Below are 144,179 nucleotides of genomic sequence, written 5' to 3'. Positions count from 1 at the left end.
AAAGATAAAATGTTGCAAAATTTTGGTAATGAATCTAGGTGATAGGTATTTGGGGGTGTTTTATATTATTCTATGTGAGTGCTTGACATTTTTTAATTTAATTTTTTAAAAACAGAGATAGAGATTGAGAGAGGGAGATCCTCTTGCCTAATAAGATTGTCACCCTCATACTTTCTCACTCCCCTTTCCCCACCCAGGCTGTTGCAACATTGGCTTGTGCTTACCATTTTGGTGTTCATATCCATCTTCATTTTTTACCCTAGGGATATTTCTTACTTTCTTGGAATTCAAATAATGAATTTAAAATAATATTACAGTTTTTTAATATTTCTAGATGTTTTGTAGTAGAAAAGATTTTAGGTAATCTAATCCCTATTAGATTACCCTATTTCCCAAAACACTATTTTGGGAAATGGAGATTTTTAGCTGTGCTTTTAAAATAGATTTAATTGTTTCTTAATATACAAGAGGCAATCTATAAAGTAGCCATCTCTTTATCAAATATAGTCTTACAAATACATATTATTGGTCCCCAAAAAGTATAAATGAATGAAAGTAATCCTTATCCTCACTCTTAGAAACAACATAATTCAAAGTGTATTTCCTACCTTCCATGTGTTGTTATAATAATTTGTGTATATAGAGGCTAACATAGTAATGTTTTCAATGGGGGGAGCATTACAAAGCTTTTTGTTTCAATTTTGCCTCCAGAGCAGTGGGTGTACAGTACTTAGCCAAGTAATGAAAAACATCATCTTAAACTGCACAGAGGCCAACAGGTTACAAAGCATTATCTCACTTAATCTTCACAGTGCCCTTACAGCACAGCAGGTATTGTCATTCTACATTCACAGATGGAGAGACTGAAGCCCAGGAGGTGAAGCAATACAGCATGACTCATACACTAAATGCCAGTGCCAGGACTTGAGCCTCAAGGTTACACCACCCCACAGCATTTGTCCTCTGAAAGGCCAGGCTATCTTCTCACAATGACTGTCAGTGTGTTCATTTTCAAAACCTAAACTACCTAAGTCTTAAAAGATGAAAACAAACAAAAAAATTAATTGAGAAGAAAGGCACCCACAGCTTCAAAATCCAAAGAAGAAAGTAGACTCTTTTGTTTTAGATCCAAGGGAAAACAAAAACCAAAAATCAAAAAACAAAAGTGGTGAGATAGAATAATTCCTGAAGGAAAACAATTACCTTCTCCAGGTTTAGGAAGATGGTCAAATACCTGCATACCCTCCATGCTTCTAGGAAAACGTACTACATGTATTCTTCAGGCAGGCAGATGTGAACGCTCCAAAGGGGCGCCCCTCTGCAGCTGGCTGACCAGCCATCCTCTGCTCTGTTATTTTCATCCAAACATTTAGATCTGTGGCCGAGTAGATATTAGTGGCTGGGTCAAAAAGACAGTTCTGGTATGAAATATTTATACTTAATTGGCCTCTGTGTCTGTCTGTGTAGTTTTGCCAAGCATTTTAATAGTTTTCCTTGAGTATTCTTTATTCTCTTTTGGAAAGAACGCTATTCAGGGTAGGAATGGGGGGAGTAGGGGACACAGCACAAAAGGTTGTCTCCTCTGAAGGCTTTGGGCACTCTTCCCAAAACAGATGCAGAAGGGAACACTGGAATAATGTGGGATATCTATTTTGAAGCTCACCATTGTTATTCTTTGCTTCTTAGCCTTTCTGATTTAAATTCCAGTTCAGTCTTGATTTTGTAGAATCATCAAAGTAATGAATTGGAGGAAAATTATAATTTCTAGTATACAATAGCATGAGATAGAGATAGTGTAACTTTTCATTTGCAATTTAATTTTTATTGTATTTTATTTATTTACTTATTTATTTGTAGAGACAGTCTTGTTCTGTTGCCCACGCTGGGGTGCAAGTGGCACAATCATAGCTCACTGCAGCCTTGACCTCCTGGGCTCAATCAATCCTCCTGCCTCAACCTCCTGAGTAGCCAGGACTGTAGGCTCATACGACCATGCCCAACTAAGACAGGGTCTTGCCCTGTTGCCCAAGGTGATCTCAAACTCCTGGCCTCAAACAATCCTCCTACCTTGGCCTCTCAAAGTGTTGGGATTACAGGCGTGAGCCACTGCACCTGGTCTGCAATTTAACTTTTAAATAAGGCATTTATTTGAATAATTCTTATCCAGTATTTAAAAAATATATTTTTATCATTAAATGGTAGTATATACATTTGTCATTAAAAAGTACAAAGTATTAAAAAATATAAAGGGGGCCGGGTGCGGTGGCTCAAGCCTGTAATCCTAGCACTTTGGGAGGCCGAGACGGGCGGATCACGAGGTCAGGAGATCGAGACCATCCTGGCTAACATGGTGAAACCCCGTCTCTACTAAAAAAATACAAAAAACTAGCCGGGCGCGGTGGCGGGCGCCTGTAGTCCCAGCTACTCGGGAGGCTGAGGCAGGAGAATGGCGTGAAACCGGGAGGCGGAGCTTGCAGTGAGCTGAGATCGGCCACTGCACTCCAGCCTGGGCGACAGAGCGAGACTCCGTCTCAAAAAAAAAAAAAAAAAAAAAATATAAAGGGAACAAAAATCACCCACAATTCTACTATGCTGAAAAAAGATTAAGTATATCCTTTTCCACATTTTTCTATACATTTTAATTTCTCTTAAAAATTTGAATTTTATTATATATAGTATTTCTATACCTTGTTTTTGGGAAATTATATAGCAAGTGTTTCTCTGTTACTGCCACTCTTGTAAACATAGTTTTTAACAATCTTCATGTTATTCCAAAGTATAGATGGTCACAATTTATTGGGTGATTCCATCATTATTTAATTTTTTTCATTTTGGTGTATTAACAAAATCATCATGTGCATTCTCTAGTTATATCTTCGTATGAATCTTTGATTATGTCTTTACCATACTTTCCTAGAAGAGAAATTACTGAAACAAAGGATCAGCACAATTTTAAGGCTCCCGTTAAATATTTTAATTTTTTTTTCTAAAAACAAACTCCCAAGTTACACTCCCACAAGTTGTGGACGGAAGGGCTGGATTTCCTGAACCCTTCCCAGCGTTGCTCGAGTTTCTTGGTTTAACCCTTGCCTCCTCCGCTGGAGAAGAGGAACCCCAGAGCTCTGTAGGCTCCAGGTAAGGTCTCCCCTGCCCGGCGTCCACTCCTCTCCCACAGGGTTGATGCGGGGCAGTGCTTCGTGTGTTTCTTCATGTGTTTCTTCCACATGTCCGTGAGCAGGAGCAAGGAGGAACAGCAGAAATCTGAGTACTCCTGGAAAGACTCTCATAACTCCCCCTTCCCAGCACCCCAAACCCCTGGCCAACAATCCATCACTGCAATCTGCCTTATTGACCCACAGAACCACTCCCATCTCCCCCTTCACCACAAACTCCCAGGTCATCTCACCTCACCCAGACACATTCCCACACAACTCAGCGACCTAGATGCACCGTCTACTCCTCCCCACTTTTGAAGACTTCCAGTCAGTCATCAGTTAAATCCCCTATATCCTCAATCTCCTATTTGGTTGCTCCTGTCAACTTCTTACTCTAATTAGAACTTGGCTCTCCCCTGATGACACCATGTTCCCTGCAGCGTTTTAACATCATAGCTCATTTTTCTCTACATACCTTGAATGACTTGATGTGGAATGGTGGTTGTATGCTTCCTCTTCCCCATAGATACTTCCAGACCATTCTCCCTCCACCCTCTCTAAATGCCCCTAACTTGGAAACTCCTGTTGCAGAACATGGGCTACCCCTCCTGGCTTCAATCATCTACTTCTTCCTATGACACCTCTCTTCATTTATTAAGGATTTCAGTGTATGGCTGACGTTCCCTGTCTCTAACACAACTCATGTCATAATTCCTGGTGACATCAATACCCACATAGAGTCTTTGCATGTTCCCTCTCTGGACTCCCAGTTCCTTGCCCTCTTCTCCAATGCTGTTGCTCACCACCCCACCACTGATTCCACCCCACACAGCTACCTACTGGCAGGGTTCCACCCTTGGTGTTATCGTTCCCAGTAGTTGCATCTCCTCCATAATATCAACATCAAGCCTCCCATTCTCCAGCCACCACCTCTTCTCTTTTTAACTCACTCTCCAGTACTCCAACCATTCTTTGTCTCCAGCAGGATGATCCCCAACAATCCATTGGTTCTACCCTAAGCCCTTGCCCCAAACCTTGGAGTCACTCTTGATTCTTGCCTGCTGTGCTCTATAGTCTATTTGGCTCTCCTTTGTGTATGTAGATGAACTGACCACTTCTTAGCACCTCCACGATTGACACCTCGTCTTTGTCGTCACTTCTCTGCCTGGGTGACTACAGTGGTGGCCCCCTCCCTGCCCTCCAAGTGCCCATGCTTGCCCCTATAGTCTGTTTCCAACACAGCAGCCAGAGAGACCATCTTGCAATGTAAGTTAGATCATGTCTCACCTCTGCCTAAAACCCTTAAGTGGATTCTCATTCAGCGCAAAAGCCAAGGTTGTTTCTGTTTATTTGATTTTGTTTTTAATTAATAGACTTTCTTTCTTAAAGCAAAAGACTAAGTTTTTGCAGTACATCCCAGGCCCTGTGGGATTATTCCTCCCCATCCATCCACTCCTCCAACCTCACCTTCTACCTGTCTACACCTTGCTCACTCCCCTGCAGCCTCATCCCATCCTGGACATTCCTTGAAGACATCAGACCTGATCCTGCTGGGGATCTTTGCTTGTTCCTCTACCTGGAGTCTTCAGCCCTCCATCTTTCACTTCCTCAGGTCTCTGCTCAAATGCCATCTTACGAGAGATGACTTCAAAAACTCTCCATAGAAAGTAGCAACCACCACCACCAGCCCCGCATCCCTATCTCCCAACAGCCAGCCCCACCTCCCTATCTCCCTTACTCTGCTTGCCTGTTTCCTTTATTTCCTGTCTTTCTTTCTTTCCTTCTGTCTTTCCTTTTTCTCCTTCCGTCCCTCCTTCTCTTTCTCTTTTGTCTTTCTCTTTCCTTTTTTCTTTCTTCTTATCTTTCCTTTTTTCTTTTTCTCCTTTCTTCCCTCCCTTCTTCCTTCCTTTGCTTTTTCCTTTCTTCTCTTTCTCCTTTCTTCCTTGCTCCCTCCCTCCCTCCCTTCCTCTCTCTCTTCTCTCTCTCTCTCACTCTCTTCCATTTTCTTTCTTGCTTCTTTCCTTAACAGACTATTTTAAAAACAGTTTTAGGTTTATAGTAAAACTGAGGGAAAGTATAGAATTCCCATATGCCCCCAAACACGCACAGCCTCCCCCACTGTCAACATCCCACACTCCAGAGTGGTATATTTGTTACAATTCATGAACTTACACTCCCCCCTCCAACCCCATAGTAATTATCACCACCTGACACACTAAATATGTATCCAATAATTTGTTTATTGTCTATTATGTTCCTCTCCAGAATGTAGGCTCCCTGAGGGGTGGGAGCATAGCTGATTTCTTTTTCTATGGAATCCCCAGGATTGCCTGATTTAATAACCACTCAAAAATATATTTGTTGAGTATATGAAGGAAAAATGTGATAGGCAAACCAAAAACTTGGGCGCTTTGCTGTTTTAATTTGCATTTCTTTGGTGATTTTTATTTTTTGAGACGGTGTCTCGCTGTGTTGCCAGGGCTGGAGTGCAGTGGCGCGATCTCGGTTCACTGCAAGCTCCGCCTCCCAGGTTCACGCCATTCTCCTGCCTCAGCCTCCAGAGTAGCTGGGACTACAGGCGCCCGCCACCGCACTCGGCTACTTTTTTTGTATTTTTTTAATACAGACGGGGTTTCACCGTGTTAGCCAGGATGATCTCGATCTCCTGACCTCGTGATCCGCCCGCCTCGGTCTCCCAAAGTGCTGGGATTCCAGGCGTGAGCCACTGCACCTGGCCACTTCTTTGGTTATTAATCATCTCAAACATCTTTTCATGTGTTTGTTGGCCATTTGTACTTTTTGGAAATTGTCCATTTGCTTTTACCTATTTTCCCCAGGAGTGTTAGTGTTTCCCTTATTAACCGTTAAGTGCTTAACCCGTTAAAGGTATTAATTTTCAGTGTCATATTTATTAAAAATATTTTGCCAGTTTGTTTTTTGACCTTAATTTTGTGTATGCTCTTTATGTATTTTACTTACAGAAGTTTTAAATGTTTGGCAGTTAAGTGTGCCAGTGTTTTAATATATGCTTTATTTCCCATTATGTTTATATTTAGAATGCCCTTTCTCAACCCAATGCCAGTTAACTTTTCACTGGCATCTTCTTCTAATTCATCCACTTGATAAATATTAAGCACCTTTGGAACCAGGTTTTATTCCAAGGGCTGGGAATAAAACAGTGAGCAAAACTGTTTTTAAAAAGAGCTTGCTCTCACAGAGCACATACGCTCATATTTTATTACTTAATATTTATGTTTAACTCTTACCTTCCTCTAGAAGTTTTGTAATTATAAAGTGTGGCATAAGAACCTAAGTTTATGCTTTTTCCTTTTTTTAAAGTAACCTTTTATTGAAATGTAACATTTATACAGAAAAGTGCCCAAATCATAAGCAGACATCTCATTGGATTTAATGAGCACACCCAGGTATCCACCACCCAAGGGAAGGAACGAAGGTGACCCCAGCCAGCATCTATCCTGTGTCCCTATCTTGGTCATTGACTCTGTTCTAGAGGTCACAATCTCATGGCGCCAATCACCATAGATTCGTTTTGCTTGCTTTTAAACTTTACATAAATGGCAACTTGCAAAAAGTGGAAACTTTAGTTACTGGCTTCTTTTGCTGGCCTTGTCCTTGTAAGATGCATCCACAATGTTAAGATACGTTTCTTGCAATAATTTGTAGAATTTACATCTTTACAGTGTTCAACATTCCCATTCAGAATCATGATATAGATCTTCATATAATCAAATTTGTGCATGTGTTGGAAAATTTAAAGAATGTATTTTTATAGTATTGTAACTTGGTAATTTATGGCTTGAGTTGCTATTGAGAGTAAATTTTCCAGTATATTTTAAAAATGGTTCTTGCTGATAAAATACCTGGTGATTAAAATATATGTATATAGCTGTCATTTTACATGTAAAATATTTTAATCAGCTTGTCTTTGATTACTGGTAAAGTGAGCACATTTCCATGTGTTTATTGATCATATTAATTTTTACCTTTTAATTGCGGCTACTGCTGCTTCTGCTTCTTCTTCTTGTTCTTCCTATTGTTAATTTTAACAATTCTATCCATCTATATCTATCTAAATATATATAATCTATCTATCTATCTATCTATCTATCTACCTACCTAGATAGATAGATTTTTTTTTTTTGAGACGGAGTCTCGCTCTGTCGCCCAGGCTGGAGTGCAGTGGCGCGATCTCCGCTCACTGCAAGCTCCGCCTCCCAGGTTCATGCCATTCTCCTGCCTCAGCCTCCCGAGCAGCTGGGAACACAGGCACCTGCCGCCACGCCCGGCTAATTTTTTGTATTTTCAGTAGAGATGGGGTTTCACCGTGTTAGCCAGGATGGTCTGGATCTCCTGACCTCATGATCCGCCCACCTTGGCCTCCCAAAGTGCTGAGATTACAGGCGTGAGCCACCACCGCGCCCAGCAACAATTCTTTATATTTTAAGGATATTTGTGGAATATGTTGTGGAAGTATTTTCCCAGTTTATCTTTTTTCTTGTTGATATTTTTTGATGTATATTTAAAATACGTGCCGAGGCAAATCTATCATTTGTTTATTTTGTGATGCTTCTTTGCATTGATTTTTAGAACACTTTTTATCAAATGACTTATCTTCCCTTTTTTTTTTTTTTTTGAGGTAATGTCTGTATTATATACTATATATATTTGTATCTATTTCTGGACTTTATATTTTATTTCATTGATATGGCTAGGTATAGAATTGTACAATTTAAATTATTATAGCTCTATAAAGCATTTTGATTTTTTTCAACGTGAGCCATTTTTCCTTATTCTGCTTTTCCCAACAATTTTGGTTGTTCTCATTTTTTCATTGTATCATTTCACTGAATTCCAAAAAAAAAAAAAAAAAAAAAAATTAGAATTGCATTAAATGTGTAAATTATCTTGGCCGGGTGCAGTGGCTCATATCTGTAATCCCAGCACTTTGGGAGGCCGAGGCGGGCTGATCACGAGGTCAGGAGATGGAGACCATCCTGGCAAATACGGTGAAACCCCATCTCTACTAAAAATACAAAAAAATTAGCCGGGCGTGGTAGCGGGTGCCTGTAGTCCCAGCTTCTAGGGAGGCTGAGGCAGGAGAATGGCGTGAACCTGGGAGGTGGCAGAGTTTGCAGTACGCGGAGATCGCGCCACTGCACTCCAGCCTGGGTGACAGAGCCAGACTCCATCTCCAAAAAAAAAAAAAATGTGTAAATTATCTCAAAAAAGTTTACATCTTCCTATTATTTGTCCTATCCAGGAAATTATACATCTTTTTATTTGTTCAAATATTCTTTTATGCCCTTCATTAAATTGTTAACTTCTCTTCAGGTGCACTTTTCTTGTTAGGTTTATTTCTATGAATTTTATATGGTTTTGCTATTTTGAATTTAAATATTATTTTAAATGTATTGCTAGTTGGTTATTCGTGGTGTATAGGAAAAGTGTTTCTTATATTGCTATAATAATGATAGCTAAACTTTATAGAGTGAAACAAGGAAAGACAGTGTAACACAGGTGGTTAGGAGACAGGGTTTTAGAGTCAGATTACCTGGATTCAAATACCAGTTCTATTACTAGGTGTATGATATTGGGCCTCGGTGTCCTCATTTGTACAATGGGGGTGATACAATACTTGTTTCATAGGATGCATGTAAAGTGATTAGGTTATACTCAAGTTTCTTTAGACAGACTAATCATATAACTTACAAGTAATAATTTTTATCCTTTTTGATATTTTTACTGCTTTTCTGTATGTCTTACAATGGAAATTTCTAGGAAAATGTTTACCAATATTTGTGGTAATTAACATCCTCAACTGCTTCCTGATTTTAATGAGAACATCTTTATTATTTCATTGTTAACTATGATGGTGGATATTTGTTAATTAATAGATCTTACTGGGAATGAATGTTGAATTTTACCAAATGCCTTTTTAGTATTTATTGCGATGATCATTTTCCTTTTCTGAAACCTTTCTGTGTGATAAATTGTATTATTAGTTTTCTCACATTGATCCATCCTTGCATTTCAGGAATCAAATATCCTTGGCATGGTATATTCTTCTTCTAATATATTGCTGGATTTGATTTGCTAAAACATTTTAAAGCTTTTTCTCTATACTTGTAAGTTCTATTGGTGTCATTTGCCTCCTTTGTCCTAGGTTAATCAGGCTTGTCAACAAGATTACACATTTATAAGTTAATTTGGACTGTATATGTTGATTTGGAAAGATTTACATATATTGCTGTGTTCTGCAATAATTTGTTTAGAATGGGAATTAATTTTTTGTTGAAGGTTTGAAAAAACCCATAAACAAACTACACAATCATCTGAGTCACCTGACTTCACTGAATGCAGTCTTTGACAACTTATTTAATATCTTCTATACTTATTGATTTATCAGGGAATCTACTTATTGAGTTAATTTATGTTTTCCTAGAAAATTCAACTTTATGCTGTCCAGAAGAGGCATACTAACTCATAAAAATTAAAAGACTGACCCAGAAAACACAGCAAAAAGAAAAAAAAATCACAAAATGATTGTCAGTCCAATTAAAATTCAAGACTGGAAGAATTCATGGGTCACAGAAGGTAGTATTTTGTTGACAAAGGATATGATTTTCCATCATATATATTAAGCCCTGAATAATGTATCCAGGTCATATATAAAGGAAAACTTGTACCAAATGTAAGGAATTGACAGGAAAAAAAATAAAGAAAAGGGGATGGGAAACTTTAAAACATTTAACTCATTTCTTAACAGATCAAGTGGCAAATATAAACGTGGATAAGGAGACTGAATGTGTTTCTTGTGTCTTCAACAGGCAGGCTTGGCTGGCCCACTTTAGCCTAAATCTCGGGGTCCAGCAAGCATTCACATCACAGCTCGGGTTTTTACTGAGCTGGTTCCTCTGCCTGCTTCTCTGACGTGTTGACCCGTGGAGTACATGAGAACTACAACCCCCAGCATGCACTGCGGTCAGTGGCTTCCTCTGGGGCTTCCCATCCAGAATCCTTTATTCCCACCAGTCACCGCTCTACCCTCTCCCCGAAGCAATTTCCAGCCATCTATCTGGGAACTGTAATCTTTCCACGTCAGGGAGAAAGATGGTATAGAAGGTTGGATGGGTAGTATTCAGGCTCCCTCAAAAAACAAAGCACACTCATACAGGACCAGAAACCCCCTTTACTGACTGGGACCGCCTGTGGGTCTCAGAGTCAGAGGGCCAAGAAGGAGTAGGACACAAAACCAATGTCTTCCTACCTTTTCAGGGGGTCACCTGGCTCAGTAAGTTTCAGCAGATGAGAGAGAGTATGCTCTTCTCTCTTTCTCTCTTTTTAAAAATCCAACTCCACCTCTTTTATTTTGAATGGAAGTCCCTCCTGATTGTGCTGTGTGCCCAGAGGAAGACAGTGACTGAACCCTACGAGATAAGTTTTCCCTCTAGTGAAGCTAATGAGGGCTTGGAAAGAGCAGTAGAAAGACATGAAGGTTTAAATGCCCTCCTTCTTGGTTCCATCAAACAGGCTTATCCATGCCCTTCCAGAGCAATCAGCCACTGCTGCAGCTGCCACAGCTGCTGCTACTGGTCAGATCTAGCAGCCTGCTAAAGCGGATTATGCTAAGAAACACACACGTACACATTCACACATACATGCATGCACGCAGGCACACACACACGTGCACACATACAACTTTATTTCCTTCCATGATAGGGAGTTTAAGGTTGAGTTAGAAGGGAGAGAACAAAAAGGGAGAGAACATGTAAGGACAATAATACATGTGGGGTAGTCTCATCTTTACAGCCTTGAAGTTGTCCAAACTGCAGACAAAAGGGGGAACACTTTCAATCCAGTTGGAAACCTTTCTCTGGTGCTCTTGTTTATAGCAAGTAGGTGTGTTATATAAGGGCCTGGCTCAACACCAGCCTCCTTTAGGAGTCGGCTTTCTGGGATCCTTTAATTAAAAGTACCAAGACACAATGTGAAGATGAAAGACTCAGCAGATATGTGGACTGCACCCAGCACTGCTGGTGGTCTGCCCAAAACTAGTGAAGGCACGAGGGGTCCTGTGCCTGCTTGCATGGGGGTCTGGCTCAAACACCTGTTTGGGAATTGGGGGATAGTGTCAGGTAAGCTGGAAACCCTGGAGACTGAGCCCCACCTGCCCTCAAAATGTGTCTGTATGTGGTTGCCTATGAGCATGCCTGGATGCCTAGGTGCCCCCTACCTCCGGAAACTCCCTGGGCTCAGTCCATGCTGTGCACCTGCCAAGGTGAATGTGCCCTTTGCTGTGCCCACTGTTGACAGCCTCTGGACAGATGGGCTTTTCCAGGTTCTTCCACTGCTTCTAGGGCTTCCCGTTTATGTGATTTTGTTTCTAAGTCCAAAAGTCTCAGATTTCCATACTCAGAGCTCCTGCAACTTGGATCATATCCATGACCCTGAAACTCAAGGCCCTACCTGAGAGATCTTTTTAAGAGAACTGTTTATTCACTTAACACATGCTTATACCCAAGCACAGACACGACCTTACCTCCTTTTCACAGGCTGCCTGGTAGTAGAGAACCCATCACACCTGTATTCACGGACAACCCCACTCCCCACTCTTATGAGTGTTGTTCTTATAAACCATATTTCCCCAGGGCAGGGAGTCTGTGGATACTAATGAGTCACACTAATAGCAACGATCCAGATTTCACAGGCTCTGATCCCTGCAGCACTCCCAGTACAGGAGGGCATCCCTCTCCAAGACTTTCTGTGGACCCTGAGGGGTGTCTCACAGGTACTCACAAACAGCCCTTCCCCAGTTGATGGCTACCGTTGGCCCCCACTCCTCAGTGAGAACATCCAGGTCCTTCCTGATTTGGGGTAACAGACCTCTCTTCCACCCTGTGCAACTCTGTCACTCCTCCAAAGCAGTTCTGCTCCTGGCCCCTTCTCCCAGAGCCCCTCATAAATCAGCACCTACAGTCTTGCCTGCAGATCCTATGACCCGGGGACCATGCTGAGCTACAGACCAGTTTCTAACAGACACTACACTGGCCTCCCCATATTACTGTCCTCCTCAGCTACCTGTATCTTCATCCACCTTCAGACAAAACCCCATGCAAAGTGATGCTGCCTGAAGCCACACATGAGTTTGCCTGTTAAGTTTAGATCCTAGCTCGTGTCCAGATGAGGACGAAGGTGACATTCTTACCTTCTGGCTAGTTACAAAATTCTTTGAAAGGGAAAATGCAAAAACAATCAGATCGTAAGTTAAATTGTGGAATGGAAAGGCCCATGTAGCATCTTCTTGCCTTGTGTTTTGGGGCAGCTCCTTCCTTAGGGCAGGCATTCAGGGACTAGCACTGTGCTATCTTAGTTCTGAAGTATATGCATGTCAATGAATCCACAATATTGGTTTGATATGCCACATAAAAATGATCAGCAAGGAGGAGTCCATTCTGTTCTTCCAGTGATCCATAGAGTGAGATCAGAAATTTATCAGCCAGATGACATAGAAGAGTCTTTTGGATAATATGTGTAATGAAAATTCAAACAAATTTATGAAAGAGTTCTGAGTTACTTCATAGTCTGATTGACGCATACACTTGACAAGGTGAGGGAGCCCTCTCTAGACAAGGTGGGCCGCAAAGAGCTTGGCCTCTGGACTCAAGACTTGGTCCCCCAACTGCCTTACTATCTGGGTAATCTTGGTCAATTCACTTTGCTTCTCTGAATCTGTTTTCTCACCTCAAAACTGAAATTTCTTGCTGAATTATTATACGAATTCAAGATTTAATAGGCGCTCAGTAAATGTTAGCTCTTGGAGCCATTAGTTAGCCTGGAAATAGTCTTTGGAGGGGACTCATATGAACCATATGCTTATCACCACCTCCATGTCTCTTTGAAACATACCCCACTGTCTCTCTCTTTCTCTCACACACATATGTACACACACACACACACACACACACACACAGTTAAGGCTATGGGTCCCGACTGCCAGGGTTTGAGTCCTGGTCCCACATCCTTCTCCCTGTGTGACCCTGGCCACCTTACTGAACTTGTGGGTGTCCTTTGCCCTCATCTGTTAAATGGGGACTTTTATGGGTGGAATGAAGATCAAATAAGTGAATACATTTAAACCACTAGAACAGTGTCTAGTACATAAAAGGGTGTACATGGGTCAACTATTATTATTACTATCAATTATTCATGATTCATCTGGGAATTAAAAACAAATAAACCTCTAACTATTGGTGAGAATCCTGAATTCTCATCTTTCCCGCTGACCTTCCTTCTGTAACCTTGAATGCATCTCTTTCTTCCATTCACACATCTTCTTTCTCTTCCAGAACAGCTGGTACAAGTGGATCTGCTCCGCACCTATAACCTAATTACCTCTCAGGCTCACACAAGGCTCTGGCCACTAAGCAAGTGATCTCCCCAAGGGATTATTCTCAAGCAGCACAGAAACTGTCCCTATGCCTCAGGTGGCCCCAGAACTCCTTCGTACTAGAGACTTATCTGTTAATAAAGTCAACAAAGGAAGGTGGCCTTCCAAGAATGTTTGTTTGGGCCAATGCCTGGAAGAATGAACACTGAGAGACTTGATCCTGAGAGACTTGGCTGAGCAGTGCTGGGTTAGCTTGACCAGAGATGACCAGCCATCACCCATGGCAAGAGCAGCTCTGACTCAGACCCACTGTTCTCCCAGCCTGTTAGCAGCCCATGAACAATCTTTAAGTGATGCCTCGCCCTGTCACATCCCCGCTCAACAGGGCTCTTGGGGAGGATGTGTGGACCGAGAACAGTGCTCACCCACATCACCTGTAAATGTGGCCATGACAGCCAGCTGGCATGGATGCTAAGTAACAAGTGGTGTTGGGGCACAGATGTGGCAGGAGCGCTTTGGGGCAGAGAAAGAGGTGCTGTGAGTGAGGACATAAAGGAAGGAAAAAAAAAGCCTCATGGGTTACAGCGCCTCTCACCTTTGGCTCTTCCTCAGAAGACTGGTAAAAGAAAGCAGGAAGAGAAATTGGTTTCCTTGCCTTCTCTAAAGCAAGCATTCTTCAGAAAAGAGAATCGATCAGCCTGGTTAAAGTGGATAAACTATCTGATGTCCATCCAGAGAGGTGTCTATTAATGGCTGTAAAATGGAAAGATGAATCAATAGGACCGATTAATATGTATGAAGAGTTGAACAAGGCAGAGTGAAAACGGCTTGTGTACTGGATAAGAAAGGGAAAGCATTGCACACCATAGGATGCGTTTGTTTGGCTAAGGTTTCTGTTTTGATCACTGGGTAATTGTATAGAGCAGGGGTGTACGGTAGAGAAATAAAATCTATATCTAGAAGTTATTGACTTTATGTACAAAAGCACTGGTTGGTGCCTATTTTTGTGGACCACTCCATCTTAAAAATAACTTTGGTTTTGTACAGCCTAGTTGTGGTGGAAAAGGAGCTCCAAAGAGTAAGCAAGTTTCCTACAAAAAGAATCCAAGCTGTTGAAACTACAATTAAGAAATGCAAAGAGTTACTAATTTTACTACTTGGAGGAAAAGAAATTTACAAGCAGGAAAGAAACTGTGGATCAGGGCAAGTTGTAACTCTAGAGGTTCAGAGATAGGAGCCCTAATTACACCAGGGCAAGAGAGGACTGTCTGGGGAAATTTCTGAAAGATGAAATAGGAAAGCTGAGGGTCAAAATGATATTGTGATGAGAATAGAGAAGACATGTTTGCACGGAGCTCAGCTGGGTAATCATGAAAAGAAGGAGGAGCGAGGGAGGAAACTGAAAATCGAAATAAAGAACAGAAGCACAGACCATGAAATATGCCAAATATAGTGTGCAAATACTCAGAAGGCATGGAAAGATAAGTTAGAAGCCAAAACTCAGTTATCACTATCGTGTGAAGGAACAATAGAACTCTTAGCAAAAACAAATGACTTAGCATGAGACCAATACGCTTTCCTTAGGTAGCTTGGTCCAGAGGGAAAAGGCTGATATCACTCCCTCTCAAGGGTTTTTAGAATGTTTAAGTGAGCTCTACAAGCAGGAGACATGGTGATGATTATTGACAGTTGTTATCTTTCAAGGGGAAGAAGCAAACTGACGTTCCACATTAGAATTCGTTAGCACCAAGGAACACAGATTACAGAAATACTGGGAGGACTTCTGTCTCCTGAGCACATTAAGCAATATTTGCAAATGTGTGCAGGTAAGTGTTGACTCTCTCATCATGCTGGACCAGGAAATGGTTCTCAGCAAATCATGGCTTGATTTTTTTTCAAAGTTGGGTACATGAATATTATCATAACCAGCTAAGAGCAGGGAGACGTGGCATGGGAGACTAACAGTGCAGCTTTTAAGAGAAGACATAGAAATCAATCTAGTAACAAATATTTATTGAGCATTGGAGTGTGCTAGGCACCAAGAGGAAAGAAACCTCCACAGCTGATAAAGCCTTTCAAAATAATGTCCTCAGTTAATTTGCACATTTCCATGAGGTTGGTGTTGTTAGCCATTTCCATTAATGAGGAAAAAAAATGAGATTCAGAAAGGTTAATTAAATTGGAGATCTCCTGATTTTTAGTTTTATATCCTTCCCGTATACTTTCCAGGCTTATATTCTGGCCCTATCACTTCTCAGCTGAGTTACTTCAACAAGTTATTTATCCTCTGTGTTCTCAGCTGTCAAAATGAAATTGCCAATGCCTACCTGGTAAGGAGTGAGAGAACATTTATAAAAATGCTCGGCTGGGTACCTGACACATAGGAGGTTCTCAGTAAATTTGGTTTCTCTCCCTTTCTTCCTGAAGCACAGTGGCAGATGGATTCAGCCAGCCAGCCTAGGAAGCACAAGCCATGCACCCTGCTGAATCTGTGTTCTAGGGTCAGACAGGGGGAGTCCTTTTGCCTAGAGGGATGGCGTGCGAGGCCTAAGAGGACTTGGGCAGAGTCTTGAAGGAGAAGCAGGATTTGCTGTGGTGGAGAGGTGGTCAGGGGTTGAGCAAATAGGAGAACCAAGGAATCAAGGCAGGAAAAGAGAGGGGATGCTTGTGAAGGGCCAGGAGCTGCTAACTAGTTTGCTAAACAGCAGGCCAGGATTCAGAAGGAGTTGGAGAAGGGTGGAGGGAGCTGAGGCTCTTGTGAGGGGAACTTTTATGTTAAGGGTTCCAACTTGGCCCTGTGAGTGAAGGTGAGTTAGGGAAGGTTTGTGAACTTGGAGTCTCACCTGTAAAGATTAATCTGGTGTCAGTATATAGAATGGACTGTCAAGGAAGAGGTGGAAAAACAAGGAAAATTTATATTTTATAGACACACACAGACACCGCCCTTTTTATTATAAAACACATAATCAACTTAACCCCATTTTAAATGGCTTGGACATTAATTTTACTCTTGTAATTGATTCTAGAGGTTTTAAACTGTTGTGTTTTGCCTTTGTGACATATTATGGCTGTATCTAAAATTCATTTGATGTTAAATAGAGAACAAAACTCTTCAATTCTATTGTTGTTCCTAAGGTAAAATATAATCTACTTTAAATCAATTCACTGTGTCATAAACTTTCCAGGAACGGGAAACTTGATAAAAAGCAGAGACTCAATGCATATGACAATAATTAAATCTATATTCAATAAGTATAAAAGAATGGTTGTAGAGGTAAGCAATTTGGAAGAAAAAAAGCCACTTGACTGAAATATGACAGAAAATTATACGAAGTCTGATGCCCCATGACTGTTTTTGAGATATGAGGTTATGCCATGTATTTGAGAATAAACAAAATCCAGTTAAGTGTCTATATTATTAAATGAATTGTATTTTCAGAAAGCATTAGATAAAGTCTATGTTTTAGACCCTGGAATCCATTTTTCTCATGAACACAATATCGTAAATAGATGAGAATTGAGTTCCCAGTCTATAAAACCCTTATTAAATCATCATGTAGCTGAAATATTCTATATTGGCAATCAATAGAGTTGAGTAATCTTTACATAGTCACAGTAATAAAAAACAAAAAATATTGAAGAAGTGATTTTTCAAAAAATAGAGGTATAGCACATTTAATTGTGGATCGAGAGGTTGATAAATAATTTTGTGGTGATTCTGAAGAGACTATCTGGGCACTTTCAAAAGCTTTAGAGTTCATAAACTGTTCTTATTATGTCTAATTTAATATTTAAAATTATGACCATTCATTCATTCATCAAACATAACTTAGATATCTACAATGGGTATTGTGCTAGTGGCTGGAGATTTCAATGTAATGAAACAGTTCCTAACTTAAAGAAAAGCAGCACATGAAATTTTACTAATGCATTTACTTAACAGATACTGAATGTTTGCTACCATGAGTCTATTATTCCTATGCATATCAACTCCCATGAAGCATGCATAGCTCACCAATGGAATACAGAGATATATTCCTGAGATAATACCAAAAATAGTCCATTTGTGCTACTAAAACAAAATAGCTGAGACTGAGTAGCTTATAAAGAACAGAAAGCTATTTTCTCACAGTTCTGGAGGCTGGGAAGTTCAAGATCAAAGCACCAACAGGTTTGGTTGTCTGGCAAAGGCTTCTCTCTGTTTTCCAAGATGGTGCCTTGTTGCTGTGTCCTCCAGAGGGAAGGAATGCTGTGTCTTCATATGGCAGAAGGCTGAAAGGCAAGTGAGGTAACACTGTGTGAAGCTTATTTTATAAGGGCCTTAATCCCATTCAAGAGGGAGGAGCCTGCATGTCCTAATCACCTCTTAAAGCCCTCATCTTTCAATACTGTCACATTGGCAACACCTGAATTTTGGAAGGGATACATTTAAACCATAGGAATACCTGTATATTACCCCAAGATCAATACTGGGTGACAAGTTTGCAGTCATTCACAGACATGAGCAAAGCAAAAAATGTGAGTCACCTAACCTGTGGGTTGCTAGCTGAGGTCAAACAAAGTAGCATGCTGTCTTCTTGTTTCAGCTCTCATACTATAAACAAGTGACCTTTTAGTGGTCTATTTAGTGCCATCTTATTTTACATTTTCTTGGCTCTTTGTTGGTGATTTTGTTGCTTAAAATGTCCGCTTTTCCTGCCCCCGCTGCAGACTAGTGCTGAAGTGCCGTCTAGTGTTCATAAGCAAAGGAAGACCAGAAAGTGCCTTATGTAGAAAGTATGCGTGTTAAATAAGCTTTGTTCAGGCATGAGTTATTGTGCTGTTAGCCATGAATTCAATGTTGAGTCCACAATACATATTAAATAAGGTGTCTTTATACAGAAATACACATAAAACAAAGTTATGTATTGATGGGTGATCAGAGGCTCATAGGAACCTAACCCTGTGTTTCCCCTAGGAGCAATGCTTCAGTATTCTGGAATTCAGGGTTTGAAGAGACTTTATAGAACACAGCTATTGTGAATAATGAAAATCAGCTTTGTTTTTACGTATTTCCCTAGTTGCTATGTGGAAAATGAACTGCAGTGGTGCAAAGGAGGTGGCAGAGAGGTCAATTAGAATGCTTTTGCAGGAGCCCAGCCCAGGAGCTTGCACTCAAGGGGTAGTTATAGTGATGGAAAGAGGAGAAGAGGGAGTAGAATGGTTTTTAGTTGGAAAGGACAGAGTTCCTGTCTGCCTAACCAAAGCAGGCTCTCAGTCTTCTTGCATTGCTATATTTAAAATTTCTGAATAGCTTTTCACTACCTGATATAGTCCTTATTTATTTATTTATTTTTATTTCTGTTTTCCTCTGCTGGGATGGAAGCCATGTGAGACCACGTGCCTTACCTGTTTTCTTCATTCCCATAGCTCCAGTGCCTAAAGCCTAGGCTAGCCTAAAGAAGCCCTCAATAAACATCTACTAAATGCATGGGCTTGCCAAAGGGATGGAGCAGAGGTTGAGGGAGAAGAGTAATTAACAGTGCTAGGAATGTGAGGAATAGGAGATAGAGTAAATTAAGATCCTTTTGGTTAACTTCTAGAATATTCCAATCTCACAGAGAATTTTCCTATAAGAAAGTACAGACTAGAGGGGTTCATATATGGAGAATTTAAATCTCCCCGTGATAACTCAAGAATGCTTCTAAATTTCTGCATAGAAATGGCCATTGATTCATTCACGTCTCATGTTAAGACCTTGCCATACAAGAAGAAATTACATGGATGGTATCTTAGTTGGCTTGGGCTGCCATAACAAAATGCCACAAATTGGGTGGAATAAACAGCAGAAATTTATTTTCTCACAGTTCTTGAGGCTGGAAGTCCAAGATCAAGGTGTTGGCAGGTTTGGTTTCTCCCAAGGCCTCTCTTCTTGGTTTGCAGATGGCATCTTCTCACTGTGTGCTCACACGGCCATTGTGTGCATGGACAGAGAGTAAGCTCTGGTGTCTCTTCCTCTTCTTAGAAGGATACCAGTCACATTGAACTAGAGCCAATCCATATGACCCTACTTAACCTTCATGACTGCTTTACATGCCCTATTTCCATATACAGTCACATTGTGAGGTGTACTGGGGCCAGGACTTTAACAAATAAATCTGAGGGGGACACAGTTCAGTCTATAACAGACAGCCTTAAGAAGAGCCAGGGCTGTTGCTAGGTTGTTTACCCAGATGGAGACACAACAGTGAAGCAAGAGCCATTTGCAAATGGTACTCCCAGACCAGCCTCGGCCAAGCCCAAGGGCAGGTTTGAGGCCATCCAGGAGCCAGAGTCCCAAGACCAGGCTCCTACAAAGTCTAAATAAGCGTCCTCTGAATGCTGTTGCTTACTTGGATATATTTTTAAGTGTCCCCAGTCTTTGAAAAGGGAACTAAATGTTCCCCCTGCCTCAGCTCCCTGCTGCCTAAGAAGCATGTGATGGAAAAACCAGGCTGGGCTAGGGACAGAGTGGGAGCGAGTGAGCTCTCAGGTCCTCATGTTGATTTATGTTGTGGTTAGTGGTTGTAGTGATTGGGCTTCTCAGTGGTGATTGGTATGATCTGGAGGTTGGCGTTGTTAAGGAGAGGTTTCGGTGATGAGTACAGAAAATAGAAAATTACTGTAAATAAGGTGGTATTTAGCTGTTTTTAATTTTATACAGCTCATTATACCATGGTCAAATGAAAACCTTGACATTTGGGGCAGGAAGCATGTGGCTAGTGGGGGTGAGTGGACTCCAGTCCTGGCTGCTGCAGAGTGAAAGTCTTTCAAGAACCTCACAGAAGCAAGCCACACAAAAGGGAGCTTTAGGAATCAACACTGGTGATTTCGTCTTCCAGACAAGAGTTCTTACTCTACAGATTCTTTACTCTGCTTGTCAATACAGAGATAGGAATGGGGGCACTGGGGGATGACAGGGTGGACTGCCCCAACACACCGGGCACAGGCAATGATATTCTCATTAGATCAGGCCAGTGGAACACATCGTCCTCATTCTGAGGCCTTCGGTCATGGAGGTCAGATGAACACAAAGGCTCAACATCACTAAGGCCAGGCTGCACTGTTAAGGCAAAGGCCTAACTGTTCTCCAGACAGCTCAGGAAAAAGCAAAACGTTTTCCTGGGTTACTCCTTGCCTGGCTAGATAAAGCAGTCACCCAAAGACTGAACTGCAAGAAACTGTGAGTCTTTGGTACATCATCTACATTCAGGTCAAAAGAACCTTGAACATAATGTTTGTCTCCGCAGTAAAATTCCACTGTGATTCTATCTTCTCCTTGAAAACTATGAAGTTGAACGAATATAACATAGCAAGATCATAGTATGGCACAGTGGTTTAAAAAATGGACTTTGGGAGCAGGTGACTCCCCAAACACACTGCGTCAAATCCAGCCTCTAACACTGACTGGTTGTGTGACTGTGGACATGCGAGGTATCCCTTCTGTGCATAATGATGGTATCTTCCTCCTGGAAGTGTGGTGAAAAATACACATACAAGGGCTGGGGACAGTGGCAGGCATATGGGACAAAGGAAACTTGTTATCGTCAGTACTGAACAAACGCTCCTTTGGAAATTTCACTGGGTTAAAGGAGAGAGAAAGAGAGCCAAGGAGAGAGAGAAACAGACAGAGAGAAAGACACAGAGAAAAAGAGAAAGTATGTGTGTGTGAGAGAGAGAGAGAGACAGAGAGACACAGGGTTGTAGGGGAGAGAGAGAGAGGCTGTGTGTACCTATTAGGTAGGAAGCAAAGGAAGAACAAACTGGTTCTTATGAAGCCTCACTGGAAACACTCTATAACAGTGGTCCCCACCTTTTTGGCACCAGGGACTGGTTTCGCGGAAAACAAATTTTCCACGTTTGGAGGGTGGAATGGTTTCAGCATGATTCAAGTGCATTACATTTATTGTGCACTTTGTTTCTATTATTATATTATAATATATAAGGAAATAATTATACAACTCACCACAGTCTAGAATCAGTGGGAGTCCTCAGCTTGTTTTCCTGTAACTAGATGGTCCCATCTCGGGGGTGATGGGAGACAGTGACGGATCATCAGGCATTAGATTCTCATAAGGAGCAACCTAGATCCCTCGCATGCGCAGTTCACAATAGGGTTCGAGCTCCTATGAGAATCTAATGCTGCAGCAGTTGTGACAGGAGGCAGAGCTCAGGCAGTAATGGGAGTGATGGGGAGCGGCTGTAAATACAGATGAAGCTTCACTTGCTTGCCTGCCGTTCACCTCCTGCTATGTGGCTCTGTTCCTAACAGCCCATGGACCGATAGGTATTTTAGAGCAGGGCTGGGAACTCCTACTCTTTAATATTATTTTATTTTATTTTTTGAGACGGAGTCTCGCTATGTTGCCAGTCTGGAGTGCAGTGGCATGATCTCGGCTCACTGCAACCTCCACCTCCTGGGTTCAAGGGATTCTCCTGCCTCAGCCTCCCAAGTAGCTGGGATTACAGGCACACGCCACCATGCCCAGCTAATTTTTGTATTTTTAGTAGAGACAGGGTTTCACCATGTTGGCCAAGATGGTCTCGATCTCCTGACCTCGTGATCCGCCCTCCTCGGCCTCCCAAAGTGCTGGGATTACAGGCGTGAGTCATCGTGCCTGGCCCTGCTCTTTAATATGCAAACTCCTCCCAAATGTGGGCCAGTGGCTTAGTTGATACACCATACATTTTTTGCCCCTCTCTAAATGGAATGTGTTATAGTCTCCTCTTTCTGAGCCTCTGTAGCCTTGAAAAATCCAGGAAACATCTTCATCTGCCTGGGCCAAGTCTCACCTTCCTCTCCTCTTCATCTTGACAAGTGTCCCTGGCTTGGAGTCATCAGCCACCAGTTCCCCGCCCCTTGGAGTGAGGCCCCCATCACCGGAAATCCTTCCTCTGCCCAGCAGATGCCTTGAAACCTCTGAGAGTTTAGGCCTTAGAGATATTCTCTGGTGTATGTCTTACAAAGAAACTTGCTGATTTGAAAGAAAATGTCTATTCATGACCCTGGAAATGAAGGGAGGCAGTAAGAACTAGGAAGATAAGAAACAAGGAAAGAGGCCGGGCACAGTGGCTCACGCCTGTAATCCCAGCACTTTGGGAGACTGAGGCAGGCAGATCACCTGAGGTCAGGAGTTCAAGCCTGGCCAACATGGTGAAACCTCGTCTCTACTAAAAATACAAAAATTGGCTGGGCGTGGTGGTGGGCGCCTCTAATCCCAGCTACGCGGGAGTCTGAGGCAGGAGAATTGTTTGGGAGGCGGAGGTTGCAGTAAGCTGAGATTTCACCACTGTACTCGAGCCTAGGCAAAAAGGGCAAAACTGTCTCCAAAAAAAAAAAAAAAAGAAGAAGAAGGAAGGAAAGAAAGAAGTTCAGGCGCAAGTGAATGAGTGAGTGAGCGAGCGAGCGAGGTCAGGTGAGGTGAGTGAGGTGAGTGAGTGAGGTGAGTGAGGTGGGTGAGGTGAAGTGAGTGAGATGAGTGGAGTGAGATGAGTGAGTGAGGTGAGGTGAGTGGGTGAGGTGGGTGAGGTGAGTGAGTGATGTGAGTGAGGTGAGGTGAGTGAGGTGAGTGAGGTAGGTGAGTGAGGTGAGGTGAGTGAGGTAGGTGAGTGAGGTGAGGTGAGTGAGGTGAATGAGGTGAGGCGAGTGAGTGAGGTGAGTGAGGTAAGGTGAGTGAGTGAGGTGAGGTGAGTGAGTGAGGTGAGATGAGTGAGGTGAGGTGAGTGAGGTGGGTGAGTGAGTGGAGTGAGGTGAGTGAGGTGAGTGAGTGATTGAGGTGAGGTGAGTGAGGTGAGTGAGTGATTGACGTCAGTGAGGTGAGTGAGGTGAGTGGGTGAGGTGAGTGAGTGAGGTGAGTGAGTGAGGTGAGTGACGTGAGCTGAGTGAGGTGAGTGAGGTGAGGTAAGGTGAGTGAGGTGAGTGAGTGAGGTGAGGTGAGTGAGGTGAATGGGGTGAGTGAGGTGAGGTGAGTGAGGTGAGTGAGTGAGGTGAGGTGAGTGAGGTGAATGGGGTGAGTGAGGTGAGTGAGGTGAGGTGAGTGAGTGAAGTGAGTGAGGTGAGTGGAGTGAGGTGAGTGAGGTGAGTGAGGTGAATGAGGTGAGTGAGGTGAGTGAGTGAGGTGAGTGAGGTGAGGTGAGTGAGGTGGGTGAGTGAGATGAGTAAGGTGAGTGAGGTGAATGAGCTGAGGTGAGTGAGTGAGGTGAGTGAAGTAGGTGAGTGAGTGAGGTGAGTGAGTGAGGTGAGGTGAGTGAGGTGGGTGAGTGAGATGAGTAAGGTGAGTGAGGTGAATGAGCTGAGGTGAGTGAGTGAGGTGAGTGAAGTAGGTGAGTGGGTGAGGTGAGTGAGTGAGGTGAGTGAGATGAGTGGGTGAGGTGAGGTGAGTGAGGTGAGTGAGGTGGGTGAGGTGAGTGAGGTGAGTGAGGTGAGTGAGTGAGGTGGGTGAGTGAGGTGAGTGAAGTAGGTGAGTGGGTGAGGTGAGTGAGTGAGGTGAGTGAGATGAGTGGGTGAGGTGAGGTGAGTGAGCTGAGTGAGGTGGGTGAGGTGAGTGAGGTGAGTGAGGTGAGTGAGTGAGGTGGGTGAGTGAGGTGAGTGAGGTGGGTGAGTGAGGTGAGTGAGTGAGGTGAGTGAGGTAAGGTGAGTGAGTCAGGGGAGTGAGGTGAGTGAGGGAGGTGAGGTGAGTGAGTGAGGTGAGTGAGGTTAGTGAGTGTGGTGAGGTGAGTGAGTGAGGTGAGTGAGGTTTGAGTGAGTGAGGTGAGGTGAGTTAGGTGAGTAAGTGAGGTGAGTGAGTGATTGAGGTGAGGTGAGTGAGGTGAGTGAGTGATTGAGGTGAGTGAGTGATTGAGGTGAGTGAAGTGAGTGGGTGAAGTGAGTGGGTAAGGTGAGTGAGATGAGTAAGGTGGGGTGAGTGAGGTGAATGAGGTGAGGTGAGTGAGTGAGGTGAGATGAGTGAGGTGAGGTGAGTGAGGTGGGTGAGTGAGGTGAGATGAGTGAGTGGAGTGAGGTGAGTGAGTGAGATGAGGTGAGTGAGTGAGATGAGGTGAGTGCGTGAGGTGAGTGAGTGAGGTGAGTGAGTGAGGTGAGATGAGTGAGGTGAGGTGAGTGAGGTGAGATGAGTGAGGTGAGTGAGTGAGGTGAGATGAGTGAGGTGAGGTGAGTGAGGTGGGTGAGTGAGGTGAGGTGAGTGAGTGGAGTGAGGTGAGTGAGTGATTGAGGTGAGGTGACGTGAGTGAGTGAGGTGAGTGAGTAAGGTGAGGTGAGTGAGGTGGGTGAGTGAGGTGAGACGAGTGAGTGGAGTGAGGTGAGTGAGTGAGATGAGGTGAGTGAGGTGAGTGAGTGAGGTGAGTGGGTGAGGTGAGTGAGGTGAGTGAGTGAGGTGAGATGAGTGAGGTGAGGTGAGTGAGGTGGGTGAGGTGAGATGAGTGAGTGGAGTAAGGTGAGTAAGTGATTGAGATGAGTGAGGTGAGTGAGGTGAGTGGGTGAGGTGAGTGAGGTGAGTGAGGTGAGGTGAGTGAGTGAGGTGAGGTGAGTGAGGTGGGTGAGTGAGGTGAGGTGAGTGAGTGGAGTGAGGTGAGTGAGGTGAGTGAGTGATTGAGGTGAGGTGAGGTGAGTGAGGTGGGTGAGTGGGGTGAGATGAGTGAGGTGAGGTGAGTGAGTGAGGTGAGTGAGGTGAGTGAGGTGAGTGAGTGAGGTGAGATGAGTGAGGTGAGGTGAGTGAGGTGAGTAGGTAAGGTGAGTGAGGTGAGGTGAGTGAGTGAGGTGAGTGAAGTGAGGTGAGTGAGGTGGGTGAGGTGAGTGAGGTGAGTGGGTGACGTGAGTGAGGTGAGGTGAGTGAGTGAGGTGAGTGAGGTGAGTGAATGAGGTGAGTGGGTGAGGTGAGTGAGGTGAGGTGAGTGAGGTGAGGTGAGTGAATGAGGTGAGTGAGGTAAGTGAGGTGAATGAGGTGAGTGAGTGAGGTGAGTGAGGGAGGTGAGTGAGTGAGGTGAATGAGGTCAGTGAGTGAGGTGTGTGAGTGATTGAGATGAGGTGAGTGAGGTGAGTGAGTGAGGTGAGTGAGGTGAGGTGAGTGAGTGAGGTGAGGTGAGTGAGGTATGTGAGTGAGGTGAGGTAGGTGAGTGAGGTGAGGTGAGTGAGTGAGGTGAGTGAGGTGAGTGAGTGAGGTGAGGTGAGTGAGTGAGGTGAGTGAGATGAGTGGGTGCGGTGGGTGAGGTGAGTGAGTGAGGTGAAGCGAGTGAGGTGAGTGAGGTGAGTGAGGTAGGTGAGTGAGGTGAGTGAGGTGAGTGAGGTGGGTGAGGTAAGTGAGGGAGGTGAGGGAGGTGAGGTGAGTGAGGTGAGTGAGGTGAGTGAGTGTGGTGAGGTGAGTGAGTGAGGTGAGTGAGGTGACTGAGTGAGGTGAGTGACGTGAGGTGAGTGAGTGAGGTGAGTGAGATGGGTGGGTGAGGTGGGTGAGGTGAGTGAGTGAGGTGAGTGAGATGGGTGGGTGAGGTGAGTGAGATGGGTGGGTGAGGTGGATGAGGTGAGTGAGGTGAGTGAGCTAAGGTGAGTGAGTGAGGTGAGTGAGGTGAGGTGAGTGAGGGAGGTGAGGTGAGGGAGGTGAGGTGAGTGAGTGTGGTGAGTGAGGTGAGTGAGGGTGGTGAGGTGAGTGAGTGAGGTCAGTGGGTGAGTGAGGTGAGTAAGTGAGGTGAGTGAGGTGAGTAAGTGAGGTGAGTGAGGTGAGTGAGTGAGTTGAGTGAGGTGAGGTAGGTGAGGTGAGTGAGTGAGGTGAGGTGAGTTAGGTGAGCGAGATGAGTGAGGTGAGTGAGTGATTGAGGTGAGTTAGGTGGGTGAGTGAGGTGAGTTAGGGAGGTGAGGTGAGGGAGGTGAGGTGAGGGAGGTGAGGTGAGTGGAGTAAGTGAGTGTGGTGAGGTGAGTGAGGTGAGTGAGGTGAGGTGAGTGAGGTGAGTGAGATGAGTGGGTGAGGTGGGTGAGGTGAGTGAGTGAGGTGAGAATAGTAAGGTGAGTGAGGTAAGGTGAGTGAATGAGGTGAGTGAGGTGAGGTGAGTGAGGTGAGTGAGGTGAGTGAGGGAGGTGAGGTGAGGGAAGTGAGTGAGGTTAGTGAGTGTGGTGAGGTGAGTGAGTGAGGTTAGTGAGTGAGGGAGGTGAGTGAGGTGAGTGAGGTGAGTGAGTGAGGTGAGTGAGGTGAGTGAGTGATTGAGGTGAGGTGAGTGAGATGAGTGAGGTAAGTGAGTGATTGAGGTGAGTGAGTGATTGAGGTGAGTGAGGTGAATGAGGTGAATGAGTGAGGTGAGTGAGTGATTGAGATGAGGTGAGGTGAGTGAGGTGAGTGAGTGAGGTGAGTGGGTGAGGTGAGTGAGGTGAGGTGAGTGAGGTGAGATGAGTGAGGTGAGGTGAGTGAGGTGGGTGAGTGAGGTGAGGTGAGTGGAGTGAGGTGAGTGAGGTGAGTGAGTGAGGTGAATGAGTAAGGTGAGGTGAGTGAGGTGGGTGAGTGAGGTGAGTGAGGTGAATGAGGTGAGGTGAGTGAGTGAGGTGAGTGAGGTAGGTGGGTGAGGTGAGGTAAGTGAGTGAGGTGAATGAGGTGAGTGAGGTGAGTGATTGAGATGAGGTGAGTGGGTGAGGTGAGTGGGTTAGGTGAGTGAGGTGAGATGAGTGAGGTGAGGTGAGTGAAGTGGGTGAGTGAGGTGAGTTGAGTGAGTGGAGTGAGGTGAGTGAGGTGAGTTGAGTGAGTGGAGTGAGGTGAGTGAGGTGAGTGAGTGATTGAGGTGAGGTGAGTGAGTGATTGAGGTGAGTGGGTAAGGTGAGTGAGGTGAGGTGAGTGAGTGAGGTGAGTGAGGTGAGGTGAGTGAGTGAGGTGAGTGAGGTGAGTGAGGTGAATGAGGTGAATGAGGTGAGGTGAGTGAGGTAGGTGAGTGAGGTGAGGTGAGTGAGTGAGGTGAGTGAGGTGAGGTGAGTGAGGTGGGTGAGTGAGGTGAGTGAGGTGAGTGAGGTGAATGAGGTGAATGAGGTGAGGTGAGTGAGGTAGGTGAGTGAGGTGAGGTGAGTGAGTGAGGTGAGTGAGGTGAGGTGAGTGAGGTGAGTGAGTGAGGTGAGTGAGGTGAGGTGAGTGAGTGAGGTGAGTGAGGTAAGGTGAGTGAGGTGGGTGAGTGAGGTGAGTGAGGTGAGTGAGGTGAATGAGGTGAGGTGAGTGAGGTAGGTGAGTGAGGTGAGGTGAGTGAGTGAGGTGAGTGAGGTGAGGTGAGTGAGGTGGGTGAGTGAGGTGAGTGAGGTGAGTGAGGTGAATGAGGTGAATGAGGTGAGGTGAGTGAGGTAGGTGAGTGAGGTGAGGTGAGTGAGTGAGGTGAGTGAGGTGAGGTGAGTGAGGTGGGTGAGTGAGGTGAGTGAGGTGAGGTGAGTGAGGTGGGTGAGTGAGGTGAGTGAGGTGAGGTGAGTGAGGTGAGGTGAGTGAGGTGAGGTGGGTGAGTGAGGTGAGTGAGGTGAGGTGAGTGAGGTGGGTGAGTGAGGCGAGGTGATTGAGTGAGGTGAGTGAGTGAGGTGAGTGAGGAAGGTGAGGTGAAGGAGGTGAGGTAGGTGAGGTGGGTGAGGTGGGTGAGGTGAGTGAGGTGAGGTGGGGTGGGTGATGTGAGTGAGGTGAGGTTAGTGAGTGAGTGAGGTAAGGTGAGTGAGTGAGGTGAGGTGAGTGAAGTGAGTGATTGAGTGAAGGGGGTGGATGGGAGGCAAGGAAGGGAATGGAGCAACATTTGCAAAGTTTACTGTGAAGCTGAAACGAAAAGTGGCAAATGAGTCTCTTCACGTAAATCTACCTGAAAACATGAGCATCTGTCATAGCCAGGATAAATTTAACATGCAGAGAAATATACACACTAGAATGTTAAAGGCAGCAAAGATCCACAGTGTGATTAGAACCATGTTAAAACCAAACACAAATCGATGCAGGAAAAATGATCTGAAGGAAATGTTTCCAAAGTGTTAGCACTGGTGGTCTTCGGGCGGTTTTGAGGAATTTTCTTCTTCTTTTGATGTAACAGAAAGGAGCAGACTTATTTAAAAGAGAAACCTCACTGCAGTAAGATCGCCCCTTTCACAGGCCACTCTCAGCAAGGCAGCTGGACCATTCCAAGAGCCTATTTGTCTTGTTCCTTCTCCATTCCAGCTTTTCTCCCTTTGTACGAGGTCCTTCATTTTCTGATGGATGTCTTTACCTTCTAGTACCTTCCCGTCCATTCTGTCCACTCGTCAGAGGGCTGCTGGACTCATTCACCTCAATTAACGACCACTTCCCACTCTCTCCCACCCTGACCTGGTTCATCCACCTCCCGAATCGCTCCGGCATCCTCCCTGCCACTCCCCAGGCTGGAGTCCAAGTCTGGTCCACCTCTTCCCTGCCTCTCGCCCTCAGGAGAAGGTACAAACCCTCCCATTGTGTACATTGACTTTCACATTTGCCTCCCTCCCCTTCCCTCCCTGTGTTCCACACAACCAGGTGTCCTGCCCTTCTCCTAAGCTGCAACAACAACCTCTGAATATTTGTACCACAGCCCTTATCACGTGAAACCAAAAATATCTGTTTCTTATGTGTCTTATTCCCCCAGTTAGAAACTCTCTAAAGACAGAGACCGTGTCAAACCCCCAGTCCCTAACACAATCCCTGGCACAAGCTGAATTCTCCATCAACACCGTCTCACTGAATCTGGTTTCTTTGCCACAAACTTTCCATGGTTCTTCTCTGAAGACCGTCCAAACCTTCAGCCTGACTTTTCAGAAACATCAAAAGGCTGGTTTAAACCTAGCTTTGCCACCTTAATGGCAAATGAACGCCACCCGCCCCCAAAACGGGCTCTGCCATACTGAGTGTTCACTTCTCTGGAGCATAGCTCACACATGTTCTCCCACTCCTTTTTCCTCACCGTGCCCAAAACACCCTCTCATCTTCGGGCTTCCTAATTTCCCTCTAGTTCTCCCTCAACTCCCAGCTCCAGTGCCACCTCCTCTCCAAGTCCTTCCTTCCACCCCACTCAGCTTCTGCAAATATCCGTGATCCTTTGCTGCTTCTGGAACGTCTCATGTGTCTATATCTCACTTTGCTAATTCAATGTAGGTAAGCCCCCCTCCCCGTCATGCTGCACAGGCACTTGGACCTAGGAGCTCCTCAATAAGAGCTGCTGACTGGCTGATGTAGGTCACGCGCTGCCGCGGAGGTGATTGTGCTGGGTGTGCCAGTTTTGGTTACCAGGCTGTGGATCCAAGTCTCACACAGGCCGCACCTTCAAGGGAGGGCCCCTGAACCTAAGCAGGAGAGGTTCAGTCATCCCAGTCCTCCCCCAGCTGCTCTGCCTCTGCTTCCTGATTGCCTGCCCCAGGCCACTGTGTGGACCGCCAGAGAGACCCTGCCACAGCTCGCCTAGGGACCAGGACAGACCCCAGTGGACGAAGGGCCCCGCAGCTTGCAGCCAGCGTCCTGGTGCTCAGAACAGTCCATGCATCTTACAGAACACCATGGTTTGCTGAATCTGTAGGCAAACTGTTACTATCCATGGGAAAGTATTAGGAACCAGAAAATCATATTTCTTTTCCTTCTCGCTATAAACTTTCAAAGGCTCCCCTCTGAATACCGTGTAAGGCAGTAAGTAGCCTGGTATTTGAGGCCTTACACATTTTTATTCAAATCTGTCTTTCATTAATCAGATACTGTCCAAGGCCACCCAGCCTGTACCTCTTACTCGTTTATATAGAAATGGAAAATTCCTTACTGAATGAGTGAATGAATACATGCATGCAATGGTGATTGTCTTACACTTTATATAACACGTTCTCTGGATTTACTAATAAAAAATGCTGTAGGCCTCTTCCAGCGGCTTTCCCTCATCCTGGTCTGCATTGCTGGGGCTCTGGCTGCAGCCAGCACTGAAGACTGCAGGGCACCTGACGAGACCAACATCTTGTCTTCCAGAGACGAGGGTGATGTCATGAGTCACTTCTTGGTCTTTCCCCTCTCTCTGAGCATGTAGTGTCAGCCGTGGTGCCTGCCAACCCGAAGACAGGACTTGCTACTACATATGTCAGCAGTGTAAGTTACCAAGGGCGTTACCAAGGGCGAATCCCTATGGGTCCACAGCAACTGCAGTCCTTGCCTCCTCAGAAGAAAGAATTCGACGGAGGGGCGTAAGGCAGAAAAAGAGACCGAGCAAGTTTCAGAGCAGGAGTGGAAGTTTAGTTAAAAGGCTTTAGAACAGGAAAGAAAGGAAAATTCCCTTGAAAGAGACCCACGCAGGCGCCTGAAGGTCCAAGAGAGAAAAGAGACCACAAGAAGACAGTAAAAAAAGAGGGTATTTAACCTTGATCCTGGGACTTCATAGACTCGCCTCTTCCCCAGGATTCTTCCCTTACAGGGTGGGTTTCCTGCATGCGCAGTGCTCGCGGTACCCTTTGGGAAGGAGCATGCGCAGTGTGTTTAGGGAGTTCCACGCAGGCCCGTCTCAGGCTTTCTTCCCTTTTCTGGTGGAGTGGTCGACAAACGTCACCATTTTTTGTCTCTTAACGCGCATGCCCAGGAAGTTGCTTCTGGCTGGGGCCTGCATTCAATTAACATTTTGATGTTAACAGGTGCGGACCATCAGGAAATGGTCTCTTCTGGTGCGGTGAAATTGTCATTTTTAGAGAGGCGATGCGATAATTGCCGAATCATCACCGAGATTTCTAGTGGGTGGTGGGGAGAGCTCTCTTCTGCCCCTTTCTTGCCTAATTACCTGTAACGCATGGGGGGGCTGGACTGGGACTTTGGAGTGAATTCAGGGAAGCTAGCCATGCGCAGCTCGGTAGACCACTGGGGATGAGACCTGGGAGTCTCTGCGCTTGCCGTCAGCCAATTGTACGCAGATCAGTGCGAGGGATCCCCACACTTCGGCTGCTACAAAACTGGGCCTTTACCTCTGCTTAACTAGAAAGAGGCCTGAGCGGGTGACTCATTCTCACTCATCAGAGCATCCTCAGTGCTCCAGCCCTGCCCCAATCTCCCTGTGTCTACTGGGACAGCCTCAACGCCAAGGGAAGGAAGAGGAAAAAACTCGAGTTTTACAAACTGAACAGAATTGAGGAGGAGGCTCCTCAAGACCGGTTCTTTCTTCCCGCACTGGCCTCTCTCACCTGCCACCATCAACTTTTACCCTCTTAGAATGTTTGCAAGCTGTTTGTCATTCCCTGGGAGCAGCTTGTCCATTGAGCTTCTACATTTGGGGCTGAGTGACAAGAAATCAGAGGGACGAAATGGGCCAGTTCCCTAATCTTACCTCCCTGCATTAAAGTGGAGAATATACGGGAGTAAATAAATGGAAAATACACAGTCATTTCTTTACCATCACAGTCAATAACGGCAGAATCACTCCATGAGGAAATGCACTCTGGGGGACTTCCTTCATCTGAGACACCTAACCTGGGGACAGCTCGGCTCTGTGTCCCACCTCCACCACCAGAGACTCTCTGCCCACTCCCTTCTCTGTATTCTCCAAGATCTGGGTTCCTGGAGAAAGCAGAAATGTTTTCTACCTGGAGTGAATATATCTGGTGTCCTTCCAAATAGCTGCAGCCCATGCATTTTTAATAAGAAGGAAGCCCTGATGAATGTCACAAAGCCAATAAATGTGGCCACCACCATGGTGGAGATGTTGTTATCCAGCTGTCAAGTACCTGCAGTGTGCAGGGCAGAGCAGAGATTAGACATGTTGCCCACCCAATGGGCTGATGATCAAAGTGCCTGTGTGTTTCCGTAGGCATTTCCAGTTCAGTTTATATTTTAGAAGAAAATAAATACACTCAGACAACCATCTCCTGTTTTTCTTCTCCCTACCCTCCACCTTTGATAATGGAAGAAACTCTTTTCCCTTCCCCCTCCCTTTTATAATAAAACAGTTCCTTGGAGGTGTCAGTGGGGCTGCTTAGGGGCAAAGGCCGTGGATCCCAACTCTGCAACTAGGAACTGGCTGATCCTTGTGACCTGGTCAACTGGGACCCAGTTGTAGCCAAACCTCTCTTCTCTCAACAGCAAGACCTGCAATTGCTCAGTTTCATCCCAGATCCCAGTGGTTCTAGCTAGACTCAGGCCAAAGACGACTTGGGCCTTTTGATGAAAGGCCTTTGGGAAATTAGCACTTTTCCACTGGATTGTTGGAGCTGCAGAAACTTGCCTACCTCTGGGATTCTGTTCAGCGCCTGACATCCTGAAGGTTTGCCTGGGCTCCTCCCAGCCCTAATCTAACCCTGAATGAGCTGGCACTGGCTGGGCAGCCTGGCCTCACCTGGGATCCCTGTTTGGCTTGGCCTTTGTCAAGGAGGCCAGGAGCCTGAGGAACTAGAGGATTAAGCAACAGCTTCCCAGGGGCGAATTCCTGCCTAGCGCCTGGTATCTGGTTTCTGAGCCAAGCATGGGTGGCTCTGTTTCTGCTGATTCCTGATTGTGGTTGCATGCTATATCCTGGTTCTCTCTTCCTCCCCAAAAGGAATTAAGTCAAGGGCCCTGAGAGCTGCGGGCCCAGATGTAGCTCTTATATGCAAACACTTCCACTTCTGAATTCTCAGAAGTTATTAAGACCCCTTAGAGCCATGCTGGGGTCCTGTTAGCTCTTCCTCTGGCCCAACTTAATTAACTTGGCCAGGTGTTATTTTAGACACCTGAAATAGGCGAGTGCTTGGTATCAGGGTGTTTTAAATTTCAGAGGGGCATGGCATGGCATGGCAAGTTTGAGGCTGGGACTTATAATGCACAAATAAGAGTCTTCTTTGTCACTCTAATAGTTTTGCGCTTTTTTTTTTTTTTTTTTTTTTTTTTTTTTGAGACGGAGTCTTGCTCTGTCGCCCAGGCTGGAGTGCACTGGCCGGATCTCGGCTCACTGCAAGCTCCGCCTCCCGGGTTTACGCTATTCTCCTGCCTCAGCCTCCCAGGTAGCTGGGACTACAGGCGCCCGCCGCCACGCCCGGCTAGTTTTTTTGTATTTTTTAGTAGAGACGGGGTTTCCAGTCTTGCTCATCTTTACTCACCATGTCTCAGATCACCCTGTGGGTGCTGGAGAGTTATGTCTGATTGTTTTTGCACACAGGTCAGAAATGTTTGAAAGATAGTCTGAATTTCTTGCCTCCTTCCCTAGAGCAAACCTAATAGCTCAGACTGCAGCAAGCTGCTGATATTCTATCTCTGTGAACTAGGAGGTGATAAGCTGAGGAATGTCTGCTCCTATCCCCATTTTTACCTGAGATCCCAGAAACTGGCATGCACCATACACCCCGGATTTGCCAGGGACAAACCTGTTTAAGCCTGTGCTGTTATACACATGAAAACACCCCCTGTTGTTCTTGAAAGTGAAAGCTGGACAATGAATTATGGAGTTGCCCTGTGTATAGAGGACATCCCATTCATTCTAGCTGTGTTCTTTCCAGACATACAGAGAGCATGTTATGGCTGGAGAAGTTAGGGCTGAGAAAGGGAAGTGACTTGTCTACACTCACATAGTGAGTCAGTAGCAGAACCATTTAAGAGAATGCAGGGGCTTTGACTAATGTGCTACTCACTCCTGACACCACCCTGGTAAAGGGAGTAGAAAGGACAGGAATAGTTCAGTTGACAACATGTGGTGGAGGAGAGAAGCCTGCATGCCTATGCATGTGAAATGACATTAGAAGGCTTCCAAAAGGGCAGGTGCAAAATAATATTGCACAGTGCAATTGATCCTTAGTGGGAGCTCAAGAGCTGTTGGTTGATGAGTGAGTTGACGAGTTACAAGTGCCCACAGGGAGAAGGGAAACATCAAGCAGGATGACCAGGGGGTGCTGCAGAGAGGAAGCAGTGAACTGCCCGCAGCTGGCTGAGCCTGAGCCTGTGATGGGGCCGAGGGTGTGCTGGCACCGTACGGGCGGAAGGACCCAGGCTACCTCTAAGTCTACTGAGGCGTTATTTACCAAGGTGAGGGTTGAGCTGGATTCTGAAAAGGAAATCTGGTAAGGAGAAAGAGGCGAGCCCAGCATGAAGGAAGGAGGTGTAGGGACAGCGGGCAGACGAGACTGCCCGGGGCAGAGGGAGATGGAAGAAAAGAAACAAAGAATGTCTGCCCAGCATCCTCATTTTTTTGGTTTTCTGGGAAAATGGTGAAACTCTTGCAAGTGGCGATTACAGAGGGCGGGAGTAGGAGAGAAACCACAGTGATTTTTTTTTTCAGGACCAAAAAAAAAATGTTTTCCCCAAACTAAACAAAGTCAGATTGAGAAATTCAACATAGTACCTCAGGGACCTGGTGGCTCATTGCTACGTCTTGCCACAGGCGCCGGCCTCAGATGCTCATGGCCGCCTGGGGAGGAGACGAGGACATTTAAACTTTTCAAGATCCAAACAGTCATGGTTCTCTTTTTGCAAAATGGTTTTGTCGGCCTTCTGTAGGTAGTGGTGGTCACACCATTTGTGAACCACAGGACGACATGTGCCTGGATGTCTCTTCCCCACCTGTTACCTGCCCAGGGAGCCTCACCTGCCTCATAGGACAGCCTCATAGCCCGTGACTTCAGTGTGGTCCTCTTACACTGAAAGCCCCCAGGTGATGGCTGCTGTTGTTACCTAAAAGGTCATTTCCCTCAGATGACACCAGTGCTTTAGGATCATTAAAGAAACAAAGGAATCTTCTAATTACAAGATGAAACTCTGCCTTCAAAAAGGGAGATGCGGCCAAATTCTTTAGGAAAAACTGGAGCTGGGGCCTGGGTGGTCTTGCTGGTATTCCTTCTTTTGTGATTAAATGAAGCCATTCATTTCAGAGCTGCCTTAAAAAAATGTAGGCGTCATTCAACCTTCTTCAGCAAATTATAGTGATTTTAAATGAACAAAAAAGTCGGTGGCCCTATTCACATCCCCACCTCTCCCCGCGTCAGAAATCATGTATCTGATGATGGAAATTATCCACAGCCTGAAAAGAAAAAATCATGGCAACTTCTCAGTGGCACATCGTACTTGCATATTTCTATTTATGTGAAATTCTTATTCTCAACCATCTGATTTTTGTTAACCTTAGGGATGTAAATCTAGTCAGGTCTTGTGCCTGCAGACCCCTTTAATTAGTGTGATAACTCAAATTGTTTTCAAATTGAGGTGGCTGTGCTTCTGATTCTTATCTGTGGAGCCAGAAGCCTTGGGGCCACCTGCACAGCCCCATTGGCTGAGATTTTATCTGCACGCACTGCCCTTTCTCACAGGACTCTGCTGGCCAGCAGCTGAACTCTGAAGCTTCTCCAACCTCAGATGGAAATCTGAGTTCTTGTCCAGCCCAGACTGCTGGGGGATCTCAGCAGCCCACCTCGGCACACAGGAGGAGTGGGTGCTGAGCTGGCACAGCAACTCTATCCTCCTGTCCTCACCCTGGGATTTCTGATTTGCTGCAGGGTGTGGGGGAACCCAGCTCCCACCTCTGCTAGCTGTGCACAGTGGAGAGGATGTCACTGTCTCAGACAAGAATGACGGGCTGGCCCACAGTCTCTGCACCTCTCAAGTGGTCCCTGGAGGCAGCCCAGGTCCCTGGCTACGATCCTGGGATCTACGTAGTCACTGGTGCCAATGTCCATGCTAATGACTCTAGTGGCCACCTCTGTCCAGGCGAGGGCTGAACCCCGGCACCAACATAACTTTTTCCAAGCAGCCTAGATTAGGCAATTGAAAGAAACAAAAACAACCGTGAGGTAAAGGGAACTTCAGCATAATCCTAGTTTTTATGACATACATAGAGGGTGGGGGTACCCACCCCACCAAACCAAAAGGATTCATGATGCAGTGCAAAGTGCCATGTGCCTTCACAAAGAGAAGGGTCATGTCAATGTCAACTCCTACAGCGATTCAACTGTACAGAGACAAATGGTGTTTTAAAAATTCCATTTTATTCATTGGTAGTTTTTCCCTTTTTAACAAAATTATCTATATTTAAGGCATACAACATGATGTTTTGACACACATATACAGAGTGAAATCGTTACTACAGTCAAGCAAATTAACATATTCATCATCTCGCATAGTTATTTTGTGTGTGTGTATGATAAGAACACCTAAAATCTACTCTCTTCACAAATTTCCAGTATACAATATAATATTTCTAACTATGCTGTACACTATGCCTTTAGATTTATTTATCATATATTTGCACCCTTCGACCTCTCCCCATTTCTCCCTCTCCCATCCCCAGTAACAGCCATTCTACTGTCTCTTTTCTACTTATTTAACTTCTCTTTTAGATTCACATATAAGATGAATCACAGTATTTTTCTCTCTGTGGCTGGCTTATTTCACTTAACATAATGTCCTCCAGGTTCATGCATGTTGTCAAAAATGGCAGCATCTCCTTTTTAAAGGCAGTATAATATTCCACTATATATGTGTGTGTGTGCGTGTGTGTGTGTGTGTGTGCATAAAAGCATACTGATTAAGGAAATTGTTTAAGCCATACTGGTCTGTGGTCTGAGTTAGACCGTGATTGTGTCCTTTCCTTTGGCTGACCTTTATAATCCCTCAATAAGCTGTGCTAACACAGGGAAGCTGTGTTTCCCAAATCCCTGTGATGAACAGTTTCTTTATCCATTCATCAGTTGATGACCACTTAGGTTGTTTCCATATCTTGGCTATTGTGAATAATACTGCAATGGACATGGGAGAACAGGTATCTCTGTAAGGTACTGATTTAATTTCCTTTGGGCATATATCCAGCAGAGAGATTGCTGAGTCATATGATAGGTAGCTCTATTTTTAGTTTTTTTGAGAAACCCCTGTAATTTTTTCCATAACGACTGTCCCAATTTATATTCCTACAAACAATGTATAAGGATTCCCTTTTCTCCACACCCTCTCCAACATTTGTTGCCTCTTCTTTTTGATAATAGTCATCTTGATGGATGTCAGGTGATATCACATTGAGGGTCTGGTTTGCATTACTCGGATAATTAGCGATGCTGAGCACCTTTTCATGCACCTGTTGGCCATTTTTATGTCTTCTTTGGAGAAATGTCTGTTCAGGTGTTTTGCCCATGTTTTAACTGGGTTATTCTTCTTGTTGCTTTTGAGTTGTGTGAGTTCCTTATATATTTTGTATATTAACCCTGTATCAAATCTCATGTGGTGCAAAAGGAATTGTGGTTTTTGCCATTAAAAGTAATGGCAGAAACCACCATTAATGCCATTAAAAGTAATGGCAAAAAGCGCAGTAATGAATATATGGTACACAAATATTTTCTCACAATCCATAGTCTCTATTCTTTTCATTTGGTTGACTGTTTTCCTTGCTGTGTGGAAAATTTTTAATTTGATATAGTCCCACCTATTTATTTTTGCTTTTGTTGCCTGAGGTTTTGATGTAATATTCAAAAAAATCATTGCCAAGGTCAATGTCAAGGAGCTTTCCCCCTATTTTCTTCTAAGAGTTTTATGGTTTCAGGTGTTAGATCTTTAATCTATTTTAAGTTGATTTTTGTGTCTGTTGTAAGATGGGGTCTAATTTCATTCATTTTCATGTGGATATCCTGCATTCCCAATACCATTTACTGAAGAGGCTGATTTCTCCGTTGTACCTTCTTGGTGCTCTTGTCAAAAATTAGTTGATTGTATATGCTTGGGTTTATTTCTGGACTGTCTATTCTGTTCTGTTGGTTTATGTGTCTGTTTTTATGTCAATACCATACTGTTTTGATTACTATAGATTTGTAGTAAAATATAAAAATCACCAAGTATGATGCCTTCAACTTTGTTTTTCTTTCTTAATAAGTTTGGCTATTGGGGTCTTCTGTGATTCCATACAGATTTTAGAACTGATTTCTCCAGTTCTGTAAAAAATGCCATTGGAATACTGACAAGGATGGCTTTGAATCTTCATACTGCTTTGTGTACTATGAACATTTTAACAATATTAATTCTTTCAGTCCATGAATATGGGATCTTTTTCCGTTATTTGTGTCATTTTAAATTTTTTTATCAATGTTTTATAATTTTCAGTGTGCAGGTCTTTCAGCTATTTGGTTAAATTTATTCCTAATTATTTTATTCTTTTTAATGTTATTAGTGAAATTGTTTTCTTTATTTTTTATTTTTTGGATAAGTCTTTATTGTTGTGAAGAAAGGTATTGATTTTTGTACGTTGATTTTGTATTCTCCAACTTTACTGAATTCGTTTATTAGTTTAAACAGGTTTTTTTTTGGTGTGTTTGAAGTTGTTAGGGTTTTCTACATATAGGATCATGTCACCGGTAAACAGGGATAATTTTACTTCTTTTCTGATTTGGATGCCCTTCATATTTTTTTCTTATCTGACTGCTCTGGCTAGTACTTTCAATACTATGTTGAACAGAAGTGGCAAAAATAGGCATCCTTGCCTTGTACTGGATCTTAGAGGAAAAGCTTTCCATTTTTCGCACTGCTTATGTTGCTGTCTCTGGGATTTTCATAAATGGCCTTTATTATGTTGAGGAAATTTCCTTCTATACCTAAAGCGTTGAGACTTTTTAATCAAGAAAGAATGTTGCACATTGTCAAATGCTTTTTCTGCATCTATTGAGGTGAACATGAATAATCTTGAAGAGCACTTTGTGAAAGTGACTTACAGAGTGGTTGTGCCTAGAGCACTGACTCAAAAAATGATCAAGTGGTAGCTGGGCGCTGTGGCTCAGGCCTGTAATTCTAGCACTTTGAGAGGCCGAGGCAGCAGATCACCTAAGGTCAGGAGTTTGAGACCAGCCTGCCTAAAATGGCAAAACTCTCTACTGAAAATACAAAAAAATTAGACGGGTGTGGTGGTGGGCACCTGTAATCCCAGCAAATTGGGAGGCTGAGGCAGGAGAATTGCTTGAACTCGGGAGCCGGAGGTTGCAGTGAGCTGAGAATGTGCTATTGCACTCTAGCCTGGGCAACAGAGCAAGACGCTGTCTCAGGAAAAAAAAAAAAATCAAGTGGGCAAGAATTGCCAAATATGCATAAGGAAAATTATCTCAGAGAGGCTGGGGGTGGGGGTGGGTGGACAGATCAGCTTAACCTCTGAGGTAGGGCATGTATATGCTTGTAGTAAGAAGTTATATAAAGGGCCTTCTCTTTGTAGGAACAGTAGCTTCTGCCCTAATTATAGGTCATTGTCATCATCTACCCAAAGTGGTAAGCATTAGACACTTGATGAGTGAGGATCAGGTGAAAGTAGTAAGTGCTGCTTGTAAGAGGTGAAAAGAAGGGCTATTCAACAAATAGTGTTGGAACCAGTGGCTAGCCACTTAAAAAAAAAAAAAGAAAATTAAGCTCGTTCTTTTTTTTTTTTTTTTTTTTTGAGACGGAGTCTTGCTCTATCGCCCAGGCTGGAGTGCAGTGGCGCGATCTTGGCTTAGCAAGCTCCACCTCCGGGGTTCACGCCATTCTCCTGCCTCAGCCTCCCGAGTAGCTGGGACTACAAGCGCCCGCCACCATGCCCGGCTAATTTTTTGAATTTTTTTTTTTAGTAGAGACGGGGTTTCACCGTGTTAGCCAGGATCCATCTCCTGACCTGGTGATCCGTCCGCCTCGGCCTCCCAAAGTGCTGGGATTACAGGTGTGAGCCACCGCGCCTGGCCTAAGCTCATTCTTACCATACCCTTTCCCCCAATAAATTCCACGTGGATAAAAAACTTAAAGGTAATGAAACCCTAAGATTTGAAAAATCCTGAGTGTGTTTATTGATGATCTCTGTATAGCGAAGCCCTTTCTGGTGTAGAAGCCACAGATTTAAAAATTACAAATTTAATATCATAAAAGTATACATACTTTTGTATGACAAAATTACTTTTAAAAATGTGATAATCAGGGCAAATACTTGCAACATACATGAGAAACACAGGGTTAATTTTCTTAAATTATAAAAAGCTGGTACAAACCAATAACAAAAAGCTGGCAAGAATCAATAAATTAAAAATTGGGCAAAGAATATGAATGGACAGTTTATAAGAAAAGTCACACAAATGTGTGCTAATCACATTCACTTGACATGAAGAATGCATATCCAAATCATAACAGGATACCATTGTTCACCTAATTGGCAAAGACTGTGAAGTTTTTAAAATAATTAGTGCCTGTGAAGAAATGTGGAGAAAGGAACTCACAAATATTGTTATGGGGACTGTTAACTGGGGTCATGTTGCTAATATTAATAGACTCATCTGAGAGCAATTTAACAATATCAACTGTAATTTTCAATGTATGCTCCCTTTGCTCTAGGAATTCCACTGCTTGAATTTAGACTACTACTGCCTTGAAAAAATTATACCAAAATATGTAGGACAAGGATGTACATTACAGCATTGCTTATAATAGTGGAAACAACTGGAATTTACCTAAATATCCATCAGCTGAGACTACTTAGACAACAGAACTTTATGAAGCAGGTTTTAAAAAGGTGAAAAGTTGATGGGTAGAGTTTGCATATAAAGGATTTTTAATTTTAATAAGTAGAAAATAAAGAAGCAAGGGCAACATATTTAACAATATCTGACAAAGTTTTTAAATTGTGTAAAACTTTTGGGCACATTCCCCAATGTATTTATTTATTTATAGAACATATACATGTATGTGTACATAAAGAGATAGAAAAATAGAGCAAAAGGGGTGAATTAAAACAAAGAAATACAAGCTCTACTATATTTTTATACCCCTGAATTGTTTTAGAGACTTTCTTGGATATGTGCACCTACTCTACATTAGAGTGGTATGAGTATATCATTATGGAAATTTAAAACTTTGTCTGCAAATTCTTTGACACTTCTTCCATTGGGAGATGAAATCCCCTTCACACTGGGCAAGTTTTGTGGTTGTTTTGACCAATAGGGGAGGAGAGAAATGATAATATATGATACTGAGTCTAGGCTATAAAAAGTGATGCATCTTCTGCTTTGTTGCTAGGATACTTGTTCTTAAGCCTTTAGTGGCTAAGTGGGCAGCCTGAGATCACCATGCTATGAGGAAGCCCAAACTAACACAAGTGGAAAGATGATGGGGAGAGAGATGTGCCCAGGTGCTCCAGCTTTAGTCTCTGTCTGCCCCTGCACAAGCAATACCAGGCCAGCCTGCTGAGCTCTTTCCACATTCCCGACCCACAGAAACCAGGACTGAGGAGAAACACTTGCTACTGTTTTAGACCACTATGTTTGGGGGTGATTTGTTATGTAGCAATAAATAATAGAAATAACCATGATCCCAAATTTTTGTGCACACTCGTGTGTGTGTGTGTGGTGTTGTGTACACAATTGGCCCTTGAACAACATGGGTTTGAACTGTGCCGGTCCACTATACACAGATTTTCTTCTACCTCTGCTACCCCTGAGACAGCAAGACCAGTCCCTCCTCTTCCTCCCCACTCCTCAGCCTACTCAACATGAACACAATGGGGATGAGGACCTTTAGGATGATCTACTTCCACTTGACACATAGTAAGTGTATTTTCTCTTCCTTATGATTTTCTTAATATTTTATTTTCTCTAGCTTACTTTTTTCTAAGAATACAGCATCTAATACATATAACGTACAAAATAGGTGTTGCTTCACTGTGTTATTGGTAAGGCTTCTGATCAACAATAGGCTTTTGGTAGTTATGTTTTAGGGGAGTCAAGAGTTATATGCAGATTTTCAACTGTGTTGGGGGATCGGTGCCCCTAACCCTCATGTTGCTCTAGAGTCAACTGTATATATATATGTGTACACACACACACACACACACACACAATATTTTTATATATGCAAATGTACATCCACATTTGCTGTGTTTTGCATAATTTTGAGGCAATAGAGAACAGAAGGAACTGCTGAGAATGGTTATTTTTGAGTGGTGGACTGGAAGGCAGGGAAGCTGTGATAGTTAATTTTAGGTCTTAACTGGATTAAGGAATACCTAGAGAGCTGGTAAAGCCTCAAATCTGGGTGTGTCTGTGAGGGTGTTTCCAGTGGAGACTGGCATGTGAGTCAGTGGACCGAGTGGGAAAGATCTGCCCTCAGTGTAGGTGGGCACCATCCAATCAGCTGGGGGCCCATAGAGAACCACAAGGCAGAGGAAAGGATAATTCTTTCTTTCTCTCTCCTGCACCTGGAACACCCTGCTTCTGTTGCCCTTGGATATCAGAACTCCAGGCTTTTCAGCATTTAGAGTCCAGGACACCCTGGGCTCTCAGGCCTTTGGCCTCAGACTGAGAGTTGCACCATTGGTTTCTCTGGTTCTGAGGCTTTTGGACTGAGCCACACTACGGGCATGCAGTTTGTGGGCAGCTTGTCGTGGGACTTCTCTGCCTCCATAATCACATAAGCCAATTCCCCTAATAATCCTCTCCTGTCTGTCTATCTATCCATCATCTATCTATGTATCTATCTATGTATCTATCTATCTATCTATCTATCTATCTATCCATCCATCCATCTATCTCGTATTAGTTTTGTCTCTCTGGAGAACTCTGACTAATACTAAGATCATCTTTGTTAGAAATGGAATGTTAATGCTCTATTGTTGCTGCATGATCTATAATTTTTTTCTTGTGTATCTTTTAAAATCTTTACCTGGCTTGGGAGGAAACCATCCTTTTGTCTGCTCATATTAGCTTTTCTAAAGTCTGGAACCACGAAGTTTCTGCACAGTACCAAGCTGGACTGAACAACAGTAATGTGCTTAACGTTATCCAAAACTGATTCTAGTTATCAATTGCGCAGTCCTTGGAGTCACATTTGAAGGTTCACATCCTGGCTGCATCATTTCCTATCCTCTCTAAACCTCAGGTTCTTCTTCTGTAAAATACAAATAATATCAGTAGCTACCTATATTAGTTATCTATTGCTGTGTGATAAATTACCCCAAAACTTAGCAGCTTGAACCAATAAACATGTATTAGCTACAACTTCTGTGGTTTATGAAGCCAGGCATGACTCAGTCAGGAGCTTCTGGCTCAAAGTATCTCATGAGGTTGCAATCCAACTACTGTCTGAGGCTGCAGTCCCATCTGAAGGTGTGACTGGGGCAGGATCCTCTTCCAAGTCCATGCATGTGGTTGCCAATAGGATTCCATCCAACAGAGTCTGTTGGACTGAGGGTTCCACTTCCTCACTGGCTGTTGGCTGGGGGTCTCCCTCAGTGCTTTGTCACATAGACCTCTCTACAGGGTGGCTCATGGCATGGCAGCTGGAGCACCAAAGACAGAAGTCACAGACTTTTTACAATCTGATCTTGAAGGGGACATCCTATTACTTCGACATACTCTACTCATTCAAGGCAAGTATATGAATCCAGTCTGCACTCAAGGAGAAGAGATTATACAAGGAAGTGAATGCCAGGAGGTGAGAATCAACAGGGGCCATCGCAGAGGCAGCCTACAAAAGACCTCATAGAGTGGTTGTGAGCATTAAATGAATTAATGTCAGTGTTTAAATCATAGTATCGCTCAACAAATGGAAGGTCTTATTAATATTATAGATATCTGTCCATGTTTAACGTTAAATATCAAGTGTTCTTTTCTTTTCTTTTCTTTTCTTTTCTTTTCTTTTTTTTTTTTTGAGACAGAGTCGTGCTCTGTCACCCAGGCTAGAGTGCAGTGGTGTGATCTCCACTCACCGCAACCTCCACTACCTGGGCTCAAGTGATTCTCCTGTCTCAGCCTCCTGAGTAGCTGGGACTACAGGCACATGCCACCATGCCTGGCTAATTTTTGTATTTTTAGTAGAGACAGGGTTTTGCCATGTTGGCCAGGCTGGTCTTGAACTCCTGACCTCAAGTGATCCACCTGGCTCAGCCTCCCAAGGTGCTGGGATTACAGGCGTGAGTCACCTTAAGTGCTCTTTTCCTGCAACTAATTTATGGTGAGATTTCAGTGAGGCCCTTTGGCCAGAAATGTACTAATTTATCCACCTAGGTGTTTTCTCAGACTCCCCAAGGCAACACTGACTTAGGAGCAGCTCCTGCCAAGCAGTGATGTGGGCTGGGCCTGTCATGGCTTTAGGCCCTCTCAGTACAGCTCATCGAGCAGTCACTGAGTCTGTATTAGTGCCTATAACAAGATGGGAACCAAGGTAGTAACTAAGGACCTAGCAGTGAACCAGGCATGTGTAATTTCTGCCTTTACAGGGCATGCAAGTTACTGGAGGGGGTTCAGACAGAGAAAAGACAACTTCAGCCATTCCTGGGCGCTCTTAAATACTGATATCCAGAAAGGCATAAACCTAAATGATTACTCTTCTCTTACTACCTCAATATTTGAGGGTAAATGAGGAGGTTTATTATTGTTAATTATTTAATTTCAGAAATACATAATTCATTTAATTAAAATCTATTTAATACCTAAAATGTTATTTTTATGAAATTTACTAACACCAAGTGTGCCCTCACTCTGGTGGAGGCAGGAAACTAAACTGCTTGCCACCGTCATGAGATCAGGCTCACAATGTGGTGATACTCTGGTTTCCTAGGAGACTTAGCCCTGGCACAGGCACACAGCTGGACACATGCAAATAATTGCTATCCTCGCCAGGTGTTCAGCTGCTCTTCGTACAAGCATCCCTACAGTCTCAAAAAGTATATATTCGTGCATTCAACAACTGTTTTATGAACAATAAGCAAATGCTATATTGGGGTACTCTTTGGATCCCACCTATTTCCAGATTTCAAGGATTGCATTCTCTCCATTCATTGTCCTCCAACACAGCTTTTGAGACTATGAATTGGGGTCTCCCAATCATAGGCATGCCAGCACAGCATAAGGTAGAGAGCAGAACAGGAGCCATCAGAGTGGACTTCGAGTCAATCACAGAAACAACAGCAATAAGCCACAAACACTCAACAAGCGGGGAAAAGGGGCAAGGGAATACAGTTATAAAGCACAAAAGTTCTCCAAACATTTTAAACATTTTCTTCTCACTCTTACAATTCCCACTTTCTGTGTAGGAAAACAAAGAAAAAGAAAGTGACTTATACGAGGTCCTCACTCCTCCAGAGGGAGCTGAGCCAGAGTCTTTATGGAATGAGAAAGGAGAGAATTCATAATTAAAGAAACAGCAAACAAACCTCAGGACAAATGTTACCCCTTATCTTACCTAAACTCTACAGTATTATAATTTACTCAGTCAATCAATAAGTACTTTTTAGCATCTACTCTATACCAGGTACTATTCTAAGCTCAAGTTTTATCACGGTGCTCCAGTTTTCTCCTTGTAATATTTACATTCAGTAAACATTTACCACTAAACCTCCTGGCGTGCAGAGCTATAATCTGTAACCTATTGTACACTTCTGAAAAATGTTAACAGAACCTTAGTTGGCAAGATCAAGAGCTCATTAAAAATGGGGTTTAGAGAGTAAAAATTTAAAATGATACTATGAGTAATTACACACATATATATGTAAAAATATATACATAAACCAAATATTCAGGAAGATACCAATTCTGAAACAAGCTCTGTCTATATTAAAGAACTCCTCTGCTGGAAATGTTTTCTCCTTAATCTCCTTCAGATATTTAGTATATATCTGTGATATCATGATTTTCTAGAGCATATTCTCCAACAAATGTCATGTTACATAAGCTATGTGTTCTTTCATGTTTAGAAACTAGCCCTTACTGTGAAGTATAACATCTTCTTGCACTCACATCCTCCCTTGTTTTATCTGTGCAAATCTCAGCAAAATCTTGTGTAACTGTATTAGTCAGCTTCACTGCATAACAAACAATCCCCCAAAATCTCAGTAGTTAGATCATCAATGTATTTCCTGCTCATGATACATGTAGGCTATGAGTCTGCTATGGCTCTGTCCCATGTGTTTCATCATCCCAGGATACAGCTGAAGGAGCAGCTCCTATCTGGAAAATACTTTTCTCTTGGAAGAGGACAGAAGAGCAAGAGACCAAGTGGAACCACACGATCACATTTAAAGCTTCTGCTCCTAAGTGGCATGTACCTTGTCTACTCATATGTCATTGGTGGATGAAAATCACATGACCAAGTCTGATAGGGACAGGGAAGTACACTTACCTATAAGTGGTCTAAGGCAGGGATGTATAATCCTTTTAAAGGAGAAAGGACAAATAATTGCAAACAATACTGTAATCTACTACAGTAACCACTTGGCAATTTCCCAAAATATTGAGGAACTTAAGGGCACATTTTTCTTTTCTGGATCTACATTTCTATCCATTCATTGAAGGGTAGAACACAGGCAGTTCCTCAATCATGGCATGCATAACCTACAAGAAAGGAAAATCATCACTCTGAAGGATACTGAACTGAGCCCAACATCTGCTAAAAGATCACAGATTTTGAAATTTTAAAAAACAAATGCTGAACCTCATTATTATAACACTAGGGTTAACAAAGGATTGCCATAGTTCACTCAGCATTATCCTGGCAACTTCATTTCACTAATGTCCAATTTTGTTTTTAGTTTCCTGGGATTCAAAACCAAAAGAAGGGAAAGGAGTGGCTAACATTCATGCTAACACTTGTATAATGCTCTAAAGTTTATTTAAATAGCACTTCCACATTCACAGTAATTGCAGAAGTGATGAACACAGTTAAGAAGGACATGCTCTACTTGGGGAATTAGAATTAGAAGTAGGAGAGGCAGGATAATATTTGCTTTTATATGAGAAGTAAAATTATAGTGTTACATGTGCTTAATCATTGTAGGGACCTAAATCATTGCAGGTATCTGTTTATGCCATTTGTTGGAAAAAACTGGGACAGGATACTGTTTTCCTTCCTTTAATATTTTTAAATCACCGCCTACATGACAGGCGCTGTGAGATGAATATCTCATACTTACATATACACACGTCTATTATTTCCACGTCTCTGATTTTTCCCTGTACCCAGGGATTTACTTCTAGTCATAAAAGATGGCTTACCTTAGATTTCCTGCCATAAAGCTCCTTCCCTTTATACTAAGTCATACTTTCTACAGTTGGCTTAAGAGACACATTTTATAATGAGAAAACTAAAATGGAGTCTTTTTAAAGACATGCCCAAGACACTCATACTAACAAGATGACTACTTCACTCCTTAATTTGTGGTCCATTGAGATGACTGATTGACATGCAGATAGTTAGATAGATCAATAGATACATAGATAGCTACATGGATGAAAGATAGATGATAAAGAGAGAGACAGATGAAACATAGATGATAGAGAGAGATGAATAGTTTCTCACCCTTGGTGTACAAAGTGAGGAAGTCAAGGTGAAACAATGGCAAGCACTATGCCTCGGTCATAGTACCCACTTCAAATTGGAGAACATGGTCAAGTCAACCATCTAGGAAAGAAACAAGAGCCGTGTCCACTTTGTCATTCAAATAAATGTCCACGATGAATACTGTGCCTTCTTAAAGAACTTGGAGCTCAACATTTTGACATTTCATATAGTAGCCAGCACATTATGACCATGTGGTAGATGTTATAGTGAATTATGTCCCCCTAAATTCATATGTTGAACCCCTAATCCCACTAACCTCAGAATGGGACTCTATTTGGAGACGGGGTCTCAAAGAGGTAATTAAGTTCAAATGAGGTCATTACTGTGAGCCCGAATCCTATATGACTGGTGTTTGTTAACAAGAGGAAATTACAATACAGATGCACTCAGGGTGAAGACTGTGTAAGGTGAACTGGTGAAGGTGGCCATCTATAAGGCAAAGAGAAAGGCCTCAAGAGAAACCAACCCTGACGGCACCTTGATCTCAGACATCTAGCCTCCAGAATTGTGAGAAAATAAATTTCTATTGTTTAAGCCACTCAGTCTAGGGTACTTTGTTATAGTAGCCCTAGCAAAGTAATATAGTAAATATTTAAAAAATCAGCTTCAATTTATTTGGAAAAAAAGAGACAGTATTACCAATACTTACATTTACATAGTAAGGCAGCATGGAAAATGGGTATATACTTGCTTTCGTCTGGGCCTGGGTTCAACTCACTGGCTCTACCACTTACTAGCAATGTATGTAACCTTGGACAAATTACTGAATCTCTTTGTGCCTCAGTTTGCAGATCTGTAAAATGGGGTAATTGTACTTACCTCACAAAGTTGTTAGGAGGAATAAAGGAATTAATAATGTTTGAAAGCACTTACAATAGTGCTTAACACATTGTGACCAATGCATAAATATGAAATACAACAGTTGGAAAGTATTGTGAAATCCAGTCTATAAAAATCCTTTTAAATTCTAACAATTAAAAAAAAAATAAGTGTCGATTATTCTGATTACAGTGAGAAAATATTTATCACAGCATTCAGAGTTCCTAATCTGTTTAGTAGAGGGGTTACTGGGTTGAGTTTGCATTCTGGGGAAGAGAGAATGTGTGCTAATGACAAAGATGGTCATTACCCATGCACCCTGATGGCAGTAATTGTGAATCATTTCCGGAGAGGATTCTAACATTTGCCAAAGATTTGACACTTGCCGGCTTTCCCCGCAACATTCATTGCCATGAGAACCATGGAGCGGGTACAGAATGTGTGCTGAAAAATGTTCACAGGTGCTGTTTGCACATGACTTGCTGTAGAACGGGGGTAAACACAACTTGGTCAAACTTTAACTCAAGATAAACTTGCTGACTGTGAAGTGTACCGCATGATTGCTCAGTGTGTGATGGCAAACATAAACAGTCGGGGGAGCGGGGGCTCCCAGGGTCCGGGGAGACGTGTGTGTATCTTTCAGGAAGGCCAGCCTGGCTGCAATCTGCTCTGGTCCGGCGGACCCCCGCAGTTTACCCCTGCTTGTGGGTTGTCAATCAGAAACATCACATGGTTGACTGTGAAGGTGTTTGGGGACTTAGAGCTCCCAGCCCACTGATTTTTAATACTCATTATGGTTTCTGCTTGGAAATCCTGAAGGACTGGCAACTGCCTAGATAGCAGTTTTGACCAACAGAATCTTAAACAGAAATGACCATTCATGGAAAACGAGTTTTTAAAAAATTAAGTTAAAAAAAAAATTTAGACTCAGGGTATACTTGTGCAGGTGTGTTAGAAGTGTATATTGCATAACGCCGGGGTTTGGGCTGCTATTGAATCCATCACCCCAATAGTGAACATAGTACCCAATAGGTAGTTTTTCAGCCCTTACCCCACTCCCTTCGTCTCCCCTTCTGGAATCCCCAGTGTCTACTGTTTCTATCTTTACGTCCATGTATGCCTATTGTTTAGCTCCCACTTATAAGTGAGAACATACGACATTTGGTTTTCTGTTTCTATGTTAATTCACTTAGGATAACGGCCTCCAGCTGCATCCATATTGTTGCAAAGGACATGATTTTATTCTTTTTTTAGGGCTGCATAATATTCCATGGTGCCACAGGATATTCCATGGTACCACATTTTCTTTATCCAGCCCACCATGAATGGGTACTTAGGTTGATTCCATCCTCTTTGCTATTGTGAGTAGTGCAACAATAAACATTTGAGTGCAGGTGCCTTTTTGACAGAACGATTTCTGTTCCTTTGGGTAGTTACCCAGTAGTGGGGTTGCTGGGTCAAATGGTAGTTCTATTTTTAGTTCTTTGAGAAATCTCCATACTATTTTCCATAGGGGTTGAACTAATTTACATTCCCAATAACAGTGTATAAGCAGTCCTTTTTCTCCACATCCTTGCCAGCATCTGTAATATCTGTAACTCATTTTTTTTTTTTTTTTTTTTTTTTTTGAGACGGAGTCTCGCTCTGTCTCCCAGGCTGGAGTGCAGTAGTGTGATCTCAGCTCACTGCAACCCCCGACTCCCAGGTTCAAGTGATTCTTCTGCCTCAGCCTCCCGAGTGGTTGGGACTACAGGCACCTGCCAACGTGCCTGGCTAATTTTTGTATTTTTAGTAGAGACGGGGTTTTACCATATTGGTCAGGCTGGTCTTGAACTCCTGACCTCATGATCCACCCACCTCGGCCTCCTGAAGTGCTGGGATTACAGGCTTGAGCCACCACGCCTGGCCCATTGACTTTTTAAAAGCCGTTCTCACTGGTGTGAGATGGTATCTCATTGTGGTTTTAGTTTGCATTTCTCTGATGATTAGTGATATTGAGTATGTTCTCATATATTTGTTGGCCACGTGCATGTATTCTTTTGAGATGTGTCTATTCATGTCTTTGCCCACTTGGAAAATGAGTTTTATAAACCAATTGGGAAAAGAGGAAAGTGTCATCAGTAGGGAGATAGCCCCTGAGATAGATTTTGGAGGATATTACTTCTCTGAGTTCAAACTTGCCTTTGATACACTGGAAACATTTTTATGAGCATAAAAATTACTAAAAGAGACTTGAAATATTTTTCTCTCATGTCAGTTCAATCCATGGAGCTATTAAAATTTTCAAAACTTCAGGGCAAGAAAGATATATATCATCTGAATGTAAGCATTTGAGTAACAAATCTCTGCCAGGGGTGGGGCGGGTAGGTTGACAATACTTCATATATATTTTTATTTACATAGAACTGAGCCGTTGCTAACCTCTCATATCTAGAAAATAGCTTAGAAACAATGAATTTTTTAAAAATAAAACAACACTAGAGAAACACTTTTCTTATACTTTTCTCAGAGAAGAACCAGCCCTCAGTTCCTGACTTGGAAAGCATTTATGTTTATTGTACACATATCCCTAACCAGTGTGAGTTTCTCCATGCCCGTAGCAATTTAGAAATAGAAAATCAGCATTAGGGAGAAGGCTTTGCATAGTCTTGCACACTAACAAGGAGTAACTGCTGATGGCCCAAAGAAGAGAGCAACAGAAAAAAAGGTGCAAAAAACAGACAGGCACAAGAATTCCAGAAGGCACAGTCATTTGGGACCTCTCAGGTGTGCAGGCAAATATTTCTCTCTCTCTCTCTCTGTGTCTGTCTCTGTGTGTGCGTGTGTGTGTCTCTCTCTCTCTGTATGTGTCTCTCTCTGTCTGTGTCTCTGTGTGTGTATGTCTCTCTCTGTCTGTCTCTCTCTCTCTGTCTCTGTGTGTGTGTGTGTGTGTGTGTGTGTCTTTCTCTCTCACTTCTCTGTCTCTCTCTCCCCCCCCCCCCCCACCACCATGGCTTAAACCCATTATTTTTTTTATCCAATAGCAGTGAAATCAGTTCTTTTTGTGATGATGTTAAGACCGAAAAAAGAGAAAAAAAGAGATGTTAAATAAAGTTCCTCCACTCTTTTAAGAAAGCAGGGGCAGTTGAATTACATTTTAGAAAATTTTCTACCAAAATTCTTTTCTTTTCTTCCTTCTTTCTTCCTTCCTTCCTTCCTCCCTCCCTCCCTCCCTACTTTCTTTTCTTTCTTCTTTCTTTCTTACTTTCTTTTTTTTCTTTTTCCTTCTCTCTCTCTCTCGCCTGCCTTCCTTCCTTCCTTCCTCCCTCTCTCTCCTTCCTCCCTCCCTCTCTCTCTCGCTTTCTTGCTTTCTTTTTCTTTCTCTCTCTCTCGCTTTCTTGCTTTCTTTTTCTTTCTCTCTCTCTCTCCCTCCCTCCCTTTCCTTCCTTCTTCCCTCCCTCTCTGCCCACCTCCATTCTTTCCTTCCTTCCTTCCTTCCTTCCTTCCTTCCTTCCTTCCTTCCTTCCTTCCTTCCTTCCTTCCTTCCTTCCTCTTTCTTGCTTGCTTGCTTGCTTGCTTTGCTTTGCTTTGCTTTGCTTTGAAGGACCAGCTCTTACTTACCTAGAACTCAGCAATCCAGAATGTCTACAAAGCAAGCTGAGATTTTATGGTGTTTGTGCCACCATTTGCCAGCATATAGATGTGGGATTACACGTTGTGTGATCAATATGAATTCCTATCCTTTAAGAATCGCCTCATGATTTTTAAGTTTCTGAACAACTGAACGATTGTTGAAGATACTGTTACTTGAAAGGAGAAGAAATAAGGAGAAAAAAAATGAATGGAGGGAATTGTTAGATGATATGGTAGAACAAACATTACATCATCAACATAGTGAGAGGGTAAAAGGGAGTTCCCTTAAGGTACAAACAAAATTTCACCATCCCATTTATTTTTACTTTTAATTTAGTTCACAGACTTCAAAACCTGCTCATTATCACCAAATGCTCTTTCAAGTGATGAAGGGCTGAAAGAAAAACCGAAGTCACCTCCACACGATATATAAGAAATGTTGGCACATCCAGATCTTCCTAAGGAAAGAGAGTTAGACTACAGAAATGCTGAATGCAAGCCTTATCAATTCCATCCTTCCTTCCTTCCTTCCTTCTTCCCACTCATAATACACACATACGCCCCTTGTATGTTAGGAACATTGCACTGGAGGGAATGTATAAAAACTCTGAGTTAATTCTTCTCTGAGGGCTTGCTATCAGTGAGGTACAGGGTTAAAGTACAAATACTTGATTATCACTTGACCACACCCCAGTGAGGAAACTGAGGCTCAATAAATTTAAGTAAAGTTCTGAAAGACACATGGCTTGCAAACAACTGAGATGGGATTTAAAACAAGGTTGTTTATTAACCACTGGGCTCCACCATCTGACAATGGGGAGTAAATAGTGATCCCTGGAAATAAATGACCCCCATTTTCTTAAAGGGCAGAGATCAGTTGAGAAAAATAGCCACTTTGATGGTATAGACCTGGAGTGTGTGGAGGACCTTTGCACTACGAAGAATGGAATTGCTGGGCCCACTGATGGCGCCTAATAATTGACAGATGGCCTGTCTAAGTGACTCATATGCAACTCAAATTTCAGGTCTGGAAAGGACATGGGCTAATGTGGAAAGGAGGTTCATCCCTGGGCAGCTTCTGTGGCCAACCACCCTGTTTAGACAGTTCTGTGTTCATGGAGAGCTCTCTGCTACAGTAAGCAAAATGTGTACAACCTGATCCCAACTTTTATTATACACCAAGAGGCTGTTTGTAACCAAATCATACCTACCTGGGCAATGTGCTCTGTATACAGATCTCCATCAGTCACACAACAGGTGCTTAATTCTTGGTGACAAAAGGTGACCTCAATTTCTTTAAAGATATAGCAAGCCCTAAGGATCCAATTATATGGGGATTGGGCCAAGTGATCCCAGAGGCCCTGCCTTCTACTATTTTGAGATATTTACAAAATGCAGATAAAGGAATTGGAAAATAGAAATACATAAACTGGGAGAAGAGAGAGAGAGAGAAATTGACTTCTGAAATTATTAGCCTGTCAACATAACATATGGAGAAATATAGCAACCATTGATGAAAATATCAAGTTGTCAGCACTTAAACAGAATGCTAAGAAAGCACTAAGCTGTACAACCATATAACACACCAAGCCTCTTGGACTAACACAATTTCCTTATGAGACAAAATGGCAGATGATGAAGCTGCAAATGGGCCTGAGTACTAGATACTTGGGGAAAGGTTAGACTCTTTGGGAGTAAGCTTGGCGAGTTTGCCAAATCTTTGGGAATGGTTCATTCTTTAGCATTACAGGACAGTCACAAGTACCTAGAACAGGAGGAGCTTCTCACCTTCACCTTGCAAACCTGGCATTATTGCTTTTTTATGGTCTCCTGGCTCTGGGTGTAAAGTCAGAGGCCAACACTTATTGAGTAAGTATTCGATAACACTGGTTGATGGAAATAGTAGGTGCTCTGTAAGTACCTGCTCTTTGAGTCATTAATGCTTGAAAACACAGTATTTAGTCATAACACTCCACCTCACTACACTAAAGCCAAAACACAGTGTCCCCATTTCTGATTTAGGGAGAACATTCGTCATTTTAAAGAAAAGTATATAAATACCACAACCTTCAAAATTATTGAGACTTTTGACATTAAAAGCAATACAGAGTCATTGTAGAAAAATCTTAAAATAATTAAAAACAGGCCAGGCGCAGTGGCTCATGCCTGTAATCCCAACACTTTGGGAGGCCAAGGAGGGCAGATCATGAGGTCAAGAGATCGAGACCATCCTGGCCAACATGGTGAAACCCTGTCTCTACTAAAAATACAAAAATTAGCTGGGCATGGTGGTATACGCCTATAGTCCCAGCTACTCAGGAGGTTGAGGCAGGAGAATCGCTTGAACCCAGGAGGCGGAGGTTGCAGTGAGCTGAGATCGTGCCATTGCACTCCAGCCTGGGCAACAGAGTGAGACTACATCTCAAAAAAAAAAAAACAAAAAAAAACTAAAAAATATAAAGAACCAGAAACAATCACCTGTAATCTCATAATTCTACCACTTAGAGATAATGAGTTAACATTTTAGTGTATTTCTTTCTAATTTTTTCACATATATACACACACATTCATACATATTTAAAATTATAATTATATGGAAAATATGGCTGTATATCTGTCTTTTTCACAGAATGTTATAGATTGGGCATTTTCACTGATCAACAGCCATCTCTGAAAATGTGATTTTTACATAGCTACACAGCATTCCATCATCTGAATGGACTATGATGAATTTAAGTGTTTCCTCATTTTTGTATACTGGGAATTTTTCCTATAGTCTAAGGAATGCTTCAGTGAACATGCTTATCCATCATTCTACACACTTCTGATTATTTTGTTAAGATAAATATCCACAAGCAGAATTACTAGGACAAGGGAATATAAACACTTTTATGGCTCTTGTTATACATTTCTCAAAATATTTTTTGAATTATTCTTTTCTGCATCTCTATTTTATTTTAGATTCAGGGCGTGCATGTACATACGCGCCGGTATATTGCATAATAGTGGGATTGGGCTTCTAGTGTACCTGCTACCCAGATAGTGAACATAGGCCAGGTGCCGTGGCTCTCGTGTAATCCCAGCATTTTGGGAGGCCGAGGCAGGCGGATCACTTGAGGTCAGGAGTTTGAGATCAGCCTGCCCAACATGGCGAAACCCTGTCTCTACTAAAAATACAAAAATTAGCCAGGCGTGGTGGCGCATGCCTGTAGTCCCAGCTACTGAGGAGGCTGACACAGGAGAATCACTTGAACCTGGTGGGCAAAGGTTGCAGTGAGCCAGGATCGTGCCATTTCATTCCAGGGTGGGCGATAGAGCGAGACTCCATCTCAAAAAAAAAAAAAAAAAAAAAAAAAGATAGTGAACATAGTACCTAACAGCCTAACAGGTAATTTTTGAACCCTTGCCCCTCTTCCATTCTCCCCACTTTGGAATCCACAGTGTCTATGATTTCCATCTTCATGCCCAAGGGTACCTATTGTTTAGCTCCCACTTGTAAGTGAGAACACACGGTATTTGAGATCAAAAGGAAGTTATGGAGAGAAATAACACGTTTGGTTTTGTGTTTTTAGCCCTATTGCCTCCTTTCATCCAGCCCAGGCCAGTATACTCATTTGTCATCTTTAGGGCTGTTTGTCCTGTTGATTGTGCCCTGCATCTCAGGAGAACTCACCCTAGAGAGGTCTCTGTTATCGATGGTCTGTGTTGCTTCGTTCACATGTGGTGCCTGCAATCCGGGGTCCTGTGCATCCTGATGCACCCTTTGTGGAAAGAGGAATTGCTCTGCAGAGAGTTGGTTTCAAGGCTAGAACAAACCCTACAATCATTGGCCTATTGTCTAAAAAGGTAAGTAAAAATACACAAGAAAGATTGATTCCACTGAACGCAAAATCCTAAATTACTTCCTGACCCTTTGGAAGTATTTCTACACAGCTCTTCCCAGCATTCTAGCAGATTTCAGGAAACTCAAGGGACATTCTTAGCCACAGAAAAAGTTGCTGAATCCAAAAAACTTAATGAGGATCATTTTCAAATACAGTGTTCTGTTACATGCAACGATAACCTGAAGTTAGGATTATTTCAATGGTTTCTTTTATGTAATAAAATAAAATACTAAGTTTGCTGTTTACTTTATAAGGTAGGTGGGATTTCTAATTTCATTTAATCTGATGATTAAAATAATCAGATTTTGCCCTTTTTTTCTGAAAATTTACTTTGCAATAAGCACAGACTATATTCATGTTAATCATAAATACCTTCCTCCCCTTTCCAGGTAAGTTGAATTTTAATTATTATAATAGGTAGATTTTCTTAAGTGTTTCTCCTTATCCTTTCTTATGGCCTACTTTCCCATCTTACTTTACTTTTTCCCCCTTCGTCTTCGATATTATACAAAACACATTCTGAAAAATTTATGCAAAATAATTTAATATTATATGTAAACAGCATCACCAAATATATTCCCACATTTCAGGAACTTGGATGGAAGTTCCTGCTGAGAGATTCATGGAGTCAAAGAAAAAAAAAAGATTTAGCTGGGACCTTGGGATATTAAACATAATTCCCTCATTTTAGTAAGGAACTCGGAGCCCAGAGAAGTGAGTCTTTGGGTTTGTCATTTGATCAAGTGTACAGAGCAGGAGCAATAATAAACATAATAACTGACTGCTTTACAGCCCTTTACACTTTATAAAACACATTCACATTCAACATTTACAGGTATCGCCATTCTGGCCTTTCAGTAAATAAAACGCCCCTGTGCTCTATTTACCTCCAGGAGACCAATGTGGCTGATTTTATATCTGGTATTATTTCATTTATTGGCTGCTGCTGATGGCAGCACCCTTCGCCTGGAGACTCGGAGGCATTTAAGATGGATTCATGTACGAAACAGCAGGCTAACACTTTGGGTGGGCCGATGTTAAATGGAGAGTAACATATCCTGCCCTGCCAATGAAAAAACCACGGCCACATCTGAGGGGCAGAATCCCAGTGTCAGTGGGATTTGAAGATTTGTAAAAAGCTGTTACTGGTCACATCTGCCATTTGGGACTCCAAGGACCAGATTAAATCTCAAAGAAACCCAAAGTTGTGCCCTTCAATGGCCAAGGGTGGGTTTCTCCAATGAAAGCATCAAATTGGATGTCTTTGTCAGTTACGTCTTCATGGAAGGTGATGGTAAGGACTCACATGGCATCATAAAATAACATTAATCATGACCGGGCGTGGTGGCTCACACCTGTAATCCCAGCACTTTGGGAGGCCGAGGCAGGTGGATCACGAGGTCAGGAGTTCGAGACCAGCCTGACCAACATGATGAAACTCTGTCTCTACTAAAAGTGCAAAAAAATGCCTATAATCCTAGCTACTCAGGAGGCTGAGGCAGGAGAATCGCTAGAACCTGGGAGGTGGAGGTTGCAGTGAGCCGAGATCATTCCACTACACTCCAGCCTAAGTGACAGAGCAAGACTCTGTCTCAAAAAAAATAAAAAATAAAAAAATAATAATAATAATGTTAATCACTTATCTGAGATAGTTTTCCTATGAATTCATTGACATTTTCAACATTTAATTGAGCATTTCTGGTTTTCAGGCACAGAGGGAGGGATGTGGAGGAGAACAAGGCATGATGCTGTCCTGAAAGTGCTCCTGGTCTGGTGGGCACATCTGTCCTGCCACGTCTCCAGGATCTATCTTGAGTTGTTGCAGAGCTGCACTTCCTTGTAGATGATGGCACAGTTCATCATGACTCTTCGGAATATTTCAGTCTTTTCATCCATGTAGTGAGTTTTGCATCGGACATTTACTCTTTAGCAGGGTGGATTAGTTTCTTAGAACTGTCATAACAAATTACCACAAACGGAGTGGCTTAAAGCAACACAAATTTATTCTCACAATTCTGGAGGCTAGAAGCCCAAAATCAAGGTGTCACCAGGGTCAGACTCTTTCTGATGGCTCTAGGGGAGGGTCAGTCCCACGCCTTTCTCTTAGCTTCTGGTGTGGCTCACAGCCCTTGACATTTTTTGGCTTGTAGATGCATCACTCCAATCTCTGTCTCAATTGTCCTACCATGTTCTCCTTATGTCTCTTCCTTGCTTCTCATAAGGACACCAGTCATGTTGGCTGAGGCCCGCCCTAATTCACTGTCGCCTCATGTTTGCTTGATTACATCTATAAGACCGTATTTTCAAATAAGGTCACATTCACAGGTACCGTGGGTTGGGTCATGAACAGAGCTTTCCAGGGGGTCCAATTTCATGCGTAACAGGGGATTCGATTCATCCAAACCCTTTCTCAGCAGAGACAGTAAAAGTACTTTCCCCTTCAGCTGCCAGATTGCAGTTTCATATGGCTGTGCTCACAATAAAGCAGAAAGGCCACGGTTCCTTGAGCTCCAGTGTGGGCCACAGATGGTTAAAACAATGTGGAGCATGTTTTAAGGGGAGAGAGGACAGAGCAGCCTAAAGTGGTCCTTCCAATAAGTGACATTGTGTGTGTCCCTCTCGCTTTCATCTTTATGTGTGTATCACACATTATCCTTCATCCTAATGTCTTTTTCTCCTTGTTCCAGTGAAGCGGCAAAGACAGTAAAAGTGCTGAGCTCCTGCTGTAAGTCAGGTGCCATTCATGCCCCCCAATCCATTTGGACCTCTCACTGTCCATTCTCTGTGACAGGGGTTGCAGCCACTGTCCTGATAGACCCTGTTTTGCTACTCTTAATTGAGTCTGAACGGCCTACCTGGTAGAGCTTTCATTTAGGCAGCAGAGTGCACATCTTGTTTCCATTTCCATCATTTGCATTGGAAGTGCTTTTTCACCCTAATGAATACATAGTCATAAAGAATCCAGTTCAGCCTGTCGTGCTATTGTCACTGGCATCAGCTAGAAGGCTGGCAAGTAATGATCCCACCTGGAAGAGCACAAAGCAGTCAGCTCCTGTGCTCCGTACCATGTAACTCATCCATACCGCATCCCTTGTTCATTCCAGCATGGCTCCTTCTTCACATGTGGTGTTGTTTCTGTTTCTATTGATTCTATGTGACGCCTTGCTTGACCCAACATCATGAATGGAAATTTTTGATGGGCCTAACCCCTTCACTCTGCATTTTCCAGGTAAGGCGTTGGTCTCAACAGTAGCTAAAGTTGTGCTGGGAAAGGACAGCCATGAGAGAGAAGTTTTCCTCTCCCCATAGGTGGTCCCCAGCAGAGAGGTAGGAAGGTTTATGCACAAAACTATAGGAAGAATGATTGCCTTTTCTTGCCATCAGAAATTGTGACTTACCTTCTTGTGGCAAGTGGCACTTCATTGGGTGTTCTAAAGACACATTCATCATAGTCCCTGCTCATTGGTGACATAATACCTAATATGAACTGCAAGGACAAGACAAGCATATAAAGAACATTTAGGCAACTAAACAAGTATACTAAAAAATATTTAGATTGTATATAGGCAAAAGGAAACTGCATTTTCTGATAAATGAATACAAGTCGTAAGAGTTCTTTTGGGGAGGAATGGCCATCTTTCTTCCAGTTACAGAAAATTTTGTAGTGAAGTAATTTTTAAAAATCCTTATATCCTAATTCATTTAGTAACAAATTAAGTGTATAGTTAAGATTCTCAGTTTCAAGTGAGAGAAATGAAACTCAAATAAGAGCAATATATTTGTTTATGTACCTGAAAATGCTCAGGCTAAACATAGTGGCTCATGCCTGTAAGTCAGTTACTTTGGGAGACCAAGGTGGGAAGATCACTTGAGGCCAGGAGTTCAAGACCAGCCTGGGCAACATAACATGACCTCATCTCTACAAAAAAAAAAAAAAATCACTGGGCACAGTGCATGCCTGTAGTCCCAGCTACTTGTAGTCCCAGCTACTTGGGAGAATCATTTGAGCCTAGGAGTTGAGGCTGCAGTGAGCCATGACTGCATCACGGTACTCTAGCTTGAGCAACAGAACAAGACCCTGTCTCTAAAAGAAAGAAAAAAAATTCAAGGGTGGTTCCAGATCCTTGAAAAATGTCTTCAGGAATTTTCTCCAGGCATTTTAGCTTTGCCTTCCTCTCTCTTGATCTCATTCTCAAGCAGGCAATCACTATTTTTTGACAAGATGTCCACCAGAAGCTCCAGGCTAATTTTCTATAGGTTTAACCACCTCGGAAGAGAATTTATCCTTTTCAAAACTTCTAGCATAACCCCTGGGGCTGACAATATTGGTTCTGATAAGCTCAGCATATAACACATACTCATTCCTGAACCACCAGCATGGTTAAAATTCTTATTGACCAGACTTGGACCACATGCCCCACCCCTGGGGTTAGGGGTAAGAGTCAACCCCACCAGAAAACAGAGACTGAGAGTCAGGGAGGGGTGGTTCTTTAAAAGAGAACTAGGGTCTTGGTATCACAGGAGGAAGTGGATGTTGATCAAGCCAAAGCCCCAGATGCCCATAACACTATGCAGAAAGAATGTACATTGTTCTGAGATGCTGATTAAGAAATACAAATCAACCTCAGCTTTTTAAAGTAATTTTAAAAGGTCAACTTGCAGTGTCTTTCATGGAATTTCTGATTACTTCGAGCTAGTAATCGAGTCAACAATAAATTCTTTGTTTCTCTTGCAAACCCACATTGTCCAGGAACATTTCCTGTTAATACCTGTTTTAGAGTATTACATGAGTCTTGAGTCTTTCTTTCAGGAATAAAGGTAACAAACTGACAGAGATAAAAAACAAACAAACAAAAAGTGGTGGGGTAATTTTAAAATTTTTATATCATAATTATCTTCAGCAGGAAATTCTATGTGGCTGAGTGATTTTTGAACAGAGAGCAAATAATGATTTATATATTTTTTTTCTTTTTTTTTTTTTCTTTTTTTTGAGACAGAGTCTCGCTGTATTGCCCAGGCTGGAGTTCAGTGGTGCCATCTTGGCTCACTGCTGCAAGCTCTGCCTCCCGGGTTCACGCCATTCTCCTGCCTCAGCCTCCTGAGTAGCTGGGACTACAGGCGCCCGCCACCACGCCCCGCTAATTTTTTGCATTTTTAGTAGAGACGGGGTTTCACCGTGTTAGCCAGGATGGTCTTGATCTCCTGACCTCGTGATCCGCCTGCGTCGGCCTCCCAAAGTGCTGGGTTTACAGACGTGAGCCACTGCGCCCAGCCTAGATTTTTTAAAAAAGATAAAAAGCAATCACTATGTTTAGTACATGCAATGAAAAAAATATGAAAGAAACTCTCTCATGGGCTAGATACTGCCATTTTCTGGGATGGCACTGTAATGTCTATCTCCAGTTCTAATTTTCTTTTTCACCTCAAAATTTTAGTATTCACTGTGACTTATATTTGATTTGTTGGATCCTTAATAATGGCTAAATTTAATTCCACTTTTTCTTTCATTAGAATCAGGGCCAGGTTTTTAAAAAGAAATCCACACACTATAAACTCAAAAACCAAGTTGCATTAAAAGTCAGATTTTCAACTGCATGGAGAGTCGGCGCCCTAACCCCTGCATTAGTCACAGGTTAACTGTATATGTGTACACATGCACATACATCTAGTGTTTATATATATTCAAATGTACATACACGTTTGCTGTGTTTTTCATAACGTAATAAGCACTTCCTATGCAGCAGGCACTGTGTTGTATTGGAGACCAGCTTTGCCTCATGGAGCTTACATTTTAGTTGGGGAGATCATGACAAACAAATGAATAAATACATTAGCCAGATGATTAAAGACTATGATCAGAGCCATGTAGAAAATAAACAAGGTGGTGAGACAGACAAACGCTGGGAGAGCCTATTGTAGGTGGAGGTCAGAGAACTTCTCTGAAAAGGTGACATCTTCAGTAGGGCAGTAGGGCCTCATGGAGGTGAATGCTCAGTCACTACAGCAGAACAGAAGGCAGGCCAGTGTAATTGGAGTGGGGTCAGTGGAGTAGGCAGGAGACAAATTAAGCAGGGCTTCATAAACCATGGTAGAAATATAAATTCGATTCTATATTTCAAATATAGAAATATTCATCATGAAGGGATTCATGAAGTCATGAAGGGATTCATAGCCAAGAAGTGGCATAACTTGATTCAAATATTAAAATGGTCACTTGTGCTCCTATAGAAAGAATGTGTGTCTCTATGAGAAATAAAATAGAGGCTTAAACAAGAAAGAGATTCCTCTAACATAAAAGCATTGTGGACGGGGTTAAGGATCCCAGATGGGCCCAACAGCTCCACATCCATCAGAAACCTAGTCTTCTCTATCACCCTACCCCGTTGTCTTAGAAAATGGTTCCCATCCACAGACGTGCAAGACGGTCAGAGCAATTCCTGACATTTTGTCTGAGTTCTGGACTATAAAAGAGAAGGAGCAAAAGAAGACAGAAGTGTTCCCATCCCGTCCAAATCAGCTTCCCTGAAGCATCCTCTTTCAAAGTCACACAAAACACTTCCGCTTACATCTCATTGGCCAGAATTTAGTTACACGGTTACACTTAGCAGGGGAGGTGAGGAAACATGGTCTTTCACTTATGATGTCTACGTTAGTAAGGTACTTACAGCTATCAGAACAAACAACCAAAAGACGCTTAATGGCTCAAACATGATACAGGATTGCTTCTTACTCACATGAAGTCCAAAATGATGTTCTGGATTGGCAAGCGGTTTTCCTTCAAGCAGGGATCTAAGGACCCAGGTTTCTTCTATCTTGTGCCTCTTTCATCTTCAACACTTGTCTTCCAATATCTTGTTACTTATCTGCGTTAAGCTGTGGAACGATAAAGAGCATAGAGAACCATCATGGGTTTCTGTAGGCCAGGACTACAGAAGTGTGAGTAGAAGGGACACATCGCTTCAGCTCACTAATGGCCAGAACTCAAGCACACCACGCACATAACCACAAGGGAGGCTGAGAAATGGCATCTGGTTGTGCCGAAGAAGAAGACCTGGGCCCATGGCATGACCAGCCAGCAGCCTCTACCACTGGGGAAATGAGTCCGGCCAAAAACTAGAGTTCTGTTACCAAGAAAGAACCTTGGGAGATAGGTGGCACTTTGTGTCACAGGAGGCAACAGTGAAAACAGAAGACTGGTTCCACTAAAGAGCTAGCAAGCACATAAATACTTGCTGTCTGCCAGCAATGACAGGGCAAACTTAGAACCAAAAGATGACATAGTTCTACTGCAGATTCTGTTTTGCAATGACGCTTCTGCACAAGTATCTCAAGGATTTGCTTTCAGGCCACAAAACATTCTCAGAATGAAATTGCTATGATTATGCAATTTAATTTTTATTAATTATTTGATTTTATTAATATTATAGAAAGCTTTTTAACAGTCTAGATGTGCTCCATAATCAGATATTAGGCTTTACATGTTTGGCCATATAGAGAGAAACCTAGTATTAGTGATATAACATTGCTGTAAACCCAACTGAAGAAATTCCTGGTTGTGAGCTTTTACATATAAGGTGTTCATTTTGAAATACTACTTCTATGTTCCAAATTTCTGTTTCCATTGATCATTTATTAATTTGTTTTTTTTAATCTTGAGTTTTATTTAATCTACAAAATATGCTACTGCAAGAGAGAAGGGTACTGGCTGGGGGAGCCCACATGTGAATCCCAATGCTCACAACCATTCTCACTCAAATAATTAACATCTGGTGGACATTTACTATGATGTTCTAGGACAGCTTAGTGGGTCCAGTGTAAGTGTAGAACCTTGAAAGGATAGACCAGCAGGCCTTAAAAATACAAAGGAGAGAGAAAACAAACATAATGACACTAGGAGGAGAAGGAGTAGATTTGAACATATATGAATCAATCAGAAAGTAGAGTTACTTTAGTTAAGTGGTCAAGAGCACAATATTTGAATTATGTCAGACCTATATTCAAATTCTCACTCCGCCACTTCAAAACTATGTAAAACTGGAGAAGTCACTTAACCTCTCTGAGCCTCACTTTCCTCATCTGTAAAAAACGGAGGATAATAACAACCTCTTAAAGTGCCTGGTGTAGTCAATGCCTGGATCATACTATAGTAAACACATGAACAATAGTGGCGATGATTAATAACCAATGGGTTAGCATACCACTAGTCCATCCAGGGCTTGATGCCAGATGCAGCTGAGTGCTAAAAAGACAGATCTTCTGTAAAGACCTTTGCAGAAACTCCAACAAGTCAGACTGGACAGCATGCATGACACAGTCAGGAAATCTCATGTCACATGTTTAAGTCCTAAATGTTTGACAATGTCTCTGAGCGTCCCAGGAGTTCAGAAGAAAAAGACTTGCGATAGAAGGGAGATCTGGGCTTCATGGATTGGAACTTGTCCTGAGCTTTGAAAGCTGTATGGGGTTGGCATAGGTAATAGAGGAACATTTAAGGTGTCTGTGCCTGGGACAGAGTAGTTACCCCAAAACAGAATAAATGAATGAATGAATGAATGAATGAATGAGCAGGAACAAAAACAGCAAGTCTAGTTCGTGAGTGAATGGACTCCTTAATCACTACCTCTGGTGGGTGTTAATGTGTTGGGAGATGCATTGGCTACAGCGTGGGGAACCATGTGAGCAGAGCTTACTAAACTGGGTGAGGAGTTTGGGTTGAAGTGTGGAGGAATTATGGAGCAGAGGAGGAAAATGATGAAAGCAATACAAAGATCAATTCAGGGAGGGTCAGGAATGTGTCGCACGAGGAAGCTGGAATGCAGAGAAGTCAGTCAGGAGTCTGCATGTGGAACTCGATGACAGGTAAGGATGCTTGGCTGAGGGACCGGCAGTGAGACTCCAATAGGGATGGCAGTGGGCATGGGACCAGAGGCTCAATCAGGTCCTCAGATAAGGGGATGAAGAAGGAGATAAGCTCGTGGTTGGCTCATTAATGACTATAGAATTAGCAGGAACTCTAACAGACAGGAAAATTGAAGAGAGAAAACCAAAGAGCAGGGGAAGGTGGTGAGCTCAGCGATGTCTTTGTTAACTGAGCTAGCGATGAGATACACAGGTGGAAATACCCAACAGGCAGTTAGAAGTACAAAATTAGAACTCTAACACAAGAATAGAGAGGGACTTGGAAGTCGTTACAATAGAGACAGTAAACAAAGGCCACGAAATGTATTAGGTCTCTGAGGTGTTAGTATAAATAGAAAAAACTAGAAAATCAAAGACTAAGTCTTGCACAATATCTAACTCTAAAATATGAAAATTTCCAGGAGTACTCAGTGTGAATACATGAACCTCGACTGAATCAGTGTCCTTACTAGGGCTTCACTGTGACTCTTGTAGTGCCTGGAAATGCCAGGGGTATTTTTGTCTTTGTGGGCTCCTTTCTTCATTAAAAATAAAATTTAAAAGTATATGAATTTGTTCTTACATACTTGTGATTATTATTTTTTTCATTCTGATTTTATTTTATTTATTTTTTTGGACAAGGTCTCACTCTGTCACCCAGGCTGGAGGACAGCAGAGCTATCTTGACTAACTGCGACCTCCACTTTCCAGGCTCAAGTGATCCTCCCACCTCAGTCTCTCAAGTAGTTGGCACTACAGGCATGCACTACTATGCTAATTTTTTTTTTTTTTTTTTTTTGTAGAGACGAGGTTTTGCCATGTTGCACAGACCGGTCTTGAACTCCTGGGCTCAAGCAATCCTCCCGCCTCGGCCTCCCAGAGTGCTGGGATTACAGGTGTGAGCCACTGCACCCGGCCCTGATTTTAAAATAAATTAAAATCAAACGTTTTCATGAGCCCCTAAAAGTATCTTGGTTCCCCACTATGCCTAACAGAGAAGTCAGACCTGATCATTACAAGATCGTGTGATAGTGGGAACAATCCAATGTGTAATGTCTTAAAAAGTATGTATAGTTGACTTCAGAAAGAGTGTGTATGTGTGTGCATGTAAGGTGAAGTCTGCTTCTCTTTTTATGCTATAAGCTAGTATTTTAATTGTCCTTGATTCTCATAGGTCAAACCTTTATTCAACTTCCGGGCAAGAGCAAACCAACAGTTATCATACTTCACTGTCTTTAAGAAATCAATTTTACGGGCCAGGCGCGGTGACTCACACTTGTAATCCCAGCACTTTGGGAGGCTGAGGTGGGTGGATCACAAGGTCAGGAGTTCAAGACTAGCCTGACCAACATGGTGAAACGCCGTCTCTACTAAAAATGCAAAAATTAGCCAGGCATGGTGGCACGTGCCTGTAATCCCAGCTACTTAGGAGGCTGAGGCAGGAGAATCGCTTGAACTCAGGAGGCAGAGGTTGCAGTGAGCCAAGATTGTACCATTGCACTCCAGCCTGGGCAAAAGAGCGAGACTCCATCTCAAAAAAGATACAAAAGAAAAGGAATCAATTTTGTTTTTATTTTAGCTTTTATTTTTTTAGAGACAGCATCTCGTTCTGTTGCTCAGGCTAGAGTGCAGAGGTGCCATAATAGTTCACTGCCGCCTTGAACTCTTGGGCTCAAGTGATCCTCCTACCTCGACCTCCTGAGTAGCTGGGACTACAAGCATGTGCCACCACACCCATAAAATGCATATTAAAATGTTGGGTTCTGCCACTCAGAGAATATGATTCCCTTGTTAACATGATCTTGTATGCCTCAAGAGGAGTTATTTTTAGGATGATAGTATGTAGTTTTGATGTGTGTTGGGACCTAATTCCTGTTTCCTGAATAAAGTGAAATCTAGACCTTAAAAATATACCTCCCTCCCAAAATTGGAAGCTTGAGACAGGTTAATTTAATTGTAAAGAATTTCAGGCTGGATATGGTGGCTCACGCCTGTAATTCTAAAACTTTAGAAGGCCGAGGTAGGTGGATCGCTTGAGCCCAGGAGTTCAAGACCAGCCTGGGCAACATGACAAACTCCTGTCTTTACAAAATATACAAAAAATCAGCTAGGTGTGTTGGTGCACACCTGTAGTCCTAGCTACTTGGGGAGGCTGAGGCAGGAGGATCACCTAAGCCTGGGAGGTCGGAGCTGCAGGGAGCCATGATTGCACCACTGCACTCCAGCCTGGGCAATATAGTGGGATCCTGTATCAAAAATATATATAAAATAAAATAAAATGAATTTCAACGCTCAAAAGAAGAAAAAGATGAACTATAAGTCAGAAGATGTTGAAGGGTTTGCTTCATCATAGCAGAGATTCCAGGCAGAGCAGCAAGGGCTCAAATATCAAGAAAATGATACAAAGGGATACAGTTAAGGAACTACTTCAACAACACAGTTCAAGTCAGTTCACAAACATTTATTGAGCATCTACCATGTGCCAAATACTGACACTTCCAGTGTGGAGTAGGGAGTTGGGAATGTTGGGAGGCAGAGAGAAAACACATAAAATAAAAACATAGGGAAAGAAGTTCAGTAGGTACAGGATATTTCTTTAAGAGTCAAAGTGAGAAAAAGATGCCAAGGAGTAATATCCAAAGTGGCAGATGACTCAGAAAGGATTAGAGCACTAAGAGCCTCTTGGAGATGGTCACAGGGAAGTCATTGGCAGCGCTGATGACAGCTACTTCCATGGAGTGGTGGATGTGGAGGACTGCTAAGTAGCAGAGGTTGTTCCTAAGGATCCTGAAGCCTGGCCATGAGCAGCAGCAGAACTGGCTGGTTTTACAAGTGCCTGCTTTGGCATAGTCTGGAACTAACGTAACATAAAAGCTAATGTGAATCCAGGGCTTGCCATGGACCATGCATTGTTCCAGGCATTTTGCACATCATTTAATCCCCCCATCAACCTCTGCAGTAAGTACTAACTTTAAACCCATGTTTCACAGATAGGGAAACTGAGACACAGAAGGTTTAAGTCACTTGCCTAGATCATACAACTAAGAAAAGTGGTAGAGCTGGAATAAGAGCCCAGGCTCTCTGACTCTAAGCCCTGTGCTTTATCTGCTGGCTGATACTGATACTGAGTGGTCTCTGGACATCTTTGTAAATCACATACTGACTTGGCCGTTGGTTTTGTTGTTGCTGTTCTTATATCAATTTACAGAGGCAAGGGAAGCAGAGAGAAGTGGTGCGTTGACACAGCAGTACAGCAGCAGAAGCAGCACTGGCATCCCCCACATAAGCCTGAGTGACTTTCCCACAGCTTAAACCTTGGAGTAACTGCAGAGAAGGGGGATTTGAAGCTCTAAGCATTGTGTGAAACAGAGCCAGGAAATGCAAAAGAAGTCGACTGAGGTCCCCAGAAAGGGGAAGTGGGGACACCATTCAAAAGAACAAACATCTGGCCATTCCCTGGCCTAGATCTATGTCAACATCCTTGGAACCCCCTAAAGAGAAAAGTTTTTCTTAAGAAGAGGTGACTTTGTTTTCTCTCCCTGAAACATTTAGGAAATGCTGGGGTTTCAAAACCTTTCCTCATTAGGCCCAGGTAGTTTTAGATTCACAGCACTGGCTTTCGCTCATGGGTGCAAAGCGCATTCCGAACAAAAAACATATTGCCTGACATTATTAAAATTAAATATGTGTGTGTGTGTATATATAAATATATATACGTGTGTGTGTGTGTGTGTATATATATATAGAGAGAGAGAGAGGGAGAGAATGAGAGAGAGAAAGAGAGAGGGAGAGAAGGGGGGGGGAGAGAGAGAGAGAGAGAGAGAGAGAGAGAGAGAGAGAGAGAGAGAGACCATCTTGGTTTTTACTTGAGTACCTAAGAGGAAAAACACAATCCAGGAATAGAGGACCATAATTTGCTTTTTTAAAAAAATCAAAAGTTAATGACATTACTTTATCAGCACGGAGTGTGTGCAATTGACCTGTAGGCCCTTCTCTGTCTGGTAATGAAAATACATGCCTTGGAAATGTGTATGCACGGACAGAGAAAATGGAGGGGATAATTGTCATAATGATCTGGTAATAAAGGTAGGCGCTGATTTTTGTGACTACAGTAATTGCTGCTTCTACTGTCACCACAGCTTAAGTAAAATAGTGGTGAAACATCTATCAGAGAAGCCGAAAGGGGGACAGTATTGTCTGTTGAAGAAAAATAGTGGTGTCTGCAATGGCTGCATTACAGACGCCACCGCTGAGGCATCCATGAAAAGAGGTTTGCACGCTTGCCTCTCCAAAGCAACCTGTGCGGAGCTTTAACAAGTCTACGGTGATTATATTTTTTAAAATCTAATACTATTTAAGTACATTTGACCTTGAACAACATGGAGGTAGGGGTGCCAACCCCTGTGAATTCGAAAATCTGAGTTTAACTTTGACTCCCCAAAAACTTAACTATTAATAGCCTACCTGTTGACTAGAAGTCTTACAAATAACATAAACAGTCCATGAATGCATATTTTGTATGTGTCTTATTATATAATGTATCCTTACAGAAAAAGTAAGCTAGAGAAAAGAAAATGTTATTAAGAAAATCGTAAAGAAGAGGGGCTGGGCACAGTGGCTCAGACCTGTAGTCCCAGCACTTTGGGAGGCTGAGGCAGGCGGATCACTTGAGGTCAGGAGTTCGAGACCAGCCTGGCTAACATGGTGAAACCCAGTCTCTACTAAAAATACAAAAATTAGCTGGGCGTGATGGCAGGCACCTGTAATCCCAGCTACTCGGGAGGCTGAGGCAGGAGAATTGCTTGAACCCAGGAGGTGGAGGTTAGTGAGCCGAGATCATGCCACTGCACTCCAGCCTGGGCGACAGAGTGAGACTCTGTCTCAAAAAAAAAAAAAAAAAAGAGAAAATATATTTGCTATTGATTAAGGGGAAGTGGGTCATCATAAAGGTCTTCATTCTCTTTGTCTTCAAGTTAAGTAGGCTGAGGAGGAGGAGGAAGAGCGGGGGTTGGTCTCCTTGTCTTAGGGGTGGCAGAGGCAAGAGAAAATCAAGGTATGTACCTGTGCCATTCAAACCTGTGTTGTTCAAAGGTCAACTGTACTTTTCTTTAATCCTGTGGTAAATTACAGACTTTATAAAGGGTCCTTTTGTAATTGTGAATAATCACCCGTTAATTGATTTCTTTTCTAAGGAATGTATCATTCCATGTAGAATGTTCTGAAAGCTAGTTATACCTGTTCTCAGTAACAGATACAAATGGTCATTGCAATAAGAGATGATTATAATGAAGAGTTAACATGAAAAAATAAAATATTCCTTTCTATTACTTTGGAAATGACATTGGGCAGGGAAGGACCGATATAAAACCTCAAAGCTGTGCATTTTTCTGTACATATCACCTCCAAATGGCTCCGTAGTCTGAAACTCAGACTACCTGTCTTTCTCCTCAAGCTCAGTCTGTCACTATGCAGCTCAAGAATTCTCTGAGTTAATGTGTGGTGGTTGAGAATGGAATTTACCGTAGTCATTTTCCCTCCCGACATATCTATTATAAAAAAAAACAACAACAAAAACCAAAAACTATCTACAGTGATTTACAAACTTTGCTTTCTTTCAGGACAACACAGCAAGCTACCATCTCATGTGCTCCAAGAAGAATTGACTCTTCCCCCCACTTCCCCCATTTCAAGGAGGTGGGGAGGTGGGCAGAGGCACGGAATCCTGGCCTTGGTGATAGGATGTGGTGCGATGCTGTTCTCCTGTATGTACTGTCCCACGGGGTGCCTGAGGATATGGTACTGGCTGCGGTCCAGGTAAATTGGAGACAATCCTAGAAGTCAGAACATCCATCATGCTTAGTAAGATCCTAGGTTGTAACGGCTGCCTTGAGCCTTCAGACTTTTTTTTTTATACAGCTCCCGGTAATAAAGCACTCTTTCTGCCTCTGCTGCCATATGTTTTTCCAGCTGGACTTTCACCAGTCTTCCACTCTCCAGAAAGTTCTTACTCATTCAGCCCAAGGGTATCTCATCATCTTTTCTGAGGACTGCTGGAAGTTTCAGCAGGTGTCCTGGCCACATGGAAAATCAAGCTAGCTAAGCTTGCGGATGAAGGTCTCCAATTATAAGTCTGTGCCCTGAGATGCTGTTGCCTTCCTTATTCAATTTAAATTTAGAGAAATTTAAATAAACATATATAAATGCATGAAACTGTATAAGAAAAAAGTCCTTATTAGTATGCATTCTCTGGGACTCAGACGTCCTCAGCAAATCCAACAGCAAGGAAATCGAGTAACTTTTTGTCTTTTAAGAAGAGTTTTTGTCTGAAGATTGGAATCTACCCACTTTTTTACCCTGATCAGCCAGTGACCTCTGAACCTTGCTTTTCATTGTTCATCTCTATTCACCTGGGGGCACTGAGGATGTTTTTGCTTTTCCAGATGCTGTTTTTACAATTGGTTGACACAACGGCTAGAGTCACGACTCTTGGGTATGCTTCGTAGTTATATAGAGACTGGGTCTCGCTCTGTTCCCCAGGCTGGCGTGCAGTGGCATGATCATGGTTCATGGATCACTATAGCCTCAACCTCCTGGGCTCAAGCAATCTGCCTACCTCAGCCTGCCTAGTAGCTGGGACTACAGGTATGCACTACCACAACTGGCTAATTCTTAATTTTTTTGTAGAGACCTCAGCCTCCCAAAGTGCTGGGATTGCAGGTGTGAGCCACTCTACCTGGCCTTAATTTTTGTATTTTTTTTTTTTTTTTTTTGGTAGAGATATTGCTATGTTGCCCAGGCTGGTCTCAAACTCCTGGTCTCCAGTGATCTTCCTGCCTCAGCCTCCCAGAGTGCTAGGATCATAGGTGTGCTCTACTGCACCCAGCCACTCTTCCAAATTCTAACCAAGCAGTTTGTTCTTTGTGATTCAAGCTTAGTTGCTGCCCCATTGGCCGTTTTTCCTTTGGGTGAATTTAGAATTCAGTTCCTCATCCTCAAAAACCCTAACTGAAAAGGAATTGATGACACATTCAACATGGCAAACCCTTCTTGTGAAACTCTCATGAGGACTTGGGCACTGTGTCTCCAGCTCCTATTTTAGTGACAGATTTTTATTTGATTTACAATAGAAATTGAGCCCACATCCAGATTTTAATAGTGCCACCCATTCCTTACTGGTGAGACCATCCTCTTCCTACGGTCCACCCCACTAGCCCCAGCTGACTCCCTCTCCTCCCCACTACAGTTTCCCAGCTGTCTCCTGTCACCCTGCTCCCATTTGCTGTTGTGTATGCTCCAGTTTTTTACCTTCACACAACGAAAACTTCAGGAGCAAAAATTATACCTATGATAATGTAAAGAGATCTTAAAACAACTGGGACTAGCAGTAAAAAATTCAAACTTTTAACAGTCCTAGTTTGGGGAGACCAGTTAGATTCAGGGATAGCTATGAAATTGTGCTGTCTGAATTGGTAAAGTATTTTTCAAACTAGATTAACAGGACACAGTATTATGAGGAAATCACACTGATTTTCACTTTCTTTCTGGCTTGTTGGTTTCACTAAATGCTTGAATAAGAATATAATTACAATATTTCTAAACAATTTTGCAACTGCTCTGAAGCTTGACTGTTTACCTCCCACCACTCAGAAGAATACAAGTGGTATGTATCTGGTAAGTTACCCATTAAACGACTGTGACAGATCGTATTTCTGGTTAATTGTTAGTTCCTTATGACCTTAGACTTTGCCTGTGTATTTAATAACACCATCTGCTGTCTAGGGTAGCAATACCACCTTTTTACATGAGGATTACTGTTCTTACTTCGTAAACAAAAGTGCTCAATCTTAGGTGTTGAAACTCTACCATAGAATTATTTAAATTATACTATCTATGGAAAGCTTAAAGAAAAAAAATTAACTTTCTTCTCTATGGTGGCTTTATTAGCTTCAAGTAAAATATCATAATTTATATACCATAAGAAAAGTATTTGTAAAAGATTTACAAGTTGTATTATTGGTCTGCAAAATGAAATGTTTTAAAAGAACGCTTGTTATACTTGTTTTGTTTATCTTCTTCCAGCCGAGATTCTCATTGTATATGATCTCTGAGTAATTTCTCAATAAAACAGACAATTTTTAAAAATTCTCACAAAATTAAATCGAGACAAGACTTAAAAAAAAAAAAAAATCATCACCCAATATCATGCCTCTCTGTTTTGAAGCATTCTGAGAATCCTACTGGTTCATAAAAAATATGACAACATCTACTAACACATGGTCTATAGTAAGGCAAATGTAGACAGGGTTTGAAGTCAGCTACCTTTGGGTCTCACAGATAGTGGCGCCCATTAAATGAACTCTCCGTGGCCAGACTGAGGTGGGTGGCAGGGGGCAGAGCATTTATGTTTAATTTAACCAGCCCCATGCTGTACAGTACACTAATTTAGTGCAATTCTCCAATCCATGAATCAGAACTTCCTAAAAACAGAAGGGCTCTATGTAGTGGGAGAACTGGCTTGCATCTAAGTTGTATCTCCTTCATGAGGGGAAACAGCACCTTTCTGAGTCAGGAGGAGGGAACTCCACTCATTTACTCATTCATTTATTTGTTCCTTAAGCCATTGCCAGCCTTCATCCAGAAAGGAGCAGAGGTGAATGAAATTGCTGTTTACTTTTACCAGGGAAATGACAGCTCCCTAATAGTGAAAATTTTTTCACAGTAGTGAGACTTTTGAGAATCAAGAAAGAGCACTGGAGAATAAAGCATTCCAGCTCAATGTGTGTCTGATTTTGAAGCCTCTGACTTTGGCTATAAACTGTGGCGAGGCTCACAGAACTGACCATGATACACCCAGCACTCGCATAATTCCTAACTTTATGCTAAAATATGGACACTTCAGAGTGGTTTGTTTTTGTGTGTGTGTGTGTGTTTTTAAATCACTTGGAACCAAAAAGGTTGGCCTGAATACTCACCACATGAAAATAATCAAGAGGTCATTTGCCAACAGAAAACAACTTCAAAAGTACGGATTGTGGAATTCTGAGCCTAAACCATTTGACAGTATCCCAAAAAGGCATGTCCTGACATGTTTTCAGTCTAAGAGGGTTTCAACATTCCAGGCTTTTAAAAGAATGTCTCCTGTTACAGGAGCTGCCTATCCTTTTCCACACTCTGAATTCAAGGAATCTGGAAGTCTAATTCTGGAACACCCATTTTAAAATATATTGAGTAATCTTTATATGAAAAGTAAAGTATATGGTGGCTCCTTTTTTGGTTTTTGAAGAATAGTTGAAACAAATTCTTCACCTAAGAAAAACACAGAATTTTTGAAAAACATAGAATTTTTTAAAACTTCATTAAGTTTTCCCATAATCAGACCCGTATAAACAAATGCCATAGTGTAACATGAATGTAACATTTCACCATAGTTAACCAAGTCACAACAAATTTCAAAACATCAGAATTCTTTGAATTTACTTTCATAACACCCTTTATGGATTCTGTATATAGCCTGCAAAGAAGCCACACAGCCATTAAGTAGTAGAATCCTAGGTGAGAATACAAAACCACCTCAAAGCAAGTTTCCGTATCCTGCTGACCTACTCAGCTAAATGCCTGCCTGTGTATGAAACCGTTTTGTTTGTCTGTTTGCTTCTTCAACTGAGGGCCTCTTGAATAATCTGAATAGCCTGTGGATAGTATATTAAGTCTTTGCCCATATATATATATGTATGCATATATGTATGTATATGCATATATATACACATGTATATATACATATATTTACACATATACGTGTATATATACATACACACACACACATAAAATTATATATAAACACACATACACACACATACATATATGAAATAAGGCAGTCTCTTAAGGAAAGAAAAATGCAAATATTTTCCATAAGCCCCATTGAAGTTGGGCTTATATTCATGCTGATACAGATGTTTTGCCCTGGTTAATTTAAACTAAGTATAGACCGTGGTTTAGATTCTCCTAACCTGGGATTAAGCCCAAACCAAACAGACATGATGTTCTCAGATGATGTGATGCTCTGGTAGCCATTTAACCTCCTGACTTTATTTGGATGGCACAGTGCCCCCAAATAATGGGCAGGCATTTACTGGTAGTTTTTCCGCATTGTTTTGTAATCCCATGTGGGTCAGAAGAATGTTGGGCTTGGGTTTGTCAAATTCCTGTGTATTCCCATCACCCCCACCCACCACATGAGAGGTCAGAACAGAAATGACATCAAGGCCAGCACCATCTCCTCCACTCAAGAAAAACCAGCCTAGGGTATCCAACTGACCTGCCTCAGACCACATGCCAGGTGTACGAAGAGACCCTGTGGTCCCCCGGTGATCTCCTGCACAGATATTTACATGTATGCAAAAAACAACCTATGAAGAAAATATAAATGGGAGGCAGCCCACCAGTGGGCTAAAGAAAGAACTGCAGTTTGGGAAAACTGAATCCTCACTGTCGTTTAACTGCCCATTTTCTTTGTTTTAAGACAGATTCCTTATGGCCTTGGTGTCTCGGTTCATAAAGTGAACAGACGCAGATGTTCTTAGCCATTATGAAGAATAATGAATTGGTCTGATAATGCAAAGATAAATAGATGGATAGGTAGATAGGTAGATAATTGAGAGGTAGGTAGACAGAATGAAAGCAGCCTGACAAATGTCTAAAATCCAGCTACCTGTTAAATGCTAAAGAGAAGAGCCCTCAGGAAGTTCACGTGTGTCCAGTTCCCAGGCATGTTTCAGAACCAGCTTCCTCACTCAGGAATTTGCTTGAAGGGCTGGGAGTCTTGCCAGGAAGTCCATCAAAGTTCATTTGTATTTGCATTTTAGCTGTCTGTGACAAGCTTTGTAGTAAACACACTATATTTAGGCAGTCAGTTTGGGGAATCCATCAGTGGTCTCTTGCTAGGGCTCACATCTAGGCTGCCTACTGCATGTCTGTTTCCTTCTCCCCTGTATGAACTTCAGTTCTGGGTGTGAATCTTAATTCTCCCAGTGGTTTTGCACTCTGTCTCACAAAGAGGCATTACTATGTGGGCACAGAAATGGATGTGCCAATGCATACAGGAATTCACTCCAACTAATAAAGTACAGTCCTCGGTCAGTCTGTTTAACTTTCCTTCCTTCTGTAGGGAGCTCTCTGTGTCTCCTTTACCTACAAAAATGACCACTACTCCTGCCATGCCAAAAACAGGTGTTGGAGAAAGAATTTTATTGTTAAATGTGTAGATCTCCGAGAGATAGCATTGGAATCTGCACTATATACATACAATAATTGTTTCAAATAACAACCTTACTTTATTTTTTGCTGAGCCTATTAGACTAAAGTCAGTCAGTCACCAGAACAGATTAGTGAAACTTCATTGGTAAGGCCAAATTCTCCTGCTGAATGGCATTCTTTTGCAAAATATATTTTCATCTTGTCAAGAGAAAGCCTAGTTCTATTGACTAATTTCTATTTCATAAGAAATACAAAACATGGCCGGGTGCGGTGGCTCATGCCTATAATCCCAGCACTTTGGGAGGCCGAGGTGGGAGGATCATCTAAGGTCAGGAGTTTGAGATCAGCCTGGTCAACATGGCGAAACCCAGTCTCTACTAAAAATACAAAAATTAGCTGGGTGTGGTGGCGCGAGCCTGTAATCCCAGCTACTCAGGAGGCTGAGGCAGGAGAGTTGCTTGAACCTGGGAGGCGGAGGTTGCAGTGAGCTGAGATCACGCCACTGCACTCCAGCCTGGGCGACAGAGGAAGACTCTGTCTCAAATAATAATAATAATAAAAGTTCATTTGAATAATTTATGAACAACTTGTACCCTTATAACTGTGATATTCTATACAATGTTGTTTCATACTTTTTTATTTTCAGTACCCTGTAGCCCATTGTATTTATTTGTCTGAGTGCAAAGTAGTCAGGATTTGGACTCCTACAATTGGAATTAAATTATTTAATGAGTTTTTCCTCTTTTTAAGAAAACAGATCACAAACAGTTGGAGGTGCAGTATTCAATTTGGTAAGTGCCAAAACCATTTCATCACCCAACTGACTCCCACAATTCAATCTTTTATCCTAACACCAACATCAGTTTTTATCCAAGGTTCATAAAGACCATCATAAAAATGATTTGCCATTTAAACAGTCCCACACTAGACATGGTATTGTAGCAACTGTGCCTTAACTCTGTCAGCTCCTTTTGTCTGTGGTGAATGTTTACTTCTCTTTGGATTGATTGTTCTACGGACTACAGTAAAATTTTCCTTTTTCCTATAAATATAGGTATAGATAAGCAAATCTTAACACCTTTCCTGTTAACACTCAGATGTTAACACTCTTTTGCTGCACTCTACACTGTGCTTACATGATTTTTAACAATGCAAAGTGCAAATAGAATATTCTCAACTACATCCTTAGGCAATAGGACTCATACCTAGATATCAGTTCTGACACTTTTTTTCTTTTTTTTCTTTTTTTGAGATAGTCTTGCTCTGTCGCCCAGGCTGGAGTGCAGTGACACAATCTTGGCTCACTGCAACCTCCGCCTCTTGGGTTCAAGCAATTCTCCTGCCTCAGTCTCCTAAGTAGCTGGGATTACAGGCACCTGCCACCACATCTGGCTAATTTTTTGTATTTTTAGTAGAGACAGGGGTTCACCATGCTGGCCAGGCTGGTCTCAAACTCCTGACCTCCTGATCCGCCCACCGTGGCCTCCCAAAGTGCTGGGATTACAGGCGTGAGCCACCACGTCTGGCCTCTGACACTCACTTTTCATGTTACTTTAGGTAAGTCAGGTTTTTAGTTTCTGAAAAGGATGACAAGATAACAGAATTTATCCTCGAAATATCTTTTTTAAATGTTCATATGAAAGATATAGCAAATACCATGCCATTGTACTGTTCTTTAACCTTTTTGAATTATTACATTATTTGAGTTTTTCAGTTCTTGTGCTATGGAATGTGTATGTAGGAAACATACATTTTTTAATAGGAAAGCTAAGAAGAGAAAATTTACCATTTTTATATTTTCAAACATTATCTGTGAAGTTAATTCATTATTTTGTCAGCACCTTCCTACTGATATCTTTCAAAGGGTTACAGTGAGTGTCTTAAATATTCTAAGTTAAACCCACATCCAGATATTATTCCAGAAAAGTGCATTTCATCCTGCTTTTTCCAAAAAGTCAATAGGAGGTTTACTGGCATCAAATGGCTGTTGAATCCCTTCCAGTTCTACAAATTTCCTTGCAGACTGAGCAAGTGTGTGACCTCAATCTCTCCTTTGTCTGTTTTGTCTGTTTCTCACTTAGCTCTTTAAATTCTGACACAGTAAGTATTTAACCTTCATCAAGACCCCAAATTTTGCTCTAAATAGGGACCTATACATATGTTGACATATAGGCTGGTGACTAACAGCTTCTGTGTACAATATGTGGATGATTAAGAGCTCCTGTGATTTTATTTGGCTTGATTCTTAGACCCTCCACAGAGAGTTTATCTCCTCCACATGCAAAAGTGGCTTTACTATCTGTATGCTCTCTGTGCACAGGGGAGGTGGGCTACAGAGAGAGGTCAAACAGAGGGAAAGCATTTCTACAAAAGAGCATTTGCAATTTGAAAAACAGTAAGATTGCCTCACAAAATGCTGTTACTGAGAAGGAAGACTCTCATATCAATTACAGAAGGTTCATTTATGTCATGGTGCTCCATAGTATGTGTAGATATATTCATATAAACAAATGTGTTCAAATATATATAATTTTTTTTAAAAAATTGGAAAAGCTCTGAATATCACGTGTGCTCTTCAAGCCTTATGACACTTTTGCCAAAGCTGAAAAAACCTGCAATGATGTCCACAGAAATCCTGATGAAATGTGACTGCATTTTTTCTCTTCTTCAAATATGCCAAGGTCAGAGTTTAAGAAGCTTTAGCATGGTTGCAACATCATGCTATTTAAGGAAACTGCACTCTAAAGAATGAAGGCTATGATTCCACCTCTGGATAGAGGGTGAAAGCCACGGACTCAGCAGTTCCTAGGAATACCATCTATCTCCTGGACAGCACCCACAAGCTGCTGGGGACGTGGGGCTGCACCCTTCCTGCAGCTGCGTATCCTGGGGGCAAAGTTCAATAAGGTACTCTTGTAGGAACCGTTTCTTTACACTGCTCTATAGACTGTCAGCTCAGGGCTTCCATGTGTTAGGAGCTGCTTGACTGGAGTAAGCTCTGGAAACCAGATTCAGATTTTAGATGTTTAACGCTCACGCAGTAGAAGCCCATTTCAATCTTGGAGTGGGAAGGTCACATTTGTTCTACCTACTGAGCTATCGCTTACAACTGCTCTCTTAGGTTTGCCTTCCAAGCCACTTCCTTATTCCTGCTTTTCTGATAGTGTCATACTGAATGGCTTTCCTTTTACTCCTAAACTGTAATTTTATTTAAAAAAAAAAAAAAAAACACTCAGAAATTAGAGCTGGAAAGGACTGTTGGTTTGTCTAGTCTCAGTAAGAGTGTTCTCCATAGAATATTTCCTTTAGTCCTTAAGACAAACTGCAACATTTCAGTGTTCTGGTGAAAAGCCAGCCTCATCCCGCTGCTTCGCCGACACTTGGCCCAGCATCTGCCTGCCTGTCCGTATATGAATGTGCAGGAGCACACTGCAGCCAACCCGGTAACCTTGACTCTGGGTGGCAAAGATGAGCATAATTCTCTTCTGAGAGGACCTGGTGCCTTAAGCAAGAGGGCAGAGTCTACGTGACTAAAACATACCAACTTCCTCTTTCATAAGTCATCACATGATGAACTACAATTACAATTCCTGCCTTGTCTCTGCGAATTGCAGACGCATTGCCTCACCCTAGAAACCCTGCTCCTGTGTGTGGAGGAGGCGGCTGTAACTGCTGCAGCAGCCGCTTTGGACGGGATCCAACTCCAGTCTGTGCCGGGAGGGAACGGTGGGTGGAAGACAAAAACAAAGCTATGTTTACTTAGCATACATCGATAAAGCTGCTTCAGAGCTACATGAAAGACTTCTGATACAATATAAGGAATTACTGCCCTGAATCCAGCCTTAACCCCCTTGATTCCGGATCGAGCCCAGAACTAAAATAGCCTTTCCATTTTCCATCGGGCATTTCATTAGGGAAGTTACAACAACTCAGTTTCGACATGAAACTGGCAGTGTAAAGTAAGAAGGAAATGTTCTTCCTTTGGAGAAGAAAAGCTCTGTTCTACAAAGATCTTAGTATCTCTCGAGGCAGAATTTGTATCTCTAATTCTATTTTGGGATGGAGTGGCAGGCTCTCCCTTGAGGCCATTACAGTACCAGCTTGCAGAGAAATGAGTATAATTAGGCCACAGCTCTAATGGTGGGTTGTGTTTTCTTTTAATATGTTTCAGTCAGTGCTTAGTGGGGCCGTCTCTTGGGGGCGTTGAGTTGGTTCATTTCTCTGCAGCACAAGGACTGGACTTCATCCCCTTTAGGCAGTGACGCAGTGGGTGAAGCCATGTGCTGGAATGAGTGTCACAGGGTCTCTGAGGAGGGTGACCAAAGGGACAGGTCTTCAAAGTGGTGTGCAACAGCAGGGCCTGGGAGTGACCAAACCCGCTGGCACCAGCTACTCCCGGGAAGGATCTGGGCAGGCCCCGTTCTCCCAGCTTGGAGAGGGTGAGGCAGGATTGCAATTGCAGGGCAAGATCCAGGAACAGATGGAGTCACCTTTAAAGCAAGCGCACCTTCTATGGAAATCCCCAAAAGGCATTCAAGGTTAGCCTGTAAAAACATTTAGGTCTGACATTACGTTTTCTGTGCCATTTTCGAACAGGTTTTTTCATGTGTTTTAAGCAGCTCCCTCCACTGTTTCTCTAAGGGTGTTTTTCCTCTTCCTTGTGGTTAATCCTTTGAAGCAACCTGGTATTTTCAATAGCAACGACTAGAGAGAAACGTCAGCAGGATTTTTTTTTTCTCTCCACCTACCAATCCAGTTGTAGGAAAGATAATATAATTAGTACCCTGTTCTTCCCACACTTAACCAGCTCATTCCAGTCTCAAGGGAGAGTTGTGGGCCTGTGTTCCCAACAAAAGCAGCCCCAGAGGCCGCCCTTAAAGAGCTGAAGTGTAAAAGTCCCAATTGAAGAGCGACTAAGCCTACGTGTATTAGGGAGACTAAAGACCAGCCCAAAGTGATTTACCATCACACACACCAGCTCCTCCTCCCGATAAAAGTGCGAAACTCAAGCATTCAATTCAGTCTGGGCTGAGTCTGAGGCTGCCAACGGTGGCAGAGCTGCAGGCCGCGCGGCTGGGCTGGGCTTACCCCAGCCTGGGTGGCATATAGGGCGCAAGTCTGCCCCCATCGGCGGCCCGCCCTGCGCGACGGCGGGCCAGCCAGCCGGTCGCCCCCACGGCCAGCGGGGACCCCGCGGAGGCGAGCAGGACTCCCCCCACGACTCGCGCCCGCGCCTCCCGCCACCTCGAGTCCAAGTTCGGGCCCGGGGCAGCGCCTGGACGCCCAGACTCGCCGAAGGGGGTGGGGCCTGCGCTGTGACGCGGTCGCGCTGGCCGTACACCCCGGATCCCTGGAATGTGCATTCGTTCCACGAGGCCCTAGTGCCAGCGGCGCCGAGGCACGTCTGCGCGGAGCGTGCGCACACGCGGCGGCGGCTGCCCACGGTCCCGAGTCCACGTCACGCGCCCGCCGCGCAGACCTACATAAGACGGCCGGGGCAACTGGCGCGGCGAGGCCCTAGCTGAACAGGGCGCGCTGGACGCTGCTAAGAGCAGCACTTGGTGTTCGCGAGCGGCTAATCCGAACCGCGCTCCCTCCCCTCCAGAGGGCTCCGTGGAAAACGCGCGAGCCAGCTGGCGGCGTGTGCACGTGGTGCTGGGCTTGGGAACATCCAGATTCTCCCTAGTTAGTAAAAGGGGCAGGCGGCGCGTATGTCCTTCCCAAGACAAATGCAAATGCAAAGCACCAGTGACGGATTTCATGCTCTTGTGTCCGACATTGAGCTTTCAAGTATAACTCCTAAAAAACCAGAACTGTGAACCACGCTAGACCTAAAATCCCCATTCTCAGGAGACTGACGGAAACCAAGTGACAAAGTGGCCTTGCATAAAAGAAAAAGAAATGGCTTTTAGCACGATTTGGTCCAGAGGCACACCAGGGGAAAACATCCTGAGGGTGGTCGAGACAGCCGGGTGGGGCGTGAAGTGAGGGAAAGTGGAGGAAAAGCACACGACCACTTTGCGCCGTGTTCCGAGGGGACACCAGCGCTGCGCTGCCGCGCTGCCCCGCTGCCCAGCGAGCGGGCGGGCGCCACAGAGCCGGCTCTCCCGACCGCGCTCCTTCGGCGCGCGGGGGGAGGGGGAGCGCGCGCGCGGGAGGGCGGGCACGCGCCCGAGGGGAGGGGGCCCGCGCAGGCGCCGTGCGAGACTGTCGAAGAATCAAGTCTGTAGAAGTGGAGCGGCCGCGGCGGCAGCAGCAGCAGCGACGGTGGCGGCGGCGGAGCTGAGGCGGGCTGGCCGCTGACGCTGGCGCTGGAGAGCGGCGACGCCAGGAGCTGTGAGAGAGCGGCGGAGCGACCCGGGGCCTGCGCCGCACCCGAGCTCCACGCCGCCCGGCCGCCGCCGCCCCGGCGCGGCATGCCCCGCCGCTCGGGCTGAGCCTGCCCCGGCGGCCGCCCCCCGCCCCCTGCCCCCCCGGCCTCCCCGCCCCCCGCCCCGCACTCTGTGCCGGCCGCCGCCGCGACCTGCTGCGCTCCCCCGCGCCCGCGCGGCCCGTCTTCGCCCCGGTCTGGAGGCCCGCCGCGGCTCCAGCCGAGCCCCTGCCGCCGCGCCCGCCGCCCCGCCGCACCGCGCCGCCCGCCCGCGCCCGCGCCGGCCGGGGGGAACTGCTGCCGCGGCTGCAGCCCCTCGCCTCGCGCCCGCCGCCCCTCGTGCACCGGGGGCGCTGCGCGGGCGCCGAGCCTTCGCGGGCTTTGCCGCCGCCGCCGCCTTTGCGGCCGCCGCCGCCGCTGGTGGGGGAGACGCGGGGTTGGGGGGGGAGGAGGGCGCGCGTGGTGCCGGTGGGGGGCGGCGGCGGCGCCCCCTCCTCCTCCGCCTCCTCCTCCGGCGCCGCGGGCTCCTCGGACATGGCCGCGGCGGTGGCGGTGGCGGCCGCGTCCCGGCGGCAGTCGTGCTACCTGTGTGATCTGCCCCGCATGCCCTGGGCCATGATCTGGGACTTCACCGAACCTGTGTGCCGCGGCTGCGTCAACTACGAGGGCGCCGACCGCGTCGAGTTCGTCATCGAGACAGCGCGGCAGCTCAAGCGGGCGCACGGCTGCTTCCCGGAGGGTCGCTCCCCGCCCGGCGCCGCGGCCCCGGCCGCCGCCAAGCCGCCGCCGCTCTCGGCCAAGGACATCCTCTTGCAGCAGCAGCAGCAGCTCGGCCACGGCGGCCCCGAGGCGGCCCCGCGCGCGCCGCAGGCCCTGGAGCGCTACCCTCTGGCGGCCGCGGCCGAGCGGCCCCCGCGTCTCGGCTCTGATTTCGGCGGCAGTCGTCCGGCCGCGAGCCTGGCCCAGCCGCCGACGCCGCAGCCGCCGCCCGTGAACGGCATCTTGGTGCCCAACGGCTTCTCCAAGCTAGAGGAGCCTCCCGAGTTGAATCGCCAGAGCCCGAACCCGCGGCGCGGCCACGCCGTGCCGCCCACCCTGGTGCCGCTCATGAACGGCTCGGCCACGCCGCTGCCCACCGCGCTTGGCCTCGGCGGCCGCGCTGCCGCCTCCTTAGCCGCGGTGTCCGGAACCGCGGCCGCCAGCTTGGGCTCCGCGCAGCCCACCGACCTGGGCGCCCACAAGCGGCCGGCATCCGTGTCGAGCAGCGCGGCCGTGGAGCACGAGCAACGCGAGGCGGCAGCCAAGGAGAAGCAACCGCCGCCGCCTGCGCACCGGGGCCCGGCGGACAGCCTGTCCACCGCGGCCGGGGCCGCCGAGCTGAGCGCGGAAGGTGCGGGCAAGAGCCGCGGGTCTGGAGAGCAGGACTGGGTCAACAGGCCCAAGACCGTGCGCGACACGCTGCTGGCGCTGCACCAGCACGGCCACTCGGGGCCCTTCGAGAGCAAGTTTAAGAAGGAGCCGGCCCTGACTGCAGGCAGGTTGTTGGGTTTCGAGGCCAACGGGGCCAACGGGTCTAAAGCAGGTAGGGGCGGCTGTGAAGTGAGGGGGTCTAGGGGAGAAAAGGGGACGGAGAGCAGAGGAGGGGTGGTTCTTTCGATTCACCATTTTACCCCAGCTCAGAAACAACAAACACCCCACTTCCTGATCTGCCTGAGGCGGAACCAGTGCTTAGTGGCAACGTGTTCATGTGCTGAAGCAGCATAACAGAGATGAGTCAGACTGGGCTGATACGCTCTGACACGGGGTTTTCCTTTCCCAGCACATTCTTGGATGGGAGCATGAGGGCACCAGTCACCTTTTCACCTATTGGGGGACATTAGCAGTCACATGCCCAGTGCAAACTAGGGTACTTTTGTGTATGTGTAAAAACAGGCAGTTACAAGCCTGCCATTTTCAGTGGCTCCGTTTTATTTTCAGTCTACTGCCTCAGAACCCCACATGCCTAAATGTTTCAAGTTGCATGTATGTGCACCTGAAACTCGTATGAGTATTTTTCGTCTGTGCTTTTAGAGAGGAGGAATTCTGTAACGAGTTTTGTTTCGGGTTAGGAAGAGAAGGATCCCTGTCAGTGCACCGCCATTTATGTTTCCTTTTTCCTTTTATTTCTTTGTGTTTCCAGTTGCAAGAACAGCAAGGAAAAGGAAGCCCTCTCCAGAACCAGAAGGTGAAGTCGGGCCCCCTAAGATCAATGGAGAGGCCCAGCCGTGGCTGTCCACATCCACAGAAGGGCTCAAGATCCCCATGACTCCTACATCCTCTTTTGTGTCTCCGCCACCACCCACTGCCTCACCTCATTCCAACCGGACCACACCGCCTGAAGCGGCCCAGAATGGCCAGTCCCCCATGGCAGCCCTGATTTTAGTAGCAGACAATGCAGGGGGCAGTCATGCCTCAAAAGATGCCAACCAGGTTCACTCCACTACCAGGAGGAATAGCAACAGTCCGCCCTCTCCGTCCTCTATGAACCAAAGAAGGCTGGGCCCCAGAGAGGTGGGGGGCCAGGGAGCAGGCAACACAGGAGGACTGGAGCCAGTGCACCCTGCCAGCCTCCCGGACTCCTCTCTGGCAGCCAGTGCCCCGCTGTGCTGCACCCTCTGCCACGAGCGGCTGGAGGACACCCATTTTGTGCAGTGCCCGTCCGTCCCTTCGCACAAGTTCTGCTTCCCTTGCTCCAGACAAAGCATCAAACAGCAGGGAGCTAGTGGAGAGGTCTATTGTCCCAGTGGGGAAAAATGCCCTCTTGTGGGCTCCAATGTCCCCTGGGCCTTTATGCAAGGGGAAATTGCAACCATCCTTGCTGGAGATGTGAAAGTGAAAAAAGAGAGAGACTCGTGACTTTCCGGTTTCAGAAAAACCCAATGATTACCCTTAATTAAAACTGCTTGAATTGTATATATATCTCCATATATATATATATCCAAGACAAGGGAAATGTAGACTTCATAAACATGGCTGTATAATTTTGATTTTTTTTTGAATACATTGTGTTTCTATATTTTTTTTGACGACAAAAGGTATGTACTTATAAAGGCATTTTTTTCTTTTGTTAACGTTATTAGCATATCTTTGTGCTTTATTATCCTGGTGACAGTTACCGTTCTATGTAGGCTGTGACTTGCGCTGCTTTTTTAGAGCACTTGGCAAATCAGAAATGCTTCTAGCTGTATTTGTATGCACTTATTTTAAAAAGAAAAAAAAAGCCAAATACATTTTCTGACATTGTAAGATTGCCTTACTGTCTGTCATTCCTTATTGCTGGCTCCTTTCTCAGGCCGGAGGCCAAGTGGTGGAGAAGGAAAGGAAATGAGTGAACGGGCATGTTGTCAAGTGGGCATGCCACTGGGAAATACCAGTTTACCCTGAAGCATTGTCCTCAGAGGAGTAGGAAAGTAGATTTTGAATCTCTGTTTTGTTCAAAAGTTCAGTTCCTGAGATAACTGATGACTGAGAGTGCTGCTGGGAAATTTTCAGGATTGTGTGGTCTTTTGGGGGTTTTTTTTTTTTTTTTTTTTAAAGACAAAGTTGACCGCTGTTCACTGTCCACGTGATCAGTTGTAAGATTACAATGCTGCATGCTAGTTGGTTACATAAGACACAATTCCAGTGATGGAAGGCGGTTATAATGGATAGTGGTGTGTACAAGATGGCACTGCCATCTTTGAGCAGCGCCCAGCTCTGCAGCGCCACTTCATCTTTTTAAACACCCTAGAGGTCTGTTTGTTGTTGCTGTTGTCCTTTATTTTGAAAGAGTTGCAAGAGAAGTTACAGTCCAGGTGAACTTGGAGATTGTGGGATTGGTTTTGTTTCTGTTTTGTTTATCATTTACCTGTAGTGCTATTGCTGTTGATACTATCACCTATACCCTGTTTCTAGTGAGTGCTGAATACAGTATGGTACAATGACAGTAACAGCCGCGTGGTGCTGCCAGGACTGCCCTTGGGCATATCAGTGACAGCCCAAATGTGGGTGGAGGAAACCTGTAATTTCCTTCTTACATGTGTTTGAAATACCAAGTGAATAATACTGTTCTGGAAAAAAATGATAAACTAGTGGAAATTAAAGAAATTAAGGGTTTTATATAATAGGCCCCACCTCTCAAAATATTTTTAGAAGTCTTTTTGTAAACTAATTTCTTTTGATCACTATTTTGCATCAGTAAAATGATTTTTTTAAAACCAATAAATCATCAATTATTAGAAATAGTTGTCTCACAGTGATACTGGTTTTTCTTTTGTGCTGTTATGATTTAACATTGACAGGAACACTTCTAAATCCTTATGTTCAGGTGTTTGTAACTTGGCCTTATAATTAGGCTGAATTATGGCTTCAAGGTCTAGAATTTATGTGTATGATTCACAGCCTAGCTTCTATTTTCATTTGAAAATACAGATTTTTACCAACTTTGGATTCTTTTTTAGCTATATGTTTGTCTTTCCTTTTTAAATTGTTCAAAATATTTTTTAATGGTCAAGTTACTAACACTTGAAAATCAGATACTGCACCAAATACAGTATTTTTTGTAGTGTTTTTAATGAGTGCACCTATTATTACTACTGTGCGAGAATTCATGTTACCAGTCATTGTTATATTACAAACAGACTTGCATGATTAACCAGTTGTTACACTTTTTTTTTTCAAATTGGAGTATATATGACTCAGTTCAGACTGGTCTCTCTTATGTGAATGCACACATGCAGAAATGCAGAGTCAATTTTACATGCCCATAAAGACATTTGTAAAGAAATCAGCTATTATGATCTGTTGTATAAATGTGTATCTAGGCACTTTATGATAACTGGAATTTGACCTCATAGATGTTACAACTTCATCAGTCATTTGACCTAATTTGTGGTAGCTATCTGTACGTTTTGCAATCTTTAAATACAGAGACGCGTTCCAAAAAGATGATAGAGAACCATCCTGCTGTTTTGGATAAGTGTGTCCAGCTGTGGAAAGGGCAACCTGTGGTATCTCTGTACTGGTGTTTAATGGGGGAAGAATATGAACAGCTTTAAAGAGCTGTGTATTGTGGTTACTACTATTAAGAAATAAGAGCTGCACGAGTCTGACTGGCCCTTGGGTGGCCTTTGTGGAAGGCTCATAGCTGGAAAGTGTTGATCTGGGTTTTCTGGCATTCTTTTAAGTTAAAAAGTTAACATTGGGACGTGGGTTTGATCTTTTGTTGTACCTGATGACAGTGCAGAGATTCTCCACAGCTGGATAAAAATGTCAGAAAGCTACTTACTGTACATGGGCAGTATCAGATTTCAAATCCTAATATTTCAGCTATGCTTTTAATACTCAAAATATAAGGGGATGGGGTGTTGAAGCTTTCCCTTTTTTGCTTTAACAATTTATAGAATTTAACAGATGTACTGTCTTTCATGTGGCCTCACATTTAAAGTTATGAGAAACATACACATGGTTTACAACTTTTACTATATACCTTCCCTTGGCCACCAAGTATTTTAAAAGTGTGCCACCTTTTAACCTTTACTTTTTTTAAGTTGAAGGTGATACTTTTTCTATATATGATGAAACTCATGTCAACGGAAGTGAGTGTAATCTCAGATATCAACATTATTATATTTTAAAATCACGCTATGGAAATATCACCTGAATTCTGTCATTTGTCAGATTTACAGTACCTTTTTTTCTTTAACTTTTAGCATTAAATAAAAATAAAATTGGGAGCACTGAACATTTTCTGAGGCCTTTTTTAATTTTCTAAAGCAAGCTTAGAATGGCTATTGTTTTAATCACTAATGGCAATGTGACCAAAGGGTGTGTGGGTTTGGGGTTGGGGTTTGCCTGAACTTCAGGAGATAAAAGACATGGAACAAAAAGGATGGCATAAAAAAGAAGTGCCAGGGACTGGGGAAAGGGCAACTGGATAGGGGACACAGATGAAAGAGCTGAACAAAGTACAGCTAGAAAGCATTTGTTTATTTTTCAACTAGTAGCAGAACCAGCCATTCTGCAATAGTAGATTGGAAGGAGAAGATAGTGACGACACTGAAAAGACTGTCAAGACCTGGAGCTGCTCTTTGGAAAGCTTTGGAATAAAACAGCTACCTTGGGCCATAGGAAATGCACTAAAGACAAAAGGGATTTAAAAAAAAAAAAGCAAAGCCTTATACTTTGGAAAGCTTAGGAATGAAAAAAGCCAAAGCCATGTATGAGCTTTATTGATATCCTGAAACCTAAATTTATAAATAGAGATAAAAGGTAGAAAGCACTGAGACATTTTACTGGCTACTCTCATATAGTAAGAAATTTCCTAGATGTTGCCGCTTTTACTCCTTTTATTGATTAACGGCTTGGCAGACTTCTCTATGAAAGGAAGTTGTGAAACTTATAAAGAGTTTGAGGCTAGGATATACATAAGAGTTACTACTATATGTTTTAAATTAAACAGCAACACTGAATGTGTACTTGAATATATTTACACTAGGGGTGGTCCAGTGACTAGGAGGGGGGCCCATCACTATATATATTTTAATAGTTTTTTGTTATTAGTAGGCCATTAAGGTCATTTTCAAGAAACCATATTCTTAGCAAGTTATAGATAATAATAAACAATTTTTCATGTAATAACTAGGTTAAAAGAAATAGGATGAACTTCAGTTTTTTTTAAACAAATGTGCTAAATTTTATTTTTAATGAAATTGAAAATAGTGCAACTTGTAGAAGTAATTTTCAACATTTCAAAACCTCTTCCCAAAGATACACTTTAATGACTGCATTTCGTTTTCAGTTAAAAAAACAAACCGGACTCTTGATGTGGCAGATGTCTTTGTTTATTCCCCAAAGGGGAGTTGAGGGAGAGTTAAAAGGAAACTATGGAAATCCTTTTTTAATTCCTAGACTTTTAAGTCCCTCTTTACTCAAAGTTGTTTTGCATATGATTTATAGATGGTTTTATTTGGTTAGTGAAGAGTAAAATGTTTCCCTTCCTGATTCCTAAGTGTATACGTGGAATCATTCAGAAAAATGTTCAGTTGTGTGTAGGCCATGAGAAGTCCTGAGTCACCCTCATTTGCTTGCCTTTTGTTCATAGGGAACAGTATGAGAAGACACGCCTTTCCTCTGTCACAGACCAAGGTCAGATGCGCCAATGAATGGAATACATATTTACCCAATTTATCATCTGGGGTTCTAGAAATCGGGGGTGGGGGTGGGGACTGTTTTAACTCTTTCAGTGCCACTGGTTAGGCCTCTGACAGCAATAGTACTACAATCAAATAAAAATGACAGCTGTGACTTTCCAGATTACAAACTATCTAGATGTCTTGTTGGCTGTTTCTGTTGACAACCTGCATTTTCCTTAATATGTGTGAACCCCTCACTGTAACTTAAAAGGCACACAAATAGACAATTTATAAATTACTCGTTAAGAGGTTAGCTAGAAAATGAGTAGATTTATGGATTATCTGTGGATTCCTCCATTAATCCTCAGATAAATCCATAATTTGTCAGGGATACCCACACTACCCCTAGTTATTACATTAATTTATACCTAATTTAACAGTGAACATTGTTTTAACTCATTACTGTGTCATCTGCTCCCTCCTCGTGTCAATACAACTTAACCTAAAATGCTTGATTGGAAACAGCTCTCTGATTTGTTGATTTGAAGTGTAACTTGCCTCTTTAAAAGAGTATAGAATACAAAGTCTGTGTTTGCACTGGTTTTTATCAGAAAATTGTGCACATCTGCCTGGCACAACCTAAAACAATCCATACAACCCACAGAAAAGGTATTTTAAGGCAAAAAGTAACTATACCACAGATCATTATTGAGAATCATTTAGACATAGTATCTTAAAAGCTGTTCTTTTATTTTTAATCCAAAAACCAACTGAGTAAAATTTCCTTGTAAAACAACCCTGTTAAAATGGTATAAAGTTTCTTCTGTAAGACAAACATTTATTTGGAAAATAGAATAGCACTGTATGACTCACACTAACTCAAAACATGGAATAATAAATCTTCAATGCAAGTAAAATATCACAAAATCAGCCATGAAAAGCTTCTGGGAGATGATTTCTGCCTAGGTCAGATAAGTCTAGAGACTAGGCTACAGGATTCCTAGTTTAAATTGAGAGCTTCAACGCACCGGTTGCTCTCATCCTTTGAATGGGCTTTCAGAAGTTAGATTGCGTAATCCAAAGAGCCTCCTCCAGCAGCTCTGCAGACGCCCTTGATGCTGAGATAAGACATCCTGTATAGGGTAATAATGTCACATTTGAATATTTCTAAATATAGTTTACATTTTGGGGGAAATGAACGACATTACATAATCTGTAGATCACATCACTTACCACTTTTACTTAGCAATTAGTATTTCTAAGTATATCATCACCATCAGGTAACATTCAGATGCCCATCATGCACCAAAAATGAGTTCGGTTTTGTTGTGGAGGCACTCAGCAACTTCAGCAGATAAATATTTAAGTCATTGCAAATTTACCTGCAATATTATAGAAAACATCTTTCCTATACTAGTTCAAATAGAGTACTTTGAATTGCGTATGTGGCTATTTATGTCTGGGGCGGGCGGGGTAGGGGGGTGGAATTAAAAACCCAGAAACATTACGCCGGAGCTAAGGACCTCAATTTATTTTAATACATGGAAAGAGTTTATTAAAAGTGAACCTCAAATTACTGAGCTTTTGCCTTATTGTATGATTTTTAAAGTATCTGCCATACTAGTAAGAGTTCTGCAGAGAAGTGACATGTGGGAGTAGAGATTGTCTGGGTCAGACTAAATCAGCATTTCTTTGGCACAGGCTTGGCTTGGGCCGTCTGCCTGAGCCGACTATATGTGTGAGCTGCAAAACAGAAAAAAGCTGTTGAGAGCCTTAGCCCAGGCTGAGAGCCCATTACCCCCATTTTGTTATTTCTGCCTGCAAACAGCAGTTCAATTAGCTTTTCTGGTGATAAAAGATAAAGATTTATTGTACCCCATATACAATTGAAATCAGAATTTCACAGGAGGGTCACAGTCATTAGAGAAGTTTTGTAATACTATTCTCCTAATAAGCACCATATGGGTTGTTGCTGTTATTATTTAACACCTACTAAGCAGGCATCTCATTCTAGGCTCTGAACAGCTGAGAGGCTAGCTCCTACCTTTTGTGCAGCTTAAAGTCAAAGCCACAGGTAGGAAATGTCACTTTGCTTGGTTCAAGACACGTATTGACAAGAGTTAACTACGAGTTTGTTTCCTTCCAGTTTATCTTACAAACCACAGTAAAATTCTGACATAGGAACACAGTCCGAAGTCCAAAGTGCTTTCGCACAATAAGTTCATTATGCCCAGCGTGCAACTCATGCATCAAAGGGGCCGCCAGACCCCACCATCTTTATACAAATCAAGAGGCCAGTTGGAACAAGGAGGCTGGTCAGAGTGGTCAAATTGTAGCTTTTCCTTTCTTTTTTTAAAAATTTATTTTTTCACTTTGTATCGCTGTTCAGAATGGCACTTTTTAAATGGAAGAAAGAATCCAGCCATGCCAAGCCCTGTTTACTCCACGGGAAGAAAAGGGGAGGAAGCTCCCTCACTCTCCAACAGCCTGGAGCCCAGGAGGAGCCCTTGCTGCGGTTTCCAAGGCGGCCCCCTGACTTGCGCCGCGCCTCTATTCTAGAACTTTTCTCGGGCTGGAGCAGCGCAGTCTCCGCGCGCCCGGCTTTGCGCACGTGGAACCCCGCGACCCCGGGCGGGGCGGGACTGGACCCGACGGGACGGGACGGGGCGGGGCGGGACGCGGGCCCGGAAACGGGAAACGGCCCCGTGCGCCTCGCCCCGCCCCGCCGCCCCGTTCTGGCCCCGAGCGCCAGGCCGAGCCCGCGCGCCAGCTGCCGGGCTATAATTAGAGCTACCGCGGCCCGGGCCCGGCCACCTCCCCGCGCCCCCCACCCGCGTTCCCGGGGAAGAATGTGCGAGTGCGCGCGAGGGCCCGCGTGCGCCGCCGCCGGCGCGCTCTCTGGAGCGGAGACCGCGTGGTGAACCAAATAAAGTAAAAGGTCTGGCTCCTGCTGGGCGAGGCCGAGCGAGGAACGTGCGCGCCGGAGCAGGGGTGTGGCGAGCCCTCGGTGGCCCAGAAAAGATCAAACGCGCGTCAGCAGCAGCCCTGGCTGCCGCCTGCAAGGGTCCCCGACTGGCCGGGCTGTACTGGGTGGTTTTTCCAAGTTGGAGATGGCTCATGACAAGAGCTGCCCCAAATCAAATGTCACTCCCTTTTTGGAAATCATGATGCTGCCTTTTTTTTTTTTTTTTTTTTTTTGGCTGCAGCTATAATAGGCCAAATGTTCCGTGCTGGTGAAGTAAACACGCATGTTTAAGAAGCATCTGTGTTAGCACTAATGGATGGTGCATGCTAATAAAAATGTATTTATTAAGCAAACCTCAGGACATGCCCCTATGGGAACTGCCCAGAGTACTGTAACAACTGACTGCCTGGAATCAGTTTACTTTCCATCAAGAAACTTTTATTTAAATTTTAAGAAAAAAATTTTTCTTTGATCATAGCATTGTTGTGCACCTGAGGTTCTGCCGAATTAGTTAACTGCTGATTTTTATTAATTATTCCCTTTAATACTCTGCAGTATTTTCTCAAAAAATGAACTACATGACCCCTGTCACTTTAAAAACTGACATTAAACTGTTTCTCCATCACCGCCTTTGGAGTTGGGGGAGGAGGGCGCTGGTTACCAGAAGTAGCAACTAGATTGTGGATTAAGTATTGTATAATAGTTTTGTTTAAAAGTGAATGAACGGGTGAATGGATAGAAGGCTAAAAAAAAATAAAGCCTTGCTTCGGGCTTGTGAATTCCTAGACACAACCCTACCCCAAAGACTTCCTTCACCAACATATTTTTCTTTCTAGATAATAGGCACAAAACCCGTTTAGAAGCTTGAGATGGAAATCGTGCAATACAGTCTACTCTTTATATATGTTACTGAGGAATCTGGAAGCTTTTTTGGGTTGAAGTGCAATTCCTAGGAAATTATTCTTGCTCTTTTCCTGTGACTGTCTTGACACGGCAGCAATGCAATTTCAGTGGCTCTGCTCCTTCACAAAGACCTTTGAGAGGAAACTATGCTGAGAGATGCAAATTCAGGGTTCTCTGAAAACACCTCAGAATTGTCCAGTTCTGCCCCCAGATAAAGCCACTAGAATAAAGGTCAGGAAATCTCCAGATGTTCTTGGGCCTTGTGCAGTCACCTCGGGTAATTCAGTTAAGTTTTGTGTCTGTTTTGCAATTATTAAAAAAAATATAGCCCAGGCACAGTGGCTCACGCCTGTAATTGCAGGACTTTGGGAGACCGAGGCGAGTGGATCACCTGAGGTCGGGAGTTTGAGACCAGCCCGGCCAACATGCTGAAACCCTGTCTCTACTAAAAATACAAAAATTAGCTGGGCGCCGTGGTGCATGCCTGTAATCCCAGCTACTTGGGAGGCTGAGGCAAGAGAATCACCTGAACCTGGGAAGCGAAGGTTGCAATGAGCTGAGATTGCCACACTGCACTCCACCCTGCGCGACAAAGCGAGACTCCATCTAAAAAAAATATACACACACACACACATATACACACACACGTATGTATATACACAGACATGTATATATACACACGTATACATACGTGTGTGTATATATGTGTGTGTATATATGTATATATATGTTGTACTTGACTCAAAGGGGGCTAAAATATCAAATGAGGTAACCTCTATGACAGGTTTCTGGTTTTTCATTTATCAATGAGACATGAGAAGGTGCTGTCATACAGGGCATCATTAGGTGATTGGCACAGTGAGTGCCTACCACTCAAAAGAGAGACTTTCAGTTATTATATTAAACAGAATAATAGCAAATCGCTTTGAAACACTGGAGAGAAGGGGCTCCCCCTGCTGTCATCACAGAAAATGCATTGTCTCAGGCCAGAGTCTTGTACCTAGAGTACTCACTGGGTTTCAATCGCAGTACCAGAAGATTCCCGAAGTTATCATCACCTTGGAGGATGTATAGTTTTATTGGAACTAAAATTAAAATATCACAAAGAAAGAATATGAAACACTCTATGCTCAGATTCATTTACTCAAGGCTCAGCCTGCCTATGAACCACCAAAATGGTCTACCTCACTCCATTTATGACTTTAAAAGTGAGGATGGTATTTGTGTGACTGGTAGCAGCTGGGGGTTAGTGGGTTGAAAATATGTTTGAACATATTTCATTTTTGTTAAGATTTGTTTAAATAAGGAATCAATAAAAATGATGTATAATGGGAAATAAGAGCATCTTCATTGGATTTTGACCTTGATAAAAATGTTGTGTTTGTAAAAAAAAATCATTTAATTTTCTTGTAAATCATATTTCTTTACACAGGAGCCACTGGATTCATGAGTAAGTCTTCAGAGGTCATGAAGAGTTGGGTTTGTCGCCACAAATATGTAGCACTGGAAGGAACTGATTCAAGGTCTCAGTAACAAATACTGGCTGAGCTGAGTCTCAAGCAATGACCAGACCAAGCCAGAGATCTTTCATCTAGGCCATGTTTGCTGAGGGGTTGAGGACATGGATGGAATTAAGTTGAAACTCTTCATGAACAAGATGAATTGTAAGCAGTTAAGAAGGAAAAGACTCTGGACATGGTGGTTCACACCTGTAATCCTAGCACTTTGGAAGGCCAAGGTGGGAGGATCACTTGCGACCAGCCTGGGCAACATAGTGAGACACCATGTCTACAAACACTTTAAAATAAATAACAATATTTATTGTTAAATAAACAAATAAATTGAAAAGGAAAAGAGATGGCATGTGCAAGAGTTGAGAGACTGGAAAGGAAAAATTACATGAAGGAACCAACATCTGGTCATAGCTATTCATTCATTCACTTATTCGTTCATTGGTTCACTTACTCTTTCACTCTACACATACATCTCATGGTAAATAACATGACCTCTGGGGTCAGACTGCTTACTCTTAACTTCCAGCTCCACCTCTCTCTGACCTTAAATAGAAAGGTATTAAGAAACAGTATGTTCAGTTTGCTTCCAGAAACCACTTTCTTCATTCTGCCACCTCACTGGCTGTTCTTTCACTGCTTCCTCATTATCTCACTTGGAGTGCCCCTAAGCTTAGTCCTCAGATGGTTTCTTTTTTTCCTCTCTCTGTCTACACTTACTCCCTGCAATCTCATCCAGACTTATGGTTTTGAAATAACATTATATGCTGACTTTCAGTTTTATTTCTCTAGCCTAGACCTTCGTCCTTGAATGCCAGCCTTGTATATCCAGCTACCTACTCAGTTGTTCGCTTGAATATCTAATTGACATCTCTCATTTATATGTCCGAAGTTGAACTTCTGATCTCCCTCCCACCCTCCCCACACCACCGCACCACAGTCTCCTTCCAGTCTTTCCCGTTTTATAAAATGGCAGTTCCATCTTCTAGTTGTTTGAGCCATAGACCTTAGAGTGGTCTTTGACTTGGATTTTATTCTCAGCCACTCTCCACCCAATCTATCAGCAAATCCTCTTGGCTCTACCTTCAGAATGTATTCAGAATCTGACCACATCTCACTCCTTACTAGACACCGCCATCATCTCTTGTCTAGGGCGTTGCAGAGTCTTCCAGACTGTCCTTCCAGTTTCTCCTTGTCCTCTGCAACTTATTCTCAGTTCAACAGCCAGAAGAAACCTTAAAAATACTCATCTGATCTTGTTTCTCCTTTGCTCAAATCCTTTTGGTGCCTTTCCGTCTCCTTCAGAGTCAAATCCAGTCTTTACAATGTCCATCAAGGCCATGCTACCTCCCAGACATGGCTCCTGTCCTTGTTCATGCCAGCCACGCCAGCTTCCTGGTATTCCTTGACCTTGCTAAGCATGCTCCCACCTCATGGCCTTTGCATTTGCTATTCTCTGCTTGGAATGCTCTTCCCTCAGATGTATGCATAGATGTATGCATTCCTTCATTTCCTTCAGGTCTCTATGCCAATGTCCCCTGTTCAGTGATCTTCCCTGATCAGTCCCCTGATCCTGCCTGACCACCCTCTATTAGCATCCTCTTGCTCCTATAACAACATCCCACAAACTTAGTGGATTAAAAGTACACCAAATGATTATCTTACAGTTCTGGATGCCATGATCTAAAATTAAGATGTCGGCAGGGCTGGTTTCCTCGGGAGGCTTCAGGGGAGATGCCACTTCCTTGCCTTTTCAACTTCTAGAGGCCACCTGCATTCCTGGGCTTGTGGTCCCTTCCTTGCATCACTCAGCTTCCTGCTTCCATCATCACTGCTCTTCCTACCTCCTTATGAGGATCCTTGTAATTATATGGGGCCCAGCTAAGCAGTTCTAGGATAATCTCATCTCAAAATGGTGAATTTAATCACATCTGCAAAGTCCCTTTTACCATGTGACTTCATATATTCACAGGTTCAGAAGATTAGAACAGAGAATCTTGGGGGGCCATTATTCAGCTACCATAATATATTTTATACACTATATAAAATTATCCATGCTAAGCTACTCTATATTCTATAGTCTCTGTTCCTCTTTTATTTTTCTTCCTAGTACTTTGCTTCATCAGATGTTATGTATTATTTACTAATTTATAAGTTTTTATCTCCCCAGATCCTAGGCCCTGCATGTGGTAGAGCAGGGATCCCCAATCCCCAGGGCGCAGCTCCATATGGGTCCATGACCTGTTAGGAACCAGGCCATACAGCAGGAGGTCAGCAGCGAGTGAGCGAGCATTACCTCCTGAGCTCCACCTCCTGTCAGATCAGCCATGGCATTAGATTCTCATAGAAGCATGAACCCTATTGTGAACTGCACTTGCAAAGGATCTGGGTTGCACACTCCTTATGAGAATCTAATGCCTGATGATCTGAGTTGGAACAGTTTCATCCCCAAACCATTAACCCCTTCCCTATCAGGTCCATGGAAACACTGTCTTCCACGAAACCAGTCCCTGGTGCCAAAAAGGTTGGGGACTCCTGCCACAGAGTGTAAACTCTGTGAGGAAAGGCAAAGTGACCCCTACTGATAAGGTATGGGTCTGTGTCCCCACCTAAATCCCATGTTGCATTGTAATTCCCAGTGTTGGAGGTGGGGCCTGGTGGGAGGTGATTGGATCATGGGGATGGTTTCTGATGGTTTAGCACCATCCTCCTTGCTGTTCTCGTGATAAAGTTCTCACGAGATCTGGTTGTTTGAAAGTGCGTAGCACCTCCCCCTTGTATCTCTCTTCCTCATGCTCCTACCACTTAAGACATGCCTGCTTCCTCTTTGCCTTCTGCTGTGATTCTAAGTTTCCTGAGGCCTCCCCAGCCATGCTGCCTGTACAGCCTGCAGAACTGTGAGCCAATTAAACCTCTTTTCTTTATAAATTATCCTGTCTCAGGTGGTTCTTTGTAGCAATGAGAGAACAGACTAGTACACCCACCTGTCATGATCATGTGTGCTGTAAATATTTGTTAAAGGAATAAATTTAGTTTCTAATCTCAACAAAGGAAATATGGTGAAAAGTAACAGAAAATAAGAAAAGAGCCATAACCATGTATTTATAAGATACAACGGAAACCCAATCAGTCTACCTTGGGAGAGAATGCTGAGGGTAGCAGCCATGAGGTGGGGTTGACCAGACAGGATAGAGGAAGAGCAGAGCTCAAATGAGGGGCTTTGGGATGCTGAGCAAGCACAGGGACCCCGCAAATGCTGTTCAGCCAGGACACAAGGTCCACACAGACAGACCTGGATCAAAAAAACCAGAAAGAAGCAGTCAGAGGGCGTATGGTAACTAACCACATCAGAGTCCCAATCAGAAGGGTGATGTGTCTTGAGATGCTTTTACAGGTGCAGAGTTTCGGGGGATTTAAGATAAAGCAGGAGGAAGTAGGCAGGAAGCAGTTCTCCTTGTGGCATAGGATGGTGACCGCTTTGCTCAGGCTGAGCCTGCAGCAGTGGTGGGACTTGGTTCTGATTGCTGGGTCACAGGCGGGTGCTGCTGCCATCTGATCAGTCACTGTGGTCTTCCACCTTCTGGCATGGGAGGAGACAGAGGGCGATAGGGAGAGGGCAAGACTCACTTAACAGCTCCTTGGGTGCTCTTAGGAGCATGTTAGCAGCAGTTCTTTTTTTTTTTGAAAGATTCTAAGTGGACATAGGACAGTGTCATGGTTAAAGGCAGGACTGCCTTCAAATCCCAGCTCCACCGTAGCTTTGCTGTGTGTCTTTGGAAATACATTTTGTTCTTTAAGAGATTGTCAGGAAGAATCAGATAGGAGCAATCAGGGTGTTGTGAGTCCTGATTATGCAGCAGATATTAATCATATCATGTGACTCCAATCATCATGTCCTAATACTGTCCTCCAAACAGAGGTAAGGATTATCCCACCTGACAATGGATAAGTTCTTTGATGTCTCTAAACCTGTCTCCTCATCTGTAGGATGGGAATAATAATAGTACCTGTTTCTTAAATTCATTGTGAGGGTTAAATGAAGCAATGTGCAAAGTCTCCTTGAGTCTGTGATTTAATATATGTGGGGTCTTATTATTTATCCCAAAGCAGGAAGCATCAGAGTTCTGGGAAGGTGACTTAACCTCACCTGCTCTTCCTCTCACACAGTCTTCCCACTCAGGTCTTCTGTGGATAGAGTTCCTCTGATAGTATTCTTTTTTTTTTTTAACCAGATGGAGACTCGCTCTGTTGCCCAGGCTGGAGTGCAGTGGCATGATCATGGCTCACTGCAACCTCCACCTCCTGGGTTTAAGCGATTCTCCAACCTTAGCCTCCTGAGTAGCTGGGACCATAGGCACATGCCACCACACCCGGCTAAGTTTTGTATTTTTAGTAGAGACGGAGTTTTGCCATGTTGCCCAGGCTGGTCTCGAACTCCTGAACTCAAGCAGTCCACCTGCCTCAGCCTCCCAAAGTGCTGGGATTACAGGTGTGAACCACAGCGCCTGGCCAATCTTCTTTAAATGCTTCTTTAACACCCTCAAGCTTCTGAGACCCCTGTCCAGATCCCTACTTGGTGAAACCCATCCCCACCACTTCCAGAGGTAATAGATTTCTGGTCCTTTGTCCTGCTCATGCTCTGCAGACTCTACTCTAAGTCTTCAGTTGCAAGTCTGCATGCCTGTGCTCTGTTCAGGCTCCTACGAGCCCCACTGTGGGGAGCTCTGGTCCCTTTTTGGCTGTGGGGAAGAGAAGCAAGAAAGGACACCATGTTCTAGGAGCCAGAGAGAGGTTGGTTTGGAGAATTTTAAGGCTGCTTTAGTTTTGGTTCTGTCTCTCCCTAGCAGCAAGGGCAAAGGTCAGTTTTATGCTAAATTAACTAAATGTATTTATCACTTTTCACACCCTAGCTATGGAGGGAACACTAATGCTTATATTATAGAATTATGAGCATGAAAATGCTCTGCAAACTCTTAAGTAACATGAAAATGCTGACTTTTATTGTCTCACTTGGGATTTTCTACCCGAACTTTGCTTTAGTGATGAAGTTGGGAATCTACTTTTCTTACACAACATTTTTACAAATATCAAGACTACTGATGAACTCTTCTCTGACCACCTGAAATACGTATCCAACACAATTCTTCCAAATCCTAAGCTCGTCCTGAGGATGCCGCCTTTTCTGTGAGGTGGTTCTCATGGCTTTTGGTGCAGTTATAAGTCACTGGGTCACGTTTCTGCACTGCCTTGCAGAAATGCTCTACTCAAATTTGCCATGAGGGCCACAGTAGGAGCCAGGAGGTCAAAGACACCAGAGGAGACCATAACCTTCCTCCTAGCAAAGCTGGGAAGAGCTGCCAGGCTAGCTGCCTTTTACTTTAGTCCCCATAGGAAGGCCACTATATTGAAGTCTGAATATGAAAACAGAAGGAGGCTGGTTCCTTTGGGCATATCTGACAGAGATTGGAAATACCTCCGCTACTAATTGGGGGCCTATACAAATGAGTGTCTCATTTCAATGTGTGGCCAGGATTCAATGTAAGATTGCTAAGATGGGAGCTATGGCCTACCTGCTTTGTCTTCCTTGAGCCATAATAAATGCATTTATAAGACACCATAGGGGCAGATACAGTCACTCTGCCAGGAGAGAGGCAGCAAGGGGGAGGGGTTCGCACAGAAAGAGACACTGAAACTCCTTTGCTTTGGGCTCCCAGGTCCCACCATGAAGGCTCACATCCGCCCCAGTCCCCAGGCTGACGCAAGCATGAAGTGGACTTTTGAGGGGCCTCTCCCAGTCTCAAGATCATCTTGTAACTCTGAGTTCCCATGTGGCTCCCTGGGTTTCCTTCCCTGCCCCAGGGCTATTGTCCTTAGGAAAGGCTTCTAGGTGGCTCCAGGCCCCTAGATCACACCTCTCAGCTACTTCTTCCCTCTCTGGGCCCATATTGGGCAAGTCCATGGGACAGGACTGTGCTTTGGCCCATGACTAAGCTCTGTTTGGTTGCCCTGTCCCCACAACCTTAGGTCTCTTCTAGGACTGGAGATCTACCATAAGCCCCAGTGCAGTGAAGAGGATTCTGCTGCTTGCCTGGTTTTCTTCCCAGCATCTCCTAGGGGATGGCATTCTGTCCAGGTTCTCTGTCACCATACCGTGCCTTCCTGTTGGGTCTCTCCTACCTCATCTTGGGCTCCATGATGCCAACCATTTTCTGGACTGTGTCTGAGACTCTTGGAGCTTAGGATGCTGCACCTCATCCCAGCCCATCATCTCCCAAATCAGATTTTGCCACCAAATCGGTTGAACCAGTGCCTGTCCTTTCTTAGTAAACAAGTTTGGTGCCACTGACTTATAAGTCAGGGGTCTCCAGAACCTGACTAATAAACAGAACCAATAGGATAGAGAAAGAGAGAGACCGAGTTGAAGGAATTGGCTGATGTGATTGTGGAGGCTGGAAAGCCTAACATCTGTAGAGCAGACCAGCATGCTGGAATTTTGTTGTGGAGTTCATGCTGTAGTCCTCAGTCTGAAATCTGCAGGCTAGAAACTCAAGCAGGACATTTATGCTGTAAACTTGAGGTCCTGTTCCTTCTCTTTGGGAAACCTCAGTCTTTGTTTTTAAGGTCTTCAGTTGATTGGATGAGGCCCATCTACATTATGGAAAGTAATTTGCTTTACTTGAAGTCTACTGATCTAAATATTACTCACATTTTAAAATACTTTCAAGGAAATATCTAGACTGGTGTTTGGCCAACCGGGCACATAGCCTAGCCAAGTTGACACATAGCATTAACCATCATGGCCATTTTCCAAGTTTCCTTTTCCTTCTCCCTTGGCCTCCCCAGATGATGATGCCTCTACCCGTTGTGATGCTTTCAAGGGCAAAATCACAGAAAATCCTAAACAAATAGGCTTAAACTTTAGGAACTTAATGGCTCTGGAAACTAATAAAATCTACAGTCAGGTAGGCCCTGGCTCTGACTTGCTTAAGGTTTAAGCTTCTTCTCTCTCTGATTCTCGTATCTGTGCCTTCGCTGTGTTGATACTCTCTTCAGGCAGCCTTCCCTCCTGCTTACAAGATGATGCACTTTCTCTCACATCCAAGAGGAAAGAGGGCAGAGCATTCCTTTCAGAACAAGTCCCAAGCTTCCCTCTGATTGGCTCAGTCTCAACATCATCATGGTGGGCAAGGAAAAACTCTGCTCTGATTGGCTCAGGTCTGCCCATTCCCTAACCAATCCCAGGGCAAGGGGATGGGATTTCCCTGACTGGCATCTAGTTAGGAGTCTTTCCCTGCGATTAGGAATAGGATCAGTCCCACCACAATAAATGGTTGCTGCAGAGTGGCTGAGGAATGGACTGGATGCTGGGAGATGAACTTAGTACTCCACATCAGCCTCCAAAGCAGGGCTGCCTGGAAAGAAGGGTGCTCCCTGCGTGGATACCAGAGCGGTATCAGTACAGCATGGCGGAGTGGGGTTGTGGCTGGTGGACATGTGCTCACTTCAGATGCGCTTGTCCCTGATCTGTTTGCTCCTCCCTCTGATCCTGAGGGAGCGCTCACCTCAACAGGATTAAACTCCTAGCAGCTGGCTTTACAACTGCGGGATTTGGGATGTTACTGGGAGCCACCCAGAGCTGAGGTGCATGATTCACGCTGTTCTGATTAGTGGCTTGGCAGGGACAAAGAACGAAGGAGGAAGGTGGCTTAGAGACAAGCTGGGGCAGCCCAGAAGAGGGGATTGTCTTTGAGATTTTGATCTGTAGTTTGTTTTTGTTTAAAAAACCAACAGCTGAGGTGGGAAGACTCACATCTTAACAAGTTGTAAAATGCCTCCTCCACCCCGTCCTCTGTCTAGGCCTCTTCCCTCTTTACTGTTCTGCCACTGCAGTCTCTGGCACAGGCACGTCACACAGAAAGCCAAGGGAGGGAGGGCGATGCAGCCTCGCGGAAAAGCACACCGGTTCCTCGCACACAGTGAGACGGGAGCGCGCGGCCTGTTGGTGTGGGCGGCCCGGGCGCCGCTTCGAACACTAGGTGTTCCCATCAGTCTTTCAACAAGGGCCATCCACTGTCTAAGCAGACACACGCCAGGTACCTGCGTACCACGTTGGAACCGAGGAAGACTACGAGGAAGAAAAAAAAAAAAAACAGCTGAGGTTTTTGTGGCTTCAGTATCACTCTGGGCGAGTGAGAGAGGCATTTGGGGACCAAGCATTGCTGGGATTAAACGAGGGCGTTGCTATCTCAACAGGTATATAATTCTAAATTGTGCGAGGGGAAAAAGTCATCCTGTTGACTCTGAATAAAATGCCTTATGGTTTACAAAGCTGTTTTGCCTCTGTCGGGTCATTTAATCCTCGTAACTGCCTCTAAGAAACACTTTTACAGAACAAAAAACTGAGGCAAAGCCGAGCGACTAGCTTTGAATTATATATAGTTATAAAATGAAGCTGATCTAACTCTAATCCCATTTTCTTCTTTTCGCTATTTGAGAGTTACCTCTTTTTTTTTTGGCCCTATCAGTACAGGGAATATTAGTTAAGACGTGCCATGGAATGGATTATACAAATCCCCCAAACCCCTTTGCTTACAGACTGGTTTATACTCATTCTTCATGCTTAGCTTGCTAATGTAGGAGTCACATGTTACTGTTGTCTTTATTCTCCTGGTTTAATCAAGAAAACGAGCCAGAAGAGCTGAAATGATTAGCTTGGGATCATTAGAAGAGGAAAGAATTTATATTCACAGTGACTGTATTTCTAGTCCATTGATTAGGCAATTTTGCTTTTATGAATCAATTGTCATGATTGCTATGCTGAATAAAATGTGGAATTGCTATCACAAAGAAAACATAAATTATTTAGTTTTAAAATACATACTATCTATGCATGGACATAAATCGTCAATGGAATATTCCTATTTCCTCTTGCTAATTTTTATTTAGGTTTTCTCAAGGGGCACTCACATAAGTCCCTCGGTTCTACTGTGGCAGATAGCAGGGTGATTCAACAACATTCAGTGTCCTGCCATGTGACATTGTTAGTTAACTCTCATTGACAGCCCCATTGTAGATGCAGGTTGATTGTTCAAATTCAATACAGTGTGGTTTATGGGAAACATCAGAGACCACACGTATATACTTTGAATCTGCAGCTCCAATGCCAAAGGCAAGGTGATTCCTAGATATATGTATGATCACCTTTGGAGAGTCTAGTAACAAATGGACCAGCAACCTCATCTCTTATTAATGTGTTAATTTTTTTTTCCTTAGGGTGTATAAAGGTCATTTCCTAAATTGCACATTTCACACTGATTAATCTTCATGGATTATCTCTTGCTATAGCAAATATGATAATGTCCAATAATTGCAATTAATAATCATGGAACTTTATTTCATGAGAGGGTGTTTTGAAAACCAAATAATCACTGTTAAGAGGATGGCAGAAAATTGGATAGGGCAGAATAGAAGTGGAAGAAAGAGGAGCGAATAGAGAAACACATAGAAATTGATGTAGTGCTTAGGATACTCAAACATTGAAAGGTCTGGGTTTAGGAATTAAAAACAAAGGAGGTATTTGGCTTAACCACTATGGGTTTTTTTGTTTGTTTGTTTGTTTGTTTGTTTTTTTGTTTTTTTTTTGAGACGGAATCTCACCCTTTCACCCAGGCTGGAGTGCAATGGCACGACCTCGACTCACTGCAACCTCTGCCTCCTAGGTTCAAGCGATTCTCTTGCCTCAGCCTCCTGAGTAGCTGGGATTACAGGCACGTGCCACCATTCCCAGCTAATTTTTTGTATCTTTAGTAGAGACGGAGTTTCACCATGTTGACCAGGCTGGTCTCGAGCCCCTGACCTCATGATCTGCCCGCCCTTGGCCTCCCAAAGTGCTAGGATTACAGGCGTGAACCACCATGCCCAGCCACCACTATGGGATTTTAAGGATTCTAGATATCAAATATTTCATGAATTAAGTCATTTGACAAACATTTATTATGTGCCTCCTATGTGTGTGGTACTGGAGATTTTAGATTGCTATTATGATCTGACAGTCTTACAGCCTACAGCAAAAGGACAGGACAGAGAGAGAGAGAGAGAGAGAGAGAGAGAGAAAGAGAGAGATTTGATGAACATGAAGGAAAAGGAGAAAGAGAAGGAGAAAGAAAAAGCAGAAATGAAAGTAGCAGCAGCAGCCAATGTCAACAAAATCCCCATTGCAAGCCCTCATTTTTCCCAAGCAAAATATGTATAATGTTTCTGAACTAACACTTTCCCCAGTTTTCTTCAGCAAAGGTCAGTCAATCATGAACAGAAGCATATTATGCTATTTCTGTAAGTTCTTCTCTCTAGCAGGTACCGTGAGAAACACGTTAAAGATTCACATTCTGTTCTCAAAGAACTTAGAGCCTATTTGGCAATTTCAAGCTAATGCACACTCAATTATGAATCCAGTGTAAGCTGGTGTGCATGCAGGTGTGGAGCAGTAGGATTTGGATTAGGGGTGCATGGTAGTTTCAGAGGGGAGTGAAAGGGAGAAGGAAGTTTTCATGGAGAAGACAGACTCAAGTGAGGTCTGAGAGGAGGGACATGAGTGGCAGGACAAAGAGACAGAAATTAGCATCCTATATTTTGGGAACCACAAAGAACTGTCTACGTGATGGGAAGTAAATAGGGTAAGATGAAACTTCCAGGGGCCCAGAAACTCATGCAAAGGGAGGGGCCAAGAATTCAGTGTGGTCCATGATGACAGTGGCAAGTCAGGCAACCAACCCTGGAACAAGGCAGGGATAGGGTTAAGGCTGCCAACAGGCCAGTATGATAACCCAATTCTGGCCCAGTATGGCAGCAGAGAAGGAGCCGGTGAGACATTTCAAAGGGGCTGATACAACTCAGAATCTGACCTGTTTAAGGACGTGGACAAGAAGGAGGCTTCAACGATGACGCCAAGGTTGCAAACGTGGGTCATTTATGAGAATGGAAGCACCACCCAATCTTGGAAGAAGTCTAAATGCCTAGATGAGCGTAAAAGAATGACTTGCTGTTATGCTGGGACATGCCGCAAGGCAGAACAAGATCTTCCTCTCCTCCCACGACCTCCAGGGTTGGGCAAGAGTGGTAGTGGGTGATGTCAAAGAACATCAGACAGGAAATGGGCCAGGTTGCCGAGGGTCCAGGTCGGGTTGAGCAGAGCTGGGGCCGAGGAGTTCTGGGTCAAGGAGACTGAGAGTCCAGACTGGAGGACGAAGATGAACACAGGAACTAAGCAGAGTAGATTTCACGATCAGCAGCCCAAACAGAAGTGTCCTTGGTGCCCAGGATGTGTGTATAGAGGAGTCTTTTGGTTATGTAGTCCGTAGGTCCATTTCTGTATTTGTGCTGTCCAAGCAGCGCTTTTCCATTCATTCCTCCACTGACTCACGCATTCGACACGCGTGACTTATCATTCACATGCACCAGGCACTGTGCTGGGTGCCAGGGCAAAAAGGAAGAAGCCAGGCCCTCAAGAAGCACCCAGCCTATACAGGAGGGCACAGATACACAGACTTTCAGAACTCAAGACAGAAGCAGTAAGTCCGAGAAAACTATCTGAAATAACCACTTGGGATATTTTCTCAGAAATTAACCAAAGGGATGTTGTGTTGAACTGGGATTGAAGAGGGTCAAGATCTCAGAGCCCTTCCCTTGGGAATTCTCTGCAGGTGGAGCAAAAGCAGAGGGTGGCAGGATTCAGGGTTAGAAACATGTTTCAGTGCATCCAAGAATCCAGAGCTGTTGCCACAGCAGTTTGAGGAAGTTGAACAGACCCTACAGGAATCTGGTGCAGCCTCTGAGAGGCTAAGATACAGAGCACAGGCTTTTTGAATTGAAGGGTAAAATTGAGCAAACGAGAACTGGCTCGTTTTTATTTTCACCAATCAGGATCCTTCTAAATCCTATTTCATGGGCATATAGTAATGTCATGAAATGCAGATTTTATTTTCATCAGTTGATGCCATAGACAGAGAGGACTCCAGAGGGTAAGCTCACATCTCCCCGCAGAGGGTCCTGGCTGTGGGCCAGACACCATTCTTTTAAGCACCAAGCGTCAAGTAAAGGCAAGCTCTCCAGCAATTCTGCTTCCTGCAGACAGATTGGGTCCAAGGAGAAAGCAAGAAAGGCCCTGAGAGAAGAACTTTCCCTGATGGTGGAGACTTGAGCTCCATTCAGCAGCTTAGATGTTCCCCTTGTCTCTCTAGCATGACTGTCAGGCCCTTACCTGCTTGGAAAGGAGCCAGGAGGTGGGAGCCCCCCTCCTCTAGGGCTAGTCCTTAAGTCTATAATAACACCGTGACATTTCATCCCTGACACTTCTGCCTGACTTCACCTCCAATCCCACCCAGAGATATCCCTGAGTCCTACATGCATTGTTCTAGGCTTACGGAGAGGTACAGGAAAAGGCATGAACCTTAGCAAGGTTGCTAACAGCCCAGGTTTGGGCAGTAAAAAAAAAAAAATGGATTTGAATTCTGTGTCCACAACGTGATTCACTATTTAATCCTGGACAAGTTAGTTTCTAAGTCTCCGTTCCCTTTGTAGACTGGGCATAGGCTAGCACCAGTCTCACAGAGACTTTGTACATATTGAATGAGATGAGCTATGTAAAGTGTGTAGTACTGTGTCTGCTGCCTAGGAAATGCTCACTGCACGATCCCTGGTATTATTAAGAATGTAGCTCTCCATGTTCTGTGTGAGTTCAAGGACTAAGCAGCGTTGCCTATACCCTTCTTTCCTTCTCTCCCCTGGCAACTCAACTCAAATACCCGCTGCTGAAATGGTAACTTCATTAAAAGGTCAAATGATCTATGAAGAACCTCTACTGTACAGAATAGTTTTCACTTTGCTGCCTTATTTTCCTGTTAATTTTCTGGTTAGTCTGGCAATTTGAACAAGAATATACTCCCTACTTCCCTCACTCCCCAACCCCCACAGCGCACGCGCGCGCACACACACACGCGCGCGCGCGCACACACACACACTGGAAGATGGATGTGTGGGCAGCTGGAGAGGTGGGGTCATGGCAGACCAGAGGTCAATGCTGCCCTGTAGGAGAGCCCACAGGAGAAAGAGGCTCTTTGCCAAAGGAGATTTTTATTTTGCTGTCTCCAAAAGGTAAGAGAACCCTTCCAATAATTTGTTTTTCTTTTTGCTTACAGTCTCACAATTTAAACATAGGACACTGAATGGTCAGAACCTTGGCCCACCCCCGAATGCCCGGGACCTGTTGCCAGAACCAGGAGTTTGAGTTCCTGCCCAGTAGGCTTGTAACCTGAACTTTCTAAACTCCCGGTTCTTAGCAGCCGGCACAAATTCTGGGCCACAAAATTCTGAGAATTATTGCACTTGTCAGCTGCAAAGTCACATGCCCTTCAGCCTGGTCTCTGCTAGTGGGATAATAGTACTTCTGTTAAAGCCTATGAATTTCACTGTCACATAAAAATGGGCACCCCTAATAATACCATCCAAGGCTTGCCATAATCACCCAGAAATATACCATCAGGCCTGTCATAATTAATCAATTTTCAGGATCCCCCAGGGTCTCCAAATACAATGACTGGTAGCAAATTAATAGAGACTTCAGATCATCCCATTTAACTTCATCAGGAAACTGACCCCATGATGAAAATTTAGTTTAATTAGGATAATAGCTCATATTTAAAGAGTGCCTCAAAGCGAAAGAAGCCCGCAGATTTTTGTCTCTTAATTTTCAAAGTAGTGCCACATACCACCTAGAGCCAACTTCTAGGGAATAGGCACATGTATCCCCATTTTATGGATGAGAAAACCTTGCTGCACATGAACAAGAACAAGGACTACAGAGCTAGAGGCTGAGAGCATGAGCCCGGAGCTCCAGATCACACTGGATTTGCATAGTCTGTGAACTATGAGCAGCACAAAAACATACACGGACTGACATTTTCGAGCACAGATTTAATGAATAGGGTATCCTGTGTACATGGCAAAGCCATAAATAGATATCAGTAGTGGAATGTTGGAGTGGACAAATATAGAATGTAGCTTGCGCTCAGCAATGCTAGACGCCCCCACAGAGCCCCATGCTGGTCTGTTTGGAAGCTTTTTTTTTTTTTTAGGTTCAGTTGCATGATAGTACAAAGAGCCTTCTGTTATGGTCTCAACACTACTATTTATACCCTGTGACCCATTAAGCACTGATTCCTTGGTTGGGGTTCGCCCAACATCTCAAGAGAAAAAAAAAAAAGGGGAAAAATAGCCTGACTGGAAAAAAAAAAAAGGAGTTCTCATTTACAATACTTGAGTCAAGAATTTGGAAACTTGACCCCAGCCAAAGCCTTCTGAGCCATCGTATCAAATGTTGTTATTTTTGGGTAGCTTGAAAATAAGGCTGGTTGAGGAGTGGATAAGGAGTCCCAGTGGCTGTGGCAGGAAGGGGGGTGGGACGGGTGAGGGTCGACAAGGAGAGAGTCTGTTGGATAGGGTCCCGCCTGGGCCTGGGGATGTCAGCTGCTGGGCTGGCCCCAGAGCCTCCTGGGGAGGAATGGGAGAACTTCACCTGTGGGTGGATGTGAGATGTCACCTTTGCCCTCTAGGTTTCCCAGAAGTACCTTGGCACTGTTGTCCTTCCAAGTATCCTGGGTAAAGACATTCAGTTAAGTTCAACCTTCCAGCCCCCAGTTTGTTTTTATATCAATAGACAACATTGTCCATGACAGTGAATTGCCTCTCCCTGTTTGGGAAAGTTGCCCGCCTGTGATATTTTTATGCTCTGTCTGCAGTGGGTGAAAGGGAATCCTGGCTTAAGATATCACCGGTAGGGTAATGTACTCCTCCAGCCCCACAAGGTTGTGACCACGTCAGAACTGAGACACTGCCCATCTTTGGAAATACAACTCACTCACTCTGTTCCTCCTGTTCTCCCTTCCATCTCAGTGTGTTCAAACACACGCATGTGTGCACTCATACATATACACCCAGGCATGCACGCAAACACGCACGCACACACACACTGGGCTCAGAAGCCAGATGGCTATCTGCTGTGTCATGGACTTTTAATACATATTTGAGAATTATTCTGGAGGAGCATGAGGGAAAACTAAGATATCAAATAAACTTTCCGGAGAATACAGAGACAGGAAGCCTAAACTTGATTCTTGCATTATTCACATGCCCTCAGAGTTACCTTAGATGAAAAAGTCTTTAAAATATTTAGACTCAATTCCTCTTTGTAGAAAAAAAAATCAATGTCTAACTGCCTATGAACTCTGCAAAATATGAGATTGTCTATTCTTGGCACAAGTTTCAGGTTTTCGTGCCTTGCAGACTTTGCTTCTAACTGACCCGGCCACACGGGCCTCTGTGTGTCCACTGAGCCTTCCCATAGAAATTCCACCTGCCCTGTAATCAGCACGAATACTAAATTCTTCATACAGCTTTCTGCAGGCCCCCAAGTGCAGATAGACAGTCTCCCACCTCTAGATACTCACTGTGCCTTTTGCTACTTAGCACATTCATGCTTTTCACCTTTTAAGGGGGGTGTTTCCCATCCTTATAAGAGATGATGAAATCCCAAAAGACAAAAACTATTCTGTCCATCACTGATGTCTCTCAGGTTGTTTCCACAGTCCCTTGTCTTGATTGGCATTTGCATTATGTGGGCCAGTCCCGGTGTCGGCCAGGACCACAGTCCCATTGAAAGAAGCTGCCCCACTCATGGGTTCAGCTGAGAGGAGCCCAGCCTGCTCCAATAGGCAATAAACAAAGACCACGAATGAGATGAAACCAGGATGGAGGATCACATCATAGCACGGGAGCACAAAATACAGCATCTCGCCTAATTGAGAGTCACAAGAGGCCTTGCTGAGTAAATTAATATTTGAGTTGGGACTGGAGGGTGAGGAGGGATGATATGGTTTGGTTATGTCCCCACCCAAATCTCATCTTGAATTGTAGCTCCCATAATCCCCTTGTGCCATGGGAGGGACCCAGTGGGAGGTAATTGAATCATGGGGACAGTTTCTTCCCATGTTGTTCTCATGATAGTGAATAAGTCTTGTGAGAAGTGATGGTTTTATAAAAGGGAATTCCCACGCACATGCTCTCTTGCCTATCACCATGTAAAACGTGACTGTGCTCCTCATTCACCTTCCACTATAATTGTGAGGCCGCCCCAGCCATGTGGAACTGTGAGGCCGCCCCAGCCATGTGGAACTGTGAGTCCATTAAGCCTCCTTTCTTTATGTATTACCCAGTCTCAGGTATGTCTTTACTACCAGTGTGAGAACAGACTAATATAGGGAGTTAACTGGTCAACCAAATGATTGGCAGAGGTATGCAGTCAGAGAGAGGATCTGCTTCAAGCCAGACACACACTCTAGAAAGGAAAACAAATGTGTTAGACTGGGTAAGAGAAAATAAAGGAAATTGGTAAGAGATGGATTGGAAAAGGAGCAATCCTAAATTTTGGGTGTTCTTATCAACCAAATTAAGGAGTTTTACTCTAATTTAAGGACAACGGAAAACTATTGTTTTAAGTAGAAGGGAGAGTCTAGGTTGCTTGTGTCCAAAGTAATGTAATTAACATGGTGGTCCATAGTGTTTCTAAATGGATAAATTAATATTTATTATCAGATAACCGTAGCAGAGGACCCTGGTAACTCCTGCTCCAATATGTTAGTTTATGTTATGTTTTTCCATTTGAGAATCTTCCAAAATGTATCAGTGTAAACAAAAGTTATCTTTCTGTCAAGAGCTTAATTCCTCATCAAAGTAGGCATAGTATGAATGGATAAGCATATTCACTTGTATCTGAAGAACCATGAGTTGCTCACTCTCTTAAACAGTATCTTTCTCATTTCCCTTTGATAGATAAACTTGGCCCTTTTCATGAGCCTTCTAGAACTTTTAGTAGAGTCATGAATCTATAATCTCTGGTACAGAATGATCAAACATTTTTCAACACATACTAGAAAAGATACTATGAATTTAATCTACAGCCATTTTTAGCAAGTAATATGGTTTTCTGCCTTCATAATGGGAAGTGTGGGTCTCAGGTCACATATATAGTGAAGGCTGACTAACAACCATATTCCTCATGGAGCATGCAGTTTGTCCTCACAGTGGTACTAGGTGGATTGCAATTTCATGTCAACACAATTTTCAGGAGATTTTATCTCCTTGCCCCAGATACTTCTTCTCCAATACCAGTTTGTTCCATTTTCCTAGGAATTTTGTCTTGCATTTGGCTCTTTTGACTGATTCTCGATGGTCTGTGTATAGTTTGAATAGTACAACTCTTAAACATGAGATATTGACTAGATGCAGTGGCTGACACCTGTAATCCCAATACTTTGGGAGGTCAAGGTAGGAGGATTGCTTGAGGCAGACGTTCAAGACTAATCTGGGAAACATAGGGGGGAAATCCCTGTATCTACAAAAAATAAAAAAGATAGGAGGGAATGGTGGCACACACCTGTAGTCCCAGCTACTTGGGAGGCTGAGGTGGGAGGATCGCTTGAGTCCAGGGGTTGGAGGCTGCAATGAGTTATGACCATACCACTGCATTCCAACCTCAGTAGTGTTTGAGTTTAGAGACCCTGTCTAACAAAAAGAGATACGAGATATTGGTACCTTATAAATTGTTTCTTCATAGACCACAGGAGAAAAGAAACTTACTGTTTTTTATTCCCATCTAGAATAAATATACTGGAACCATTTCTGCACATGCCAAAAAAAAAAAAAAAAAAAAAAAAAAGCCTCTGTGTTGTTGGTACATGTGAATTACTATGGAAGGAAGACATATAATTCTTCATGTACGCCTCTCCTTCCTGATAACCTCTAGCGTCAAGAGTTGGTTTCTGCCCAATGCAGCAGTAAGTCAGATGGCTGAAAGGAAGGAAAGATCACAGGTACTGTCTTCAGCACCTGTGTGATGAGATCTGCTTAAGGCTGTGTCTGGAGATTCTGGAGACTCAAGAGAGGCTGTAGGTCTTAGCCTGTAACTCCTGATTTGGAAACACCTGCCCCTGCTTGATGCCAGTAAGGTCTGGGATAGCTCCCAGGAGGTGTCTAGCCTAACTCCAAAATCTTTTTTTATTCCTGAAGCATCCTTTCTGAAATGTGCATTATTTCCAATTCAGCTGATCCAGGTAGAAGAAAGGCTGACCCTAACAAAAATAAGACTTATTTCTTCTAAAAAGAAAAAAGTTCTATGCAACTTCCAAGAACCCTTCATTCTGCAGCACTGGGAGGGAGAGGTGGAAGTCACTGGTATCCCTGCCCCCTCACAGTCCTACTGTCCACGTGCTCCTGTGCCCTGGAAGGACTCCTTGTGCTGAGTGGCACATTATATGGGTTCAGGAGGCACAGCACAGGCAACCACTGGGTTTCTGAGCCTGAGAGGAAGGTGTGTTCTTCAGGTGCAGTCACCAGGAGGGCATTCCTGCCACAGTTGTTTTCTCAGGCCCGGGTACATCACTATCGTATGGATGTGCTCATCCCACACTCCTGCTCTTTTCTGTCTGTTCCCCCGCAGAAGCTTATATCCACTTCTTTTTTCCCCTGCTCCCTGTCCCTGTCCCTGCTGTCCTGCTCCACAAATACTCACACACGAGACGTCCAGATGGAGGACTTTTCCATATCCACAGGCAATCACTGTCCTTGTGGCCCAGCCTGTGATTCCTGCAAGAGTCACCTAAAATTCCAGATGATATTTGTAAAACATAAGCTAAAATTGTTCATGCAAGCCAAATAACAATGCCAACCCCAGATCTTATCATAACTGCTCTCAGAAGAAATTAGGCTTGCCCTTGTGGAGTCCTATAGGCCAGTGCATCTCAAACATTTAGGAGCCTGTGAAAATCCAGATTCCAAGTCAGCAGGTCCAGAGTGGGGCCTGAGAGTCTGTGTTTTCAACAAGCTTCTGGGCCACGCTAGTGCTGCTGGTCTGAGCCCTACCGTTTCAGTGGGAAGGTGTAGATCTCAAGCTCCTGGGGGGCCTGTGTCAGATCTGATTTAACCCTGTATCCTCAGTGCTTGGCACTGTACCTGGCACTGTACCAGCTGTGTGTTTGTGTTGGGGTGGGGGGTGTTTGGAAGGAAGGGAGAAAGGAAGAAAAGCAAGAGAGGTGAAAAGAGAGAGAGAAGGTGTAAGTTTTCCATTGAGTAAATCTTTTCTGTTCTTGATATTTACCACCTATTAAAAACCAAGACAGGCATAGGTGAGGCAGAGGTGCAGTAAGGCTAGTGGAAGCTTCTTAAAAGATAATGTCTTCCCAGCATATTCATAGATGTGCCTGTGGCCCTCAAGGCTTGCTTCCAATTTGGCATGTCCCTGTGAGGATGCCAGCATTCTCTCAAAGATGGGGGAGCTATGGCGTACCCACAGGCCCTGGTCACTGAAGAAAGGAGACATTCAAATCGCAGGTTGCTTTTATCTCGAGCTTATTGACCAAGTGGCTCCAGGTCCGGGGAACGTTTGAGGAACAGCACTTTCTTTAGGAAGTGGTAGGACTTTTCTGTTTCCAGAATTTGTATGAAAGCCTAAACACTCTCAGATATTTTCATCTCTGCTCCTCCTAATGTATAAGACAAGGTTGAAATGCTTGGTCTAAAAAATGCATCTTGCCAACAGCCAGCAATGGAGACTCTCCTCTTCCATGGTAGCTTTCCTCTTTTTTTTTTTTTTTTTTTTTTTTTTGAGTTGGAGTCTCGCTCTGTCACCCAGGCTAGAGTGCAGTGGCATGATCTTTGCTCACTGCAACCTTCTGGGTTCAAGCGATTCTCCTGCCTCAGCCTTCTAAGTGGCTGGGATTACAGGCATGTGCCACCACGCCTGGCTAATTTTTGTATTTTTAGTAAAGACGGGGTTTCACTGTGTTGGTCAGGCTGGTCTCAAACTCCTGACCTCGTGATCTGCCCACCTTGGCCTCCCAAAGTGCCGGGATTACAGGCATGAACCACTGCACCCGGCTGCTTTCCTCTTAAAGACTGTAAAGAGCCAGGAAGGTGGTGGGGGAATAGGCATGTTATATAAACAATTGGGTGGTATGCCTGTTAGCAAATTATGGGAACTTGTGCTAAACTTCATTACTGTTTTCAGAAAAAAATGCATTCTAAATAAATCATATTTTTATTATAAAATTAACCTGGCCAGGCATAGTGGTGCATGTGTAGTCCTAGCTATTCAGGAGGCTGAGGCAGGAGGTTTGCTTGAGCCTGTTCAGGGTTACAGTGAGCTGTGATTGCACTATTGCACTCCAGCCTGGACAACAGAGTGAGACCCTGTCCCTGTTTCTAAAAAAAGAAAAAAAAGAAGAAATTAATCTAATCCAAAACCATTTTAAAAACAGAAAAAACCGAAAAGGGAAAAAAGTCATTCCAATACATTAATACCTACTACATTAAACAGAACTTCTAAGAACATTTAGTTATATTTTCTTCATCTTTTCTTCTGTTTTTTCATGTGTATACTAATTTTTACACAATCGTGACATGTGATATGTATAATTTTATATGGTACTTTTAAAAGGTAACATTGTATCTGTTGGAAGTATTTCCCGTCTGTCATAAGTATTTATGATACCTTCATAACCATCATTTTCACTTCCTTCGTGATTGTCCATTCAATGGCTGTCTCAAAGTTTATTAACTGAGGCACTAATGCAGTTGCGTATTAGGTCTTTCAGTTGTTTTGAAGGTTTTACAAATATAATTGTGCTAAAAATGTAATTTTGGAGGTGCCTGTTTGTACATGCATCTAGAGATTTAGATTATCCTAACCAACTTGAAATCCAAAACAGATATATTGATCCAGATTTTTAAAACAGATGTGTAACAGACAACATTATAAAAGCATTCAACAGATGGTCTCTATGAAACAAACGGGGAATAGACAAAGTTGAGGCTCCTCAGCCTCTGCTAAGAAGAGAGGATGAAGCGACCAGGGCCCAGGCCGCAGAAGGATGTGAGGTCCGAGAGGCCAGGGCAGTGACCACTCACCACACTTGGCAACCAGTTGACCCATGACTTCTCCCTGTGTGCCAGCCTCCTCATGGAAACTGGGTAGCAGTACCTACCTCAAAGGGTGTAGCAAGGGTGAATGAAATATACAAAAGCACTTGGGACAATGGCTGTCCCAGTGTGAGCTCTCAATAAAAGTTAGAAAACACGGCCGGGTGCAGTGGCTCATCCCTATAATCCCAGCACTTTGGGAGACCAAGACTTGCAGATCGCCTGAGGTCAGGAGTTCAAGACCAGTCTGGCCAGCAGGGCGAAACCCCATCTCTACTAAAATACAAAAATTAGCTGGGCATGATGGCAGGTGCCTGTAATCACAGCTACTTGGGAGGCTGAGATGGGAGAATCGTTTGAACCTGGGAGATGGTGGTTGCAGTGAGTCGAGATTGTACCACTGCACTCTAGCCCGGGCGGCTGAGCAAGACTCCGTCTCACGAACAAAAAAAAAAAAAAAAAAAGTTAGAAAACACCATGGTGGCCAGGCATGGTGGCTCCTGCCTGTAATCCCAGCACTTTGGGAGGCCGAGGCCGGCGGATCATGAGGTCAAGAGATTGAGACCATCCTGGCCAACATGGTGAAACCCCGTCTCTACAAAAAATACAAAAATTAGCTGGGCGTGGTGGTGTGTGCCTGTAATCCCAGCTACTCGGGAGCCTGAGGCAGGAGAATTGCTTGAATCTGGGAGGCGGAGGCTGCGGTGAGCCAAGATCATACCACTACACTCCAGCCTGGTGACAGAGCGAGAATCCATCTCAAAAAAAAAGAAAGAAAACACCATGGACCATGGTGTGGCTGGGTGCAGTGGCTCACGCCTGTAATCCCAGCACTTTGGGAGGCCGAGGCCGGCGGATCATGAGGTCAAGAGATTGAGACCATCCTGGCCAACATGGTGAAACCCCGTCTCTACAAAAAATACAAAAATTAGCTGGGCGTGGTGGTGTGTGCCTGTAATCCCAGCTACTCGGGAGCCTGAGGCAGGAGAATTGCTTGAATCTGGGAGGCGGAGGCTGCGGTGAGCCAAGATCATACCACTACACTCCAGCCTGGTGACAGAGCGAGAATCCATCTCAAAAAAAAAGAAAGAAAACACCATGGACCATGGTGTGGCTGGGTGCAGTGGCTCACGCCTGTAATCCCAGCACTTTGGGAGGCCAAGGCAGCTGGATCACTTGAGGTCAGGAGTTCAAGACCAGCTGGCCAACATGGTGAAACCCTGTCTTTACTAAAATTACAAAAAAATTAGCCAGGCGTGGTGGCCGGTGCCTGTAATCCCAGCTACTTGGGAGGCTGAGGCAGGAGAATTGCTGGAACCTGGGAGGCAGAGACTGCAGTGAGCCAAGATTGTGCCACTGCACTCGAGCCTAGGCAATGGAGCAAGACTGTCTCAAGAAAGAAAAAAAAAAAAAAAAGAGGAGGAAAACACCATGTTGCCAGCATTCACAGGGAAGGGAAGGGAAGCTGCTCCTGCCTTTATTTGTGGGCGCCTGGGGCACAGATGCTGTGTGTGTAGATATTAAAAAGATAAACAAAGAAAATGACCACTAAGTATGTTCCATCCTTCCATCCTGACAAATATTCTTTTATCACAAAAGGTACAAAATATGTGTAAAGCTGTGATATAATGGATGTAAAATACGACAAGAATTAGCAAAATCTCAAGGAGAAAAGAGTCTAATCATTTGTGAGTCTGTCTGGGATGTTATTCAGCTAGCAAATGTTTGGATGAGTAATAAGAATAAACACATATAAATTCATTAAATCTCATATATTTATTAATACCATTTATTTTCTTGCCTTCCTTTCAGAAAAATCACTGATTATATTCTTATAATCAAAATTTTCATGCAATCTGTGTTCCATTGATAGCAATAATCTAACAGATTGAAAATAAATGTAATTATATTAAAATATACAAAATTTGAGTGCATTTTCATCAATATGCAAATCAATGTTAATATAAAAAACTAAAGGTTTAATTATTTTGGATGTTTCGAAATGTTCTTTTTCCTCTCAAATATTCAGAATTATCCATTATAACCAAAATGCAAATTAATAAGTATCAAAAATTAAAATAAAATTATTTAAACAGATCTGAAGAGTTTTTAATCTTTAAATGATTTAATTACATTTTATTGCATATTTTTATGAAAAGAAAACGATTTGTAATTCTAGCAAAGTCCATTTAGTTGCTAATGTAAAGAACTGGTTTTGTACTTCACGTATATTACATCTATAACTATATTTATATATAAAGGTAAGAGAAATGGGAGTTATATAATATTACAAAATTAGTGTATGTGAACTATTGCATCTACTGTGTGCAATATTTTAGTACCTCTGGAATTCTGAATTGGAATGGGAAGAGAAGTGAGAAAAATGAACTCTTGGCTCTATTGGGAAATAGTTCTTTATTATGCAAAAATCTGTCACATCCTTGCTGTATGACAGGAAGACTCTCACAAGGTAGTGAGTTTGTCTTTTCTTATCAGCACTTCTGATGCCTACATCCTCTCCACACTCTAAAGTGGTGTGCATTTCTGAAGTCAACAGCAGGCTGCACAGACACCTCAGTACTGGGATACAGTTGCCTTTTATTGCAAAGGCAAGATGCAAGGACAGGCAATGTGAGGAAATGTCCCTGGGGCCTGAACAGCACTGGCCAAAAGAGTGGATGTTGAGATTGCAGGTTGCTGTGGCTGCATTGAACGCTGGGGCTCAAGGGATGGGGTGTCTGTGTGCACTTTAATAAGTGTGTAATATGTGTGTATGCCTGTGTGATGTCCAGGGGCTATTTAAAGTGTGAGAACTGGATCAAAGCCTCCTTTGCCCTGAAGGCAGCACCACAGAAAATAAACAATTGTTACTATGGACAAATATTTATTGGGATTATTTTTTTCTGCAGTGCACAAATTCTTCTTACAAATATCTTTATCCAGACTTTTTTGCCTTGTTGACTTTGAATCTATTCTAGAGTGTTTCTCAGTACCTTACCCATCTTAAGTGACTTGACTTTTAAACATTGAGCCTATGTCAGTTTTGACATCCATTTGTTACAGAAAATAGAAGAGAGAGGGATCCCTCCTTTCTCATCACCAGGGCCAATTCCAAATTTGACAGCCCATCCTAAAACAGGGCTGCATATCTGGAGAGAAGTCTCATGATACAGAACAGAGGGGCAAAAGCCCAGAGGAGGAGAAATAGTTTGAAATGCAACTCAGAGTCCCCGCTGCGTTCATTAAGAATCTCTTTGAATCACGATGCTTTTTTCATGATCTCTGAAGCTGCTGAGTTTTGCTTCCTACCAGAAGCCTCCAGCCATCTGTCAGGGGACAAGACTCCAAGAAAATAAGTGGAAAGTGTGTTTGAATAGGAGGCAGTTGTTTCTGCAGCCTAGGCGGTGGTATAATGATATCATTGTCTGTAGGTCTGGGACTCTGGGCCCTGGGGCAGAGGCAGGGCGGCAACCTGAGCTGCCTGGCAGAGATGTCAGCATCCGCAGATTCTGGTGAGCCCACCAGCCAGGAGTGGCCGTTTGTCCAGTTGTCTATGAAAGAGTATCAGGTAATGCACTAACCCTGAATTCTTCCAGTAAAATCATCACCTTTTTGTCTAGAAGTTTTTTATACTGCTGATCTTTGATTTCGAGATAGACTACATTTTTTTTTTTTCTAAGTCAGAGTCTCACTCCGTTGCTCAGGTGTTGCCCAGGCTGGAGTGCAGTGGCACGCTCTCAGCTCACTGCAACCTCCACCTCCTGGGTTCAAGTGATTCTCCTGCCTCAGCTTCCCGAGCAGCTGAGACTATAGGTATGCACCACCGTGCCTGGCCTGTATTTTTAGTAGAGATGGAGTTTGGCCATGTTGGCCAGGCTGGTCTTCAACTCCTGACTTTGTGATCTGCCCTCCTCAACCTCCCAAAATGCTAGGATTATACACGTGAGCCACCGCGCCCGGCTAGCTTACACTGTATTTTTAGAAGCCCTCTCTCTACCCTGGGTTTAGTCCACTGTTTGAATGTCATCATTTCAAAATCAGAATTTTCCTTCTTACTGGGTTAAGGCAGTGACTTCATTTGCAGTCTACCTTAGATTATAAATTCTCCCTCTCCAAAGCATGTTTTAGGGTAGGGTCTCAATATACTGTCTGTTGCTTTATGTATATTATGATTAAATAACTACTTTCTATAACATCAATATGTATTTATTTCAGGTATACAAAGATTGGTGGGAAGGCAGGGAGAAGGGAAAGAGAATAAATCTATGGTCCAACTGGGAGATGATAAATCACTTCCACAAATCTTTCTGGAGAGCCCACTACGTGTCTGATGCTGTTGCAGTGCTGGGATTAGGGGTTGTCTTCTCCCTGGCTGCTCGTAATCTAGGAGGGAAGGCAAACCAAGCTCACAGATAATTGTCATTTAAGGGAGACTAAGGTGAAGTTATTAGAGAAATACAGTCCAAACACTGTTTACAGCTATTCGTACGGATCAAGCAACCTTTCCTGGCAATAGTGTTTGAAGAGAAGTGAATGAGCGTGGTCCCAGAGGCCAGAAAACACAGAGGGCCAAGAAGCAGCCCACTTTGATCTCAGCCACATTGGGTGGGGCTTGGGAGGCGAGGCTGAGACATGTGCGCTTCATTTGGTAGGCAGTGGGGAGCATGCAGTTTTTAAGCAGGGAGAGGATATGATAAGAGCTTCATTTAGGAAGATAAATCTGGCAGCAATGTGTATGACAGATTAAAGTCAAAGAGGTAGGAGATAAAGGGGCCTGTCAGAAGTTATTACGGCATCTTTGCATGGAAGAAAGGAGGGTCTGGGCTGAGAGGAAAAAACAGGACAGTGAGCCAAGGCCTCCTGAGTTGACTTGTAGAGATACACCCTTTCAAGACTGAATGAAGCTCCTATTCCTGCCTGTGTCTGCTTGTGTGTTTCACATGCATACACTTCAAGCATGTCTTTTGCCCATTATGCCTGGCCCGTGTAAATAACATGGTCAGCAGGTCTTGGGTCCCAGGTTAGGTCACTCATAGGCATTGCTGGGGTAGTAGGATGGTCAAGTGAAGGCTTGGACTAGAAGTACAGCCCCGTTGTTGGCTGAAGGTATAGGTGAATCCCATAACACGGTAATGAACACCAGGACATTCTAGTGGACTGAAAAGGAAAAAAAGAAAAAGAATTAATACCCATATGGCAGTGTCAAAAACCAGGTGGGCAGGAAAACCAAATCCTGGGAAAGGTTTAACACCACATCCTACGTGAGGCCTCACTCTGCCAGTCAGGAGGAAGAGGCCATGCTCAGAGATACTGGACACACTTCTGTGTTTTGCTGGATCCCTGGAGATCAGAGTCTGAGGCTGCAGTGTGCAAGCTGAGCTGTTTACTGGAGAGTACTTCAGGGTCAACATCTGTCAGGGGTGAAGGATGCAGAATTGGGGAAAAAGAGAGGTTGAACCATGAAACAGGTGCAACCGAGGCCTCACCCAATGCTCTGGACTGAGCGTGGCCCTTCCCAGTTGGCCCCAATTAGGGCTGGAAGGCAGGGCCTTTGTATCCTGCATTGACCAATTACTGAAGGTGGGGTCCTCCCAGGAAGGGGGCATAACCCCAGTCAGGTGGCTTCCATTAGCCAAGGGCAAGTCCTAGAGAGGGTCTCAGCTGTGAACACGCAGCAGCCGACCCTCCTTTGCAGCAGAGAGAGTGAGGGCCCCAGTTCTTCGGAGAGATCTGAGGGCACCATGGCATCCAACTACGTCATCTACTTTCTGGGGATGGGCTTTGTCTGTTTTGAGAATCTTGGGAAAGAGGCCAGCAGAGGCGATGTTATTACCTAGAGCTCTGCACTTCTCCAAGCTGAAGGACTGTGCAAAGCCAGCAGTTGAGGGGTGTGGGGTGACAAGGCCAGGGAATCCGAGCTGGACAGCCTAGGGAAAGGTAGTTGGGGGTGGTGGCAGGGGTGAGGGCCTGCAAGCAGGCAGCTTGGTCTTCAGTCTGTCACTTACTAGCAATGTGACCTTGGGCAAATTACTTCATCTCTTTGTCCCTCAGTTTCTTCCTTTGTCAAACAGAGACAAAAATAGTTCTTACCTCATAGAATTGTTGTGAGACTAAATGAGATAATGCATGCAAAGTGCTTACTGCTAGCCCATAATAAGTAGGGCCCAATTGAGAGTGGCTGCTAGTATCATTATCTCTATTGTTCAAAATTGTAATGAAATAGGTTGCCTAACTAGGAGAAGGGCCTTAGGCAAATACTGGGAGCCAGAGTCCTAATCCAAGAGGTGGGAAAGGTAGGAAAATTGGGGCAAATACAGAAGCAGAAGGTGTGTGTTTGTGCAGAGGAGCCTCAACAAATACCCAAGAGAAGGGCTGATGTCCCATTGACTTTGACGATGTGTTTTCCACCAGATAATATAGCAGAAGCAGCCTCATTTTCAAAAGCCAAGAGGAAAACAGAACACATTCCTGGTGAGAAAGTTACTGTGTTCTTTATTTTACTCTATTCCTTTAGTTAGATTGAATCGCAAACTTCTGCTTCCCACTGAGTTTTCTTTATCTTGGATTCTGCGTCCTGGCTTTGCCACCTACCATCTGTGGGCCTTGGGCAAGTCCCATTACCTCTCTGACCCTTGATTTCCTCATCTATAAAATCAGATGAATAATGCCTGGTCGTATTTGGTGGTTGTGAGATTCCGATGATAAATTAATTATATTTGGAAATCGTTTGCAAACTGTAAGACACAAGACCAATGTCGCTATTATTAGGATTGCTCTGCCGATTGCTTTTGCTTTTCTGGATGTGAGGCTCATACCCAACAGAGGCTGGAGTGGGAAGCCACGGTAATGAATAAGAAGGCTATGGGAAAACTGGGGTGAAAACGGTCTCCACAGTAGCTTTCCTGTCTGAGTGAGGATTATACTATGTTTTGTCCCTTCATGAATAAAAGGCGTGTTTCATGCCAGACCCAGTTTGAGGCCTTTAAGATCGAGGGAAACATAAGATATTATCCATTCTGTCAAGGTATTCATGACACATCTGTTTGGTTATGTGAATTACATTCTATTTCCATAGGTAGCAAAAGAGGTGCCCAGGTTCACCCACACTCCATCCCCCAGTCCCCAGATTATCTAGATAAAGCCCTTTTGGGAACATGAAGTTCCTGCCAGGTGTCTATCATCCTGAATTATTGCCATTTGGGGTGTGGCAGCCACCTTTGGCTAGACATCTCACCCGTGGGGTGGTGATACCCAAGTGTGACACACACTCACACACAGGTTTAACTTCCTGATTAAATTGGAGTTGGTGAGTGGAGTCATCTTATGAGCGTAAATGTTAACCTTTAATGGATTTTAATTTATCAATCTTTCTTTTATGAGTCATGCTTTTTTTCTGGTCTAGTTAAAAAAAATTGTCTTTTGGCCCGGTGCGGTGGCTCATGCCTGTAATCCCAGCACTTTGGGAGGTCGAGGTCGGCGGATCATGAGGTCAAGAGATCGAGACCATCCTGACTAACATAGTGAAAGCCCATCTCTACTAAAAATACAAAAATTAGCTGGGCGTGGTGGCAGGTGCCTGTAGTCCCAGCTGCTTAGGAGGTTGAGGCAAGAGAATTGCTTGAACCCAGAAGGCAGAGGTTGCAGTGGGCCGAGATCGTGCCGCTGCACTCCAGCCTGGTGACAGAGCAAGACTCCATCTCAAAAAAAATAAAAAATAAAAAAAAGTATTTCTTCTGCTCCATGGTCAAAAAGTTTGAGAGGTTTCCTTCTGAGATTTAAGTCTGAAATCTAATTAGTATTGACGTCTAGGGAGTATGAAGTAGGGATCTAACATCTTTTCCTCCATATGTATATAAATTTTTAACATAAAGGACATTTCCAAAATGATAGGAAATATGAATGTGTTGGGAGAAAGAAAAAGCAAACAGAATTGAGTTAGAGATTATAGGAGGTTAAGAAGACTAGGCCAGTCCTCAGAGTTGATTAGGATGAAACCCTTCAGGCCAAGGGGTAATGATAATGATGTCATTTTCTTACTCCTCTGCCCTTCTTGGCATGTGTCATTTTTATTTTAACTCAGCTTCCATATTGATTGCATGAGTCCGTGAGCCCAGCTGGGTCATAGTGGTGAAGAGGAGCAGTTAAATAATAACCATGCTATCGATTTGTTCATTTGCCTTAAAAATGCCTATTGAGCGTCTGGTACTGGTATATAACAAGGGGTAAGTGTAATTTCTTCCCTCATGGAACTTGCCCTCTAAATATGAGCAAACAAATGCAGTGTAGTTTCATAAATAGATGTGAGCATCTCATATTCATGAAATTATCATAGTTAACAAAGTTACTCTCATATATGATCCCCGTTTGCATGTCTAATTGAGGCTCAGGGACTTGTCCAAGGTAACACAGCTAATTAGCATAGAGTTAGAATTAGAACCTAGATTTTTCTTTTAGTTCAGGGTTTTTTCAACTATTCTGTTTCCCAGCATAATCTCAATTTGCTGATGGCTTTTATTGTACAATTAAATCTCCTGCTCTTTAAATCTGTCTCTATTTATCTACCAATCAACCTCTATCCATTCATTTATCCATTTATCTGTTCATTTATCTATCCATTTTTCTATACATTAATCTATCTCTGTATTATCTGACTATCTACTTCCCTATCTAGGTAGATGGAGTTGGCGGTGAAAAAAGTATTGGAAAAGATTTGAGGATACTTGAATTCAGCTAGATCCCAGGCTTATTCCCAGCTAGTTGCCTAACATCAAGCCAGTTACCCTGTATATTTGCAAATCAGTTTTCACATCTATGAAATGAAGATTTTGGACCAAATTTTTTTTTTGAGATGGAGTTTTGCTCTTGTTGCCCAGGCTGGAGCGCAATGGTGTGATCTCGGTTCACTGCAACCTCTGCCTCCCATGTTCAAGCAATTCTCCTGCCTCAACCTCCTGAGTAGCTGGGATTACAGGCATGTGCCACCAAGCCTGGATAATATTTTATATTTTTAGTAGAGACAGGGTTTTTCCATGTTGGTCAGTCTGGTCTCAAACTCCTGACCTCAGGTGAACCACCCGCCTTGGCCTCCCAAAGTGCTGGGATTACAGGTATGAGACACCATGCCCGGCCATACCAAATGTTTTTTAAAGTGTGGTCTGGGTCTAATATGATGTCTAAGTTCATTTTGTGCTGCTATAACAGAATAACAGAGATTAGGTGATTTGACTCATGGTTCTGGAGGTTGGGAAGTCCAAGACTGAGGGGCTTCATCTGGTGAGGGCCTTCTTGCTGTGTCATCCCCCTGGTTGAAGGCAAAAAGGCAGAGCATGTGCACGAGAGAGAGAAAAAGAAGGAAAGGAATTTGAACTCATCCTTTTATCAGGAACCCAATCCCTCCAAAGTGAACCCACTCCAGCAATAACAGCATTAATCCATTCATGAAGGCAAAGCCCTCACAACTTGATCACCTCCTTAAGGTCTAATCTCTCAACACTATTGCTTTAGGGACTCAGTTTCCAACACATAAACTTTGGGGGACATATTCAAACCATGGTACATGATTTCTTATTAACGTGATTTTTCAAAGTATTGCCTTCATTAATACTCTTTTATTCACTAATAGGTAACCTCACATGTGTACACCTGTTGTCTACAGCTAACTCCCAGGCCCCTTCTCTGTTCTATTGATTAGGCTTCTTTGATTGCAATTAAGAAAAACACAATTTAGGCTGGGCATGTTGGCTCACGCCTGTAATCCCAACACTTTGGGAGGCTGAGGTGGGTAGATCACTTGAGGTCAGGAGTTCAAGACCAGCCTGGCTAACACAGCAAAACCCCATCTCTACTAAAAATGCAAAAATTAGCTGGATGTGGTGGCACACACCTGTAGTCTCAGCTATTCAGGAGGCTGAGGGACAAGAATTGCTTGAACCCTGGGTCAGAGGTTGCAGTGAGCCAAGATCGTACCACTGCACTCCAGCCTGGGCGACAGAGCGAGACTCCATCAAAATAAAATAAATAAAATAAAATAAATAAAATAAAATAAAACTCACTTATGCAAGCACAAGACTCTATTGGCTTATATAGTTGGAAGTACTGGGTTGGTCAGAATTGAAGCAGTAACTAACAGAACTAGGACCTCTGGACTGGAACTAGGAATTCTAAGTGGCCATATCTCATCTGTATCTGTATTTTATGATTTTCTGTTTCTCTTTATTTATAGAGCCCATTCCCCTCTACTGCAGAAAGTCTTTGGCCATGCAACAGAAATGTGGCTCCTGGCCTCCCCAGCTAAGCAACTCCAGTAGAAAAATTCCTTCTCGTGTTGTGTGTATGTCAGTACAAAGGGAAGGATTCTGGCCATTCTCCACATAAAATCAGTCTATGATTGGGACATTGGATGATTCTGGAGAGGGTTCCTGTAAGCCACAACCCCAGCACAAACCCAGGGAATAGGGGAAGGAAAGTTCTCCCTCAAAAAGGATGCTAAACAGCAATAGTTTTCAAAAATATCCTTTACTACCATTAATCAAATAATAAGGGGCTTATAGGCAGAAATATCATCAGGGGAAAATTAAGGCAGAATAATTGTTAGGATCACAGACCCCGGAAACAGCTTTCCTGGGTGAATTCCAACCTCACACTTATAAGCTATGGGACCAAATTACAAGACCTCTTTAAGCCTCACTTATTTCACCTATAAAAAGAGAGACCAGTGTTCCCTATGTCAGTAAATTACCATGAGGATTAAATTGATATAAAATGCCAAGCACAAAGTAATGATTATAACAGTCGGCTATTGCTGCTTCTATCACTATATTGCTATTAGTATTAAGATCATACAACAGGTACATAGTAAATTCTAGAGTCTGAGCTAAAGCAATGCCCCCTGGTGCCTGACCTAAAGGACTTCCTGTTACAGTGTGAATTAGAGCAGGTGAGCATTGGAGAGCAGCAGGTAAAACAGTAGCGTAGGTGAGTTATCAGGATTATGCTGCTGACATTTCTAGATCCTTGCCAGAGGCCAAGTGGCCAGTGACCTCTTCTTTATTTCTTACTTTATAATTACTATTATTACCCATTTTATAGAAGAGGAAACTGAGGCCTAGAGTGATCAACTTGCTAGCAGGGTCACCCACCTAGGAGGTAATGGAAGCTCTCCTTTAGGGCCTTGCTGATGCATTAGCAGAATAAGCAGGTTCCTTAGTGCCCTGGCTAGACAGGATGAACGCTTGTTTCTTTTGTCACTGCACTTGCCTAGTGGGCTGTCCAGCTCATGGTTGGCACTCAGTCTTTTCAAAGAACAAATGTCAACCATGACAACTGATGACGAAGAAAGCAGAAAAATGTAGCACTCAGACTCCACCAAGGTGTATGTTACTTTGAAGTTATAGATACGTTTCCCCCAAATAAATAATTGTCACTATAGCCACTATTTTGTTAATTAGATGCCCCACTTCCATGCAAACTTGGAACTGATTTTTGTTGCAAGAATGAACTTTGAGCCGGGCGCGGTGGCTCAAGCCTGTAATCCCAGCACTTTGGGAGGCCGAGATGGGTGGATCACGAGGTCAGGAGATCGAGACCATCCTGGCTAACACGGTGAAACCCCATCTCTACTAAAAATACAAAAAAATTAGCCGGGCGTGGTGGCAGGCGCCTGTAGTCCCAGCTACTCGGGAGGCTGAGGCAGGAGAATGGCGTGAACCCAGGAGGCGGAGCTTGCAGTGAGCCGAGATAGTGCCACTGCACTCCAGCCTGGGTGACAGAGCAAGACTCCGCCTCAAAAAAAAAAAAAAAAAAAAAAAAAAGAATGAACTTTGATCTACCTAAGACTTCGCCATTCTCATTTTTTACAATCCAGAAATTTCAAAATAATAAGTGTATGCTAGGTCATCTGTAGACCTGTTTCTCTTTGTTACTCAACCCCACAGTCTGACAGTCTGCTCTGAATTTCTGTGGGCTGTATCATTCTGTACCTGCAGGAGAGCGGTGACTCAGCCTGTGGAATAACTCCCTTTCCCTTATTATGACATGTCACCTTTATTTCATTGCTGTGGCATGTTTCTTGCCCTGTGGCTGAAAAACAAGGCAACCCAGTCAGGAAACCAAAGCAGATTCTCTACTTATGAGTCAAAGCGTGAGGTCTGCCAATCTAGACCTAGAAGACATGCTCTTACACCTTGCTTAATCACCCAAGGAAGTTGATTTTCTCTTCCTCAACCCCATCCCTTCCTTCCCTCCAAGCCCCCAAGAGGGCATAACCATGGAGCTATTTTTACCTGAAAAATAAATCCAGGGGACGAGATCTTTTAGGTTGCAATTATCAAAACAGTGAATGTTCAGATTGTTGACTTATTTAAACATTAAATATTTGTCTCTGCAAGGGTTGATTTATCCGGTGTTGGTAGTACTGGGTTACACACAAGGATTCTATGAGTTACACACGGGAAGTCTACGACTGCATTGCAGCTGGATTGTCAGACTGTCTGTGGTCATGGAGATAATGAATGAATAGAAATGTCAGGGCTTTGAGATTTTCGAGCCCCTTTCCTTATCTGGAAATGGGGATTTAAAAATAACTCCTTTTAGGGTTGTTGTAAATGAGAATATATGTAAATACATGTAAGAAGATATCTCTTATCTACATCAAAGTAACCTTTCCTATTGACTTAATGTGTAACCCTCACCATGATACTGGTTTCTGCGTTAATTGTCCCAAATGATAAAACAGAGATAATTGTATTTGCCTCTAAATCATATTTTCAAAAACTTGAACTAATGAAAGTATAAATTAGTATAAATTTTCTGGAGGCAACTTAGTTTTATCTATCAAAAAAATTATATATATATATATGCGTGTGTGTATATATCTCCTTTAATACAATTTTACTTTAGGAATTTGTTGTAAGAAACTAATCAGATATTATTCGTAAGTATGTTAATCATGACATTGTTTATAATATGAACAATTACAACAACCTACAAATCTCACAATAGAATATTGTTTAGGGTAAATTATTACACATCATTTTATAAAGGAATATCATCTATGCAGTCAGTAAAAATCATGTTGTAGAAGAATATTTATTTTTATGGTAAATGTGTGTTCTGTAAACAGCAAACAGCCAAAAGGATACACTGGTATTTTTAATAAATAAGAAATGCACATACATACATGGAAAAAACACACTGGAAGGCACACCCTGAAACATTCATCATAATGCTCTTTGGTTGAAATCCAAGTGATTTTTGCTGTCTTCTTTTGTGCTTTTCTGTGTTTTACAAGTTTTCTTTATTTCTGTAATTAGAAAAAAAGATCTTAAAATATGCTGTTAAGCAAATCTCATTTTCAAATGAGCATTATTGTTCAATCCATTATTTCTACCTTTAAAATGCTTTAGAACTACTTAGACAAAACTTTGTAGGCTGGGTGCGGTGGCTCATGCCTGTAACCCCAGCACTTTGGGAGGCCAAGGCAGGTAAATCACAACGTCGGGAGTTCAAGACCAGCCTGGCCAACATGGTGAAACATCGTCTCTACTAAAAACACAAAAATTAGCTGAGTGTGGTGGCATGCGCCTATAATCCCAGCTACTCGGGAAGCTGAGGCAGGAGAATTGCTTGAATCCAGGAGGCGGAGATTGTAGTGAGCCAAGATTACGCCATTGCACTCCAGCTTGGGCAACAAGAGTGAAACTCCATCCCAAAAAAACAAAAAAACAAAAACTTTGTAAATGTAGGCATCGAAACAAGACTGAGGGGAAATGTTAGCAATGCTACCTGCGTGTCATGGCTCATAGGTGATTTCATGTTTGCATCTTATACTTTGTGTTTTCAAAGTGTCTACACTCTACATGTGTAACTTTTATACAGCAGAAAAGTGCTAGTAAAATGTCTGTTGAATAATTATTATTTATAAACAGCAATATTTTCTGAATGTCTTCTGTGAAAGCCACTTTATTCGGGCTTTTATCTTAGCTGAATTTAGTTTATCTTACACTCGGTTTAACTGGCTCAAAGAAAGCCCCTATTTCTCAGTTGCACACTGCCTATTTGGAACAAAACCAAATTTCTTTTTAAAATCTTTCATTCCTACTTAGGGTCATTTTAATTTGCAATACTGAGTTGTTCAAAGCTCAAGCCCCAAGATGCCTGAGGGAACGCAGCTCTCAAGCACAGTCAGCCAAACCCGAGGAAGGCCTGAAAACCTTCTAGGCCCGTCTGGCCTCGTGGGGTTGTCAGGTGGATTCTAGATCAAAGGGGTTTTAGTAAATGCATTAACTCTAGGCTCTTGCTTTCCCCTAAGCCTAGGATCCACTGGATGCTTGCCCATTTGGGCTGAGACCTACTGTGGCTGTTTTTGGAATAAGGGTGTCTTAAGGTCACATCTAAAGCACTGAGTTTTATGTCTGGTAAAACAACCAGAATGTGTTTACTAACATGAATGATAATTCCAAGGTCAATTCTGGGTTTCTAGCAAAAGAAAAAAAAAAATTGATATTCAGGATAGGGATAAAGAGTAAACAAAGTTATAAGTCTAGGGCTGAAACGCCCTGTGTGGTGAACTACTGTACAGATGCCGGTCTATGACCGCTCTTCAATGCACACCTCACCCTCTCGCCAACAAACTGGACCTCATCCTGGACATACGATGGGCAAATAAATTTGGGACCAGATAACATTTGCCCCTATCTTTTTTCTTTTATGAAAGGACAAGAGTTACTTTTAGTTTTTGAGGAATCTTTATACTATTTTCTTTTTTTTTTTTTTGAGACAGAGTCTCGCTCCGTCGCCCATACTGGAATACGGGGGTGTGATCTTGGCTCACTGCAGCCTCTTCCTTCTGGGTTTAAGTGGGATTACAGGCGCCTGTCACCACGCCTGGCTAATTTTTTGTATTTTTAGCAGAGATGGGGTTTCACCATGTTGACCAGGCTGGTCTTGAACTCTAGACCTCAAGCCATCAGCCCCCCTCAACCTCCCAAAGTGCTGGGAGTACAGCTGTGAGCCACTGTGCCCGGCCTCAGAAGTTACTTTCGTATTCAAAAAAGACTCTTACTGACAGATGTGAGCAATGATGATGTGTTCTTAGAATAAACACCACCACAGATTTTTTTAAATGAAAAGCAATAAAACTAACAAAGTATTTCAGCTGGTGGTACCACAGGGAACTCGGTTGCTCAGGCCGGAAATCTGGGAACCACCCTGGCCTTCCCCCTCTCCTTCAACCCCACCTCCGATTCCAAACCATGGCTTAGTTTTCTCTAGACCATTCCCTTCTCCAGTTGCCTACTGGTGTCCTAGCCTGGTGTCCTCATGACAGCCTAGCTTGCCCCCTATGTCTGTGTGCAGGGCAACTTTTGCCCTTTTCCCAGAGTGGTCCTCATGGAATGCAGGCCTAACTACTTCATTCCTGCTTAAATCCTTTCCCTACTTGGATAAAACCTGAGCTCCTGGATGTGACATTTGGAGACCTCAGGGGTGTAGCCTTCCCATCTCTCTCTAGCCCCTCTACCACTCCTGCTGCCCACCTCCAACCTCAGCAACATCTGAACTTCCCGTAGCTCCCTGTACCCCAGTGGGGCTGGGCCCGTAAGTGGCAGGACCCAGTGCACAGTGAAACTGCAGTGCCTCTTGTTCAAAACACGGATTCAAAGCTAAAATTACCAAGAATTTCAAAATGACAACCATAGTGCAGTAAACCCCAAGCACAGGGCCTGTGTGGGTACTCAGGCCACACACACGTAGCCCTCAGGTGTCTTCACCTCTGCTCCCCTGCCCCTCCAGTGCTTTGCCTAGAATGTCCTGCGCAGTCTCAATTCCTACTCTCCTCCTTCTCCGTCAGCTGTAAGAATCACTTGGCTCGGCTGGGCGCGGTGGCTCACACCTGTAATCCCAGCACTTTGGGAGGCCGAGGTGGACAGATCACAAGGTCAGGAGATCAAGACCATCCTGGCTAACACGGTGAAACCCTGTCTCTACTGAAAATACAAAAAACTAGCCAGGAACAGTGGCGGGCACCTGTAGTCCCAGCTACTCGGGAGGCTGAGGCAGGAGAATGGCGCGAACCCGGGAGGCAGAGTTTGCAGTGAGCCGAGATCGCGCCACTGTACTCCAGCCTGGGTGAAAGAGTGAGACTCCATCTCAAAAAAAAAAAAAAAAAAAAAAAGAAAGAAAAAAAAATCACTTGGCTCAGGGACTGGTGCCCAGAAGTCTCCCCAAGCTTCCCTTTCCATGACCTCAGGCCTGGAGCAGGGGTGGGGATTCCTCCTCAGTACTCCCTCTAGACCAGCAATTCCCAAAGGTTGATCCACCAACCACCTACTACATAAGCACCTGGGATGGGTGTTAAAAATGAATCTGACTGGGTGTGGTGGCTCACACCTGTAACCCCAGCAGTTTGGGAGGCTGAACAGGGAGAATTATTTGAGGTCAGGAGTTCAAGACCAGCCTGGGAAACATAGCGAAACCCCGTCTCTACAAAAAATTTAAAAATTAGCCAGGCATGGCTGTGCATGCCTGTCGTCCCAGCTACTTGGGAGGCTGAGGCGGAGGATGGCTTGAACCCGGGAGGTCGATGTTGCAGTGAGCTCAGATCACACCACTGCACTCCAGCCTGAGTGACAGAGTGAGACCCTGTCTCTAAAAAATAAATAAATAAATAAATGAGAATGAATCTGAATCTCAGGGGACAGGGCCTAGGCCTCTGCCCTTTAAAAGATCATCAGCAGAGCTCTTTGCAGGCTGAGATTTGAGAATGAGTGTGCACAGCACACAGGCGCCTCGCCAGGGTCTGTGCTCCGTTCCTTTGTTTTCCTTCACGTCTAGCACCATGCCAGGCAGGCAAGCACTTGCTTGATGTCCACGCCTACCTGTGGGACGCAGCTAGCCTCTTCCAGCTTGAGGTCTGCCTTCAGAATCCCACCTGGACTTCTCGATGACAATCCTGAGTCCTCATGGGGAGTTAATGCATCTCTGCATGGCCGCAATGACTGGGCCAGCTGGTACGGGCCACTGAGGGTCCCCAAGAGTGACCCGTGGGGTTGGCACTTCCTGGATGGGGCCGCCAGCTGGTCTGTGCTGGGTCCTTGGCTTCCATTATCTTGTACCCCGAAGCGAGACTCAGCGTGTGCCTTGGCTTCCTGAGAGCTCCAGAAGGGAGGAGAGAGAGGAGACTCTCTCCATAGCTGTGTGCGTGACAGGGCATCTCATTTTCTCTGAGGCTGAGAGTCCTTGTGTGAGTCTCCAGGCAGGCTGTGGGCCAAGGAGACTGCAAACGGTGCCACAAGGCCCCACACTGACAGCATTTCCTCAGCTGTCTCCCTCTTCTTCAATGAAGAGATGGCAACAGGAAATGAGCTAAAAAACCCAGGGACCTGGCTCTGGCTTGTGTCAGGCCCGGAGAGAGTGAGAGGCAGCAGTGAGCTCAGCTGTGGCCATGTTTGCCCTGGTCCTGGCCCCAGGGCTGGGAGTGTTGATCATAGAATCCAGGGAGCTGTCCCCCAAGCCCCGAGCCAGCCCAGTCCCTGCCCCTCCACGCCTGGGAGGCAGAGCAGCACCCATAATGCTGTAATGATCTGGGTGCAGGCTGCCTCCTGCCCAAGGCCCCAGCGCAGAGTGCTGGGCATTTCCTTGCACTGGGCTTAAGGCTTCCTGACCTCAAGGGGAAGAATTCACCTGGGGGTGGTGGGTGTGCAGAGGGAGAGCAATTGGCCTGAAATCTTTGGCCGCCATTCATTCCTGTCTTCTTCCCTGGTGGAGTGCCAGCACTGACAGGTGCAGCTCAGTGATCAAACACTCATTCCGTGCAAAAGCGTCCTCTCTGCTGGGCTCACCCTTGGCTTAGCCCTGAGGTCCCAGCCGGCCACACTCCCAAGACCAGCCCACAGCCCTCCTGGATCAATGAACCTCTCCATGAGCAGACCAACAGGGGCCCTTGGGTCTCCCCACTGCCCTCCTGCAGGGCATCAAGGGTCCCCTTGAGCAGCAGCCTCTTTTTTTTTTCTTTCTTTGAAATGGAATTTCTCTCTCGTTGCCCAGGCTGACGTGCAATGCTGCAATTTTGGCTCATTGCAACCTCCGCCTCCTGGGTTCAAGTGACTGTCCTGCCTCAGCCTCCCAAGTAGCTGGGATTAGAGGCATGCGCCACCATGCCTGGCTAATTTTTTGTATTTTTAGTAGAGACGGGGTTTCACTATGTTGGCCAGGCTGGTCTCGAACTCCTGACCTCAGGTGATCCACCCACTTCAGCCTCCCAAAATGCTGGGATTACAGGCGTGAGCCACCGCGCCCGGCTGAACGGCAGCCTCTTTTGTCCCTATTTGGAGGTGTGAGCACCAGAAGCTAGAGGACCGCTTCACAAAAACTTGGTCCTCTCCCTCCTGTTTTGATTAGATCCAAAGTGCTTTCGCTCTGTTTCAAAACTATTTTTGGTTTATTTTATGGCTGTTGTTTCAAAGATGAGCTCTTTCTAATTAGGGGCATGATCAGATTAGAAGCCCGTGCCAGCCAAACTAGGCAAAACGTCTGGGCCTCCAGGAAGCCGGTACAGGGAGGAGAGCCCTGCAGTTCCCTCAGCATGAAGGAGGACAGGTTGCCACACGGACCATTAAACAATTGTCTGGGAGCCAGTTGTCTGGTGGTCTGCCTATGGTTGCCTGAGTAAGCAGATGTCTCACAGATCAGGAGATAATCAAGCCACTTACATATCTAGTGCTTCAGCCATGCACAGTATCTCGCTATCCCCCTGAAGTTTTCCTTAATCATGATCATCATTACCCAATAATCATAGCTTAAATTCATGGAGTGCTTGATATGTGCAAGGCATAGTGTGCAAGGCACGGTCTGGAGACTTAAAGGGTTTCATTAAATGCCGTAATAACCCTGAAGTGTTGCAGTTGTTAGCGCTGTTGATAGATGGGGTGACTGAGGCTTGGAGGTGGGGATAACCAGTCCAAGGTCAGACAGATGGGAAGGTTTAGGCTGCACCCGATGCTGCAGCTGTAATGAACCTTGGCAGGTACTGTTCCCTTAGTGGGTCTCACCACAGGCCCCTTCCCTTGTGCAGCCTGCCCATTTAGCAGAAGCAGCGATCAGTCCTCCACCTCCCTGTAGTCCTGCCTCAGCTGTCTATAGCATTGCTGCCACCTGTGGTATTACACACACACACACACACACACACACGCACACAGAGACAGAGAGAGAGAAAGAGAGACAGATATATATATACACACACACATATATGTATATATAGGTGTGTATATATAGGTATATATATAGGTGTGTGTGTATATATATATGTGTGTGTGTGTATATATATATATGATTTGGTCTTTGCCCTGGTTCCTGACACAGCTCCTAAAACCTTTGGAATGTCCTGAATGACGGGAGTGCCTTTTGTTATTGACAATAAGCCTTTTTGGTACACCTGGGTTTAGGCTGATGAGATGCTCACAGGGGTTACCCAAGCATCACCCACCCCACCTCCAGAGAGAGAAGGGGGGCTGGGAGTTGAGTTCAACCATCAATGGCCAGTGATTGAATCAATGATGACTACCTAATGAAACCTCCATGAAAAACTCTAAAGGAGTTGGGCACCGTGGCTCACACCTGTAATCCTAGCGCTTTGGGAGGCCAAAGCAAGAGGATCGCTTGAGCCCGGAAGTTCGAGACCAGCCTGGACAACACAGAGACTGTGTCTCTACAAATAATTTTTAAAACTTCGCCAGATGTGGTGGCATGTGCTTGTGGTCCCAGCTACTCAGGAGGCTGAGGCAAGAGGATCACCTGAGCCTAGGAGATCAAGGCTGCAGTGAGTCGTGATCATGCCACTACACTCCAGCCTGGGCAACAGAGCAAGACTTTGTCTCAAAAAGAAACACACACACACAAACAAAAAGTCCCAGACAAATCTAAACCACGGAGTTCAAGGAGCTTCCAGGTTGCTGAAGACATGTGCCTGTGGGGAGGGTGGTGTGCCCCGCCTCCATGGGGACAGAGGCTCCTGGGCTCAGAATCTTCCAGACCTCGTCCTCTGTACCTCTTCATCTGGCTGCTCATTTGTCTCCTTTATAATAAACCGTAATGTAAGTACAGCATTTTCCTGAGTTTTGTGTTCGTAGTGAATTACGGAACCTGATGGCGGCTCAGATGTGAGGTTGGCTGGGCAGAAGTGTAAGTAGCTTGCTGTTTTTGTCTGTTTGGGTTGCTATACAAAACCTCAGACTGGGTAATTTATAAACAACAGAAATGTATTGCTCATTCTTCTGAGGCTGGGAAGTCCAAGACGAAGGTGCCAGCAGATTCAATGTCTGCTGAGGGCCTTTTCCTCATAAATGGCAGCTTCTATGTGTCCTCTTATGGCTGAAGGGGTGAATGAGCTGCTTCTAGCCTGTTTCCTAAGGGTCCCATTCATAAGGACTCCACCCTCATGACCCAATCCCCACTCAAAGACTCTACCTCTTAACACCATTGCAGTGGGGAATAGGTATCAATATGGATTCCAGAAGAACACAAACATTCACACCATAGCACATGGGACCCTATTTGTGGCTGACATCTGAAACAGGAGCTGTTTTCTTGGGCTGAGCCCTTAATCTGTGGGGTCTGGGCTCAATCCGGGTAGTTGGTGTCAGAAATGAATTGGCTTGTAGGACATCCAGATGGTGTTGGAGAATCTGAGAACTGATTGGTTGTTGCTGGAAAAACCACCACACCCTCTATTGAACTGTGAGCTTCATAGGTCCAGAGTGGGACTGGAGTTGTTGTTTCAAGAACATCAGGCCGGGCACGGTGGCTCACACCTGTAATCCCAGCACTTTGGAAGGCCGAGGTGTGTGGATCACCTGAGGTTAGGAGTTCGAGACCAGCCTGACCAACATGGTGTAACCCCGGCTCCACTGAAGGTACAAAAATTAGCTGGGCATGGTGGCGGGCGCCTCTAATCCCAGCTACTTGGGAGGCTGACGCAGGAGAAATCGCTTGAAACCAGGAGGCGGAGGTTGCAGTGAGCCAAGATTGTGCCACTGCACTCCAGCCTGGGCAACAAGAGTGAAACTCCGTCTCAAAAAATAAAATAAAAAGATCAGGGGTCGGCACAGCGCCTGGCACACCATAGGTGCTGATTTGACCCATTAATCAGCAATTTCAGGCTCTTAGTCTCCAGGCTTGGTTCCCAAAACGTCTTCCTCTTCAGTTGAGTTAATGAAACAGATATTTCCCGGGTTGGTCATGGTAAGCATGGCCTTCAAGTGGCAGGTGTTAGTGAGTTTCAGGGCACAACGCCTAAGGTCACATCGATTGTTGGTGACATAACAAGGACCCATCACCTCAGTCTCATGACTGGGACACAGTCCCTCAACCTCACTACCTTTCAGCTTTCCAAAGTGTCCTTCCTTATTCGAAGCCACAGCAGTTCCATAGCACCAACACAGAATCATGTCGCTGTGAAGCTGTAGCAGCCTGCCTTAGGACACCTGATGAAAATGGTTTCCAGCTCTGTCATCCCCATTCCAGACTCTGAGTTGGATACTTTTTTCCCCATAAGGCGGAATAATTGACGCTTACATCCAGGCTTTCCCCTCCCACCGAATGTTGTGTATCTCAGGCCTGTGAGACTCAAATCCTCTCTCCTCTGAAGATGCAGAGAGCTCAAGGCAGGTGGGGAGGGAGATGGTTCCAGAAAGGCCCCTACTGCTGTCAGCAGCTTCCAGGGCAGAGTCAATTCACTGGGGCGAGCAGTTCCTGAGCATGGAGACCAGCTGGGTATCCATCATCAGCTCCTTCCTCTCCTGGAAACGGCTTCTTCAAAAGGGTCTGTGTCAGCCTTGCTGGTGGGGAGGCCTGCTCTGAGCCTCCGGGGTTGTTGGAAGGTGGAGCCGGAAGGTGGAGCGGGGGTGGGGGAGGAGTGAGGAGGAGGCCTGGAAAGCTGCCACCAGAGTGCGGCTGGTGACAGCAAGAATCTATCAATCTTGCCTGCAGAGCCAAATACGGTGCTGGGGCTCAATAGGTAATAAACAATGGTCACATTGCAGGCTGGACAAGGAGAGACATTACAGATGAGAGGGAGGGCAGGCCTGATGTCACCACGTGTGCGGTCCTGGCTGGTGCTGACTGCACCACCCATCCCGGCTCACCCCAGGGTGCAAGGAGTCCATATTTGTCCTTGTTGAGTCCACTTGTGTTTTCATTTAATTTTTTAAATTTTTGTACAGATGGGGTCCTGCTCTATTGCCCAGGCTGGTCTCAAACCCTGGCCTCGAGCAATCCTCCCACCTCGGCCTCCCAAAGTGCCGTGATTGCAGTCATGAGTCAGTGCACTGGCCCTCACATATGTTTTTCCTTGATGTGCTCAAAAGGGGGAAACTGAGGCCTGCTTGTCATGTTGCAGGGGTATTCTTGGTGCTGTGCCATGGCTCCTAGGCTCTCAGAGGTATGGCACGGATTGAGCCTCATCTCACTGTCTTCACTTGCTTTCAGTAGCATCATCTGTGCATTGCCAGACTCTTTGCAGTGATGGGAGCACATATTGTTACTGGAAATGGCCAGAACTGGCAAGTTTTTTTTTTTTTAGCATAAATGGTTTAAGACACATTATTAAAATCTCAGTTTTAGCTATTCCAGGATAGCTGTTTGTAGAGAGCTGGGGAACACGCAGATGGCTAAGGACCTGAGGACAGCTTGGCTGGAGAGACAAACACTCGCACATAAACGTCTGAGAATAAGCACCGTATTTTCTAGCCCAGGGCCAAAGAGTAAGCAAGGCAAGGTTGCGAGGCAGGGGCCTGAGAAGATGTCAATGGCGTCTTTCTGCACCTTAGGTTGACGCATTGGCTTCACCAACAGGGTGAGATCTGTTCCTTTTCCTTGTGCCTCTGTGTGTATTGGGGGTTTTTCTTAACAATCAGATTTACCTGGAGCTTGTGTCCCATATAATCACACAGAAAAATGGCAGTGAGGGAGGCAGCATCACATCCTGCTGAGAAGAGCACAGGACTCTGAGCCGGAAAGAACTGGCTTTGAACCCCAGCTGTGACCGTGATCGACCGTGAGACCTTAGAGCGGTCAAGTAATTCACTGAGCTTCCATCTGCTTGTCCATACAACGGGGGACTCCCATCCGCTCAGCAGGGCGTTGTGAGAATCAGAAATAGCTCTCGAAAGAGCCCAACATAGTAGGTTTTCAATAGATTATAGTTGCTCTTGAAGCAAATGTGGGTTCTTCTAAACTGAAATGATTAACTGCCTGGAGGTGGTTAATGGCTAGGAACTCTCCTTACCCCTGCTGTACATTTTTGCGGTTCAGAGCTCTTTCCAACAGGCTGTGGCTTTAAAAATGCAGATAGCTCCTGCTAAAGAGATAAAGCTTTCCCAAGGAAGCTAAAGGGCATCCTGTTCTGATTAGCACTGACTCTGTCTGGACTGTAATGCCTGCGCCCGCGTCAGTCACAGAATGCTGAGCAGGGATCCGGAGGCTGCTTTGAAATGTGATTGCAGGCCTGACCATGAGACTAGAATACATCACCATCATTCTGTCGGTCACCCTCAAGGAAAATCCACCGAAGGTTTCAGAAAAAAAAGCCTGGGAAGGGGTCTGCAGCCTCCCATGTGGGAGCCTGAAGTGGGGATGGCCAAGATGCATCTCCTGGGCTGCCCTGGAAGTGACAAGCTTCCCAGTGTGTCAGGACAATGTGGCTGCCACACGGTGCAGGGAGGGATGGTCGCCATATGCAGGCCACATTGACCGTGCACGCTGATCTGACCCAGTGCTGTTACCCTGCAATCACTGTCTGAACGAAAAATCAGGACATCCATGCGCATTTGCTTCATGTTGTTCAGGATGGAAAATCCACATCCTTTGTCCCTGAAGAAAAAAATCTGTGAGGCCATCAGTCTAAGCTTTAAAGGTCAGGGAGGGAAAAGGTACCAGCGCCATCTAACTCTGCTGGACCAAATCCATGAGAGGAATGAGGTGAAGATGGGAAATGAATCAGGACGTCTAAAAAGAGAGGCAAACCATTATTAATGCAAGAGTGGGACTCAGTCTCACATTCTACTATTAGCCTTCATTGTAAGCTTGCAATTCATATGACTCCCACAATGAAGCTACATTAAGAATAGTAGATTAAATAAATAAATAAAGAGTAATGGAAGTATGTGATGATTGCCATTTGTCACCCATAAAGATCCACGTTTCTACTCTGTGGCAACAAAATCAGTGATCTAAATATTAACCAGTAGCGCACATTATAAACACTTACTTATATATTATGATCATCATAAAGTCATTACAACAGAAATAAAAACTATTTTTTATTTTAACTATTAATATTCATCAAATGTTAATGAAAATACCTAACAAATAATTATGAAAAACACATTGCTTAAGTAATAAAGATAAAAGAGATGATAATCGTTGTGAATATTTAATCTGCAAAATAAAGAACATACCATTAATAAGACTTAATTATGTCATTAAATATTTAACTTTACTTTCACTACTAAATTTTGCTTGCATTTTGCATATTTTAAATGTAAAAAAAGCTTCTTAACAAGATTTGTAGTTTCAGCAACATAAAATGCCCGACTATTTAAGTTTGACTTACTGTCTTCATCAAATTGGTCAAACATCATTTTATTTGTCATTAAGTGAAATGAACAACCCTCTTTGCTGTTTATTACAAGTGACACTTTATCCATAAGGGAAGTTTAATAATTGATTCCAGGTTTATACACACAAAAATGATGTTTTCTACTGGTGAAGAAAATGAATTGCCTTCCTTTTCCATTTTTTTTTTTTCAGTATCACACAATCTCCCACATTTCCTACTGTTTGCATAGGAGAATATAGATCTGATTTGACCTTAGCATGCTACAGGATAAGTTCTACACCATCACAATTAGATCCATTCAGTTCCTCACAATTGACCCACCCCCATCACTTATAACTCTGGCTTTGGAGAAATCTCATTTCTTTGGTTTAAGATCAAAGAGAGTTGGTTGGGTACAGTGGCTCATGCCTGTTAATCCCAGCACTTTGGGAGTTTGAGGCAGGAGGATTGCTTGGGGCCAAGAGTTTGAGACCAGCCTGGGCAACATAGCAAGACTCTCTCGCTACAAAAAATTTAAAAATTAGCCCCCTGTGGTGGCGTGTGTCTGGAGTCCCAGCTGCTCAGGGAGGCTGAGGCGGGAGGATCACTTGAGCCCAGGAATTCAAGGCTACAGTGATCTGTGATCGTGCCACTGTGCTCCAGCCTGGGTGACAGCGCGAGAACTTGTCTCTAAAAAAAGATGACAGAGGCTGGGCGCGGTGGCTCATGCCTGTTATCCCAGCACTTTGGGAGGCCGAGGCAGGTGGATCACTTGAGGTCAGGAGTTTGAGACCAGCCTGGCCAACATGGTGAAACCCTATCTTTACTAAAAATATAAAAATTAACCGGGCATGGTGGTGGGCGCCTATAATCCCAGCTCCTTGGGAGGCTGAGGCACGAGAATTGCTTGAACCCGAGAGACGGAGGTTACAATGAGCTGAGATTGCACCACTGCACTCCAGCCTTGGCGACAGAGCACAACTCCATCTGAAAAAAAAAAAAAAAAAATGACAGAGAGCAAGTTAGATTCCTAGTACTGGCCGACCTGCAGTCAAGGGTAGTCTCAGATCTCTGGAACTTACCTCAACACCAAGCCAGGGTCTCCCTCTCAGGTGCCCAGCATGGGGCCTGGCTGTCTCTCCCACCATCTCCTCTCACGCCCCTTTGGGACCTGGGCCTCGGATGACCAGTACCTGGGTGGGTGGAGCACAGGTACTCTGGGGCGGCGTCAGGCATCTCTGTGCATTGGGACAGGCAAAGCTTTTTCATCCGTGCATCTGCATCTCCTGCCCTCCTGGTGAGGCAGCCGAGGCGGTGGGGTAAATGCCCATGCTAGCCTTGTCCTTTGCCAGCTAAGACATAAAGAGCTCTGTGTTGGAAGCGGAAGGAGAATCCTGACATGCCTGCCACTTGGGCAGTACCTCCACCTGGCTCTGAAGGCCAAGGGGGGCAGCTGGGCAAGGTGCAGGTTGGCCCAGGCCTGAGGGCCTCTCTCAGGATACAGGAACCTTCAGAGCTAAAACCAAGGATGGTTCCAGACAAACCTGGAGGGCTGGTCACCCCTACAGTGTCTCTGGTCTGTGAGGCTCAGAACAGTCCCGGATGAGACCTGGAGGGGCAGCACAAGTGGAAGACAAAGAAGTCTGTTTGAAAAGGCCTCTTCCTGTCCTGGCAAGGGCTGGAAAGAACAGGAGGAGGCAGGGGAAAGCCTGAAGTCCCAAGGAGAAATACAATGTTTCCATCCTTGGGCATGGACAGGGGTCTGGAGCTCAGTGCTTCTTCCGTTTAGGAATTCCATTGCCTAGTCTCCAGGGCTCTCTGGCGGCTTGAGCCCCCGGATGCTCTGGCGGAGGCTGTGAGCCACTGCTCCGCCCTCCTCCCGCCTGGCTGTCGGCCGCCCCTGCCTGTGCAGGAGGCTCATCGCTATGCCAGGGCTGTAGGTCTGCTCAAAGCTTCCCAGTCACCAGAAACATGTTCCTCTGGGGCTGCCTTTCCCACTTGGCTGGCGGCACCTGACTTGCATGTGAAACCGGCCCTTGGGGGCAGTAGGCTGGCATGTCAACCTCTCAATGCTAGACCAACAGACCCGGCCAGACTCTCAAGGCAGCCTCAGCCTGCCCTTTCTTCCCAAGAACACATGGGGTCTTTTTAGAAGAGCCATCGTGAGAGATGCTAAAATTTCAACTTTGTAAGAACCAACAATGACAAGAATAATAATGGGGCACATCTACCTGACTCTACATGCTTTCACTTGTCTTAGAAGGGAGTTGGTTTTTTTGTTGTTGTTTTTTTTTTTTTTGAGACAGAGTTTTACTCTGTTGCCCAGGCTGGAGTATAGTGGCCCAGTCTCGGCTCACTGCAACCTCCACCTCCTGGGTTCAAGCGATTCTCCTGCTTCAGCCTCCCGTGTAGCTGGGATTACGGGTGTGAGCCACCACACCCGGCTAATTTTTGTATTTTTAGTAGAGACGGGGTTTCACCATGTTGGCCAGGCTGGTCTCGAATTCCTGCCCTCCGGTGAGCGGCCCTCCTAGGCCTCCCAGAGTGCTGGGATTACAGGTGTGAGGTATCGCGCCCAGCCAAAGGGAGCCAATTTTTGTGACATCTGTGGTTTCCCATTGTACCTTGAGCTGCAGAAGCCAGGCAAGCCCCAGGGCTGCTGGTTCACTGGTGGTTTTGGAGGTGCTGCTAGAGGGGCTCGGCCCCAGAAGTGTTAAATGCACAGGCTGAAGCTCATCTTGTCAGTCAGCAAGATGCTGATTGAATGTCCCCAGGGGATTCTGAGACTGGGCCTTGTGACTTTAGGTGCTGTTGAAGGTCTGATCACTCCTGCACACAGCCTGCCATTTCCTGGGGTTTTAAGGTTCTACTCGGGACTGCCCCTTCCACATTGTCCTCCTTGGTCTCCCCGCTGAGCTAGGGCTTCTTCTCCAGGCTCTCCTGCCACTCTGTGCATAAATCCATCACTGCTCTTACTCTTGGAAGAGCAGGTGACCCTTGAACCACATGCGTGTTAGGGGTGCCAACCCCTTAACAGCGGAAAATCCACGTATGACTTTTGCCTCTCTCAAAACTTAACTACTAATAGTCTATGTTGACCAGAAGCCTTGCTGATAACTTAGACATTTGATTAACACACATTTTGTATGTTCTAGGTAGTAGACACTATTCTCACGAGAAAGTGAGCTAGAGAAAAGAAAATCATAAAGAAGAGAAAATACATTCGCTCATCACGAAGTGGAAGCGGATCATCTTAAAGGTCGTCATTCTTGATGTCTTCATGTCAAGTCGGCTGAGGAGGAGGAGGAAGAGGAGGGATTGGTCTTGCCATCTCAGGGGTGGTGGAGGCAAAAGAAAATCCATGTATAAGTGGACCCGTGCAGTTCAATCATGTGTTGT

At 44.1% G+C, this 144,179-nt stretch overlaps 1 protein-coding gene, 2 long non-coding RNA genes and 1 other non-coding gene across 5 annotated transcripts; 1 reads left to right on the top strand and 3 right to left on the bottom strand.

Annotated features, from left to right (window-relative positions):
• Nucleotides 1–39,914: 39,914 nt before the first annotated feature.
• Nucleotides 39,915–47,896, bottom strand: LOC103230786 (uncharacterized). Its single transcript, XR_012091311.1, has 3 exons — nt 47,760–47,896; nt 46,584–46,795; nt 39,915–43,743 (listed from the first exon to the last, which is right to left on the bottom strand). It is a non-coding gene; the product is annotated as an uncharacterized lncRNA (long non-coding RNA).
• A 9,871-nt stretch (nt 47,897–57,767) lies between these two features.
• LOC140710295 (uncharacterized) lies at nt 57,768–65,788 on the bottom strand. The gene is made up of 2 exons (XR_012091310.1): nt 62,851–65,788; nt 57,768–61,389 (listed from the first exon to the last, which is right to left on the bottom strand). It is a non-coding gene; the product is annotated as an uncharacterized lncRNA (long non-coding RNA).
• Nucleotides 65,789–82,470: 16,682 nt separating this feature from the next.
• Nucleotides 82,471–88,398, top strand: IRF2BP2 (interferon regulatory factor 2 binding protein 2). 2 transcript variants are annotated; one of them, XM_007989833.3, is made up of 2 exons: nt 82,471–84,219; nt 84,817–88,398. In XM_007989833.3, exons 1-2 carry the CDS (start codon nt 83,172–83,174, stop codon nt 85,530–85,532), a joined length of 1,764 nt encoding a protein of 587 aa, XP_007988024.1. In that variant the 5' UTR covers nt 82,471–83,171; the 3' UTR covers nt 85,533–88,398. The 2 variants fall into 2 exon arrangements, with proteins under 2 accessions (XP_007988024.1, XP_007988025.1); XM_007989834.3 differs by having other exon boundaries at nt 82,932–84,171.
• A 10,582-nt stretch (nt 88,399–98,980) lies between these two features.
• LOC119619840 (U8 small nucleolar RNA) lies at nt 98,981–99,109 on the bottom strand. Its single transcript, XR_005236286.1, has one exon. It is a non-coding gene; the product is annotated as a U8 small nucleolar RNA (small nucleolar RNA).
• Nucleotides 99,110–144,179: the final 45,070 nt, after the last annotated feature.

This window comes from Chlorocebus sabaeus, chromosome 25, assembly GCF_047675955.1.
Source record: "Chlorocebus sabaeus isolate Y175 chromosome 25, mChlSab1.0.hap1, whole genome shotgun sequence".
NCBI classification, from domain to species: Eukaryota; Metazoa; Chordata; class Mammalia; order Primates; family Cercopithecidae; genus Chlorocebus; species Chlorocebus sabaeus.
Note: the sequence above shows the minus strand (reverse complement) of the source record. Positions and strands in the feature narration are given on the sequence as shown.

Bases quoted from the DNA above. Each gene is read 5' to 3' on its own strand.
- IRF2BP2 (XM_007989833.3), top strand. From the start codon at position 83,172: ATGGCCGCGGCGGTGGCGGTGGCGGCCGCGTCCCGGCGGCAGTCGTGC. The intron at 84,220-84,816 runs GTAGGGGCGGCT...TTGTGTTTCCAG, and splicing joins GGCCAACGGGTCTAAAGCAG to TTGCAAGAACAGCAAGGAAA.